This window comes from Lycorma delicatula, chromosome 1, assembly GCF_047948215.1.
Source record: "Lycorma delicatula isolate Av1 chromosome 1, ASM4794821v1, whole genome shotgun sequence".
Taxonomy (NCBI): domain Eukaryota; kingdom Metazoa; phylum Arthropoda; class Insecta; order Hemiptera; family Fulgoridae; genus Lycorma; species Lycorma delicatula.
Genome location: NC_134455.1, coordinates 2147858 through 2289691, shown reverse-complemented (window position 1 = coordinate 2289691; position 141834 = coordinate 2147858). Strand labels below are relative to the sequence as shown.

The 141834-nt window shown below is 30.9% G+C and overlaps 3 protein-coding genes across 4 annotated transcripts; all 3 read left to right on the top strand.

Annotated features, from left to right (window-relative positions):
* Nucleotides 1-30732: 30732 nt before the first annotated feature.
* Nucleotides 30733-102629, top strand: LOC142318558 (stromal interaction molecule homolog). Its single transcript, XM_075355112.1, has 12 exons — nucleotides 30733-30763; nucleotides 55268-55365; nucleotides 65206-65325; nucleotides 74852-74964; nucleotides 77073-77188; nucleotides 80900-81069; nucleotides 83210-83362; nucleotides 87716-87883; nucleotides 88788-88888; nucleotides 93747-93910; nucleotides 97199-97261; nucleotides 102503-102629. The coding sequence occupies exons 1-12, from the start codon at nucleotides 30733-30735 to the stop codon at nucleotides 102508-102510; spliced, it is 1305 nt and encodes a 434-aa protein (XP_075211227.1). The 3' UTR covers nucleotides 102511-102629.
* Nucleotides 102630-104966: 2337 nt separating this feature from the next.
* LOC142319355 (uncharacterized) lies at nucleotides 104967-134442 on the top strand. Of its 2 annotated transcripts, none has more exons than XM_075356680.1 (7): nucleotides 104967-105104; nucleotides 110401-110711; nucleotides 113861-114043; nucleotides 120036-120244; nucleotides 127100-127497; nucleotides 130260-130388; nucleotides 133697-134440. In XM_075356680.1, the coding sequence occupies exons 2-6, from the start codon at nucleotides 110468-110470 to the stop codon at nucleotides 130276-130278; spliced, it is 1053 nt and encodes a 350-aa protein (XP_075212795.1). In that variant the 5' UTR covers nucleotides 104967-105104; nucleotides 110401-110467; the 3' UTR covers nucleotides 130279-130388; nucleotides 133697-134440. The 2 variants fall into 2 exon arrangements, with proteins under 2 accessions (XP_075212795.1, XP_075212710.1); XM_075356595.1 differs by lacking the exon at nucleotides 104967-105104 and adding an exon at nucleotides 106911-107040 and having other exon boundaries at nucleotides 133697-134442.
* LOC142318490 (uncharacterized) lies at nucleotides 120481-125649 on the top strand. Its single transcript, XM_075355068.1, has 4 exons — nucleotides 120481-120488; nucleotides 120591-120779; nucleotides 123363-123419; nucleotides 125189-125649. The coding sequence occupies exons 1-4, from the start codon at nucleotides 120481-120483 to the stop codon at nucleotides 125268-125270; spliced, it is 336 nt and encodes a 111-aa protein (XP_075211183.1). The 3' UTR covers nucleotides 125271-125649.
* Nucleotides 134443-141834: the final 7392 nt, after the last annotated feature.

Genomic DNA, 141834 nt, shown 5'->3' with positions numbered 1-141834 from the left:
AATTATACTGGAGGTCCGACAACGATATTATTGCTGCAGTGCATTTTTGGTAAGGAATTAAATGAACTGTCGACCCTCAAATTAGATCCTTAGATCCTACCTACGAGGTCGGTCGGCAAACTGTTTAGTTGATGTATTAAATAACATTATGTTTTCTGTACTTATAAACATAAAAGGATTACATAAATGTAGGTTGTTTTTAGAGTCTAACGCAACGTTGTTGTATGTATCTGGCCGACAGTTTTATTTATTAGAACCTTAAATTTAATCGAGTTAATTACAAGTTTTACCGATTACTTTGTTTTATTCTTTAATGTTTTATTTCGTTTTATAAATTAAACATTCTATCGTATTAAAAACCGGCCGATCAGTCGATATAGTTCTTACCTTCTAAATCTGCTGGTCCCGTGTTTGATTCTGGGCAAGAATTTGGTTTTTTTTTAAATCGTTAATTTCATTTACCTCATATTCCTTAAAATATACGTGTAGGATAGTACGAGGTCGTATTGAAAATAAAATCGGAAAAATTTGATCTGTTATTATTTAATATTAAAATTTTACCTTACAAAATTGATAAACTATCGTAATATTTTAATATATTTATTAAAATTAAAGGAGATTAATTATTATTTTTATAAAATGTAATCGATATAAAATAATCGACTAATCTTAAATTAATTTAATTATACCGGATGTGTATATAAGAAATAGGATTACTAACATTGTAACTCGTATAGCAATATTGACCGTTACAAGTGTACGGTTGTATTTGAATCGAACCATCACGTGATATAGTACTGTCCTATGGTAGCCAATCAGAGCGAAGGAAGCCATCTGGGTTTTTTCCTACCCCCTCACACCTTCACACAATCTTTTAGTTGATGCGTCCAGCTACTAAAAAAAAATTAAACGAAAAAATAATTATCTCTAAAATTACTCTTTGCAAAGTAGTCCTCTGTCAGCGTTTGACCGATACATTTTTTTTATTTATCATATTTATAATTGTCGATTGAACTATTTTTTTATTTATTAAAACATTTCTTACTATAAAAAAATATTTTATTACGTTTATCCATCATTAAACATATCGTTTTAAACGTAATTCTAAATGGAGTGCATTTATACACATTATTTCTTTTAAATTACTTTTTTCTTATGATAATTAAAAATCATACAATGGCTGTCATCGATACTCCCTCTAGAATAAAACCTCTAAACAAGACGAAATTTTCTCGAATTTTTAAGTCAGAAAAATTATTCATCAAGACCATATTTATCAAAGATTGTGTCGTGTAATATGAGATGTAAAATTTTGCAAATATCATATCATAATCGTTTGCCGACCTACATTTAAAATTGTTCAATATTTAAGCGTTTTGACCGTCCGTATCTCTGTGACATAACAGCACTGTAAACCAAGAAGACGAACCGTTCGCATTCGACGGTAACGGTTCAAGATAATGACCGCATAAGTGTTTTCATCCTTAGGAAATTCGGTTCAAATCTTAATTTCAGCCGAAGATTCCCGGTTTATTAAAACATATGTTGTTGCACTTAAGATATACAAATTTAGCAAATTTTTCCACGAGTCTTTATCATTCTATCGCCCCGAATATCACTTCGCTTACTGACCGTTTAATTAAGTTTGAATAAAAGTTTTCTTTTTCCTGTTTAGCCTCCGGTAACTACCGTTTAGATAATACTTCAGAGGATGAATGAGGATGATATGTATGAGTGTAAATGATGTGTAGTCTTGTACATTCTCAGTTCGACTATACCTGAGATGTGTGGTTAATTGAAACCCAACCACCACCAAAGAACACCGGTATCCACGATCTAGTATTCAAATCCGTGTAAAAATAACTGAACGCTGGAACTCTCGACTTCCAAATCAGCTGATTTGGGAAGACGCGTTCACCACTAGACCAACCCGGTGGGTCAATTAAGTTTGAAATTTGTTACACGTAACGGTATTATAATTAGTATCGACGAATCTTTACCGGAGTTACCGTTAATTATATCATCAGCAAAGATTATAAAAGATTGTAAAAAAGAAAAAGAAGAGATTATATTATACGTAGTCTATTATAATCGTTAAATATTTTTCCTTCAGCGGCCTCAATCAGCCCCTTAATAAATATCTCATGAGAATAGTCTGACTTAACTTCATTCTATTGTGACAGATTTTTCGTTTGCTGCTACTTTACGTCGTATCAATTTAATAATAACCCTTGTGAAAATGAAAACGAGCTTGCTATTTATTCTGCTTTAAAAAAGCTATAAGTTAAATAAATAAAAGATAACGGTTAAAAGAGATATTTAAACTGATTTTTTTGGATTGTTCTACGTACAGCTTTGGAAAATAAAAATTATTAGTTTCGATTTACATTACAATATATTTAGTAAAAGATTAAGATTTTTGTTTGTTTGTGTATTAAAAAGCTTACATCCTGAGAGAAAAAATTTCAACAAATTTATTTTTCTTATTTAAGGACAGATGGAAATACGTTTAAGATTACAACTTGTTTTTATGTGTTTATATATCTATTTATCGGATATATTATCGTAACTTGATCCGAAAATGAAGTATTATTTTTAATGAAGTACTAATATTAAGAAAAAAAGGCTTTATAGTTTAAAATGGAAACAAAAGGTAGTTTAAACGGTTTTGTCATCGACGAACTAAAACTAAAATATATATATATTTTTTTCAGTTTATATATTCAGAAGCCGATTTTTTCTAAATGATTTATCGGTATTCTATTTTTTTAAATCGTACATAAGTAGATATAATATAAGTATTTTTATAAAAGAATAATTTGTTTTTAAAGTTATAAATGTTAGCTGCAGAAAAAGAAGTCGCATCTGGACTTGGATTTCTGAAGCAAGCCCTGGAAAAGCCTTGTGTAATCTTTGCCGTATATCAATACCTTATGCCGGTGAGACGACTAGTAATCTATCTCGTCATATTAAAGTTAAACGCCCGGGAATTGATATTTCAAGACAAAAAAATCCTTGTCCTTCTGATTATCGTATTTCAGAAACGCATTGCGATTTAAATCTTACGTCTATTACGATTTATTTTTTAAGAAAATATTCATAAATAATGAATATAATTTCCTTGACTTTTTTTTTAATATAAAAACTTAATAATACGGCTCATATTTTGCGTGTCTGGATTTTTGAAAATCTTTGTGTTTTATGACCAGCGGCGGCTCGCGTATAGGCACTGTGGACTCCAGCACCACCTGTTTTCGCTTAATATTATCGATAACATTTAGATATAACGAGTCCTTTTTTCTTAAATTCTTTCTTTATACTTGTACAATATATAATAATCCTTAAGCTTAATGTCAGTAGCCATCCCCCAGTTTATGAAAAAGATACGAAAATCTTTGTACGGAATTGTGCGCTTCACAGTTCCAGCGGCGTGGTGTTTAGCTGTTGTGCGCATGCGCACATAGGAAACTGCCAGGAAGAGAAAGCACTGTCGCTCTCGCAGAGCCCACCCTGGCGTGCCGGCGGAAGATAGTTTTTTTTACGCCACGTGTTTACGGAAACTTCCTTTTTCGTTCGCTTCTCTAATTCGATCATCCGCGGAAGGAATACGAAAGTGTTTATTTGTCTTTTCAGTAGCGATCAGAAGACGGCGGAAAGCAAGGGCTCTTTGATCGCCAAATCAGAAGGGCTAAAGAGAAGATAATTAGTAAAAACTAATCACGTATTTGTTTCTGCGTACATAGAAATTGAAATAAACCGCCGTTGGAGTATAGTGTTTTTAAGCGGACATTTTATCGCCTAATATTACTAAAAAATATTATCTGTTGACATTTTATTATTTATTCGATTAAACCGAATACGCCTTTAAGCGTAATGTGCTTAGAAACGGTGTGCCGTATTCTTGAATATAATAAAATGTAGAATTAGATTATTATCCTGCTTTCTGCTATAGATTCATTCTTATTTTCGGTTCTTTTATTTTACAGAAAACTTTAACCGCGGCCTTGAAAAGGCTAAGAAAATCAACCTCGTTATTGCTAGCTACGAACCGCTACCGTTCATGTCTGTTTCTAACCAAACGACACGATTTCAGCGATGAAGAATTCCAGAAACCGGGTATCTCTCGATCGGATGGACCGATTTGGATGAAATCGGCACGATGATTTTTTTGTACGTGACGGCGATTAATTTGTCACGTTAGGTGTAGGAGGCAAGGAGATGTGGACCTTAAGGATCCCGTATCTCAAAATTTTATTCAAAGGGCATAAATGTTTCCTAGCGAATATATTTTCCGATATTATTCAATCCCCTATAAAGGGATAAAAATATCCTTTTTTCGGTTTCTCGCGCGGTTGGCGAAAGGACCTGTTGGTCTGCCTAAATTATATTTGAACTTTATTTCGACGAAATAGACTTTTGCGTTATCGGTCGAGAAATGTTAATCGCTGAAATTACTAATTTTTCATATTTACTTATAATTCTAACGTTACATATTTGTTAAACTGTTTACGCCGTATCTAAACAGTACATACAATGAATATTATTAAGCGACGTCATGAACTGGGTGGAGCGAAAGCACGGTAACACAGGCTACGAATTTACCCGGCTCCTGTCTGGACATAGATGTTTTCGAGAGTTGTCGCTCCTCGATCGCCCCCAGGGGACGCCTTCCGGTCATACGGATTCGGATAGTAGAGTGCCTGCGTGATCATGCAGGGACTGTACATACTATATGGCTTAGATCCGGCCTCTGCATGATAGGGGGGCAGTTTTTTAGAGGGGGAGAACCCCGCACTACCGTCAGTGCTGGCCTGACGGCGGCTGGCAGAGATTATTCCTCCCCCTACGGAAAGAGAAAAAAAATGAATATTATTAAAAATACTGGTATCAACATTTTATTTTTATTAAATTTCAACTCGACCCGTATTCTATTTTCCCATTTTTGACAGCTGTTTTTAAACGCTGTACAGAGAAGTGACAACAGTATAATAAATTAATGAAACTTATAGTAAAATCCAATATAAGTTACGTAAATTAGCGAGCGATTTAATAAATAAACCTCGAAAATGAGAAAACTATTTCACAAGAACGCAATATTTTTTTACATTTGGTTAATATAAAAAGCATACAAATGCTGCATAATAAATATGTACAACTTTATCCCGGTTTCAAAATTGCCACAATAAACACTTAAATTACTTATATACGCTATTACTATCTCGTATCAGATATATATATATATATACAGGTTATCCACGTTAAAAATGTACATTTATTCCTACTGTGGAATTTTTAATCCCCATAATAATACTAGAAAGGCAACAACATAATTTTTAAGAAATTATACGCAAAATAACTTTTAAGATACGAGTAATCATAATTTCTTATTCTTTACCGTATTTTACGATAATTTATTCGGTTAACGTAGTTTCTCAAAATTTTTGGAACTCTGCTTCAGATCGTGCTTAAAACACAATTAACGTTTCGTTAATTATTCCTTTATATTTAATAAACGGATGTAGAAAGTTTAAACATTTTAAAAGATTTATTACGTTTTTTAACGGGATTTAAAAAACATTCGGTAGAATAAATCCAAAATACATCGGTAGATCGATTAACTCATCCCAATCAGGAAAAGGAAAGGTGGATATCGTTTTCATAATAACCGTAAATTAAAAGAAGTTTTACGTCTTTGAGTTAGTGGAGTTTTTATTTATGTAAACTACAGGAACGTAAAACTGATAGGCAACGGTCGTAAACGTATCAAACAAATATCACACCTTTATTAAACAATGCAAGCAAAACCGACATCAAAATCCGTTCAGCACTAAACACCCGGTCGGTTTACCGAAAACGATTTGGATGGATTTCAATTAACCACCAGATTTTCTTTGAAATTACGAACGGTAACGTATTCCTTATAAAATTATGATCATTTCCGTCTTCATTTTCTCAATTTATCCACCATCGTGTCATATTAGTAACGTTGTCATCGGTTTGTTATCGTCTGCGAGTAAACAGTAATTTTATTTGCAATTATTTCTAAATTCGGAAAAAAATTAGGTTAGAATTACGGAAAAAATTAATAGGATAGCTGCCGTAATTACAATGAAGTTAAAGTTAAAATAGAAAGTAATTGTAATGTTTACAAGCAGTAATTTTAACGATAAATATTGTTCGAGCTGGTTGTAAGTAATAGTTTAGATGAAAAATTAGATATTATTTGTAAATTACCCGTCAAGATAGCGATTATTATTTTAAGATAGGTAAATCGGATTCATATTTTAAATTTTTTTGTTATTTTTGCGTAACAAAATAAATTTTATATCCATTGAAATGTTATTTTTTGAAAAATGCTTAGTAAATTTTTGGAAGGCAATTCGTTTTTATCTATTTCAAGAAAAATTGCCCGTAATAACGAATAAATTTGAGCGGTGCAAAAAAGTAGATTTCTTTGCTTGCGAATTCCGAGTTTTTATAAAATGTTTATAGCGCCTTAGAAATTAAAGAAATCTGCATATTAAACGGAAATATTTATAAAACAATCGAACTTTATGTTTCAACCTGGCTCGGTTCTTTTAATCTTGGAGTTGGCAGTACATCGTATCTCGTTAAATTTATTATTTTTATTTATGTTTTTTTAGTAATTAACCGGAGGCAGGGGCAATTTTTTTTTTTTTTTACCTTCCTTCACCCCTTTTAAAAAATCTAAGTCGGTTGTTATTTATTCGCGTGAAAATTACACACATCAGAGAACCAATCGATTTACCGCTGAAAGAAAAATCTGAAAAATTATAAATACGGATTCTATTATTTATTATAAAAAAATGATACGCGCTTTTTAAGTGTGTTAACATTTTCCGTTGAAAATATATATTTTTTAAATAATAATAAACGTTTTTCTGGTAGCGAGTGATCTTGATTTAAATATTCTACATTACATTACTCAATTAACGATTACCAAAATTAAATGCGATAACAAAATTCTAATAGATATTTCACTAGTAATATTTTTTTTTTCTTTTTAACAGGTGACAAATTAATTTGATCTAAATCTAATGTTTTTAAATTTATATAAAATTCTGTGCGTCGAGTCTTATCAAAACTTAGTTCATTATATCATTTTGGATGCCCGCGACTTTCATCTCATACTGTGGGTTATTTTTTATATAATTTTACCGTTATTAGGATCGATAAGATATATTCCTTAAAGAGTGTTTTAGTTATTTTTTACTTATAATTTACAACTTTTATTTTTACTTAAAAGGAAGTACTGTAATCGCGAATAATTTCGGTTTTCACATTTCAACGGAAATATCCATTTTCACTTGTTTTTGCGTGACGTCTGTACATATGTATGTGCGTACGTAATTACCTCGCGTAGCTCAAATACGATTGGCCGTAAAATGTTGGAATTTTGGATTTAAAACTGTTGTAACACATCTAGTTGTGCACCTCCCCTTTTGATTACAATCGGATGAACCAAAAGCGTCCAAATAAAGCCAAAATTTAAAAAAATTAGATTTTGGACTTTTTCTTAACCGAAGTAATAAGCTCTGATCGAGAGATTTTCTACGATATATCGTAAGCGGTACTTGTTTTCATCGGTTCCAGAGTTATAGCCCCCAATAAAATTTTAATTAATGACACGCACTCGTGGGTGAGACTACACTTTGCGGGGCCCAGTTAAGGGTGAAATTAAAAAATCGATTATATATTTAATAATCTGTACATCACACGAATTTATTTTATTTGTTTTTCCGATTAACATTAACATTTAAATTACGGGTTCGTTTATTAACTTCATGTAGTTTTTAACTCTTAAGTAATTAACCGTTTAAAACAATATCTTTTTCACGTGTAAAGAAGGATATATTTTAGGTAAGAGGGCCGTATTAAAACCACGTGTTTTCGCGTCCCTCAGTTTTATGTTTTTTATTAAATATTTATTAATTAAATATTTACTCGATTAGTATTAGGGCATAGAGTATATTTTTGTGAACATTTTCAAGTGATTTGATCAATTTTACAAGTGATTTGATCACGATTCTGTGATTTATTGTAGAATTTTACGGTTTTTAATTTTAATATAAATTTGGCGCGTAGACATTTATGTTTGGATGCTTCTTCGCCTTTGAGTCTGTATGTGTGTGTGTGTGTGTGTGTGTGTGTGTGTGTGCTGCCAGACCAGCTGCGCTTCCCTTCTCTATTGCTATTGGTGCAGAGGGGACAGGTGATGCGCCATGCTGCTCTGCGCATCTCAGCCAATGCTATGTAGCAAGTACAAGACTAAAGAAAGATAAATTACATGAAAATAAAAAACATAGACTTTAACGTAATATCTTTTAGAATTACTACTATTCCAGGAATACGCTTGCATATGCTAAATACTAACTCCTCCTTCCCCCAAAAATACCCGGGAGCTGCTGATTACAATACAATACATAAATATAAGCCTTATAAAAATTTAATTCACTAACGTCTAAAAATCTGGATTCCTGCAACTCTTTCTTGCGTAAAGTAGTGGGTTATTTCTATATAAGATAAAAGAAAAAATAATAAGTCGCATAAACGCTATTTAAAGTTTGTTAAATTTATAATTATATACCAGAATCGCAAGAAGAGTTTACGCGTCAACTATAATAAAGGAAAACAATACGGTAAATAACATTTACGCTACAAGAACAGAAGACTAAACTGAAAATATTACACTCTGCATCGAACACACATTACATTCGCAAATACAAAAATTAATAAAATATAATTTTACCTTTTTTTATTATATTCCGACAATTCAGAAACAGCCGCGAACAGTAAGTTAGAATTAAATAAAGTATTTATATAACTTGAATCTTGTAAAGAGCTTAGCCCGATGATTTATCGATAACAAAAAAATTACACCGTTAACGGACGCCAGCACGAACAGAACTGGTCGGTAGAATGGTAACATCGTCCACACATAATTATAATAATAATCTTGCGTGTGTAATTCGTTGGTATGTTGTTTATTACAACGTTCATTCATTTGTTGACAAATTCTAGCCCGGTATTGCGAAATCGACAAAACTGCTGGCGACGTTGCTCTCTGCGACCTTGACCACATACCTAATAATTTTTATTTTTTCCTTTTGCGGTACACTTGACAAAAAATACTGCATCTCCGTTTAATTAAATTTTCATTAAACATCTAAACATATTTACAATTCTTACTTGTGTATCGCTAGATTAAATAATAAAATGTTCACAATTTATTTCTCGATCGATATTATTTCAAATGAACATAAATATTTCCATTAGTTTTTGTTAGCACTAGATAGGGAATCTTGGAGAGCTGCATCAAACCAGTCAAATGACTGAAGACAAAAAAAAAAAATATATTATTAGCCGTTTCCAATATATTCAGCGATGTAGAAAAAATAAACAAATCTTATATAATAATAATATTATCTTACAATTTCCTTTTTGATAATTTATTAATCTATTAAAAGTGTTATTAACGAATAACGTTGTCATACAGTAAATAATGTTTCATTTCTTTGTAAGCAGTGTTTTAAAAATCGTATCAAATTTTGTTTTTTTTGTATTTATCGTATTCCGTATATTAGATGTATTTTACGTGAATCTAGACAACCTTTAGAAAATAATTCTACGTGTAAACTAGGTAAGTTCTTTCAAATAATAATATTTTGTGATAAGAAAAATTATACACAAATAATGTGATTACTGGTTAACATCGGCAGCAATTATGGGAATTTAATGAACTAACGTTTCATTATTTGGACATTTTGTTTTGGCCAAAATCAATATTTTTAGGTTAGCCAAATATATTTTTATTCTTGTTATTTTGATTAAAATTAAGTACAGATTACTTTATAAAAATATGTGACCAAAATAATTTGCTTTCAAGTAAGTACCGATACTCTAGAAGAGGGGTTTTACTGAATCTTTTGTAGACTAAGCGTTTTATTTACATATTATTTCTATTTAAATGTGCTCTATTTAATTATTTCGGGTTTCAATATTCTACTGAAGTTCTGTTTTTTTGTTTAGATTTCTGTTAATAACAAAACCTTTTGCCAGTTACTGCGAAATCGACAAAACTGCCTGAGACGATGTTATTGTCTTGACCACAAACCGAATACCTAATAATTTTTATTTTTTCCTTTTGCGGCACACTTGACAAAAAATACTGCATGTCTGGTATCCGTTTAATTAAATTTTCATTAACATCTAAAGAAATATATTTTCAATTCTTACTTGTATAGCTAGATTAAATAATAAAATCTTCACAATTTATTTCTCGATCGATATTATTTCAAATAAACATAAATATTTCCATTATTTTTTGTTCTTTTCTTTGTATTTTTTGTTTATTTTCCCTCAGTTCTTTTGCTTTTCTTAACCGCCTATTAATAATCTGCCTCAAAATGTTATCGTTAATTTTTACCCTCTTCGCAGAATTTCCTGTAAAAAAAATAATCCGACGAGTAAGAAAAATCACCTAAATGTATCGATTAAAATTTATTTCATTCCTTTTTCATCAAAATGAAAGGTTAAGACGGCTTTCGAGAAACAACCATTGAATTACCATTGAATTTTTAGAACTCAAAATCGTATTTTGAAATTTTAAAAATTAACTGAGATTACTAATTTTCCCTACTCCATACCCTGATGTTAGAATATTCCTGATCTGTGCTTTTCCCATTATCGACCTAGTATCTATTAACTCTCTCTCCTGATCGAGCGATTTTTCATCCGCGTGTTTGTTACCGATGTACTGAAGCTTCATTTCTTCAAAATTTTCTGTTACTTTTCGTTGCGGTACATCATTATGGCCGATAATGATATTTTTCTATCGATTATCGTTTCACCTTGGACGATCTTAACTTTGCCGTTCTTCATTTTTCTATTAATTTTAATTCAAAATATCTATATACAGTACATCGCGCGTAAATTTTTAAGTATAATATAACGAATTATATGAATCAAAGATCGCCAACAAAAAACAAATAAACGAAATGACAATATGTTGTTCTTATGAGGGTCTATTTTTCAGTCAGTCTGTAATTAACTTTAATGTAGATAAAATTAAACAGAAATTAAGTAGAAAATCCAAAAATAATACGATTATAAATTATAATTTTCAATTAATATTAAATAATCAGACACTTCACCAAATCTATTAGGTATACACGTTTTTAAAATTCCATAAAATTTTATTTCACTAATAACTTCTGATTTTTTTTTCATATATATATATTATTATTGAATTGTAATTTATTGTATTTATTATTGTAATTTTTTAAAAAAATAATGGGTTAATAATTATTAAAGCAATATATTTAAACTAAAAAAATGAAAGTTAAAAAAAATAAATAAAAAATTAAAATAAAAAAAAACGTTATGAAGTGTAATTGGAATCGATGAGCCTTCCCTTTAAGATCCAAACATTTCATAAATTAAAATTTTATTTTAATTTCGATCGCAATCGAAAAGTCTGGTCCACAATTGATGTTATAACAGCCCTAATCTAAAATTTCAACATCCTACGGCTAATTGTGGGATTCGAAATAAATAACGAACATTTTCGGGTAACCCATCTTTTTCTTTCTTTTTCCTGTTTAGCCTCCGGGAATTACCGTTCAGGTATTACTTCAAAGAGATATGTATCTGGAAATGAGGTATTTGTACAGTCTCAATTCGACCGTTCCTGAGATGCGTGGTTAATTGAAATTCAACCGCCAAAGAACACCGGTATCCACGATCTAGTATTCATATCCGTATAAAATAACTAACTGCCTTTACTAGGACTTGAAAGCTGGAACTCTCGACTTCTAAATCGGCTGATTTAGGAAGACGTGTTCACCACTAGACCGATTCGGTGGGTTAGTAAACATCATTGCGTTGTGATGTTAGTGTCCAAGTCTGGTTCTTCGAACGTAAAAGTTATAATTAATCTTAACGTCAAGCCTATCTAGGAAATATATTTAATGTAAGTCTAGTATTATGAAAGCAAACATATGAGGTGTATTTTCTCCTCCTTTTAGGTAATTAGTTACAAAGGAGGTAAACTCCTAACTCAAAATTTGTGTTAACATTAACCTTCTCAGCCGTCCCTCTACCGAAGGCAGAAATAAAACGGAAGTTTAAGACGTGCAGAATGAATGGAAGTAACATTTAAGGGCAATTAAACACAGATGACTTTTATTGTTCTCTTTCTTTCAGAATTGTCTACTTTAAAAATAGAACACTGCAATAAAAGCCTCATACTAATCTTTTTTAATAACTGTATACAGTTATTAAAGTTATACAGTTATTATTTTTATTGTTAAGTCGTCATAGCTATTACGATAATAAAGGAATTACTTAAAACCGATTACGGTCACACATTACTGACATCAGATATTCTTTATTTCTCTGTTAAAACATCCATAGAAATGTAGTCCCTACTCCAAATCATAGATCGTAGGAAACCCCCTCAGTTCTTTTGCTTTTCTTAACCGCCTATTAATAATCTGCCTCAAAATGTTATCGTTAATTTTTACCCTCTTCGCAGAATTTCCTGTAAAAAAAATAATCCGACGAGTAAGAAAAATCACCTAAATGTATCGATTAAAATTTATTTCATTCCTTTTTCATCAAAATGAAAGGTTAAGACGGCTTTCGAGAAACAAATGTATGCCATGTGCTCTTTCTTTTGCGCTCGTAAGTAACAAACATCTTTACCGTTGTACGATAAATTCTAATTTATCCCTGTATTTTTATTTACCATCACACTATACGGTAGTCATTTATTCTAAAAAAAAAAAATTACCTGTATTTTATCGAATCGGGCTATAGAACTGTTTACTTGTTCTTTGGAGTACAAGAAAGGAGTTAATTATTTTTCTGCTGTTGTTCTTAATAAGATCTAGTTAAATCTTTTTCCCCGTTAATTTAATTAAAATATTCTGTTTTACAGAAAAAAATAATATTCCGTTTTCAATGATTTTTTAATTCGTTTTTTGCATCGCTGTTTAATATGCGCTCAATGCCTTTTAGTTGTTTATTTTTTTGTACTTTATTTAATCTACCGATCATCGATGCAGATATTTAATATTTTTAAGAACTAATATAGACTCACCGCATCCAATTTTATTTTATATGTCGCTCTAATTAAAGTTTTATCTCTATTTTCTTTGATTTATCTGGTATTATAAGAGTTATTTTTTTATCGATGTATTTCCATCCTTAACCTTTCTTGATCTTAATTGTATAATGCATTGTCAGTGCAAAATATTTATATACCGTTATTTGTAGATTTAATACGGGTCTGTTGTCCTGTCACCGTCTGAAATAATTTTACCGTCTAGACGAAAACCACTTTATACTTAATTACATCGGGATAGGAACAGAACTTCTTAGGCGCACTCTTTGATTTTACATAATCGGCGTTATGCTAAATATATGCTGTAATTTTTTTTCTCAAAAACAACCGCTTTAATGTAATTTAGTTAATTAGCGAATTCTTCGTTAAATACTAGCTAAAATAAAAAATTATAACTAATTGAAAACTTTAAGTTAATTTCTAGCGATTTCAATTTATAAATTTCTTCTGTATGAAACGAAGCGCGTCAAAACAAAGGTATGGAATTTCTGATGAAAGATGCTATATTTCATCGGAAATTAAATACCGATTATCTATGTAGGTTATTTGTAAATTCATTTCTACATTAATTAAATCGTGACCGATTATTTTTTCGATTAGATTTCATTAAACTAAAAAACCCCTCTCCTATATCTCCCGACTTTTGAAAAATTAGTTATCTATGTCGATAAGAAGATTATTGCGCTATTTGTTTTGTACTTACTATTCTGGTGAATTTACCATGTCGATACTACTCTCGATTCTACTTTCAAGATTTTATTATTTTATTAGTCGATAAATTAATTCGCTATATGCGTGAAAATAAACGATTGAAATTTTATACGAAAAAAAATCGATCCTGACCGGAATTTGAATTCAGTACTTTCCAAACGAAAAGCTGAGATATTCATTATCTTTCTGTTACGGAAGTCAAGTTTGAGACGCATTTTGTTATCTTATTTCATCAGACAGCAGATCTAAAGATTTCAGATTCGTTGTTAATTTGTCTTTTTCTTCAATTTCACATTTGAAATCTCCTAAGCCTCTTTTTTTTTTCTTAGTCTCGGTGTTTCATCCGTACTTACGCATACTCCAAACATAACTCTACATAAGATTCTTCTATAACTCTAATATCTTCTTACGTAAGTACAGTTTCCGTTAAATAATAATATGCGTGTTTCTAAAAGATCATCCGATTTTGAAATTTCATAACTATTTAGCTTTTAGTCCGTTTTGATCGAGCAAAGTACCGTTAGAAAGCGGGAATTCTCGAATTTCACGAGGTGGCTGCCGGGTAGCTCCAGAACTTCGTTCGCTTCAACGTTAGAAAAAATGGCGACTTCACGACAGAAATCACGCTTGTTCTCACACAGCGTGAGTTCGTATTTACTGTTCGGTTTGATTTCCATAGCGAGTACGGCGCTGAACGTCCTTCCGCTTAGAGAATTAGGCTCGTATAGACGATTTAAAGACACGGGTTGTCTACGTAAGGGAAATCAAGCGGACTACCCCGTGTGTCAGACCAAGATATGGAACGAATCCGTCTCACTTTCTCAAGCAGCCCCCGAAAATAAATTTGCCGTGCCGGTAGAAAAGTAAACGTTCTCAGAACGTCTATCCGGTGTGTTTTGTGTGTCGTTTGCTTACGAAACCGTACAGGATTCGGTTACCGCAATCTCTTTATGAAGGTGACACCAAAAACACCGACGAGTGGAATTTTGTGAATTCGTCCTTAATAAGGCGGAGGAAGAAGATGACTATTTTGTAACGCGTTTAGTGTTTAATGACGATGCTACTTTTCATTTAAGCGGGAAGGTGAACCGCTACGATCGATATTAGAATGACGGGGTACGGAGAGATGCCGCGTGAATTTGGACAGCATGAGAGAGACTCTTCCAAAGTTATATTTTTTGTGCGGTTTCGGGGGAAAAGGTGTACGGTCATTTTTTTTTCTTAGAGAACACTTTTGTGGGAACAACGTGTCTCGATACGCTTGAAAATCGACTTTTCCCTCTACTAGAGGTCGATTCGGATTAGTTATAACGGAAGGGGGAACATGTTAGCGTGGTAAGTGCCACAACACGAAAAGTCTGAGTCTGAGGACTGCAGGTAAAGGCTTTGGCCTAGGAACTCTAGAGGCGGTAAGCTACCGGAGTAGCTCATGGTAAGTGCTTCAAACAAAAAATAAAGATACCGTGCACCTTCGTCCCAAGGGATGCGTTTTGTAAAGAAACTTTACGAATAAACCTTTAATACAAAATTAATTTTAAGTTTTTATATTCCATATTTTTCAAAATACATACGATTTAAATCGGATGATTCTTTTTGGGACACACTTTAGCCGTATATTTCCTTAACTATTGCAATTCTAATTTTATTATTTTATTTCACGATTTTAATTTTTTTTACAATTTTATTAAAGTATTGTTCAATTCTTTTCTCTTTTATGGATACATTCAATCGCTTGTAATTATTTTTTTTTTACGAAGATTCATTTTTCGCTCGATGTTTTCTAATGTTTAAATCATCTGTTTAATATCCTGCGTTTCATTTTCAAAAAAAAAACATCGTCGTGTAAAAAGGTTACACATTTTATTTCCTCTTTCTACGCTGATATGTCGATCGATCCCTGAAGTTAAACCGATACATAACATTTATTTAATTTTAGGTGAAAAACGAGTACTTAATTCCTCACCCGCTACAGAAATTCGGGCGATTCCATAAGTACAAGCGATATGAGATGATTGTCATTACAACCCGATGGAGCTAGGTAACGTTGGGCCCAGGTAAGAGATAAGGTGGCGACCACCGGGTTGGTCTAGTGGTGAACACGTCTTCCCAAATCAGCTGATTTGGAAGTCGAGAGTTCCAGCGTTCAAGTCCTAGTAAAGCCAGTTATTTTTACACGGATTTGAATACTAGATCGTGGATACCGGTGTTCTTTGGTGGTTGGGTTTCAATTAACCACACATCTCAGGAACAGTCGAACTGAGAATGTACAAGACTACACTTCATTCACATTCATTCATATCATCCTCTGAAGTATCATCTAAACGGTAGTTACCGGAAGCTAAACAGGAAAAAGAAAGAAAGAGATAAGGTGGCATCAAACGTAAAAAGGATTACGATTAAAGACGTAAAAGAATCAGTATTAAACGCGTTAAAAAAATATTACCGTTTAAGGCTGGAAAAGTATATTAATCGTGCCGAAAAACTCCACGAGCAGCACTTGAGCAATATGTCCTTACTGAGGACGTACAGTCCTACAGTCTAGTGATAGTAAAGATTTTAATCGTAATTAATTTTACGTAACAGTTTTAATGTCATATGACAAAATTTCTGTTGTTTTAAAGTAAATATTTTTATGACGAAATGTTTATTTCTGTTCCTATTAGAGGTGTGTACGATTTTTTTTTCTCGTTTATATAGGTTAACTGATTTTTTTTTTTATTTCCTATTCCAAAAACCTAATATTCTTTTGAGCTTTGTAGGCCTACAAAAGTACAAAATAAAAATATTAAATTGTACAAAAATAAATAGCGTTAATGAAACCTGAGTAAAAGCAAAATACGAAAAAAACAATTAAATTATAAACCGTACGGTAAGAGTCTCGCAGATACCATTTCTTCCGCCTAAAAAAACAAAAATTTCTGAAATATAAATAAAATTGTTTTTAACAAAACGATACTGATATTGATTGTATAATTTCTCTAAATGTCATATGTATTATTCGTTGTTTAATAAATAAAATCGGGCCGGTAAGAGTATTGTAACAAATTGTTCTATTTTTTGCTTATTATATAGAACGCTTAAACATTATTTGTTATCTATTGTGTATATCTGTTGTCTATTACAAATATTTAACTTTTTTTTAAAACAAAATTCTAAATTAATAACAGATTTTGATAATAGAAATTTAGCGTCTTACCTTTTTTGATATCGCAGTATCGTTTTGTTAAAAACAGTTTTATTTATATTACAGAAATTGTTCTTTTTTGAGCGGAAGAAATGGTATCTGCGAGACTCTTACCGTACGGTTTACAATAAAATTGTCACTGCGTTTTGTTAAGATTATTCTTTTATTATTTTTATGAATTACTATTATTATCTAACGGGTTCATTATTAAAATTGATCGCCTTTCTAGAACAATATACATTTATTGATTTTCTCGGCCAATTTTTTTTGTTGACACTTCATACCGTATTTTTCCTTTTTTAATAAAATTTGTATAATCTCTCGTAAACTTATACTTTTTTTTAAAGAAGCGATTGGAATTATAAAAAATTGTTTCATCTTCAGTACTTTCATTTACATGAGAGCATTTACTGTTAAAACAAGCTGTAGTATATTTTCTTTTAAATTTTATTTTTTCCAGTACATTGTCCAGTTTTTGTACGCTATCTGTAAAGTCACCTTAAAAAATGAAAAAAATGACATATCGAGTCCCGCGGCGGTTGTCAAATGAAAAAAGAAGTTGTCTGACAAAATTCGAGGTTCATTTTGAAAGTATTCTTTGTTATAAATCTAATTGAACTGAAATATAATGTTTTCGTGCTTATTTTTTAATTTTTCCTCCTATTTTTACTTCGCTTTTAGGTCAGGTCACGTTTAGAACCGTAAACGTAGTTCGTCGTCTGCGAACTCTTACCGGCGTGGAAGTCGAGAGTTCCAGCGTTCAAGTCTTAGTAAAGCCAGCTATTTTTTCACGGATTTGAATACTAGATCGTGGATACCGGTGTTCTTTGGCGGTTGGGTTTCAATTAACCACACATCTCAGGTATGGTCGAACTGAGAATGTACAAGACTACACTTCATTTACACTCACACATATCATCCTCATTCATCCTCTGAAGAATTATCTAAACGGTAGTTACCGGAGGCTAAACAGGAAAAAGAAAAAAAGAAATTCATAATTTAAGTGCCTATAAAAGTTAGTGAATTCCCTTTCTGCTAATCAACAGCAAAAATAACTTTAAAATTAGCGATACGTTTAACTGTACTGAGATATATATATTAAAGAAAAATATTGGCTCGACTCAAATATTCAAATATATATCTGAAATGTAATATTATTTTAGTAGCTAGCCACCATCCCGTACTTTTTTCTCGTATTTCTTGACTCCGAAGTTAAAAGTATTCAAATTTACTTTTTTTTCTTCGATGTTAGTATTTTCACGGACGTATCTGCTTCGTCAGAATATTTTATAAGTATTACTGTTTCCTTAAAAGATTCATCATGTATCAAATAAACGTATGCGTAGAGAACTTGAAAAATTTGGAATAGTTTCTTAGTAATTATGTGTGGGCTGTTGATCTCAAGATTTATTGCTGTTCAAATTTCCTGATAAAGTAAAATGTTAGGTAAGATTCAGATTCCCGAATTCAATTTTTTAATGCGTTCAGAACGATGTTGAAGTTATTCAAGAACTCAAAACCCCGATTTAAACATAATATATTATTTCGCAAAGCTTGCATTTGATTTTGAGCCGAGCGTATGCGTTGCTTTTCAAGTCTTTGAGAACGTTCTTGCGTAGATTCACGTTGCCTGCGATTTTAAATTTTAATAGCCCTACAAGTTTTTTTCTATCTGTGACGTAGGCGTTATTGAAAGTCGAATCTATGCCGATTATGGGTATGGCTTATCCTGATATAAATTTTTAGTTCAGGAACTAAAAATATTCAGTGGTACTCTGTACAGTCGTAAATTTGTAAACGGTCACAGTCGTCATTTCCTATAATTTTATTATTAAATTAATTTATTTTTACGTATATTATGATATCGATACAAAATAATATTTTATAGACGATGAATTAAATTTAGTAAAAAACATAATCGCTTTCTGACGAAGTCGATATTAACATAGACAACGACATTTAATCTCGGTAAAGAAAGTTACAGATTTTTATTTATAAGCTTTTTTATTTTACGATTTACATAGCAGTGGGATAGATGAGATTTGAACTGCGGTTAACTTTCCAGGTGTCATAAGAAAGTTAAGGTAAAATTTTTTTAAGACCGGTTCAGTAATTTTGCGGTTATCGGGAACTAACGAAAAAAATGCCGTCAATATAATAGAATTGTGGTTAATTTTTTTTTCTTTTATTTATATTTTTCAACAGTAAAGAATTTTAATTTTTTGCCATTTATTTAAAAATTTCCTTGATATTTTACTTCAAAGTAGGTAATTATTTTTTCCTAATATGTCGGAATATATATATATATATATATATATATATATATATATATTATTTATATTATTTCATTTTCAACATTTCTGTAAATGATTCTAAAAACGGTTTATTTGTTATATCGTTTTTTTTTTTTATAATTTTTGTCTTCAAATTATATTTTATAAACATTACATATAATTTAAATATATTAGAATTAAGATTCATTATTAATTATTTTACTGGTTTCTTTAATTATTATTACTATTATTATTTTAGTTTTAAAATCGATTTTATAATTAGTTAAATGTATTTTATTTGAAAAATGTATTCACGTCGGTATAAATTGAATGTAAAATATTCAGTGGAATATAAAAATTCGTAAATTAATTATGAGCACAGGTCAGTTCATTTTTTTATCGGCTACTGAAATAACAGATATACAGCTCTCTATTATATTTATAATTAGATCATACGTACGGTGCTGCGGGACGTATTCGCCGAACTCCAGAACCGATTCAGTGGCGCCAAAAGGAGAAAAAACGTTCATGTCGACACAAGTCCTATATTGACTTGTTTGCCTTTTGGACGCCACTCAGTGATTTTCAACAAAAAATTTATTTTTCAGGAGCGGGTAAACCTGCATTAATTAAATTTAGAAAACTTAATTTTTTATTCTAAAAAATAAAATATTCTGAAAACGTCACGTCAAAAATTCCAAAACGGAGGCTATTTTAATTATTTATTCTTCAATGTCTGTAATTATTTGTTTGATAAAATGTTTAATTATTAAAAGATTTATTAAGGATTTTATTTTGAACAAAATGATACCCCATTTTTAAAACTCCGTTGACAAACAATCGAGTTATTGCAAACAAGTAACCCGATATACGTACACATTTGCACCGTAATGCAAGGTGATAACTTTTGCTTGTTTTTGTTTCCTCAATTAAACGTAATAAATATTGTTAATAAAAAATAATAAGAGTAAATTAATTAAAATTAGCGGTTTTTAATATTTTATCCCTTCTACGTTTACGCTTGGAAATGCGAAATGTTTAAAAACATTTAATCAAGACACATTTATAAAATTATATTCGTATAGTAATAAAATTATTTTAATAGACATTTCTCTGCAGTCTAAACATTTTATTTGCTTTGCTTACGCGCGTGCGTGTGTTGTATTGAAGCAGAATGACACACAATTAGATCGCATAGACATAACCGAAAGGGAAGAATAAAAAAAGAGAACAGATTTCTTAGTTATATGTAATAAATCCTTTACGTCGAGAAACAGCGCTCTCACTCCTCTCTCTTTCTCTCTACAGATATATATATATTAAAACGTATGACACATGTACGTGAGATACGAAAGTTTTAACCTTGACTTGTTTAATATTACACTGGACAGCTGTCTTATTTTGTCTACTATAATAAGAGATAGATAAATTGTTTTTATGTCTTTGAACAGTTCTCTTGCGGTTTCAGTTTCTTTTTTTTTTTAACGGTACTTCACTATTTTATAGTTTGTACTTAAACCGGCCATATTTCTTCCTAATAACTTTGTTAAATCGGTAACAAACCATATATATATATATATATATATACTTGTGTGTGTGGGCACGCGCGTGTGCAGATTATCCTAACTCAACAACCACTGACGTGATCTGAACAATTCTTTTACCAATATTTTAATTAAAATTTGAGAGAATGATTTTAATTAGAAACTTATCCAGGTATCTCCATTATCGTGGAAGCTTTAACTTTAACGTAATGGCGGTTTTTTTATAGCGTCAATGTTTTACGGTATAATTTTAGTAGCTGAATAAATAATTTTCTAAAGAAGGGCTGCGTTATTTTACCTATTGAAATTTAAAGGTGATGGGGCCAATAGTGGCGGGGTCAATTTTTCTTCTGATGTAAATTATTACAGAAAAATCTGATGTGGACACCACACGACTTCCTTGTACAACTATTAAATTACATTTACGCATTTTTAAAAATTAAAAACTACATAAAATTTTATTTCGTTTACAAATTATCGAATTCTAATTTATCGTAAAAGTTTTTTTTACAAACAAAGGTTAATAATTATTAATAAATCAAACGTAAACTTTATTTATACGATTAACATTATTACAATCGATATACTGTAAACACCATTTAGCGAGAATATTAATGATGAATTAAATAGGACGATAAAGTGCATCGAACGAGTACTGCGATAGAACTTTACTCGACGAGATTGTATTCAGAAGCGAATAATTATTCTGTATACTTTGTACAGGATGCAGCTCGAAGGTACATTTTTAAATATTAAGTGATATGAAGCACACGCGGCTTATGGAATGCAATGCGTCAGGACATGTTACTGAACATGTCCTGGATATGTTAAAAATGCGTCTGGATATGTTACTGTAACATAACTCCCCCATCCTCAAATAAAGCACCGTGGGGTTGATTATCAGGCACAGGTGTGTTTTCCTACGGATATTTCAATTTACAACGATTACAATTAATATATAATATAATACTATTATCCAGATCGATATATCAGCTGTGACCATCGACAAATTGTTTAAGTTTATTTTTTTAATGTTAACCTCTTAAGGTCTATTGATAATTCAGAGTGTTGCACTTCGTTCGCATTTAATTCATTCTAATGATGAAATTTAGGATACCCGTAACTTTTAATCATATCCTTATACAATATTTGACTATAATTTGAATTTATTAAATATATCTCTTGTACGAATTTTGTTACGCTTTCTCTTTCATTTACAATCGTTAACCTCTCTTTTAAAAAATAATACGATTCTATATTATCATTTTCAATTTATATTAAATAATCAGATGTGATGTTTCACCGACTCTGTTACATATACGCATGTGTAATAATGCCTATTAAATTACATACATGCATTATTAAGTACTTAAAATTTTGCGTCACTAATAACTAATGATTTTTTTTTATTGTTATTATTGAATAAATATTTATTCTAGTTTTTTTTAAAAATCACGGGTTAATAATTATAAATAAATAAATATATTTAATTTAAAAAGAAAAAAATATGAAATCTGATTCGAACCGATGTGCCTTCCCCTTATATATCCAAATATTTCATTAATTATAATTTCATTTGGCTATAACTCTGGAACCGATGAAAATAAGTACCGTTCTGTGATTCGTAGTTGATAAGCTCTCAATAAGAGATTAAGAAAAAGTCCAAAATCCAAATTTAGTTGGATTTTGGGCTTTTTTGAACGCTTTTGGTTCAGTCGATTGCGATCAAAAAGAGAGGTGCACAGCTAAATGTTACAACAATCCTAAATTCAAAATTTCAAGGTACTACGACTAATCGTTTTTTAGTTATGGGAGATACGTTTATACATGCGTACGTACAGCCGTCACGCCGAAACTAGTCAAAATGGATTCAGGGATAGTCAAAATAGATATTTCCGTTGAAACGTGGAAGGCGAAATTTTTCGCGATCGCAATACTTTCTTTACTTAAAATAAGAATATACAACGGAACTCTTTTAATACAATTCAACGCAATATCTCGCCGTACGAGAAAGGGTTTTTTTATTTAATATATTTATTTTAGGATTATTACGTATTAATATATTTAAATAACTAATATGGATTTTAATCGTATCTATTTTCATTTTATAATGACCTCACTGATATAGCGCGTTATTTAACACCGATCAAAATAAAAGATTTACTTAATTACGGCCTACATCATTCGACATAAAACTGACAAAAAAAAATTTATTGAATTTCTACTGTCGGAAAAAATCGGAACGTTTAAATTAAATTTATAAATTTAAGTATAATTGCGCAGAATTATAGCGTATTTCAGTCGTTCATAAAAAAGAGAAAAAAAATTGTTCAAAATCTCAAAACCAAAAACCTGCTCAAAAAAATTTCGGTAATCTTCCTTTAGCCGTCAAGAATAGTTATTAATTAATCTAGCAATAATATTAAGTTCATTTGTCAAGTCGTTTTAATATTTGTTGTATTTTAAGATTTCAGCATAGTCGGTCGCTGTACTAATACGCACGTCCACATTTTTCGCGTTCATACAGTTCCGTATCCGGCCGATTAAACGACATGGTCCTGTATTATTTTTGCTTTCCGTGGTCTATCGTGAATTTTGTGCGATTACGACAAATTAATCGGAGCCCGTGTAACGATTTAAAATCGACCTATAGGGAGGGGAACGCGATCCATAATTCCGTCCGTAAACAACACCGATACATCACCGTCTTAAATAAACAAGTACCCGCCCGATATCAAGAAAGACTTGTCAACAAGGGACTGTTTTCCGTCTTTTGCGATTAATAGCGGGATATTCATCTCCTTGCGTTCCTTTGCATTCCGCGAAGACTCTGTGCCAAAAGTAATTTTGAGAACGGAGGAGCTCCGAAACGCGTCAGTTACGAATGTTAGAGTGACAATACATGGAAAAGCAGAAAATAACGCTCAAATCGATTACGATAGTCCGCTGAAGTATAAATATCGTGCAAATATTACTAGAATTTTATCGTCGAGCGAGTCTTAGATTTATGTGAGTTTCTAAATCCAAATTAACTTTTTGTTTATGATCTACGAACCGATCGAAACTTTTCTGTTTTCTCTCGCAACGGTTTTTTTACGTTACGTATTACGTATTAGCAATCGATCATGTTTAAACACGTCTAGTTGCTCGGTACAACATTACTAGACTTTGGTATCGCTGCCTGTAATCAGTCTGTCGATATTAGTAAAACACGGGTTTTCTAAATATACCTGAAAGAGGTCCAATATAAACATCAGTGCTTATAATAATAAATATAATCCAACGAAACTTAACGTACGCTCCCTAACGTAGGTAAGTTTGGTTAGATTATATTTATAATTTCTTGGGTTTAAGCATAAATAATTGCTAACACGTAATACACGTGTTACTACACTCGTTACTACTCGAGTAGGAAGACGCGAGAAATATCAACAGCTATCTTAGCTTATTCACCTGTGGGAAGAAGAGATTTGGGGAGACCTAGGAAACGACGGGTACTTGAACAGGTCTATACAACCTAATCCCTGTAACGAAGAAGAAGTTACTCGTAACAACATACTAGGAGAGTTCGCTTATTCAAAGAAAAAAGTACATCTCCGGCTTTGTAACTTCGCTTTCCTGGTATTAAATACCTATCGGCAATTGCACCACATTTCACAGAAAAAAAGTCATTCTTTTCCGGTCGGTTTTACGGCAAGCAGCCCTTCCATACGGTTTCCTTACCTGTTCCAGCCGTGCTCTTCCAGGTATTTCGCTTCGTCTTTTCAATCGCGAGTTCTTTCATGTAGTATGACGTTCTGTATGTAATCCTTGCCATCCGATCCTTTCGTTACGTGTCCTGCCCGGTTCCATTTCCTTTTTTCTACCCTTGTTTAATATCTTGAAGCCCTATTTGCTGTCCGATCCGCTTTTCCCTATTATCCTTTATAGTAATTCCCACCGTCCTTCCACGCTCTCTTTGACGTGACTCGGCTTATTCTGTGTCTTGGTATCCAAAATCCGAGTTTCACTAGCGTACTTTAAAGCAGGGAAGATCAGTTGTCGCATACGTGTAATTTTTACGTCTGCTTTCGATCTGAAGAACGGTTAGTTCTCGCCGAACTCTTCCAAGGCAAGTAAGTTTCCGAACAATTTCAGAAAACTGACCGCCTTCACCTACGTACCCTATAATAACTTTTATCGCAAATATTCTATTAGCGAAGCCGATATAGATTTTCGTGTCATTAAGGTCATCAAAATTTGGTTTTTTACTTCAGTTACACAGTCGTAAAAAAAATTCTATTTGTAATATTTTAATTAAAACAGGTGCGGAAGTTTTACTGTATTCTACAGAATTTACAATATTTACATATTCCCGTGTGCAAGCTTCATCGTTATGCGATGAATTAATCGTCAAACCGCGTCCAAAAAATTAACGGCTTCAATAAACTCTACGCAAGATTAAATTTAAATAATTACCGACAAAATACTATCCGTTAGTTCTGAGTCGATTTCAAATAGTGAAAATTTAAGAAATAACCGAATTACATTTAAATTTTATTTTCATTAGGTTCTTTAAAGTCAATCTATGTTAAAATTTTAGTTTTATTTTTATTTAAAACGGAATAGGCAGATAAAAGAAATCGCTCTTATGAAAAAATACTTTTATAAAAAGATGTAAAATGCAGTATAGCGGTTAGCAACCTAGCTTCTAGGTAGCCGGTCACGGGTTTCGATTTTTAGCAGTAATCTGGTATTTTTTCACTTATCGTTCCATTAATTTCATCTTCCTCGTTAAAATACGCATAAGTCCGTGGTCGTAATAGGAAAAATATAAAAAAGATGCGAAATTGAAATCTAGCTAATTATCGAGGAATGTGGAGATGTGTTTTTAGCATACCTTTTTCTGAGCACCTAAAACGCAAGTATACGTATTTCTTTTACTTCAAATTGTTTTTATTATTATTATTTTTTTTTATTACTTTTGCAAGAAAATATTTGAACTATCAGAATTATATCGACTATATTTCTATGTAGCTAATAATACAGGGTAATATTTACGCTGTATTATTAACTATAATAGAATAATTGATTATTGTATAATAAAATTCGGCCGATACGAACTTATGATATATAAAATAAAAATACCTGAAATCATCATCCCGGACGTTAAAAAATCTTGTACATAGGTTATCCCTAAGAAACTTATAGTGGGATCACCAGAAGGTTTGAATATTTTTTAGAGAATTAATAACTGGCGATGTCTTCCGTGAAAATACGATTCAAATTAATAAATTATGTTTTTAAAACTGTTGGGACTGTTGACTGATATTATTTTACCGTTAATGATGATTTAAAAACACGCTAATTTATATTTTTGTGAGAGGGGAACTCCTTTAATTTGCATCATTTTATTAGTGTAAATTGCCGCTTAAAAATTGTTTATAGTTTATTTATGCGCTTTATTTTTATAGGTTTCTAACGATTTTTTAATTACGTTGTCGACGGTTATTTTTCTTTTTACTTCCTTGTACGAAGTAAAGGAAGTATTGTGACCGCGAAAAATTTAGGTTTCCAGATTTCAACGGAAATATCCATTTTGACTAGTTTCGGCGTGACGTCTGAACGTACGTATGTATCTCGCATAACTCAAAAACGATTAGCCGTAGGATGTTGAAATTTTGGATTTTAGGACTGTTGCAAGTTGTTGTGCACTTCTCCTTCTGAATGCTATGGACTGGACTGAAAGTGTCCAAAAAAGCCCAAAATTAAGAAAAAAAATTTAGATCTGGGACTATTACTTAACTGCAGTAATAAGCCCTCATTAAGAGCTTTTCAAGGATATATCATAAGCGGTACTTATTTTCATCGGTTGCAGAGTTATAGCCAAATAAACTTTTATTATTGAAATACTTGGATCGTACAAGCGGAAGGCACAGCGGTTCGAATCCGATTTCATTCCGTTTTTCTTTTAACTGTTTTTTTTAATTTAAATATGTTGATTTATTAATAATTATTAACCTCTGATTGTAAAAAAAAATGTTTATATGTAATTTAATAGACGCGTCTGGCTACAGTCTGGAATGAATTCGACTTCAGGTGGGATGCGTGTCGGATTACAAACGGAAACCGTTTTTTTTTTTTTTGTCTTCAGTCATTTGACTGGTTTGATGCAGCTCTCCAAGATTCCCTATCTAGTGCTAGTCGTTTCATTTCAGTATACCCTCTACATCCTACATCCCCAACAATTTGTTTTACATACTCCAAACGTGGCCTGCCTACACAATTTTTCCCTTCTACCTGTCCTTCCAATATCAAAGCGACTATTCCAGGATGACTTAGTATGTGGCCTATAAGTCTGTCTCTTCTTTTAACTATATTTTTCCAAATGCTTCTTTCTTCATCTATTTGCCGCAATACCTCTTCATTTGTCACTTTATCCACCCATCTGATTTTTAACATTCTCCTATAGCACCGCATTTCAAAAGCTTCTAATCTTTTCTTCTCAGATACTCCGATTGTCCAAGTTTCACTTCCATATAAAGCGACACTCCAAACATACACTTTCAAAAATCTTTTCCTGACATTTAAATTAATTTTTGATGTAAACAAATTATATTTCTTACTGAAGGCTCGGTTAGCTTGTGCTATTCGGCATTTTATATCGCTCCTGCTTCGTCCATCTTTAGTAATTTTACTTCCCAAATAACAAAATTCTTCTATCTCCATAATCTTTTCACATTCAGCGGTCCATCTTTGTTATTTCTACTACATTTCATTACTTTTGTTTTGCTCTTGTTTATTTTCATGCGATAGTTCTTGCGTAGGACTTCATCTATGCCGTTCATTGTTTCTTCTAAATCCTTTTTACTCTCGGCTAGAATTACTATATCATCAGCAAATCGTAGCATCTTTATCTTTTCACCTTGTACTGTTACTCCGAATCTAAATTGTTCTTTAACATCATTAACTGCTAGTTCCATGTAAAGATAAAAAGTAACGGAGATACGGAACATCCTTGTCGGACTCCCTTTCTTATTAGGGCTTCTTTCTTATGTTCTTCAATTGTTATTGTTGCTGTTTGGTTCCTGTACATGTTAGCAATTGGTTCTTCTATCTCTGTATTTGAACCCTAATTTTTTTAAAATGCTGAACATTTTATTCTAGTCTACGTTATCGAAAGCCTTTTCTAGGTCTATAAACGCCAAGTATGTTGGTTTGTTTTTCTTTAATCTTCCTTCTACTATTAATCTGAAGCCTAAAATTGCTTCCCTTGTCCCTATACTTTTCCTGAAACCAAATTGGTCTTCTCCTAACACTTCTTCCACTCTCCTCTCAATTCTTCTGTATAAAATTCTAGTTAAGATTTTTGATGCATGACTAGTTAAACTAATTGTTCTGTATTCTTCACATTTATCTGCCCCTGCTTTCTTTGGTATCATAACTATAACACTTTTTTTGAAGTCTGATGGAAATTCCCCATTTTCATAAATATTACACACCAGTTTGTATAATCTATCAATCGCTTCCTCACCTGCACTGCGCAGTAATTCTACAGGTATTCCGTCTATTTCTTAATTTCCGATAGTTCCTTTTACTTTCTTCATCACTAGCATTCTTATATTTTCTACGTTCATCCATCAGCTGCAATATATCGTCTGAAACCCAAGGTTTTCTACCGGTTCTCTTTATTCCGCCTAAGTTTGCTTCTGCTGATTTAAGAATTTCCTTTTTAACATTCTCCCATTCTTCTTCTACATTTTCTACCTTATCTTTTTTACTCAGACCTCTTGCGATGTCCTCTTCAAAAATCTTCTTTACCTCCTCTTCCTCAAGCTTCTCTAAATTCCACCGATTCATCTGACCTTTTCTTCAGGTTTTTAAACCCCAATCTACATTTCATTATCACCAAATTATGGTCGCTATCAATGTCTGCTCCAGGGTAAGTTTTGCAGTCAACGAGTTGATTTCTAAATCTTTGCTTAACCATGATATAATCTATCTGATACCTTCCAGTATCGCCTGGCTTTTTCCAGGTGTATATTCTTCTATTATGATTTTTAAATTGGGTGTTGGCAATTACTAAATTATACTTCGTGCAAAATTCTATAAGTCGGTCCCCTCTTTCATTCCTTTTGCCCAGCCCGTATTCACCCACTATATTTCCTTCCTTGCCTTTTCGAATGCTTGCATTCCATTCTCCAACTATTATTAAATTTTCATCTCCTTTTACGTGTTTAATTGCTTCATCAATCTCTTTGTATACACATTCTACCTCATCATCATCATGGGCGCTTGTAGGCATATAGACGTTAACAATCGTTGTCGGTTTAGGTTTTGATTTTATACTTATTACAATGATTCTATCGCTATGCGTTTTGAAATACTCCACTCTCCTCCCTATCTTCTTGTTCATCACGAAATCTACTCCTGCCTGCCCATTATTTGACGCTGAGTTAATTACTCTAAAATCACCTGACCAAAAGTCGCCTTCCTCTTCCCACCGAACCTCACTAATTCCTACTATATCCACATTTGTCCTACCCATTTCCCTTTTTAAATTTTCTAGCCTACCAACCTTTTTCAAGCTTCTAACATTCCACGCTCCGACTCGTAGAATGTTATTTTTTAATTTTCTGGTGACCCCTTCCTTAGTAGTCCCCACCCGGAGATCCGAACGGGGGACTATTTTACCTCCGGAATATTTTACCAAGGAAGGCGCCTCCATTATTGCTATGTGAAAATGCAGAGAGCCACATTTTCTTGGAAAAAAAGCAGCTGTAGTTTTCCATTGCTTTCAGCTGCGCAGTACTCAGAGGACTGAGTGATGTTGATACGGCCGTTTAAGTCCTCCTGACTCACGCCCCTAACAACTACTGAAAGAGCTGCTGCCCTCTTTCAGGAATCATTCCTTAGTCTGGCTCTCAACAGATACCTCTCCGATATGGTTGCACCTTCGGTCCAGCTACTCTGTATCCCTGAGCACTCAAGCCCCCTCACCAACGGCAAGGTCTCATGATTCATAGAGGAGGACGGAAACCGTATCGAACCAAAAAGAATGTCGAGTGAAAAAATCGTGTGTTTTTCTACGAAATAAAATTTCTTTAATCGAAACTTTAAGTTTCCTCAATAAATGCTTTTTATATATGCTTTAAAAGTTGTGAAGTCCTTTTTCTGTCACCCGGTACTAGAAACGCTCAGTTTAATTACGTCTAAAGTAAATTACACTGAAACTTTGTCAAGTTTGACAATAAGTAAATAATTTTTGCATATTCTTATTTGGTATACGTATATATATATATATATATATATATATATATATACCCACTGTTACTGTATGTGCGACGCTACTGGGTGCACCTGACTCGGTTAATTGACTTAAAAAAACATAAAATTAAATAGAAAATGAGATTTTACGGTCACCGGTTATAACTGGTATTTTAATGTGTGGGGAGAGCTGACTACTCAGAAGTTCACTAAAGGTTTCGAGGAATAGAAGCTAGTAATTAAATATTACGATAATTAAAGTAAATAATATCAGTTGACCTAGCCGTTTAATTCGTAGTACAGCTGCAAATTATTAGTTGCGTATTATTATTGCGAAGGCAGTTCTTATTAGCGTTTGAACGGTTGATTTCATTATTAACCGTTTTAAGTTTTTAATCTAACGACGGTTTGAAAGTAATAAATACGTAATAAAAAAGGTTACAGCAGGGCGTTTTATTACGGTTTTGATATTTCGTTTTTACAAATTTAATTCCTTTTAACTCAAAAACCCAGGCGTTTATCGAGAACCGGTTTTCGCTATCGCTTTTCTCGTGAAAATTTACATTAAAATCGTGAGTCATACGTCCGTATTTTTATTATTTAAAAGCGACAAAAAGTTTATTCAATATGGCGGACAAAAATTTCAAAACACAGCAAAGTTAGTAATTTTCTAACTAGGTAGATCCGAAAATCGATGTGACACTTCAGGAGTTACAACGGCTTAAATGAAAATGCTAAGCAAATAAATTTTCGTTTTCTTGGAGCGGCCGCGTGATTTAATTTTATATTGTTCATCTTTATTGAACACAGCGTGTCCTAATGTTAATCAAACCTTTGTCGGGGCTGCGGAAGCTTTAAGCGCTGCTTTAAGCTTGAGTATACCTTTTACGTAAACTACGAACCGGTTGTGACTTATTAAATGCTCAAGATAGAGCATCTGTTTATAAAGTTAAGTTGAAACCCGTGTAGATCATATAAAACCTGATATTACTGATATAAACTATTATTATCCTTATAAGATCAAATATTTACTTATCGAAAACAAGGGAAAATTTTGACGTCACTTTTAGCTAACGGTCTTTAGTAGATTTTACTCTCGGTTATATAGCTGAATCGTCCACTTCCAGAATCTATTCTATCCCGTAGACCGAACTTTGGGTTTGTCCAAGAGGCTATCAAAAGATCGAGAAACACTGTATTCTGCAAGGAAAGAGTTTAACCGAAATTTTTCACTCTAATGTACGCTACAACCGCTAAAATATTACAATAAATGATTTAAAAACGTAAAAATAAGGTTACAAATTTTATTTGTTTGTGGAAAATAGTAAAAAATAAATTAATAACTAATCAACAGTTATAAAAATATTAATTTGAATTTTGTATATATATATATATATATATATATATTTTTTTTTATGCGACAGGCATGTTTCAAAGCATATGATCAAACGAAATTAAGTGTAAAATATATTTATTACAAAAAAAAATCACTTTCTTAGCAAAAATCAATTAGCAAAAGGAATTGCTAATTTGTTCAAACATTAAATCTAAGATGTTATAAATTTAAATTAAATTTATGTTGTGTTATGACGTTTTAACCAACGACCGGAGATGTAAAATTATATATAATTTTATATTGTGTGTTTTTGTGTGTGTGTGTGTGTGTGTGTGTGTGTGTGTGTGTGTGTGTGTGTGTGTGTGTGTGTGTGTGTGTGTGTGTGTGTGTGTCTGTATGTATAAACATTCATACAGAATTTTTCACGGTTTTTTTTTAGAGGTGTCACGGAATTTCAAGTTCTGCAACAACCCTGATGTGCAAAAATCTTATCCTATTTGTATGCAGGGCTCGCTTCCTTCCATCAAGCTTTCTTAGGCTCCAGGAAGGGAACTGATATTCCCTTCCGGACTACCTCTGCGTTCATCATCCTCACGCATGTGAGAATAATATTGATTAATAACAGATAAAGCCTGTTATATTTATAAAAACTGCGTTGTTATTTCTTCAGAGCAACAGTGTGATAAGCACAGAACTTAAAAAACTTCTGATGTATTCGGCTTTAGAAAGTCGGCCAGCATCTTAAAAATAGTGATTATAGCTGTACGTACGAAGGAAGAGTAAAAAGGCATTTTGCACGGTTCATAGCGTTATCCGATATACAGCACAAGAAGTAAAATCGGTCTAGTTTCTTTTTCTTATTTAACTATTTTCTTACATTATGTTGAAACATCATAATCTAAACGCTGGAATCGCATACAGAATTACAGCTATTCTCTCTGGGATATGGATATATAGATTGTTCCTGCACGAGACTCTGAGTCAAGCCGCATACAGCTGCCCGTGCGAGAAGCATTACGCTCCAAAAGGAGACCAGCCGCTTGAAGCGTCTGCCCTTTTGACTTATTCATTTTCATAAAGAAAGTTACTTTATTTGAAAACTGGAGGTGTTTGAATGTAGAAGGCAAGTCTAAAGGAATATACGTCGTGCACCATCGCACCTTTAAAGGTAAATTCACCGATAACCCAAATAGTTATCGCAAAAGACGAAGAGACCTTTCTTTGTAGAAAATTTAATTTCAAAAACCGTAAATGATGTCAGAATTCGATTTGATCGACGGTTTGGCCGCAGTAAATTTAAATATCGGAAAGGAACGTAATCCGGTTTTTACCCCGAGCGATTTAAACGACTACCATCATGAAACGTTGGAATATTTCGTTACAGAAATAGTCGTACATTCTTACCGGATATAAAACATATTTTATTAAAAAATTTCACTTCAATCGGTCGAATAGATTTTGCGTCAAAGGATAAGAGCCTCGTAAAAATTACTAGATATTTATACAGAGTGTATCACAAAGTTCTACCGGACCTTCCATAACGCTTTCGTCTCGTGAAAATAATGGAAAAATTTCATGTTGTTTCATATGTCCTAAAACGCTTCGTTTGCGATTTACGGCTAGTGAAAGAGCCGTGAAAAATTTGTCTTTGTTTGATTTAACTTACTACACCGTTTTGTTCAGAGTTAAATGCTTACGGGTTTATTACTCATTTAACAAAGTTATTGTACGTCTAACGTAAAAAAACAGGGTTTTTACCCCGGTTTATCGAATTTCACCCCATATCTCTCTAAAACTACTGCAAATACGGTTGTGGGACCTATTTATTCCATTTTTCAGATAAAAAACCAAACAGTTCGCTAAGTTTGTACCTTAATTAACGTTCTAAAACTTTCAGTACGACATTATTTCACCGGGGTATCTGAAATCCGACGTAACTCGAAAACGAAGCATTTTAGGGCATATGTTTGTTATGATTTTTTTCCATTATCTTCGTGAGTAGAATAGGTTTTGAAAGTTCCGGAAGAAATTAGTGATACGCTCTATATATATAATAAATAATTGTAAGATAATAAATAAATATATATACATATATAATATGTAATATATATATTATATATATAATAATAATATAATGTAATGTATATATATGTAATATATTACATTACAATATATTACGTATATAATATTATATATATTTTAAAAAATATACTTATATTTATTAATATATATATATATATATATATATATATATATTAAATATTTATATTATAAATATTATATAAATATAGTATAATAAATAATTGTGAAGCTAAAAATTTTAATTGAAATTCAATGCGATTCAGTCGTATCGATTCTTTTTTCTACAGTCGATGAACGATTTACCACACAAGATTACATAGAAGTTATTACAAACGAATGTGAAAGTGGAAATTTTTAGCGTAAGCAAAATGTTACACCTGACCGGTATTCGAATCCGGGACCTCCGGATGAAATGCCGAGACGCTACCACAAAGCCACGGTGATCAGAAGAGTGGTACGCTTAATTTATTATATCGGTATATTTTTTTAAACCTTTGTTCGATTTCTAAACGGTTTTTTAATTTAATTTTTATTAATATTAATATATTTTCTTTTTTAAATAAACCTTTATTTAGCTGTTTAATTTTTTATAATAAATCAAAGTATTTATATATAAAATTAATTTTAAATTACGTTTAACACTTTATATTAGCAGGTAGTTTTAAAGAGACATTGAGTGTATCTGGATGTGGAGATATTATTTTTTTTTTTATAACCGTATTTTCTTAAGATTATCATCATATTGTTTCAGAGTAACGATAAAACCCCCGATGTCTTTCTGATATAAATGGCGCGAAAACTCGAGAAACTTTATCGGAGACGTTAGGGTAAATACATTCCACAAAATTGTAGCCGACGCTTGTTAGAATTTTATTATTAATTTCTTTGTATTTGTTATTTCTATTAAGACGCCGGTTTAGGTAAGAGTAGGTGTTGCGATATATACGCGTGAGGTAGATTAGAACGTGAAAAAATTTACTTTCGTAAAATGTTTGTGTTATTAATGTACAAAATACCGTAAAAATTAAAAACGGTAATTAATTAAAAGCGGAGTTTGAATTTGTTCTTTGCCGCGATGCGGAAAATTTAACGTGAAAAAGATCTACTTACTGTTACATAACACAGAGTTTATCATAGAACAAGATATTAAGTCTATACTGTACTCTCCTACCGTCATCTTTTTCACATACGTAGTACATATTTTTTTGCGTTATTATAATATTCGTGTAATTTTCATCGCGTTATTATAATATACCTTCACTTTGTATTCTTTTCTTTTCAAAATGTCGATCCGATATCCCGAACATTAAAAAATCGCAAAACGATACGTTATTTCGAAATTCATGAACATTAGTCCAGTCGATGCGAGCGAATAGTAAACTTTTGTTGTGATCGAGGAATAAATGATATTAATGAAGTTTACAGCGTACACGACTCGACTTGGACTTGCAAAACAGGAAGGCTGCAAAATGTTCTGTTTTATATGTATAAATTTAAAAAATTTGTTATATTTATTTCAAGTACATAAAATAATTATATATCGTAGTTAGTAAATGCTATTAGGAATAAAAAAAAAATCTTTAGAAAATAGTAAAAAAACCCAAATACGTAACGCGAAAGAAAAACTATTAAAATAATAATTATAATGTAAATCTAAAATCGCAGCTTTTAAGTGTAATTTGGTTTTCGGACGATTCGAGTCGAAAGCGAAATCAGTTAAAAACAGTCTAAAGCGGTCAAACTTCCGAATGAGATTGCCCGACCGATGGACTGTGTGACTCGGGCGATGAATGATTCTACTGGAAAGCGGGTCGAATGACCCGCTTTAGGACACAGATATATTTATATATATATCGTGCCGGTGGACATTTTCCGTCTTATTGTTTATGAACACACTTTTTGAGAGAGTTTACCCTAGATCTGCGGTTACAATTCGGTTTTAATGTTCATAGGATTTACGGAGTTAAAAGCGATTAACCGCTTGTAAATTTACCTGGATTTATTGAATAGGACAAAAGCTTTCCAAGATTTAGGCGAAATATCCGCGCCAAACGCTTAAACACTTAAAGTGCACGATCTAAAACACTTCTCTTTCTGGCATATGTTTACCGTACGGCGACTCCGAGATAACGAGATTACAGATCGTTTCCTGAGGTTTTAAATACTAATAACCCGGTTTCTATAAGATTAATATTTCTGTACGTCGATCAGAATTGAGTTTATTTATATAAAAATGTCATACTACTGGTATTAATCTGTTTAATATAAATTAGACTTATTTTTAGGATTTGTTTGAGCAAGAACGATTCTGTGAGACGGGGGTCCCGAATTGCACACTATCTAACCGAGTATGGTCATTCATTACACGAACATCTGCACTGCGCTTCGTTTAGATTTTATAACAAGAATTCCGCACCGTTTACCCGAGTTACATCATCAGAATTGTTGTAGGCCTTGAACGATAGAAATTTCGTGTAAGTAATAATAAAGTAATAACATTTTATTTAAAAAATGTAGGCAGGGATGTAGACGTAAAATTATTTCATAATTAGATAATATTGTTGAAATATACATTTTTTTTAATGCTATTACGAATGTAATAATATAAATGGGACGTTAAAAATATAAAATTTATGTAGTATAAAACGGCCGGCCTCCCTGGCGCGAGTGGTAGCGTCTCGGCCTTTCACTCGGAGGTCCCGGATTCGAATCCTGGTCGGGGATAGTTAAAGTAGTATAGAGTGAAAGTATATAACATAAGAGAACAAATACGACTTTAAGAAAACAGGCATTCTCATTTTCACAGGACGTTGCATTTGAATGTCGGATAATCGTATCGTAAAAAACCTGTTAATCCGTTTTGGTTTAAAGAGACGTGTCATAATGTAATGGAATATAGAGATAGGTATAATGGGATTACAAACATGTAGAGAAATGTAAGCGTTCAGATGAGTGTTCGTTTATCAACCGGGGTCACAGGCAAAAAGAAAAGAAGAAAGAGTTTATGAAATAGGTTTATCGGAAGTTTTTTTTTTCGCTTTGGCGTTGAGGAACTAGATTACGCCTGCAATATCTGACGATCAAATGGAAGTCATCTGATGCTTTTTCAAAACAAATTGAAGTTAACGCCGGTAAAAATAATCTAATAGAATCTTTAATTAAAAGAGGAAAGATTTATTAATATTACAATCGATAAACGACGCGCTTAACAATCCGCGAATGAGCAATCGAAATGAACAGTAAATTAGCTGTGACGCCCGATGATAACCCGTAAACAGTTTAATAGCGAATATCAGGCGGTGTCAAAAATAATGTTGGAAAGGGCGCTGAAAATATCGACTGGGATCGATACGAGTCTACTGTACAGGTTGAATGTTCCAAATGCGATTAACATCTTACCGAAATCCGAAGAGATGTTTAAACACGAAAACATAAAGTACACGTCGTGGGGCAATAACAAATTAAAAACGGAACTGTCGTATTTGAAGTAGACTGCACAAAGATGTACGGCGACCGTCTATTTTCCAGAGCAGTTAGGTGGATCGAAGATTTAGCGTACATGCACATTTTATTGTTATTATTATTGTTTTTTTTTTGTCTTCAGTCATTTGACTGGTTTGATGCAGCTCTCCAAGATTCCCTATCTAGTGCTAGTCGTTTCATTTCAGTATACCCTCTACATCCTACATCCCTACAATTATTATTGTAGATAATTAATTATCACAAACGGTAGTTCATTTCGTAATTTTGTTGTAATTAACTCCTGGATGCAATCTTTACCGGTTCCGTGTCCGCATTTTAGCTTAAAAAGTTTTAATATCGTAACGTCTAAACGATTTATTATTTTTTATCACTTTCATAATAGTAATTTACCTGCCGTCCAGAATCGCTATTTTCCTGTCTAATTCAAAAACTGTTAATACTAATTATAAAACCGGTACCGCGGTTTTAATTCGTCAGTGACTACCGACAAATTGAAGTATTTTTAAATACTCCCGCACAAGGAAAGGACGGGACTTCCGTATTTACTCCAATGATCTGTGGGAAAGCTTCTTGCACCCTTCGTGTAAAATTACAAAACAATTTTTTTTACGACTGTCAGTGGATTTAACCTTTTTATAAGGATTCTTTTGTAAATAATAAAAAAAGTAATCCTTTCCTGTTTGATTTACAAACGTCTTGCGTACTTAAACTAATTGAAAAGTCGACTTTTTAGACAGTTTTAGTGTTAGTGTTATTATTAATATTCGGGTTACTATTTTATTCATTCATTGAGAAGTTACAATCGTTTGAGTGAACTTTTCGCCGTTATTTACATGTAATGGTAATGGAGGATTTACGGTTAAGTTGAAGTAGAAAATGAAGAACGGTGACCTATATAATAGCCCGTAGGGATACAGTTGCATGCAGCCGTATTACGACTGTCATCGCATCGATTGTCGCAGCGTTTCAAAAAACGTACGATACTACTAGCCCGTTGTCAGATAGGTTAACCGTAGCGAGTGTCTGGGATATTAGTTTCGTTCTTGCGTCTTGCAAAACCGATGCGATTACTTACGTCGATTGACATACTAGTTTACGTACTAAGTATCGATATACTTACGTTTACATATACTATGTAAATTGACGTGAACAGTATCTGGAACAAAATAATGAAGAATTTGTTTTTATTGGAATCTGGACTTCAGTTATGTATTTTGTTTTCTTTTTCGGGTATAAAAAAAGTTTTTATTATATTCATATTTATGTTGCAGTTGTCACGAAAAATAGTCAGCAGTGCAAGAAATAAAAAGTTATTTTAAATTTGGCTATAAATAATTTTTTTCCTCCTCTATGAATCATGAGACCTTGCCGTTGGTGAGGGGGCTTGAGTGCTCAGGGATACAGAGTAGCTGGACCGAAGGTGCAACCATATCGGAGAGGTATCTGTTGAGAGCCAGACTAAGGAATGATTCCTGAAAGAGGGCAGCAGCTCTTTCAGTAGTTGTTAGGGGCGTGAGTCAGGACGACTTAAACGGCCGTATCAACATCACTCAGTCCTCTGAGTACTGCGCAGCTGAAAGCAATGGAAAACTACAGCTGCTTTTTTTCCAAGAAAATGTGGCTCTCTGCATTTTCACATAGCAATAATGGAGGCGCCTTCCTTGGTAAAATATTCCGGAGGTAAAATAGTCCCCCGTTCGGATCTCCGGGTGGGGACTACTAAGGAAGGGGTCACCAGAAAATTATGTAAAACAAATTGTTGGGGATGTAGGATGTAGAGGGTATACTGAAATGAAACGACTAGCACTAGATAGGGAATCTTGGAGAGCTGCATCAAACCAGTCAAATGACTGAAGACAAAAAAAAAAAAAAAATAAATAATTTAATAGTTTTTTCCCGCTAAATTATTTTTACATCCTCTACAAACAAAATATTACGAAGACGGAGCTTTATGTAACCTTTTATCGACTTACTTCTACCGGATTTTTATAATGTTGTCGGTATGGAACGCCCATCGTCACGTCGATGTTCATTAATTCTGGTATCAAACTTTATTTATCCGTTCAGAAAAATTACCGCTTTTCGATCGTTTTTATTTCTTACGGGTTAGTCAATCTCATTAAAGAAATTTTAGTCCAAGCCTCATGATATCGCATGTTTTGCTCAAAAGGCACTACCTAAAGTAGTGTATTAGTCGTATAAGATGTCGTAAATAAGACGATTAACTATAAAAATAAATAATAAAGCCCATTTAGTTGACGGTACCGTTAAAGGAAATTGTTGCTTTATACATTTAATTTAAGATTAATCTTTAAAGCAGAAAAATTAAAGGTTACACTTCTCGAAACAAGTTACGTTTCATTCTTATATATATATATTAATGAAGAATGATTTAAATTTATATATAATAATTTACCGGTAAAGTAGTTAATAGTCGATATAAGAAAATAAAATTGACTGTATATCGAACACTTTCGTGACTAATCGTGTAGGTTTTACCCCGAAGAAAAATATTTCTCTCGCATTTGCGTGATACGGCGATCGATTAGCGTCATTTGTAGCACTTTTACATCTCGAATTCGGATGGTACTTAGCAGATTTGATTTTGTTTTTCTATATCGTTAATCGGTTTAGCGTTTCTTATATACAGAAATTTACTTTTTCCGTAAGTTTCTCTACTCGATCGCATAAAATTCTTTCTGATTTTATGCACACAAACATTTTTTCTGAACACAATAGCCCGAATCTGTTCTGTTACGTTTAGTATTTTTCCTGATAGCATTTCAGTAATCTTGTATCGCTTATCGGCAGATATTGCGTTAACTGTTTTTTTTTTCGGTTTGCTGTGTATTTGCCTGAGCGGTAACAGCAAAATAGTTACAGAACTCTCGTCAGCCGTATATTTTATAGTACTAGTATTTGAACGCTGGAACTCTCAACTTCCAAGTCGGCTTACTTGGGAAGACGCGTTCATCACTAGACCGACCCGGTGGGTTTATTACTCGGTTTGATCAAATTAAATATTACGTATTCAATATTATTATTACATTATTACGCATGTAAGATTCGTTGCAAAGATTACAAACGATTTTAAGGTAAACACATTGGACAACACATTGGCAACATCATTGGATAGTTGTAGTGTGATGATTCATATTCTAATGTCATTCTTTTTTTAAAGGATTTTGCGCAAAACTCGTACATTAATTTATTGTTTTACATATTATTTCTATTTTTTCTAATGACTGTGATGTATGTAAAATATCTTATACACTAATATTAATAATTAAGAGTAATATTTACTATGAAAGTAATGATGTTTATTAATTAGATAATCCATTTGGCGATCATTATAAACATTTTGAAAATCGGTATATCAGTATATAAAATATATATTCGTGTTTTGGTGAAGACAGGAAACTATTTAATTTCTCATTCTATATTCCCTATTAAGCCTGAAAAAAAGTTTTATTTATTGAAATATTTTTTGTTATTCGTACAAGAGTTATGTATATCTATAAAGGAATTGATGAACAACCATAAAACTTTAACACATATTTATATATATATGTTATAGTCTAAACTCTTTTTATAATTACATTGCCGCTTGTTCTAAAAAAAAAAGAATTCAGTTAAAACTGACAGTAGTTAAAACAAAAAGACAGACGCTATTATATGTAATGCTTTCAAGGACAAGTGATACTATAGAAAAAACTATACAAATGGTTTGTACGTGACCGCTGCTCTCTAAAGAGAATGCTCTCTAAAGAGAGAGAACTAGAATTAAGTTGTATATAGTTAGCAAAGATAAATCATTAATTAAAAAAATTTTTTTTTTTTTTGAAACAGCCATTGATTAAATTAAAATTGATGTATTTAAAGTAAAAAAGAATTTGAATTGTGCTGCTTTTGGATTGCAAGTTTTTTTAAAATATGTTTAATTTTCATTAGCGTATTTCCTTCATTAATGCGATATACTGCGGTGAAACAAAGTTTTGTGATGAAATGTTTTAATAAGTAACAAATAAAATTTTATAAATGGATATCAGGCAAAACACGACTTTAATAATGTAAGCAGAATATACGAAATGTTTTGATTTTATTTATTTAGAAAATATTTATTACGTAAATGTATGTATTAATTTATTGATTCGTACGATTTCCTCGTACTGACGACACTCAGTCGTGTCACACAGCATCGAAATATCCTTTTGATTTATTAAATCGGAAAACAAATAAGATCCACTATTTTGGAAATTATGAACACTGTTTCCAGTTTGTTCCATAATAATTTTTAATTACCATTTTTATCGCTAATACAGTAAGTTTGCTTCTTATCGCATAAGTATTATTGTTTAGTGAAAATATCCTTGTATATTCATTAGTCGGAATAAGAGCTAACTTTTCTAGTTTGTGATCTGTTTTTTAATCTTTAATTAAAATTAATAATTATTAATTTTAATTATGAACGTCTAATTTTGAAAAAATAATAAAAAGGTAGAAGAATTTGAAATTAGCTTACTTATACTCAAAATGCCGTTATCGTATCAAATTACACTAACGCAAATCCATTTATCGAAATATACGTAGTCAATTTATAAATTTGCCTTTTGATTTTGAAACGAATTCATTGGTTACAGATTGTTTAACTAATATGCGATTGTTTTGTGCCGTTGAACCTAAATAAATCGTTCCTTGAAATTTCAAAATCCTTTACCGGTCTCGTAATAAAATCGATTTAATATTACACGTTTGTTTTTTATTTTATTTGAAATCGAAATATTATCCCAAAAAACAATATAATAATATACACCAGAATTAGAAACACTACAATAAAACATGCCAAATTTTTTTTTTTTTTTTTTTAATCGGTAGATTGTATATGGATAGATTAATTAAATATTTTAAATTGAACTATTAATTTATTACCTTAGTTATTATTTTATTATATAAAGCTACCACAAACATTAAAAAGTACAGTATAAGTTGACCGATCAATAAATATATCTGTAACAAAATGCAAAAAGGAGCCCTTAAAAATACAATAAATTACATTCGCTCGTAGACACACTCTCTCTCTTCTACCGAATAGATTTAATGAGGTTATGTGAATTAAGTAACCGTACCTGATTAAGTAAGTTTTCATCCGTAAATGCAGCGTTCACTTTCAATAAATCTTTTATCTTTTCTCGTACGTTAAACAGAAATAGAATGCAAATGTTACGTAAAATTAGTATTACGATATTATTTGATAAAATGACCCGAAGAAAACTATAAACAGATATAGATGTTTTTATAGCGAAATAGTATTATCCCCTGTAAAGACTGTAAAACGGATTAAAAAACCGAAGTAAAAAACGATGAATAAAATACGTTGATTCTGATATACTCTTTTTCATTATGTTTCACTATAATTGTGTAGGCGTTAATTTTTTAACGGGTAACAGAAAATTTAATATTTTACGTATTTAATTGATCGTTCAGATTAGAGATATTAATTTTAGCCCGACAGGAATCGGGTATTTAAGATTTATTATTATTTAATTGTGTTGTTATTATTGCTATTGTGTTTATTTTTCATTTCTCATGAGACATGTTAATGATGTTAACTTAACTATTTATGCTATTACGCCTTAAAATAATGAATTCGATGATTTGATAGCGAATGACTGCTACGATACAGAAGAAGCAAATGATTTTTTTAATTTTTTCTAATATTTTTCTCATATTTTATTATAATTTTTTCTCATATTTTTTTCTGGTAGCTGGAGCAGTGTATTTGAAACGTTTCGCTACAGAAAATGGTAATCTAATTTGTTATTTTATACCCACCTTCCTTATGGCTTCTGTACATGTAAAACACCCGTCTGAAGTATAAAAGCGCTATTCAAGAATTTATTTCTCTGAGAGTAATGATGATCACTATACAGACAGTCTCGGTGATGAAGAGAGTGAAGTTGTCAATTACAGGGGCAGATTATCACTTGCATTTCAGTCGGGTTGGCCTTCTGATATGCAGCTGTATATTTCTCATTTTTCTTAGCCAGCCTGGTATAAATTGTTTGTTATTTTCGAGAGTGGTTTGTGACTTATGTCAGGTCGCCTAAAATTATTATAGTTATATTATATACCTATAGGTACATAGACCTGTCATAATCTATGACATTGACCGTGGTCTTTCCGATGAAGAGGTTCTGACCCTGATGAGGGAACAGAACACTGACTTGGACGAGGCTACGTTCAAAAAGGTGTGTAGGCTGTAGGATTCCTGGCACTCTTTTTTACAAGAGCAAGGAAACAAAGACCCGTGGGGTGTTGTCTATAGAGTACTTGGTCATAAGTGGAAAAAAGACATTCTTCTGTCGGCTATCTCGACCAACGATGGAGTTGTTAGACAAAGATCGTGTCCTTGCTCTTCTATAAAAAATATTTATCGTTAAATTTTAATTAATTTAACCGAAGTTAATTTATTTTTGTTTTCAGGAGAATACACAGAAATTGTAACTTCTCCTTGGTGAAACCGGTACTTACAATATCATACCTTTTTTCTTGTTCACGGCGAGTTCAAAATTATTTCAGATAAAAACAATCAGAATTTTAATAACGCAGAAAAATGAATCCCTTTATTTATTAATCCATTACTAGGTGAAATAAATCTCAGTAGCCTGGAGGTAAAGGACACCATCTCCATTTTTAAAATTTTATAATAAAGCAGCAGTTTGAAGTTTTGAAATTTGCTTGTACAATTTCCTTTTTTCATCACCATCTTTTTTTTTTTTTGTCTTCAGTCATTTGACTGGTTTGATGCAGCTCTCCAAGATTCCCTATCTAGTGCTAGTCGTTTCATTTCAGTATACCCTCTACATCCTACATCCCTAACAATTTGTTTTACATATTCCAAACGTGGCCTGCCTACACAATTTTTCCCTTCTACCTGTCCTTCCAAAATTAAAGCGACTATTCCAGGATGCCTTAGTATGTGGCCAATAAGTCTGTCTCATCTTTTAACTATATTTTTCCAAATGCTTCTTTCTTCATCTATTTGCCGCAATACCTCCTCATTTGTCACTTTATCCACCCATCTGATTTTTAACATTCTCCTATAGCACCACATTTCGAAAGCTTCTAACCTTTTCTTCTCAGATACTCCAATTGTCCAAGTTTCACTTCCATATAAAGCGACACTCCAAACATACACTTTCAAAAATCTTTTCCTGACATTTAAATTAATTTTTGATGTAAACAACTTATATTTCTTACTGAAGGCTCGTTTAGCTTGTGCTATTCTGCATTTTATATCGCTCCTGCTTCGTCCATCTTTAGTAATTCTACTTCCCAAATAACAAAATTCTTCTACCTCCGTAATCTTTTCTCCTCCTATTTTCACATTCAGCGGTACATCTTTGTTATTTCTACTACATTTCATTACTTTTGTTTTGTTCTTGTTTATTTTCATGCGATAGTTCTTGCGTAGGACTTCATCTATGCCGTTCATTGTTTCTTCTAAATCCTTTTTATTCTCGGCTAGAATTACTATATCATCAGCAAATCGTAGCATCTTTATCTTTTCACCTTGTACTGTTACACCGAATCTAAATTGTTCTTTAACATCATTAACTGCTAGTTCCATGTAAAGATTAAAAAGTAACGGAGATAGAGAACATCCTTGTCGGACTCCCTTTCTTATTATGGCTTCTTTCTTATGTTCTTCAATTGCTACTGTTGCTGTTTGGTTCCTGTACATGTTAGCAATTGTTCTTCTATCTCTGTATTTGAACCCTAATTTTTTTAAAATGCTGAACATTTTATTCCAGTCTACGTTATCGAATGCCTTTTCTAGGTCTATAAACGCCAAGTATGTTGGTTTGTTTTTCTTTAATCTTCCTTCTACTATTAATCTGAGGCCTAAAATTGCTTTCCTTGTCCCTATACTTTTCCTGAAACCAAATTGGTCTTCTCCTAACACTTCTTCCACTCTCCTCTCAATTCTTCTGTATAGAATTCTAGTTAAGATTTTTGATGCATGACTAGTTAAACTAATTGTTCTGTATTCTTCACATTTATCTGCCCCTGATTTCTTTGGTATCATTACCATAACACTTTTTTTGAAGTCTGGCGGAAATTCCCCTTTTTCATAAATATTACACACCAGTTTGTATAATCTATCAATCGCCTCCTCCCCTGCACTGCGCAGTAATTCTACAGGTATCCATCTATTCCAGGAGCCTTTCTGCCATTTAAATCTTTTAATGCTCTCTTAAATTCAGATCTCAGTATTGTTTCTCCCATTTCATCCTCCTCAACTTCCTCTTCTTCCTCTATAAAACCATTTTCTAATTCATTTCCTCCGTATAATTCTTCAATATATTCCACCCATCTATCGACTTTACCTTTCGTATTATATATAGGTGTACCATCTTTGTTTAACACATTATTAGATTTTAATTTATGTACCCCAAAATTTTCCTTAACTTTCCTGTATGCTCCGTCTATTTTACCAATGTTCATTTCTCTTTCCACTTCTGAACACTTTTCTTTAATCCACTCTTCTTTCGCCAGTTTGCACTTCCTGTTTATAGCATTTCTTAATTGCCGATAGTTCCTTTTACTTTCTTCATCAGTAGCATTCTTATATTTTCTACGTTCACCATCACCATCTTCCAACATAATATTTGCTATTAAAATACTCTATTTAGGTCTACTTAATTAGATGCTTTTGCTTATTTATTAATTTCTGCTTTATATAAAATACGGACATGTATCATATCTCTACTTACTTAACAGTTTTTTATTAATGAATTCTGTATCATGTCCAGAAATTTGTAAAAAAAGGCAGTAAATCTGAAGAAAATTACATTTATTTTGAAAAAATATTTTCTTAAACAGTACCGTTTATAAAAGATAATATCAGTGCAACACAACCTTCTAGTTGTTTCAACCGATAAACAAAAAAATTATGCGATAAAAAGATTGTACAATATCGTAACACTGTTACAATGAAAAGAAAAAGGTAATTTTTAAAGACTAATTATTATTATAAAATTATTTTGCTCGAACAAAAAAGTGTAATACAAAATAAAATATTGTGACGGACACTTAACAAAAATTTACAAAGCACTAAAAAATATAATTTCTTCAGTAGTAATATCTATTGTACAATAAAAATTCACAAAACATCTAAAAATTAATAATAAAAAAATGATAAAATAGCAGAAAATCAATTTTATCTGCAGTCTTCATCACTTTCTTCTTCAGGGAAATCACTTACTTCACTGAAGTTACATATGTTTTGATAAAACAGATGACATTATTTAAGTAGAATTAACAGGTCTTTGTATTTTAATTGTGATATCGGTTTTGGATCGACGAATGACATCAAGTACATCTGGAAATTTGACGTCATTCTTTTTCAAATTTTTTCATAAATTAATCAATCTAAATCCTTTGTCAACATCTTCATATTTATAAAATAATTCTATCAGCGCATAAACATTTTTTGCTTCCATGTGCGTATGGCCTTTTAACAAGAATTTATGACACGCTTTATCTGTGGCTAAGATAAACAATATAGGTAAACGCGTAACAAAATTTTTGTTCTGGCCGTAGCAATTGTCTGACCGTAATATCATTTCTTCTGTTTTTGAATCGGTAATGCTTTGTTCAGCCCGTTTTAGAATCCAAGACGCTTTTTCATTCTCACCATGTCATTAATTGTGAAATTAATGTCCATAACTTCCTGCAGTAGAAATTTTTTATATTTGTTAACAGCGGTGTTGCTAAACATTTTTGTTAATCGGCTGTCAACACATTTACTGTACTTTGCATCTTGAGAATCATTACTGTTTGTTCAAACAACTTCTATGATTCCTTAAGGTGCAATCATAATCACTTTAAATAATTTTTTTACCGTCTCAACTTAATTCACCGTTTAATTTTGCTAGATACGAATCTCAGGCAATGTAGCCTAATGTTTAATATATATGTGGCTATATAAAGCCACTTTTTTGTTAATTTTTTTTTACCTATTTTATTTTCAGTACAGAATTGTCGATAAAATAAATACAACTTTTCTAAATTTAAATCAGGGTCGATAAAATAAATACAACTTTTCTTAATTTAAATCAGGTCTTAAAAATGATTTCTTAGTTTTCAAGCGTGAATAATGGTTCTCATATTTCAGAACAACATTTTGAATTATTTCCTCGGGTGTTTTCATAGCAGATGTATGCTGTCCTCTTTTGTCTATTTCTACAATTCCTCCATTTTATTTTTTTTTATCGCGTTAACTATGACTGTATTAGATACAGCTAGTGTATTTAGAAACATAACTTTACACGCCCTTATTTTTACATAATTTATGTTTAAACTATAACGAAAAGAATTTTCTTTTGGTTTTGTGCCGTTCGTACCTCTACATCTTTCTTATAGTCTTACTTCAGCCCCCAACCCCTTCTCAGACACACGCGTGTCTGAAGGTTAATAATTACGTGGAGAGAATAATTACTGTTTACTTCTTTCCAGAAAATCGCCGCCCCAAAACCGCGATCGCGAATAGGTATCACCATTTGTAAGTTCCCTATTACCTTCCTTTCCTTTCAAGAAAGAAGAAAGAGGGAACGAGCCCAGCAGCCATCAGCCCAGCAGTCGCAAGCCCAGCAGCCACCTGCCCAGCAGACACCTGCCCTGCAGTCACCTGCCCAGCAGCCACTGACAGCACAGAAGAACGAAGAAACCTGCACTTTCCCCCGTTCAGCCCTTCGGGGCTTCGGGAATTACAAGGTTAATGGTATGTAACTTCGGTTACTACCAATTCTTGGAAAGTGCAGGCCAAAGAAGAACGAAGAGGTCTTCGGAAGAAGAAGAGGGAGAAGAAGAAGGAAGACCAGCCACTCGTCTCAACATCACGGACTGGAGTCCGGAACAGAGCCCAGCAGAGATGCGTCCTGAAGGGCAGCCATACCAGAAGCGGATGAAGAGCTTCTACACAACCTCTCCTATTTCAAAACTTACAGTAAGATAAAATAACCCAGCAATTGCGACTCCTCCGGAAAAGGGGACGCATTGCTCCCTCCTTACAGGTAGTGCCCCGTTGTGGCGTATTCCTGCTAGCGTATTAAAAGTTAGGACCGAAAGGACTTCAGTGGACGGTCTGAAGGGGAATTACGTCGGGAGGACAGGCTTTATAAGCCTAGCCTTCCGCGGTCGGCCCATGAAATGGGTTCGATAACTCTGGTTTAACAACGGATTGGAATGCAATTAAATCCGTCTTAAATTCACTAAATTAATAATAGACAAAACTTGAAAAACTAGATCCGAGATTAAAAATAACCCTTTTAAAAAAAAACAAGCCCGATTAGAATGATCCAGCAGCAAGGGACTCTGTCCAGGTTCTGCGATGGAGTAGGGAGTAATAAACTCCTGCCAACTTTGCATTCCATTCCATTCCATCTTACTTCAGTGTAAGACGTAATGAAATGTCTTTTTAAATTTTTAAGTAATTTTTGGTAACTTTCATTTTACACATATATGGAGGCTTAATTTTGTTTCTGCAGCCAATTCTTTGCCCTTTTTATTTGTATTGCACTCACCGGCTAAGTACTTCTGTTTGCTAATATTACAAGTCTACCGTTCAATGTTTCTCTGTCGTTTTCGACTTTGCCGTTCAATAACCGTTTTACTTAATACATTATTCCTCTTAGGTTTATGCGTTTCATTCTCCGATTCAGAGCTTACATCTGAAGACGGTATAGAATCTTCATCCTCTGAAGTATTTTCAAAGTCACTTAAATACAAGTCTTTTCTAACAAACGTGACTGTAACTTGTTCATTTTCAGAGCAATCGGGATTTTTCAATTTCAATTACTCAACAATCAATTTCACGATAAACTGCATATTACTGGCCTTGTAATTAGCCAGATTACTTTGGTCCTGTAACTGGCCGTATTATTTTGGCCTTGTAAAAGGTCAAAGCCGGAACAGAGGAAAGAAAGCGGCACTAAGATTTTCATAATCTTTCAGTATAAGTCTGCAATTTATAAAACAGATAACTGAGGATGTAATTTGCTAAATTTTCTAAAAAAGCAACATACTTTAAAATCAGCAAAAAAACAAAACGAAAGAGAAAATAGAATCAAACCAATTAATCGATTAATAACTCCAAAAAAAAATTATGTAGGCTTGGCATGCTGGTATCCAACAGTATATTTACCGGTATCCTAATAAAAAAGACAGTTGGAAACACTATTTTACAATTAATTTTCCCTAGTAAGCCAGACATGGGAAGTTTCTAATTCTCGAGAAAAAAACGATTGTAGCAAAAAACTATCTATGCTGTTTTTGTAGTCCTGTCAGGTCACCCACCTACTACAATTATGCTCATGAGATCTAAGAGACCAAGCCTTTTTCCTTGTATCCTATAATATAGTATATTGTGGGGTTTGTTGAAATGACAGGAAATAATTTCAAAGAAAGTATCCAAGTTAATAACTGAATTCAGAGATATTCCATTTCCAGTTAGCCGTTTCATACTAATGTTTCTAAATGTTCTCCACAAATATTTGATTTAAATGATTGTTATTTATCCTAGATTATTCTAGATAGAACAACAGAATTGTTTAATATTTTATTACGCGATTAAATTTTATTGTAAAATTCGAACGGTTTTCTTTTCAATATCTCAGGACAGGTTTGTCCTATTTAGTTTAATCTGACAGTAGTAAAAGTTCCTGGTATTATTCCAAGTACACTTAAATTTACAATTCCTCTCTACAACAATAATTCAGGAGTTGATATCACTGCAGATTGTTACCACAGGTATTTATTTTTGAAAAAAATTAAGAAATAGATTTTTTTTTTTTGTCTTCAGTCATTTGACTGGTTTGATGCAGCACTCCAAGATTCCCTATCTAGTGCTAGTCGTTTCATTTCAGTATACTCTCTACATCCTACATCCCCAACAATTTGTTTTACATACTCCAAACGTGGCCTGCCTACACAATTTTTCCCTTCTACCTGTCCTTCCAATATTAAAGCGACTATTCCAGGATGCCAGGTGGCCTATAAGTCTGTCTCTTCTTTTGACTATATTTTTCCAAATGTTTCTTTCTTCATCTATTTGCCGCAATACCTCTTCATTTGTCACTTTATCCACCCATCTGATTTTTAACATTCTCCTATAGCACCGCATTTCAAAAGCTTCTAATCTTTTCTTCTCAGATACTCCGATCGTCCAAGTTTCACTTCCATATAAAGCGACACTCCAAACATACACTTTCAAAAATCTTTTCCTGACATTTAAATTAATTTTTGATGTAAACAAATTATATTTCTTACTGAAGGCTCGTTTAGCTTGTGCTATTCGGCATTTTATATCGCTCCTGCTTCGTCCATCTTTAGTAATTCTACTTCCCAAATAACAAAATTCTTCTACCTCCATAATCTTTTCTCCTCCTATTTTCACATTCAGCGGTCCATCTTTGTTATTTCTACTACATTTCATTACTTTTGTTTTGTTCTTGTTTATTTTCACGCGATAGTTCTTGCGTAGGACTTCATCTATGCCGTTCATTGTTTCTTCTAAATCCTTTTTACTCTCGGCTAGAATTACTATATCATCAATCAGCAAATCGTAGCATCTTTATCTTTTCACCTTGTACTGTTACTCCGAATCTAAATTGTTCTTTAACATCATTAACTGCTAGTTCCATGTAAAGATTAAAAAGTAACGGAGATAGGGAACATCCTTGTCGGACTCCCTTTCTTATTACGGCTTTTTTCTTATGTTCTTCAATTGTTATTGTTGCTGTTTGGTTCCTGTACATGTTAGCAATTGTTCTTCTATCTCTGTATTTGAACCCTAATTTTTTTAAAGAAGAAATAGATACGATTACATAAAAACAACTCTATGGGGTAAATAAAATAAAACGGGGGTAAAATTATTTTTATTACAGGTCTTTATTTTAGTGAAGAGTAGAAATTAACAATTTCATCAAGCAAAATAAAAATAAATAAATTTTTGTTTATATTTGATAAATTCATTTTTCATGTGTAAAAAAAACAAATACCGATTTCTTTAAAAACAGATTATTCAGATGTCAGAAACTATTATTAGAAACAATTTAATTTCTTAAACATAACTAATTTTTAATATATTTACACGTCATCCTCAATCATAGGAAATGATTTAGATTAATCCAAATACGTGATATCTTTCTTTTGTTTGGGCTTTTCAAAATGTTATTTTCGTAGAATTTCATTTTCTGAATATTTATTTAGGTAGATGGTATTTCTCAGTCCCCGTAGTTACTAAAAGGAATAAATAAGCAAAATAAAGTTTCTGTTTGTAAGATTATAATATATCACGAAACTGACATGTGATTTAATGTTTCTCTTGGAATTTAGTTGTGTTCTTTTTATAAGTGAGGAGATCAAAAAATTACATCGTAAAAATAAAGATGATAAAATAAATTTTAAAGGGAGATCATACTTAAAAAGAAGGCTTAGTCAATCACCTTTTTTTTATTGATATAAGTAATGGGCATCAAGAAAAAAAGTCATACATATTTTTTGAAACCTATTATTGCATACATGCTAAAGAAAGGAGCCAGCCTTTCTTTAACTTGAATGTTAAAGAAAGCCGATATCTTCTTTAGTTGTTCAGTGACAGGCATGTATATATATATACGTACACGGAAAGGACCAGGAAATTAGAAAGAGCATTCGGGATAACAAAGAATATCTACAACAAAAAGAGTATATCATACGGATCAAAAATAAGACACTACACTACCGTGCTCAATCCAGAACGTATCAGAATGTTTGATACTCAGGAAAAATAATGAACTGAAGGAAATGGAAATACGTAAAAGAAGAATCTTGAGGGAAAATATTGGAACCAAGAAAACTAGAAGACGGATCTTGCGGAGTAAGAAGTAACGAAGAACTTTATAAAGGGATCAACGAACCGCTGACATCGACGATGAGAAAACGAAGGGTGAAGTTCTACGGTCATATACTAAAGATGACGGATGATAGGTTAACGAAACGCGTCTTTGGTTTTTTAACAGATATAAAAGCGACTACGGATTGGGTCGTCTAAGTTAAGAAGGATCTCAGCGAACAACAACTGAACGAAGGCGATGAACGTAACAGAACTGAGTTTAGAGATAAAATTAATAAACACATTTTCAGGAAACTTACGGAAAAAGTAAGCATAGTATCCTTGGTTCCCCATTCTTTGAGGGTGTTAAGAATACCACATCGGCAGGCTGTGTCGTATGCCTTTTTTATATCAAAGAAGATAGCGACAAGGTGCTGGCGGTATAGGAAAGCGTTTTGTATGGCTGTTTCCAATGATACTAAATGGTCAATGGAAGATCGTCCTTGTCGGAAACCACATTTTTATATAGTTTTTGTTATTTTTAGTTTTCTTTTAAATAAATTTATTGTATTTTTAAGACTTCAACTGTGATATTAGTTGTAAGTGTTTAGTTTTAGTAAGATATTAGTTTTATTTTAATTTTTAACTTAGTTTTAGTTTTTGTCATGTACTTTTTATTAGTTTAAAGTTGCATTTCAGTTTTATTATTTTAATTTTTAACCTAGTTTTATGTTACTTTTTTAGATTTTCTGATAACTGAGAGTGGGCTCCTTACATCTTGGACTTTGTTAAATTCTATTTCTTTTAGTTTTCTTTTAGATTTTAGCTGTGATATTAGTTGTAAGTTTTTATTTTTTTAGATGTCTTTTCCATTATTTTTTTATAAAAAACATATTTTTGGCAATGATAACATGTAGGTGTTTTTCGCTCTCCAAAAAAGAAAAAAAAATATTGATTTTTAATCATGATAACATTGCTATTGCATAATGATTAGGAGAAAGAAATTAATGTTTTTACCATACGGCTAGTCCTGCAATAAGCTGATTTGTTGTTTTTCTAAGATGATTATTCAGTTTTCTATAATTCCAACTTCATCTTGGTAAAGCAGTGGCATTTTCACACACTACAGAATTGCCATTTCATCTTTTCTTCTGAAGCAATACCTAATGGTGGTTCTGATTACTAAAAAAAAAAATCCAGCTGTCATACATAAGTATATTATAATTATTTTGTAATATACTTTCTTATATATGGAAATGAATGATTAAGCCAATCTTGGTTTGTTGTTTGTACCCGTTGACACATTTCTTGTGTTATAATGAAATTTACAAAAATATCTTTTTTGCTATTACTTGATTTATATTTATTAATAATCAACACTATGTTTGGATATGTGATTTATAGAAGTGTCCTTCCCAAAATCACTTTACTTGAATGAAAAATTATAAATATATTATCTGCTAAAGTCTCCACCTGTTAGATGTTTTCATTTTGCAAGATCACTTCCCAGTTTAAAAAACAAGTTCCAATCAGCTGATTTTGTCGGAGATTGTTTTAATGCATCTTGTGAATAACAAGTATGAATTGCAAACTGACAAAAGAGCAGTGCTTTTTTATGCTACAATGTTTGTAATAAATAGTTGTGAAATAATAATGCTGTAATTTCAACAAACAAAAAAATTAAATTAAAATTGACATTAAAAAAGATTCTTTAACAATTGAAGGGACAAACTTTGTTAAATCAGAAAATTTGAAAGTTGAAAATGAAGTGAGGGTGTTAGATATTGCTTATAATGGAACACCAGTTATTCAAATGGACAAATTAGGATAATTGGAAAGTATAATTAAGAAAGGTTATCATATTATACTGGACATGTTCTAATGATTAATGGATAACATAAATATATTACAGTAAAATTAAAAAGAAATTTGGAACATATGTACAATGTAAGAAAAAAGATACAGTAATATGGTACAAAAAAAACAATGTATAAAATTTGCTTTTATAATTTGTTTAATAAAGGCTTATATATATATATATATATATATATATATATATATATATATATATATATATATATATATATATATATATTATTGCTAAATGTAAATGAATTGCAAAAAAAAAGTCAGTTAAAAAAATCAGTACTATAAGATCGATAAAAAAACTTGCCGTTGAAGCAAAGATTTATTTGAATAGTGTTTAAATTTTTCAAATATTGTATTTTTTTTAAAATTGCCTAGTCAGAGAATTTAAGCTGGCCAGTTAGTTGGACATCTGGGAAACTGGTGTCCCACTGTATTATGTTTTCATTATTATTACGTAATATGTCAATTTTGGATTTTGTACAGTTCATTTCCTAACTCACGTGTGCGCACGAGCGCGCGCGCGCGCGTGTGTGTATTTATATTTATCCCACCAGGCCGGTCTAGTGGTTAACTCATGGCAAATCGCTTAAAAACAGTGGATTTTCAAAGTCGAAGGTTCTCGGGTTCAAATCATAGTAAAAGTTGTTTGTATATAGATTTATAAACTGAACAGTGGATACTGGTGGTTGGGGTTTAATTATCCATACATCTCAGGAATGGTAGCCCTGAGTATACATGACTACACATTGTCATGGTGGGTTTTTTTTTATTGTTCACTTGTCGAACAAATTGCACAGTACACATTAAGAAAATAAAATACCTATATATATATATTTTTTTTGTTTTTGTTTTATTTTAATAACTTTAGTGATGCTCCATTGGTAGTAATTTCATATAAAACAAATTAAAACAATTTCTTTTTTTGTCTTTAGATTTTTCTGTTATTCTTTTGCATTTAGACTGAGATTTTTAATGTTATTATTTTTAATACTGTTTTTAATCTCTTAACAGTTCTTTATTTTAGTGGAAAATTATATTATTTTGCCCTTGATTTTTTCCACTGAACCTTTGTCATTTTATCAATTTTTTTTCTTTCATATTTTTGTTCTGTGCAATAAAATTTGACAAAAAATAATTTAATAACCTATTTATGTACTTTTCTTATCATGTGATGTCATAAAAAATATATAATGAACTAACTTGAAGTGATGACTGAAGCGTGTGAATATACATACGTCTATGTAGCGTATAAACTATCTAAAAATAGAGTTTAAACAGTATAATTCAATAATAAATCTCTGAATATTATACATATACTTTGTAATAATAATTCTGAAATAATTCTTAACAAGTAGTTGATTATTGTTTATGAAGCTTATGGAACATTTTGTTATTAATAATAGTAACAAGATATTAATGTGAGTGGTAAGTGAATTAGAGTTACAATTTATTTCTATTTGATAAATTATACAAAATATACATAATTACTTTGTAGCATTTATTTTTTATTACAGCAAGTAGATTTAGTACTAATGGTGATGTTGAAAAAGATCATTTAGAAATTGAAGAGAACTTGGTTAAATCAGAAAATTTGAAAGTTGAAAATGAAGTGGTAAGGATTTTGAATTTGCATAAAGTGGAACACCAGTTATCCAGATGAATCTTTCCAAGCCCGTATCTGAATAATTAGAAGGAATAATTTTAAAAAGGTGTATCATATTATACTGGTCATATTCTAATGTTAAAATCGGTAACAGTAAGTAAAAAAAAAGATTAAACACGTTTCAATAAAATTAAAGAGAAACCTGAAATATATATACGGAATGATTCAAAGAATCAGGAAATTTTGAAAGTTGTGTTGGTAGCCGTGGGCTATTGGTACCACTTGATAAGTGGCGCCAGCCTCTCTAACCTAACCTGCCATTTAGTTGTCATGGATCCTTGGAGTGGTGCGCAACGTGCATTTGCTATCAAAGCGTTTTACAAAAACAATGACGGTGTGGAGGGAGCGCGTAGAGAATTTCGCCGTCATTTTAATCTGGGACGGCACGACCGTGTTCCATCAGCACATGCAATTAAAGCATGGATATCAAATTTTGAGGAAACCGGTTCGGCAATGAAAAAGAAACCTCCAGGCCGTGAGCGAACTGTCCGTACACCACAGAATGTTCAAGCTTTACAAGATGTTGTCACGCGAAGTCCACATCGGTCAATCCGTCGTATCCCAGCATCTTTACAATTGCATAGTTCAAGTGTTCGAAGAATGTTAGTGAAGGACTTGCAATACCATCCATACAAGTTGCAGATCGTCCAGGAACTGAAACCGAACGATCCAGTTGTGCGAGCACAATTCTGTAATGTAATGCTTCAGAAGATAAATGATAACGAAGAGTTTGTTCACGAACTGTGGATGTCAGACGAAGCGCATTTCTACCTCAGTGGATTTGTTAACGAGCAAAATTTCAGATACCGGGCACAAGAAAATCCTACGCAGCTACACCAGCGTCGGTTGCACAGCCAGAAAGTGACCGTGTGGTGTGCTATGTCATCTTACGGTGTTATAGGCCCTTATTTTTTTGAGGATGACAACGGTCTTGCGATTACAGTGACGTCGGCTCGTTACGTAGCCGTGCTTGAAACCTTTCGGTGGAAAAAAGATTTCCACCGATTCTTAACACAGCCTGGTTTCAACAAGACGGAGCAACGTCACATACTGCACGAATATCGATGGCAGCTGAAACGCCACAATATTCCCGAAGCCATGCAGGCCGTAGTACGTGGCTACTTGTCTGACCACACGGCTCTGTTTAAGGATGCGCACCTAGTTGTGGAAAAGTCCGTCACCAGGAGATTCCCGCAGGGCTCCGTTCTCGGTCCCTTGCTCTGGAACTTGTAATTCGACGAATTTCTGGGACTGCCATCCCCAGAAGGGGTCACGGCTCAAGCTTTCGCCGGTGACTGTCTCCTGTTAGTTGGTGGTAACTCAAAACCACAGCTAGAAGACCGAATGCATGCGGTTTTGTCTACCGCAGAGAGATTGATGGATATTCAAAATTTTAAGATTTCTGTGCCCGAGACGAAGTTTATGCTTTTCAAGGGTGCAGACAAATTATCATTCCGTCGTAACCCTCATATTAAGTATAAAGGCTGTGTAATCAGCCGATTTCAAGTTCATAAGTACCTAGGTGTTTTGTTTGATAAGAAGTTGCTGTTTAGCAACCACATTAGGCAAGTAGCGGCGGACGCCGTTTCTGTGATGCAGAAACTTAGGAGGATTGCTTGAAGGATTACGGGCTGTCGGGCCGTCATTTGTACTCAGTGTACCGAGGTCTTTTCGAAAGCATTACCTATTACGCGTTTGGGGGCATAGGTTGGAATGAAATCGAGCACTTATTCAAGATTTAAGGAGTGCCCAGCACATAGCCTTAATCGTATGCATTGGTGTTTTAAAAAAACTTCCTACAAGGCTACCACTGTATTGGGAAAGGATCTCCCGATCGATTTAGCGGCGAAAGTTCGGCGGCCATGTGGCGATTGTTAAGAGAAGGGAGGCCGAGGTATTTGGGATGCGGTTTCGAGCCGGGCATGTACCGAACGGTGATCTCAATGCACCGGTTCTAAATTTCTAACAGTTGTCCATCTCCCGCCTGCGGAGGAGGCTTTACAGCCTCGCGATAGAAGAATGGCACGCCACGACTAAGGGAAGGTCCTTGCATAGATTTATACAGGACTTGAGGGGGATGGAATGTTCAATAACCAGTCTACACCGGTGACGATGCCGCTAGTTATCGACTCCGAAGAACTCGGTCGGTTTTACTTCGTTGAAGGTACGGTGACATCCATCTCGCCGCTGTGCCTGTCACTTCTGACCGATACACCCCGCTTAAAACCGGGATTATTTGTTTATTAAATGAACGATTACTTAAACAAAGATAAATATTCGTGAAAGATTCTACTGTTTGCTGTACAGCATAGAGTAATTAGATATTTCTGCAGTGTATAAATGTTTATTCGACAAGGAAATCAGCCAGATTTATACTCGATCGAAGGCGTATGACGGTTTTTAAAAACAAAAAGAAGGTAAGGAAAAATGAATGGAAGCATTCGACTCTTCGTAAGGATAATTTTATTCTCAAATCGTATCGAGAATTAACGGTAGAAACTTTAGACGGCAACGAAAGTACGAAAGAAAAATTGAAAGCTTTATCAAAGCCAAAGGAGAAGACAACACGATATTGAATAAATAAGTAAAAAAATGTTTTCTCTATTTGATGAACAAAACGTTGTAAAAATTAAACGTAATTGAATGTTATTATCGTCGTAAAGTAAATTTTTGTATAAAGAATTGTTCTCTTGTTTTTTTTATCTTTGACATCGCAGCTTTTAGTTAATAATTCGGTCAGAAATTATAATTATTCCCTTATTCGGCTTATCAAGATGAGTAAGATAGGCGTAGTTTTTAATTTTTTTAAATAACAGTTCTCGATTAAAATATTTATTACTTGGAAAGCGGCCAGTAGCTCAAAAATGCCAAAATCGTACGAATTCTTCGAGTAAAGATTAGTCGGGTAGTATTTTTAGATTTTATCCCCGCATTTTACGTAGGTGGAAATTCAAAACTTTGGTTAAAAAGTATTCAAAAAAGGATACTTTTCTTTAATTTCCCTCAAATTTAGACAAATTTCAATAATAAAATAAAATTACATCGGTAAACAGAAAAGTAGTCTGGTATTGCAATAAGACCGCCCGAGTCTTTTACTGTTATTTTGATGCCAGTTATTAAGTGTCAAACATATTACGACGCGAATAGATACAAATTATTGAAAATGGAGATAAACAGGACCTATTAAAATTAATGTAATCGTTAAGCCGCAAACAATAAAACATTTCGTTAATATTATAAATCTATTTCGATGATGAAAAGAAGGAAATCGTTTAAGTCGATCGTCTTCCGTTTGTTCAAACGAGCCGATTTGCATAAAAACAAAACCGTAAATTAATAATCGCCAAAATATTTTTGCTTGTTATTACTTAATAGTGTCCTGCACGTTTGTAATAAAAATATGATAATTTTTGTAAAAGCTCTGTTAAAAAACGGTTTTGCGATAAGTTATCGCAAAACAAAGCAAATTTCTTTGTAATCGCTACATATAACCCATTCTTGTTTATTTATTAGCGCTGCGAATAATTTTGAAATTTTTTTTTTATCGCCTGTTATAAGTGTAGAAAATTATTTTATGAGGAAAACAGCATTATAAATCTTGCGAGTTAATTTACAAATTATGTTATTATTCTCATTTATTAAATAGATTTGGTTGTCAAGGCCGTATAATAAAAGAATTAGTCAGCAGGCGAGTTGTATTTCAGTTGTTTTTCGTACTTAGTACGTTCATTAAGACGCCGGTTGTTAAATACAGTTTTGCAGGTAACGCGTGCGTAGTAGCTGATGATCGTTTGTTTCGATCGGTGAATTAATTCAATTATAAGTTAATCGTTGTTTTTCCTGTATCGCGTGAAAATATTAAGAATAAATTCTTCCTCTGAATTCAAGGGATTAAAAATTATTTAATTTTAGATATATATTTTTATATCTCTTCTGACGAGTGAAATTCTTTTGAGCGACTACAAAATTATCGATATTTGTCTATTTCTTGTTTCGTAACATTTATTTATAAACGTTTTTCTAAAAACGTTGTCAACTAAGTGAAATCAGATTTGAATTTATTTTCATGAATTTTCTTTTTTTTCATTTTAAAATAAACGGCAGGGTTAGAGAGAAAATAGTTCACGTAACGAAGTACTGGTAGCAAATAGTTTTATGATAGACAAAGTTGTTTTCTATTGTTAAAAAGTAACAAAACACTTCAGTTTCTGGAAAACTATATATACATTCGATTTTTAACCGGTTATATCAACAGATATATTTTATAGAGAAAAATTTTTGTTATAAAAACAAAGTTGTAGAATAACATCGGTTTCTGAAGCGCCAAAATTTTGTTTGTAACTTCTTTATTTATGGTATGTATAGTCTTTAATAATGTATCAATTTATAGCTTATAGACTTATAGTGTATAAATTTATAAGTTTGTTTAGTTTTTCAATAAAATTCACATTTTTCTGATTTAAAATCTTTATTCGACTTATTAACTCGCGTAATTCACGCACCTAAATTTAAAAAAAAACATCAAATATAAAATATTCCTTCAAATAATTTTTTTTCTGTATTAAAACATTTTAGTTTCATTATAAATCTATGTAAAGTTGTTTTCTAGCGTAAATCGTCCACCTACTTTTAGTTAAAAAAATGTCAGTCAAAAAATTGCATGAATTACACGAGTAAATATGGTACGTATGTGATGTGCCGAAACCGTATCGGGTGCAGACGTTCTGACACCGGTTGCAAGTTACTTAAAAATAACAAATCACATTTTAAAATATCATGGATCCCGTTCCAGGCTTCCTGCGGGAATTAGTGAAGCGGCTGCTTGTCACCTTCTTCACCGATGCAAATGTACAGTAGCATATTAGATTTTAGAGTTCACCAAAATCAATAACTATACATTACTGTGAACGAAGCTTTCATTCTGTTTGTTATAAAAACTGGCCGTACGGTAGGCATCATTACTCCATTACTGTCGGAAAAAGAAACTTTGAGATCGTCGTCTCTTGTATCTCAGTCGCTTTACATGCTGGATAACCATAAGAAAGACTAGGACGGATGGTGAAAGCAAAGATTCAGTTTCCTCTTCAGATCGCATTTATTAATATCGTTTGGAATATTTGTGATTATTTGTTTTTCTTTAGTAGGATTTTCAATGTATTTCTGGAAAGAATCTACGATTACTTAATTTAAATTTATTTTAATTTTATTGCCGAAGTTTCTTTCTTAATGAAGTTTCTGAATATAAGCGAAAATGTAGGCTGCGCTTTCCACATTTAATACTTTTATTTTCCTGATACTTATGCGATCATTAATGTATAAAACAGCTAAAATTAATTTTAAACGATGAAAGGAATTCAACGATAGAAAATAAAACAAATATGTCCATTACCTTTAGTCCTTGTACAATAGTTATATAAAAATTTTCAGAAACAAATTTTGTAGGGAATATTTAACTGTAATTTAGTAGTTTTCAGTTCATTCTCTTTGAGTTTTATTAAACTATTTTTTTTAATTTCTTTAAAAAAATTTGAGGATATATTCTAATAAAAAAAAATTTCTGCTCAGTCAGATTTTTGTTTTTTGCTCTTCCAAAAAAATTATTCGTTCTGCCAGAAAAATTAATGACAAACCAAACAGACAGCAGTAATATGCGCACAATTATTTCTACAATTCTTCATATCTTCTGTAATGATTCTGGCATTGTTTAACCAAAATCTACAGAACATTGTGGAAGAATTGATCAGTGGTGTTAGAAAGGTGTGATCTGCCTACAACAGGACTGTGAAATGACACAAACTACCTGCACTCAAAGGAGTGCTTAAGAGTTTTTCCACATAACAGGTGTTCATCCCGTCCTACGATTCCTTTATAGAACCTTTTTTTTTTTGTCCTTTTTTAAACACCCCCAACATCCCCGGCCTCTGCCGTTAGGCTTTGCGCAGGAATGTCAGGGTGTCGTGGCAGTAGACTGCCCCCCTGTCTTGCCAGTTACGGCTACCCATCGGGGTCCTTCCAGCCTCATCAAGACGCAGTTGCCCCCCTCTTCTGGGCGACCGCTACATCCCTCAGCTGAAAGGCTACCCTTCCCGTCCCTTCCTTTATAGAACCTGGGTTTTTTAACGGGATTGCAATTTTTTTTTTTTTTTTTGTCTTCAGTCATTTGACTGGTTTAATGCAGCTCTTCAAGATTCCTTATCTAGTGCTAGTCGGATCGTTTCAGTATACCCTCTACATCCTACATCCCCAACAATTTGTTTTACATACTCCAAACCTGGCCTGCCTACACAATTTTTCCCTTCTACCTGTCCTTCCAATATTAAAGCGACTATTCCAGGATGCCTTAGTATGTGGCCTATAAGTCTGTCTCTTCTTTTAACTATATTTTTCCAAATGCTTCTTTCTTCATCTATTTGCCGCAATACCTTTCATTTGTCACTTTATCCACCCATCTGATTTTTAACATTCTCCTATAGCACCGCATTTCAAAAGCTTCTAATCTTTTCTTCTCAGATACTCCGATCGTCCAAGTTTCACTTCCATATAAAGCGACGCTCCAAACATACACTTTCAAAAATCTTTTCCTGACATTTAAATTAATTTTTGATGTAAACAAATTATATTTCTTACTGAAGGCTCGTTTAGCTTGTGCTATTCGGCATTTTATATCGCTCCTGCTTCGTCCATCTTTAGTAATTTTACTTCCCAAATAACAAAATTCTTCTACCTCCATAATCTTTTCTCCTCCTATTTTCACATTCAGTGGTCCATCTTTGTTATTTCTACTGCATTTCATTACTTTTGTTTTGTTCTTGTTTATTTTCATGCGATAGTTCTTTCGTAGAACTTCATCTATGCCGTTCATTGTTTCTTCTAAATCCTTTTTACTCTCGGCTAGAATTACTATATCATCGGCAAATCGTAGCATCTTTATCTTTTCACCTTGTACTGTTACTCCGAATCTAAATTGTTCTTTAACATCATTAACTGCTAGTTCCATGTAAAGATTAAAAAGTAACGGAGATAGGGAACATCCTTGTCGGACTCCCTTTCTTATTAGGGCTTCTTTCTTATGTTCTTCGATTATTACTGTTGCTGTTTGATTCCTGTGTATGTTAGCAATTGTTCTATCTCTGTATTTGAACCCTAATTTTTTTAAAATGCTGATCATTTTATTCCAGTCTACGTTATCGAATGCCTTTTCTAGGTCTATAAACGCCAAGTATGTTGGTTTGTTTTTCTTTAATCTTCCTTCTACTATTAATCTGAGGCCTAAAATTGCTTCCCTTGTCCCTATACTTTTCCTGAAACCAAATTGGTTTTCTCCTAACACATCTTCCACTCTCCTCTCAATTCTTCTGTATAGAATTCTAGTTAAGATTTTTGATGCATGACTAGTAAGCTAATTGTTGTGTATTCTTCACATTTATCTGCCCCTGCTTTCTTTGGTATCATAACTATAACACTTTTTTTGAAGTCTGACAGAAATTCCCCTTGTTCATAAATATTACACACCAGTTTGTATAATCTATTAATCGCTTCCTCACCTGCACTGCGCAGTAATTCTACAGGTATTTCGTCTATTCCAGGAGCCTTTCTGCCATTTAAATCTTTTAATGCTCTCTTAAATTCAGATCTCAGTATTGTTTCTCCCATTTCATCCTTCTCAACTTCCTCTTCTTCCTCTATAACACCATTTTCTAATTCATTTCCTCCGTATAACTCTTCAGTATATTCCACCCATCTATCGACTTTACCTTACGTATTATATATAGGTGTACCATCTTTGTTTAACACATTATTAGATTTTAATTTATGTACCCCAAAATTTTCCTTAACTTTCCTGTATGCTCCGTCTATTTTACCAATGTTCATTTCTCTTTCCACTTCTGAACACTTTTCTTTAATCCACTTTTCTTTCGCCAGTTTGCACTTCCTGTTTATAGCATTTCTTAATTGCCGATAGTTCCTTTTACTTTCTTCATCATTAGCATTCTTATATTTTCTACGTTCATCCATCAGCTGCAATATATCGTCTGAAACCCAAGGTTTTCTACCAGTTCTCTTTATTCCGCCTAAGTTTGCTTCTGCTGATTTAAGAATTTCCTTTTTAACATTCTCCCATTCTTCTTCTACATTTTCTACCTTATCTTTTTTACTCAGACCTCTTGCGATGTCCTCCTCAAAAATCTTCTTTACCTCCTCTTCCTCAAGCTTCTCTAAATTCCACCGATTCATCTGACAACTTTTCTTCAGGTTTTTAAACCCCAATCTACATTTCATTATCACCAAATTATGGTCGCTATCAATGTCTGCTCCAGGGTAAGTTTTGCAGTCAACGAGTTGATTTCTAAATCTTTGCTTAACCATGATATAATCTATCTGATACCTTGCAGTATCGCCTGGCTTTTTCCAAGTGTATATTCTTCTATTATGATTTTTAAATTGGGTGTTGGCAATTACTAAATTATACTTCGTGCAAAACTCTATAAGTTGGTCCCCTCTTTCATTCCTTTTGCCCAGCCCGTATTCACCCACTATATTTCCTTCCTTGCCTTTTCCAATGCTTGCATTCCATCTCCAACTATTATTAAATTATCATCTCCTTTTACGTGTTTAATTGCTTCATCAATCTCTTTGTATACACACTCTACCTCATCATCATCATGGGCGCTTGTAGGCATATAGACGTTAACAATCGTTGTCGGTTTAGGTTTTGATTTTATCTTTATTACAATGATTCTATCACTATAAGTTTTGAAATACTCCACTCTCCTCCCTATCTTCTTGTTCATCACGAAACCTACTCCTGCCTGCCCATTATTTGACGCTGAGTTAATTACTCTAAAATCACCTGACCAAAAGTCGCCTTCCTCTTCCCACTGAACCTCACTAATTCCTACTATATCCACATTTGTTCTACCCATTTCCCTTTTTAAATTTTCTAGCCTACTAACCTTTTTTAAGCTTCTAACATTCCACGCTCCGACTCGTAGAATGTTATTTTTTAATTTTCTGGTGACCCCTTCCTTAGTAGTCCCCACCTGGAGATCCGAACGGGGGACTATTTTACCTCCGGAATATTTTACCAAGGAAGGCGCCTCCATTATTGCTATGTGAAAATGCAGAGAGCCACATTTTCTTGGAAAAAAAGCAGCTGTAGTTTTCCATTGCTTTCAGCTGCGCAGTACTCAGAGGACTGAGTGATGTTGATACGGCCGTTTAAGTCATTGTGACTCACGCCCCTAACAACTACTGAAAGAGCTGCTGCCCTCTTTCAGGAATCATTCCTTAGTCTGGCTCTCAACAGATACCTCTCCGATATGGTTGCACCTTCGGTCCAGCTACTCTGTATCCCTGAGCACTCAAGCCCCCTCACCAACGGCAAGGTCTCATGATTCATAGAGGAGGGGGGATTGCAATAGCAAAAATTATTTATAGTTGGTTTTGCATCAACAAACTCAAACATTTTCTGAGACAGGTTGCTTCCCCCGATACTGAAGAGCCACTTAACCGTGGAACTCAGGAAACCTATGGAAAATACTCATCTGTCTCGACAATGACATTTCAAAGTATCTGACTGAAATGTAAACGATTCAGTTAGATCTGTTCACTAGACGCTCAAGGAATCTTCATTATAGAAAACAAAAAAAAAAATTTTTTTTAAATTTAACTGGGCTTTCTCCTAATAGATAACAACCAATAAATGGAACATTGTCAAGTAATTTGGCAAATTTAACTCGGACAGTTTTTACTTTTTTTTTTAGATTAAATATTTTGCTCTTTTTTCAGTTCCTGAGAGAAGAATTGCAATACGAGGATGGAGCTGAAAAAAGACAGCGCGCATTCCATCGGAATGATGATATGCACATAAGCGTAAAGGAATTGTGGGATGCTTGGTTATGTTCTGAAGTAAGTACTTTTTTTTTTACTTTTTCTTTAAATGTTGCCTTGCATTTATTTATATATGTTCTACATAATGAATGAGTAGAAAATGTATTTCTTATGGTTTGTAAAAAATTATTTAGGAAAATTTAGTCTTAAAATTATTAATTATTACTAAGGCTAAATAGTAATTCATTAGTGACTATTTCTCTTACTATTTAAAAATGTATATCGTTTATAAATTTGTTATTTGCAAAAGTTTATTTTTTTGTGATTCACTAAAATTTAAGTTTTAACTATTTATGTTATTCTCATCTAATCTAATCTTATATTATCTGATCGATCTGATTATAGAATTATTTTTTTTTGTGTTATAATTTGACATCAGTCTTTTGTAGGCATTTCAAATAAACAAATATACATTATTGTGATTAGACAGTCGAATATATTGTTATATCCATTTAGCTTGTCTTGAATTTTATAAAGAGGTATGCTAAACTTTTTTCTTTTTTTTTCATGTCTATATGTATGTTTATGGTCTGCTATGTTCAGTTCGCAATGGGATCTGATTTGAATGTAATGTTACTAAGATTTTGAGGACAGTTGTTAAATATTGTCGCCTAACCACGTCCTTTCATCTATGTTGTACGCCCTTTATTCATATATTTATTTATGGGCTCACTATTTACATTTTTTGTTATTGTAATTTTCTTAGAACGTAAATAATTGTTGCAATAGGAAGGGATTACTTTAATTATTATGTCATTTTTTTATTTATAATTTTTAAAATTATTAAATGTTATTTCAAATTTCAATTCTACATGCTCTAAATCCAATAGAATTTGTATTCTTAATATAATTTTCAACTTTTGTTCCTTATTTCTCATGCACTGTTGTTTTTAATTTACTGAAGTTATTCTGTAATCTACTACACATCAAAAGGATCAAGTAAGAACTCTGTGCTACCATAAATAGCTACGCTGCAGGCTAGATTAGATTTATTAAGTGGATTTGTCTAGTCCTGTGCATCTCGCTCAAAAATGGGGTCCGAACTTCTGAGACTTCTTACTTAATTATTACATCTTTCATAAGATACAAACCTAACAAATTAGAATCATTATCCAGAAAAGAAAATATAATAAAAATGATGCTCCTTTGATATTGAAACGTTGCACATAAAGGAGTTAACCGGTTTTAAATTATCATAGTTAAAATACTGTATAATAGCCTAGTTTAAAAAAAACTAGCATTACAATTCTCAAAAAATTCAACATTTTTTTTTTGTTTAAAATTATTGAGCGATTAGATTAATAGCTGTTTAAAAACTGTCTATTATAGAACAATAGACTTTTAAAACAGAAGTCGTAAGTTAAAATCGGAATATCAAGAGTCTGTACAAAATTTTAAACAGAAAAATTATAAGCATTCATGCATCATATTTTCTGCTGTTAAGTACTATTGTACAATTTAAAAAAAAAAGAAATACTTTTAGCACAATAATCAGTTCCAAGAAGTAAAAGCACAGTAAAATTTAGCAGTAAATATAATTTACAGTTACAAAAGCGATACAAATAAACACAAATTAAATTGTGGCTACTTATTTATAATGCCAGTGATTAACACCAATTGATCTCAATTATTTAAGTAGTGTAACAGCTTTAATAATGCATATACTCATACATATGTATGGGTATAATGAAATATCATAAATAAGATGTAAAAAACAAACTTACCAGTAAAATTTTATGTAAATATTAAGATTTGATTCTCATTACTGCTTTTTTTCTATACTGTAGAAGGAATCACCCTTCCAAAAAAAAAATTGGATATAATTAATTAGTTTGGCTCAAAAACCGTTTACAAAACTGTTCACTTAAAATATAAATGATTATAGCCATTTTGATGGATAAACGATCAGCATGTTTAGAAACATTATTGATGATGAGAATGATGATTATAATTTATTATCATTGATTGTTTAACAATTGAAACCGCCATCAACGTTTAGATTTTAAGTGAACATCTTTGTTGTGAATGGTTTTCGAGCTTATTATTCTCTTTTTCAAATTTATTTCAGTAAATAAATGTTTAGCATCACCCCTTATTTATAATGCATTATAGATAACACTGAAGGGGGTTCCTGTTTGTTATTCAACTTCATTTTTTTTTTATATCGGGCAAACATTTATATCGCCCGAAACCAAAAAAGGAAATGAAAAATTGTGCTAGTTTTATTTATTTTCTTTCAGGATTTACAGACGTTGTTCTTGTTAAAAAATTAATTTTCAGAAACAGATTCTATAAATTTTGTAAACAAATAAAACGAAAATAAACAAAATAGAAAACAAGTGAAACAGAACACACAAATAAAATAAACATTTTTTTTATCTTTATAATATTTTGTTATGTTTAAACTCTTAATGGAAAAAGAATCTAGTAAATTTTATTTGTAAAAATTCCCAGAGTATCATTAAAAGGGTGTCTCGCTAAATTCAGTCTGTTGATTAATTGCAGTGTTTTGATAAGATATGAACTGTCACGGTGAACCCTTCTGGATCTACATTCATGAAATGATGAAAATGTTTTACATCTGTATAAAGATATAAATATAATGTGATATAAGATAGTGAGTGATTAGTTTTAAGAAAAGATGAGAATCTTAAATGGCTACATTAATGTTGAGAGGTTATGCCTGATTTTTAAGGGTGGTACATTCAACATTTGTGCAAGAGTTATATTCCATATGACTCTTCCATTTTGAGATCTAATTTCGTTTTCTTATTTGAGATCCAATAATTTATTTTTTTTGAGATCCAAGTAATACAAAGATTTATGTTTTTTTAAATGTACTTTGCAATATGAATTTTAATACATTCTAGGCCAATCAATAACATCAATGTTACTGAAGACCACCTGTTGCCGCTAGATGTGGCTAACAGTACTCTTTGTGAATCAGTGTTCCAACAGCTGTGACGGTGAGAGGCTGCATTGTTGACTTTCGTGCAGTTGTATAACGTTGTGTTATACTGCTTCGACAAACTTCTAAATGGCAGATTTTAAAAAGCAAAAAACCTGCATCAAATCTTGCTTCATGCTTAAAAAACAGGTGTAGAAACCCATCGCATGCTTGTGGAAACATTTGGTGACAACGCTATGAGTAAAAGTAAAACTTTTTTGTGGTACAAACGACAGTCGATGACGATGAGCGTTCAGGAAGACCATCATGATGATTGTTTTTTTTGACATCAAAGGCATTATCCAGAAGGAATTTGTTCCTCTTGGTCAAACTGTCAATGGGATGTTCTATTGTGAAGTTTTGAAGCGGTTACGCGAAAGCATTAGGCCCAAACGTTCAGATCTGAGGAGTAACAACAGCTGGGTTCTGCACCATGACAATGCTCCCGCACACACATCGCTAGCCGTTCTGATTTTCTTGGCTTTCAAAAAGACAGTAGTGATTCCCCACCCACCCTATTTGCCTGAACTTGCTCCGTGCGACTTTTTTCTCTTTTCGAAAATAAAATTTCAATTGAAAGGCCGTCATTTTAACACAATTGAGGAGATTCAGGAAGAAACGCAGAACGTGCGTAGAACACTTACACCTGCAGACTTCCAGTGATGCATGGAATCATGGGAAAAACACTGGGATCGCTGTATCAATGCCCAAGGGGATTACTTTGAAGGAGACAGTGGAAATTATAAGTTATGGTAAGCTATTTTATTTTTATGGTAAAAATTCCCCGAACCTTTGGGTAGCACCTCGTGTATGTGTGTATATATATATGTGTGTGTAATATATATATATATATATATATATATATATATATATATACATACACATATATGTTTGTCTGTTTGTGTTATTGCATCACGCGATAATCAACTGACCAATTACTTTCAAAGTTGCAGGATGCATTCGTGTTATCCGAGAGAAAGTTTTACCATCGACCGAGGCCCTAGCTCCCTTGAAGGTTAAGATGTTAAAAATATTCATTATTTCTTAACAGCGACTGCCTCTCCCTGACAATTTCCATGGCAATACAGTTTGATTGTTTACTTGTTGCAGCTTAATATATTACTGCTAATTTACAATATTCTGGTTTAGATAAACCGAAAAATTTCATTTAAGTTCTCAATTTACTCGTACTTTATGATATAATTTTTTTTTTATTTGCTCAGAAAGTAGAAACTATCAAAAAAAATTTGTTAAATTTCGAAAGTCTAATAAAATAAAAGATTAATGCTGTTAATAAATAAAGAATAAATCACTTAAACAAATAGTTTTATTATTGTAATGCGTATGCTATTTGATGATTTTAGGTTGTAATGTTAATGATAATGTATATATGTTTATTCTATATTTATTATAACAGCTTTATTTTTTGTTCCGCTTTAGTACCCTCATTAACAAAATAGCACTTTAAAATGCTTCTGCACCTAAAAAAGTCTCAGTTTTAAACTTGCAGGTAAATTTTATTTTTAACTAGTTTTTATTATTCAAAATAAGAATATTAAATAATTATTCTGATAGCATCATAAAGTACATTATATAAATCATGTCAATATAAGGTAAATTTTAAATTTAAAAATTTAAGATTAAAATTTACAAATTAAAAGATAAAAGTAGATGCGTTTACAATCCATACTAATTATTTAAATACAGCACATTAAATAATTATAATAAGGTGAATACATTCAATATAAAAGATTACTATAAAATAATACACAATTCAGATGCTGCCATTGAAAATAATTTTTAGCACATTGTACTGCGTATTGTTCGAGATGTAGATAGATCACATTTTCTTTTTGTTTTTAATTAGTATTATTTAAAAATTCATTAACAGAGTAATATTGTTATTGTAAAAAAAAATTTTCAATTTTATTTCAAATAAATTGTTGGGAAGATTTTTCAAACAGTTTGGCAATTTATTAACAGAAGCGTAATAAGGCTATTTCTTGTCAATCAATGTATTATGTTGAGTTGTATGAAAACAGTTCCATTGTTTGATTCGGTAAAGGTGGATATTGTTATTTAAAAAAAAAAAGTGATCATTCTTTTTAGGAAAGATTGCACATTCATAAATATAAATACAAAGATTAGTTAATATTTCTCAATATAGGTCTACACGATTCATACTTATCGACACCACATAATGATCTAACAGCCTACTTCTGAATCTTAAAAACTTGTTATGACTTTTTTAGAGAGCCCCAAGAAGTTTCAGTATATGTAATATGAAAATATATGCAGGAATAATAAATATTTCCTAATGATAACAAGCTTAGTGTTTTATTAAGGCTCTTTAGAGCCTTAATAAATGTTGTATTATGGCTTGATTTTGTTACAAATAAAATAAATTATATCATCTCTTGAGAACATTTCATGTAATAAAACATCCAGAAATTTCACTTTGTGGGCAGTGGAAATACTTTTGTTGTCGATAATGAGAATTCTGTCTGTGTAATCAGCAATGTTACGTCTACTTGATACAGTGCAACAGTTTTATCCATATTTAAAGTTAGGTGGTTACAGTCCATCTGGTGAATACATTTTGAGCTTCTATCATACAGTTTTCAATTCCTTTTAAATTATTATCTTCAGATAGAGATATAGTTGTGTCATCTGTGAAAAGGTTACAACAAATGGCTAAAAATTATGTAACAGATCATTAATAAACAAAAAAAAGCAGGGTTCTTAAAACACTTTTGAAGCACTCTACATTCTACATCTTGAAGTGAGAATTTAAATTCTACATGTGCATTCTTTTTGAAAAATGAATTTCAACTACTTGTTTACAGTTAGATAAATTTTTTCATGAGATGCTTTACTAAGATTGCAAAAAATTGAAAATGGAATCTTTTTCTCTCTATGGAATTTGAAATAATTTAAAAAAGTGGGGAACAGCTCTGTTGGTAGATAACACTTTTGTAAAAATCATGCTGAAAGTTTGTTAGTTTGATATGCTTTTCTAGAAACATTAAAAATCTATTTTTCATGATTTTTTCTAATACTTAAGAAAATACATACAACAATGAAATCGGCCTACAATTTTGTAAATTATGTATTTCATTGTCATTTTCTGTAACTGCTTGTATAGTTTTAGATTTACTGTTTAAATTAGATATTAAATTATCATACTATAATTTTTTAAGCAGTGTGAATAACTTTTGCTTAATTTTTTGATAATTTTTCAAATAATTCTAGAAGTAATCAGATATTATTATATTTATACATTTCACAGAAATTTCTTAGAATAGAGATACGTTTTACATTTCTTTTAGTAATCTGTGCATTTTTGTTTTTATATTTAAATTGTTTCTTTTTTAATGAAGGGCAGGCTAGAGAGAAAGCCTGCTGAATCTCGCTAAGAAAATTATTAAATGTTTCATCGTAGCTGATTTTTTTAATACTTTCCCAATTTGTTTCTGACAGAAAGTTTTAATCAGATTTTTATCAATCTTACTCCTGAAAAATAAAAGTAATAATTTTCTCGTTGCACATTTTTTCATTAATAATAAGCGATGTTATTGCAGTTTGACAGTTATGATCTGAAAGACTGCAATCTACATAATGAAAATTACCTTTTGATAAATTTTAAAAATATTTTCTATTTAGGTGGCTGATGTTAATTCTAGAGCGTTTACATTTCGACAAATTAAATGAATAACAATTGTTTTCCACTCCCTGAAAGTAGTTTGTAATTTATTATTGCTCTTACATTTTTATCAAGCATTTTATTATTCCATGTTATCAGAACTTGAATTTTTGAAAAGTCGGTTACGTAATAATCTTGCCGAAGTAAAAATTTCATTCACTAATATTTATTAAGAAGTTTGATTTAACCTCAGTCATTCTCAACTTCACTTACAGAACTATAATAGTTTCATATTTACTTCATTAATTTCCCTAGAACCTTTAAAAAGGATTCAATAGTTTATAATCTATTGAATTACCCAATATCAGAGGGCAGGATTTATAAAAATGCTCTTCAGTAATCTTTTATGCTAGGATGTTGGTTTTTATTCATTTAACTGACTGTTATTTCTGTTATAGCATCTATCTTTCTGTAATTTTTTCCCATAAGCATTTATAAAATTTAATTTTACTGTGTTGTTTGTTTTCTTATATAATTTTTTCAACATAATGTAGCGGATTAATGTTGGCCTCTTTCTCTTAAGTTAAACAAACTTTTAAACATATGCTTTTATTAATTCATTAAATATTGAATTATTATTAATAAGAAAAACATATATATTAATTATATCTCCATTTGTTAACATAATTTAGCTCAAGAAAACAGATAGTATAATTTGAAAACTAATACATCAGCGTAATACTTACAACAACAATTTTGTTTAAGAGAAATAAAATGACCTTGTTTGTATTAGAAAATATAATTTCCTTCATTTTTTTTATTATTTTACTAATTTTATAATCTTTTGCTGTAATCGCATATAAATTGAAATTATTGCATTTGGTTTTTTAAATATTTATATCTTTTTTATTACACTACTTTTATTAAAAATGTTCACTTCTACTAATCGATGATGGTAATTTATGGGCCAAACCAATCCTCTCTCCTTATCCTTGATCTCTTTTTTCTCGTTATCAGTTACAGGGTTATAGGTTTGACCCTGCTTATGCTTTAGGCAACAGTGCAGTTCTTCATGCTTTAATGTCAGAATTTGAAAATCATTTCAGTATCCAATAGCTAAGGGGAACAGGAACTCTCCTTCCTGTGCAGCAGCTATGCAACAAGTATAACAGAGATATGCCTATCATGTTAAGCCGGGGTTCCTAATCAAACCTGATAACTAAATAATTAAATATGCTCTCAACTTAATAACATAAAAAATGCGTATAATAGAAACACAATTATCATCGATTGTGAGTGAATTGATCTATTTTTGACACAGAAATTTTGGAGATTTATTTTTTATTTAAATCTTGTAGAACAGTTTCAGGTCATTCAGAAGAGGATAGTAGAGATTATGATCCTAAAACTAGATGTAGATCTAGTTTTAGATTTTGAAAATAAATATTTTCAAGCGACCTGGCTAACTCATTCAAAATTTATCTTGAATTTAACATATGCTTGCTTTTTAGATCACGCTAGAATCCTACCCTAAAAAATTTACCATTTTAAGACAGATCTGTGAAGAACATATAATGATTACCAATGTGAACTGCTGATGTGTAATCTTATATTAAGAAAAGTTTTGGGGATTTTGTAAATGCATTACATTGTTCTTTAGACGATTAGGAAATAATTAATTTCTGCCTTTTAAAATATAGTGGTATAAATTTAGAATTATTATTAATTAGAAAAAATATATATATATATCTGATTACCTCCAGTTATTACATAATTTAGTATAAGAAACTAAAATTTAAAAGTAAGAAGTAAAGAAAAATTTTTTCCCAAAAAAATCAGAATTACTATATAGTGTTAAATAAATATTCTACGTCTTGAGTTTCTTAATTTTATAAAAACGTTCCAAAAATTAATTATTTTCACTGACCCTGAAATTGGATATTATAATGGAAAAAAAATGAATTTTTTATTTCTTCTATCTGTTAAAATAGGAAACATGAAGGAAGCTAATATATAAATATAAATATAATATTTAAATACAAAAAATGTTTTTTTAACATTTAAACAAACTGTTTTAACTTTTCATGTTTAAACAAATACAACTTCTAAGCTACACTATTAGTGCAATATTTATTTTTAGACAATTAAAATGAAAAATATAAATATTAATATTAATGTTTTTACTATCCAGCTCTTATATTAGCTTTTTAACATAAAAACTAAATGTAGCAAATTTTATTTTATTTTTTTCACCAACATAAAATTTATTCATCTGTAGCATTAACTAAATATGTCATCTGCTTTTGAAAATAACTGTACTACCCAAGAAAATGAGTTTTATATCTTTTTAATTTGATTAAGAACAATTTTTTTTTTTAATTTTTACCTTTTTTACATTTTGAATATATTTTACATTTTTTATAACTATAAATTTTCTATAAAATTCCTAAAAAGTTGTTTCGATATGATTTTTACCTATAAAAAGCGGTTAATCTACTACATATTTATAACTGAGGCTTTGCCTGAAAAACGTTTTGGCATTTTCCCATAACATTTAAGATAAAGTAAGATTTTATTAAATCCTTTCCTCTATGTGCTTTTATTATTAATGTGACTCCTGAATGTGTAGATACCACAAATATCTTTTACACAATGATATGACTATTTTGGCTAACATTTATAATTAGTAACAAAACAGGATTTCACCTCTGTTAAATTTGTTAAAACATAGGAAGGAAAATAGTATTTATTCCTTGATATTATTAATTGTAGACAATCTAATTTACATGACTTTTTGAATACCCTGTTTATAATCTCTAAATAATTTCATAAATGTAAAAATTATTTTCTAGAAAAAGGTCATATGTTTTTTCTCAAGTAATACTTGTGTCATTGATTTCACTGATCTTATGTAACTCGATGATATAATAATTAATAATTCATGCTAATGATAGGTGCACAACTGGACGGTTGAGCAGACCACTGAATGGCTGGCAACAAATGTCGAATTACCGCAGTACGTACCTGTATTTATTCTAAACAAAGTGACTGGAGCTACTTTACCGAGGTCAGTTTTCAAGTAAATTATTCTTTACGTTTTGACTTTGTTATATGTATGTGTATTTATTCAAAAATGTAGTTTTAAAAAGTAATAACCACCGAGTTAGTTCAGTAAATATGTTTGACCTCAGTACTTATCTATCAAATAGAAGAAAGTGTAATGCATAAACAACTGTCAAAAATATCAAGACAGCTATATTTTACTGCAACCTGAAGATAATACATAACAAACTGCAAATATAAACAGTCAATCAGTTTCAGTCATATCACTTTCAGTATATAGTGAATTCCCAGTATTTCATTTTTTTAGCAGATTTATTTTTAACCCTTTATTAGGTGTGAGACTAATCCTGAAGTCAGGTGCTTGGTACCCGATTGTGTATTATTTATGTTTATTTTTACCTCTTAATGATGATATTAAAATTATTATTAATTGTATTGTTACATCGGCTGATTTGTTTATAAATGTTGCTGACAAAGCTTAATTTTTTTTATTAAAAAATTAAGTTACTTTACATATTTGTAATTCTTTGCCAGGTTTTTTCTGTTAAATTTTCTCATAGTACTGAATGTTTTTACTGATAATAGACTAGTTTCATAATAATCCTTGCTATAATTTCTTACTAATTAAACAAATTAAGGTTTACAATGAAACTGAATTAATGAAGTGAAAATTAAATTAAAGTATGAATCTCAGTCGATGATCATAATAGATTGCATAAGATCTTGACAGTGTCAAATATAGTCTTCTTAGAAGTGATATTCTACTGTTTTATAAATATTGATTCCATAACACCAGAAATTATTGACTGTGAAGAAGGCACATCTGTTATTTCTCTATGGTTTTTTGTTGTTTTTATATATTTTTTTAACTACAGCACATGATAAATTTACATCAAAATTAATATTTGCTAAAAAGTATATAAAAAGAGTACCCAACAGAAAGTGGTGATTCAATGAGTGCTATTTGTTAACAATCAAGACTCACACTATTTTGAAGTAGAAAACATTGTGAAATATTATTACATATATGTCATCCTAACAAGTTTCATAAAGATCAGAAAACATGTTTGGTGATAACTTCATGTGAATTCACATGTTACTGAATTTAAAGAAGAATCTAAAGAACATTCATTTCATGAATCTAAGCAACATTTATTTCGTAAAGTGAAATAAGTGATGGATCGAGGAAAGACTAACAGAATTCTTCATCGACAGGATGAGAAAGGTGGTGTTCTCTGTTCGAAGAAATATGTTGTAAAAATGTTGGGTGACATGTTCAAAACTTTTCTTTTGTTTCATTTGAAATCTCTTTCTGTTGGATGTTATTATTACAAAGAGTTAACTACATTTTACTTGTCATCCACCCCTTGTATCTTGTATCAAAAATATCTTTAAATAATAAATAAAATTAAATATACCACCTCCATTTACCATTTTTTTTACTTAACTTAAATAATGTATCTACAGTTTTAATTTATAATATGTAATATTGTGAATTTTATTTTAATATCGTATTTTATCAACACAGATCAACCTAACAATAGCCCATTCAAAATGGAGTAGTAGGCATTATTTTTATTTAATGATTTTTCTTGTCTCTAATTTTTTTTTTATTCATCGGATCATACTGCAATTTACATATTACAATATTTTATTAGCTCAATATTTATTTTTGCCCCAAGAAACATTAGTCATAAGTCTCTTTACCTAACGTTCCTGTGGACTTCTTCACTGAAGGAGATGATAAATATACATATGTCATAATGATAAATATACATTCATATATGATAAATATACATATGATGATATTTAGAATTGTGTATTTTGCTGTGATTAGACAAGTATAAAGTGAAGTAAGATGTAAAATCAGTATATTTATTTATAGGAAAAAGGAAAGATATAGCGGAAGGTAAAAGAATGAATATAATTGGAAGATTCATTAGGTGTTATAAAATGATACATTTTTTATAAACAATGAAAAATTTAAGAGTAATTTGGAAATCCTCAACCACTGTCAAATGTATACAGTAATATTTTACATTCTTCTTTTAATTTTTTAAGTGAAACTTGCTCTATTAATTTAATTTCTACAATAATCTTTTTTTATTACAGATTGGCTGTAAGCAATATGCAATTTTTAAGTAATGTTCTTGGTATTAAAGATCCTATACATAAACAAAAGATCGCACTCAAAGCTATGGATGTTGTTTTATTTGGTCCACCAAAAGGTACTTCCTCTATTTATTTTTATGCTTTTTCTTATTAATTTTTGATTTGTGTATTTGAAAATATTTCTGTTTATTTTTTTTAATATATTAACATGTTTTATATCGATTCAGTTCAATAATCCTAATATAGTACCTAGTATACATTCTCACTGTCCCTTAGGTTTTGAATAATGGCTGATAGTATCACTGAGCAAACCTGCATTTGGGCTGATAACTTTTATATATATATATACATGACGGTTATCTGAAAATTAATATACATTTTAGATATGGCGTGCGAGGAGTAGGAGTAATGATCCCATCTTGTACAGTAGTGAAATATGACTGAGAATGCATCTAGCAGTGATAGAAGGAGATGGGTAATGCTTTTACTTTTTTTTTATATCATCACAGTTTAAGATAGATCTGACAGTTGAGATCCTGCAAGTTGAATGTAAACCAACATAAACTTTATATATAAAGCCATCGTAAACTTTCTGAAATTTACTAAGAAAATTTAATGATGGAAGAGGATGTGAAATAGTTGTGGGATGTGGAATGATGTTTAGAAAGAGTGAATCGATGTCCATGTTGAGAAAAGTGGCCGGTTGACTATCATTGATGATGAGAATTTCAAAGATAATAGATTATTTAACACTTAAGTGCATCTTGATTACTTTCTTCAGGTCTGTCACTCGGTCTTTGATTAAGCGATCAAAGTAATGTTTGGGCCATCGTAAATTATATACCAATTTTTTTAACTTGTTTCTTGAAATTCAAGACACAACGGATTAGGTCGTCGTTAGCCCTTCTTGAGCATTGCAGTATCCAAGGTGATGCTTTAATTGAAGATTATGAGTGATGAGACTGGTTTTAACATGGAAATGTAGAGACAGAAAATCAGTCATCAGAATGGGGCCTTACTCACATGCCAACAAAATAAAAAAAGGGATTACGTACTTTTTCTCCCAGGAGAATCGTGGCTTCTCTTTTTAGACAAAAGAGGAGGCTTCTCGATCAGTTTTTTGAATGTGTCATAAAATTTAAAAATTAAATTTTAATGTGTCATGTGTTTAAAATTTTAAACAAATAAAAATTATAGACAAACATCATGAAGTGTTGAGCTTCAATACAATTTTCTTATATGGTTTAATGCTTGTTCGAAATTAACTTCAACAATTCATGATGAATGTTTGTTGATCCTCCTGAGAGCCTGAATTTATCTCATCCTACAAATTTTCAGTTTACGTGTGCGCTGAAAATTAGAGGAGAATATTGTCTCCTACAAATAAATTTTTACTGCATTCTGATATCTTCTGCTACGTATACTAATAGAACAGCGATTTCAACGACTTGTTTTATTGCATTATTGTTCATTTCAGCCTGCTAACAGAATTTTTATACTAAGTGTATATACATATGTATAGGATGTTGATCGCATTAAAATTGTACCATTTCATTTCGTACTTCTGTATTTAGTGTTTTTACCATGCTCCTTTCTTCCAATGTTAAGAGAAAGTTGTGGGGATGGTAAATTATAGGAATATGCACTGAAAATAATAAAATCAGTTAAATAAATAAATATTTAAAGAATTTAAATAATGAAATAATTACATTTAAACTAACTTGATCACAGAATTAAAAGCTGTAATGCTATTTTCTATATTACTATTCTATAGTAGTTTTCAAATCAGTTATAGTCAAGAAAAAATTCACTTAACAATGATTCTCTCTATAAATATATTTTGAAGTTCTGCTTTTTTTCCTAAATATTTTGAATTATTTTTATTTTTTCAATAAGTAAATAATCCAGGAAAATGTTTCAGTCAAATGAGTAAACTCTTTTTTATGTTTTATTTTTTTAAATTCCATTTTGTATACATTTTTTATCATAAGTCTTTTTTTTCTAAAAATGAATGAGATTGTTTACGATTCATTGTAATTCACAGCTGACGTTTATTTTTGTTTATCTTTGTGCAAAATATCGCTTTTAAAAGCTGACTTTAATTTTTATTATTTATTTAAATGACTTTGATTAGCGCTTTGTTTATATTTCTTTGTTCAGTTTTTATTATATATTATGAAAGATAGTTTCAATGAATCTGATAATAAATGTAGATTTCATACTGAAAAACTGAATTAGTCGTTGTAATGCGTAAAAGTATTTGATTGTAAATGTCTGCTTGTATTAAACTATTCTTAATATGCATTTCCTTTATTTTTAATTCTTTTTTCTCATGGAAACTAAATCTTAAGTTCTAAAACCATAAATTTTCAAAAATCTTAAGAACTAAATCCAGAAGACTATTTAGAGACCAAAATAGAGAAGTTGTTTGTTATATTATGTTGAACTGTATTTTTATATAAAAAAGAAACTTTAATATTAAAAGTTAATAATGTAATCGATTATATTAAAGAATGTAATGCAGATATGCAGACCTTAGCCACAGAGTTTTTTACTTTCATGTTTAAACATATCGATAATACTTCCATATTTGATAATGTGTATGCATTTAATAGTTAGCCACACGTCACAAAGACATCCTCAGAGTAACCAGTGGATATCCTGGGAAGTTTGTTGAAAAGCCCCATGATTATTATACAAGGCTTATCACTAGATATATAAAACATTGATCTTTTTTTATCCCAGGGGGATTTACCTACAGAATATAGATCATCCTACAGGACATTATGGGATCTGATATTTATAGACCCTAGGACATCCTAAAGACATTGTCTTGGATCTCTTACTATGATATTCTGAGTAGTGTATCCTTTGGATGTGTAGTTTGTACTCCACAAAACATCTATAGAGTATCCAATAGGAACTGCTCTAAGTATGATTATAGGTAATGTTATGTTTGTTAGATAATATGAATGAAGTTCTTAGCTGTACTTGTAAGTACTGTATAAATTATACACAATTATTTAAATAAAATTATAAATCGATGGATTTTATTCGTTTGTACAATATGTTCAATAAACTGCTGATGGTATAATTTAGGTAGTCAACGACAAAAATAATTTTGCTCTGAATGTGACCTCATATAAAGATTGGAGCAAGATATATTCTACTGCATCGGTGACAGTTGTCTGTAGGTAGCCGGATATAGTGAAAATGCTAGTGGCGGCTTATTCAGTGCCACTGATTTATGGCATGTAAATTAAAACTAAAAATTTTAAATTATTGGTATTTGATAAATTTCTTTCTATTTATCAATTTAACTGAAACGTAAAACCAAAGTTTTTAAAAATCTTATGCCGTAAAAGATCTACTGTGATTTAAAGTTCTCTTCTGCATAATCTCCTTTGAAACTGTGATCGGCAAAATATGATTTGCCGACCAGAGTGGTAATGTTTTCACCTTCCATCCTGAAGATCCTGGGTTTGTATCCCGATCAGGAATGGCATTTTTCAAATGCTATAATTTCAGTTTTGTATTCCCATCAAGCATAATGCTTATTTATGTGTTATAATTTATACTCAAAAAATAAAAGGTGTAGATTTATAAATTGCCAGGCATGGAAAATATATTTTTTAACATTTATTGTAATGTTAATCTTATTTTTTTCATAAAAGAACATTTTTGTATTTGTAGGATGTTGTATAAAGTTGTTTATTAATAAATTTATATATTCTTCTTTTACATATATGGCATATGAAATGGGCATAATTTAATGTTTACAGAAGTGTTATTTTTATTATTATGGCTAACATTTATGTTTATTTTAGACACCACACATCATCTTAAAGATTTAATATTGGTTACATTATTGCTGGGTGCATTAATTGGATGTTGGTATGCGTATCGGCAAAATAAAATTTCAAGAAAACATTTAGGACGTATGATGAAAGATATGGAAAGCTTACATAAAGCAGAAGTTGCTTTAGAAAATTTACAGGTATTTGTTTTTGATTAATTTTTTCTCTTATTTTGGTATCATTTTAGTAAATAATGTAGTCATGGTGGTTCTACTCTTAAATCTGTTCTTAATGATGTTCTGTTTAGTCAATATTTTTCTCTTATGTTTAAGAACTATTATTTGCACGCGTACAGTATGTATTTTTCTTTATTTCCGTTTGCAATGAAATATTCTTCGATCATCAATTATAAATCCCATTATTCAGTGTTATTTAAGTGACTAATTTTCAGAATTAGATGTAGGAATTGAATTTCTGAATTGGTGTAAGGTTTTTTTATGTATTCTGATGATCTATTTGGCCTAAATTGTACTATTACTTTTAAGAGGTAGAAATTATTTCCTAATTCTCTAGATAGAAGTTATTTTTGTAACTGAAAATTAGCTTATTATTATGTTACATTCAACAAGAAAAATAATGTTTAATCGAAGAAGCAAAAACCTTTTTGTGTATAATCTGAGTAATTTAAACATTTTTGTATTGTTTTAAATGGTGGAAAATTTTATATTAGCTGTTCAAGAAATTGTTTACTGGGTTTATTGTGACTTAACTTAAGTTATGCTTCTTAAGTAGAAATAAGATTATTGATTGGAAGGAAAATATTTCCATTTCTGGAAAGGATAGTATTTTTGTTTTCCAAGTACAAAATTTCTGGATGTTTTGTTAAATACAAACGCTCATGGAATATTCAAAGTGACTTTTTAATTAAAAAAATCAAGCTGTACTGTTTTACTTTAATGTTTCTCAGTAAAACAGTAACCTTTGTCTCCATTATTAATTTTTTTAGTGCCTATCCCATTTAAAATATGTCATCTGATGAATTTCCTCAAAAAGTCAGAATTGTTTAGCCTCCATAAATAAGAATCGTGTAACCTATTATTTGATAAACTAAAAATTTTAACTTACGCAAAACATTTATTTATGTATGAATGTGCAAAAAAAAGTAATTTATCTTAAAAAAACAGCATTTCCTCTACTAAACAGACAAACAGTAGAACTGTTTTCATATGGTACAACATAATGTGTAGCATGCAAGAAAAGTTTTTCTTTATTACACTTTTGTTGCCATGTATTGTATTAATTTTAAAACCACTGAACTTTTTGTATCTTTGTTTAATGTTTTCAAATAATTTCCAAAACATTTCTGAATTTTTTATTTATTTTGAGCACTTTAAGACCACAATCCAATCTCATCATTTCCTTTTTTACTGTTTTCTCAAATCTTCCAACCATTTCATATTTGGATCTGAATTTTTTGTTCTTGGAAACCCTCTAACATCATAATTTTGGTTTTAAAGGTATTTTTAACATCTTTTTCTTTTATATTTTTACATTTTTAAGCATTTTTTAACACTGTTAATACAGTTTATTTCTGTTTTCCTGTTATAGAAAAAATCAGAGATTTGCTTATTTTTTCATTTGTTTTTAACCCATTCTAATAAGGTGACCAAAGAACATTAATCCTCACTTTTTCATTGTTTCCATTATTTTTTCCATGTTCTGATATATTTCATTTTTACTTCTAAATTTAAGTATTTTTCTATCTTTTACATGACCTAATATTTTTCTAATTATTTTTTCCTTCCTTTCTATACCTGCATTCATATTTAATCACTCACACATACATAAACTATGTTGTTTTATTATTATACTATGTATGATTTTTCAGTTTTTGGATTATGCATTTTTTATGTATGTATTTTTGATTATTCCTTAAACTTTCTCTTATTTTTGAAACCATCAAGTATTACTGATTTTTCTAGCCCATTTTTCTGTTTAAGTTCACCTATGTCAGAATTCTATATCGTTTTTAGTTTGTGTTTTTTACTTTTTTGCTGTTTGTGGGTATTTGTGTGTTTTTAATACTTGTCATTATTTTTGTCTTTTCGACTGATATTTTTTGTCCAGTTTTATTAGCTATTGTTTACTTTATTGTTATCTTTTTGTTTTTAATATTTAAAAAATTTCACTTTCAACTTTAATTTTGAGTAGTACGTGCAAAGTTTAAAGTTGAAAGTGCAGTTTTTCCAGATAATTTATTTATGATATTTGTTTCTTGTTATAACATTTCAAGATGTATATAATGTAGACATTTATGTATTTGTATTCTGCTGTTTTCAGAAAGAACTGGAACGAGCTCGACAGGAGCAAGAATATGCGACTACAGAGAAGCAAGATCTTGAGAGGAGGTTACAGCAGCAACATAGCAGTGATTCTGAATTGAGAACATCATATTCAGATCTTGAAGTTTCACAGTTGAAGGCTGAAATCGAGGTACCTTACTGTTAATAAATTATTTAAGTTTCCATTTGATTATGTGCTCATGCTATTGATATTTTCTGTCTGGCCATCAAATCGCCTAAGTATTGATAATGTTAGTGCATGTTGGATATACATAATGTTTTTAAATTAGTTATACTAAGATAACATTTAATTATTAAGAAAATAAAGGGCTTAATGAATTTTATAATTTCACCAATGATTACAGTACATTTTCAGTTTTAATGCTGCTTAATTTACTGATGATATGACTGCTGGTAGGCATATAAATTTCATTAAAATGTAGCAACTAAGATGTTTGCAGGTGAGAGGGTATGTTCAGTGTTTTTATGGTCTCATTATTTAACCGTCACTGTTAAGACAAATTAAGTACTGTTAATTAACAGGAAGAACCACCCCAAAGATTGTCTGTTATTGCTCAGTTGAGTAATTTTCTTGAAACTGACTGTGACTTGGAAACAGAAGGCCAAATCAGGGTAGACATCCAGTTGCAGATAACAATTTTTAGTTAAAACAAGTGTAGACTTACACTTGTTTTAACTAAAAATTAATTTAACAACCTTAGTTTAGAATTGAGTATTCCCAAGGCTATATAACAAAACTTTTTAGCAACATCTGGAAGTTAAACCAAACATTTTGATTAAGCACACACATGATGAAAATTTCTTTAATGTTAAAAGACAGAGTTACTTTTGATCTGGGGATGGGAGAGAAATATTCTAAAAACTTGAATTTTTTTCTGAAAATGCTATATTTATTAGTGTAGCCTTGTAAGTTTATTATGTTTATAGTGTGTGTTTTAGTATATTGCTTTTAGTAATTACATTTATTTTTAAATGTTTAAAAACTTACAATTAATTAAAACTTTAGTTTTTAAAATCCCTTTTATTTCAAAAAGGGATAGGCCGATATTCTGCTATCTCAAATTTCTTTTTTATTTAATAAAAATTTGTTCATCAATGTTTTATTTACTTTTGGTTTTCCAAGATTTTGATCTAAAATTACTGTTGATTCACAAGTTATTTTTTTATGGGATGTTTATTCAACACGGTCATTTTTTGCAGTACACATGCCATCGCCTTCTAATTTGATATAAATTACTATAAATTCCTCTCTTTTCCATAACTCTTTCATTATTTGTCTTTAATGAACTGTGGCTCTTCTCCTTTAGCATTCCAGCAGTAGATACTGGAAGACCAGCCTTGGCAGCCAATTAACTGTCTGTCGTTCTCATAAAATGACCTCATGCCTGCAACTTTTTCTTTTCTAGGATGTCAATAATGTTCCATTCTACTTTCATCCTTATTTCCTTGTTTCTAACCTTATCTGACTTTATGATGATTATTACATCAGTCTCAATACTTTATTCATCCTCTTGTTTTCATCTAAATTAAACAAATAACCCTATATATATATATATATAATACACAGCTCTCCAACATGACAACACGAAACCCACCGGTTTGGTCTACTGGTGAACTCGTCATCATACATCAGCTGACTTCAAAGTCAAAATAAGACAGTTACTTTTACACAGATTTCAATACTAGATTGTGGATCCAGGTGTTTTTTGGTGGTTATGTTTTAGTTAACCACACATCTCAGGAATAGTCAGTCTTGAGACTATACAAGACTGTACTTCATTTACATTCATACATATCACCCTCGTTCAACCTCTGAAAGTAATACCTTATGATGGTTCTAGAGGCTAAATAGAAAAAAAGAGAACTCTCCAACACAGCTTTTAAAATTGAATCCTGAGAACTTTCTGAGGGGGCTTGAGTGCTCAGTGATACAGAGTAGCTGGATCGACGATATAACCATTTCGGAGCGGTATCTGTTGAGAAGCAGACTAAAAAATGATTCCTGAAAGAGGGCAGCAGCTCTTTCATTAGTTGTTGAGGGCATAGGTCATGAGAACTTAAACGGCCATATCCATATCAACATCACTCAATCTTCTGAGTACTGTGCAGCTGAAAGCAGTGGAAAATTATGGCTGTTTTTTTCCCAAAAAAATTTGGCTCTGCATTTTCATGTGACAAAGATGGAGGCACCTTCCTTGGTAAAATATTCCAGAGATAAATTAGTCCCCCGTTTGGATTTCTGGGTGGGAATTATTAAGGGGGGGGTCACTAGAAAATTAACAAATAACCTTCTATGAGTTGGAGCATGGAATGTGAGAAGCACAAAAAAAGTTTGGTCGGGTAGAAAATTTTAAGATGGAAATGGATAGGTTAAATGTAGATGTAGTAGGAATTAGCGAGGTTCAGTGGGAAGAAGAAAATGACCTTTGGTCAGGTGATTTTAGAATAACACAGCATCAAGTTCATTGTAATGAACAAGAAGATAGTGAAGAGAGTAGAGAATTTCACAATGCATAGCAATAGAACCATTGTAATCAGGATAAAATCAAAACCTAAGCCAAAATCTATATGCCTACAAGTGCCCTTGATGATGAGGTGAGTGTGTATATGAAGAAATTGATGAAGCAATTAAACTCATAAAAGGGAATGAAAATTTAATAATAGTTGGAAATTGGAATGCAAGCATTGGAAAAGGCAAGGAAGGAAATATTTTGAGTGAATACGGGCTGGGCAAAAGTAATGAAAGAGGAGACAAAAATTTTTGATAGTATATGTTTGGAGCATCACTTTATATAGAAGTGAAACTTGGACGATCGGAGTACCTAAGAAGAAAAGATTAGAAAGTTTTGAAATGTGGTGTTATAGGAGAAAGTTAAAAATCAGATGGGTGGATAAAGTGACTAATGAAGAGGACTGGAAAATGACATAGAGCACTGGAGTGGTCAACAGTGTGCTTTCGCCATAAAAATGTTTTACAAAATCAATTATTGTGTGGGAGGTGCACAGAAGGAGTTACAACGGCATTACAATTTAGGGTGTGTTCCATCAAAACAGACGATCAAAATGTGGATTAAAAACTTTGAAGACTGGATCGACTCTAAAATAGGAACCAACAGGACAACTGAGAAGTAATTTTACTTCGCACAATATTGAGGCTGTTCATGCTTTAGTCGTGTAGAACCACGGCATTCAGTTTGTAAACAAGCAGCTGTGGTCAGGTTGTCTTGAGAGAGTGTTCGCCAAATTCTTCATTTTGACTTAAAATTTTATCCTTATAGATCAAGAATTGAAGGAGAATGATCACCAGTTCTGCTTTGATTTCTGTCAAAAACTTATAGCAAGCCTTAACAAGGACAATGAATTCCTTCAAAAGCTGTGGATGTCAGATGAGGCATATTTCCATCTCACAGGTTACGTGAACAAGCAAAACTATCCTTACTGGGCAGACAGCAACCCTGTGAAAGTTAATGAATGCCCTTTACAAGCAGCAAGGTATGCAGCAACAGTATGGTGTGCAGTTTCATATTTTGAAAATGAGGAGCAGATCACGGTGAGTGTCACTTCAGATCGGAATGTTCACATGCTGCAATCTTTTTTTATAGCTGCATTGAAGAATTTCCGCATCAGCACAACAAAGTCTGATTTCAACAGGATGGTGTGACGTCGCACACTGCAAGGCAATCGATGGCAGCTGTGAGAATTGTCTGGTAACAATGTCATCTCAAGATTCAATGACATTCCCTGGTCCCCAAGATCAACAGATTTGTCACTTTTTGAGTTTTTCTTGTGGAGTTACCTTAAGAGTATGATCTCTAAGAGTCAGCCAAAGACACTAGGTGAATTAAAACAAGCAATTCAAGATGAAATTCGTGGTATCTCACCTGAAATGTTGCAGCAAGCAATGGGGAACCTCAACAGCAGATCGGCAAAGCACATATGCAGAGGAGAACATCTGCCTGATGTAATTTTCAAAAACTGATATTAGGTATTTTGATAATTTGGTGATTGCACGTATGTGTGTGTTTTTAATCGTAAGGTTAGGATTTTATCAATAAATTGTTCTGTTGCATTTTTCAAAACTTTTCATTCTTTTGTATCACCTAACTATCTATGGACTTTTGCTTTGATGAGATGGTTTTTTAATTTAAATCTAATCGCAATTTAATAAAAATTTTTAATGTTGAGAAATAAATGAGTGTAAGTAATTACATTCATTACATTAAATGATAATGAAAATGAAGAAATCGTGCCTATATAAAATTGTAATAATCAAATTAAAAAGTATTACAAGTCTATTTCAATAAATTAGATCAATGTATTATGTAATGAATAGACTCACATGTGGCATGAAACCATTGTAAATTCACAACAGTTTATTGATGTAAGTGAATGAGTAATTACAAAATGAATTATGAATTATGAATTATGAATTATGAGAATGTATAGGTTTTATTTTGGTTTTTCTTGTTCAATTTGTTGATAGATGTTAAGATCAGAACTTCAGCGAGCTGAAGGTGAATTAGAAGATAGGTGTTGGTCACCGCCTGTCGGTTTACAACAGTGGCTTCAACTAACTCATGAAATTGAAAATAAAGCTTACATTAAAAAGAAATTAAGTGCTGAAAAACAATTACAACAGGCAAGAGAAGCTGTAAGTTATATTTTTGTTTAATATATATTTGAAATTAAAATTTTTGTAATGTCAAACCGATAAAAATTTTGTAGTAAAATGTATTTAACAAACTTCAGGTTGTTTTCACTTTTCTTTCTGATCATTCTCAGTAACTGGTGCTGATATTGTTGCACTGGTGTCAGCTGATATTATTGGTGGGTTTTTTTTTTTGGTAACATGTAATAAGAATGCAGTTGAAAAGTGTACGCGATTTGAATTATATCTATTCATTAGGTATATCTTGTTGCATGTTTTTGTGTGTTCACTGCTTCCATTAAAAACTGTATTATAATAAATTGAAGTTTGTGGTTTTTCTTCTTTTCAATGAAGTGTAATTGTCTAAATTAATTTATATTTATTAAAGATATTATGTAAAGTAAATTTTAAACATTTTTCTCTCCACTGCACATATCCGATTAAGTGGTTATTATATCTTTAAATTATTAAAAAAATATTACATTAATGTGACACATTGTATAAAAAATTGAGATCAAAATTCACAATTTCGTGGTGTATCATAACCTCTTAGAAGTAATTATAATGCGTCATACCAAAGAATTAACAGTAACAATATAATTAACAACAGTAAGGTAACTACTGTATTCCTGAAGAACTTTTTTAGTCTTACGATGGATATTTATTCATGCTGAGTAGAAATTCAAGTTACACATCTCTGTATCCCATATAGTATTTGTTGAAAAGTATTGAATTAATTTATAGGTAATAAATGTATTTGTTGAAAAGTATTGAATTAATTTATAGGTAATAAATGGTCATCAATTATTACTTATATATTACAGTTATTATTATTATATGTGTGTGTGTATATATATAGAGGAAGAAGAAAATTGTTTTACCTTTCATTTGTTGTTTGGTTTTGTAGTGTGAGAAACTTAGGAAGAAAAGATCTAGCCTTGTTGGTGCATTTGTTTCGACGCACGGAAAAGCAATAGATGATGTTGACAGGAGTATAGTGGAAGCTAGGTGAGATCAGTTTGATTTTTTATCATCATGAGTATATATATATATATATATACTAATAGGTGTACAGTGTACATTAAGTTCCTCGACCAGTATCAGTTGTAGAGTCAGTAAGTCACTCCTGTAGTTGTTACATGTCGGTTCTAGGTTGTAAGTTGCTTCTGAAAATGATATAGTTATCTTCAAGAATAGCAAGTATCCTGGACAGAGTTTTACAGAAAATCGAGGAGATAAGTGGTTTCCCATTGTCTTCACTGAGCCAAATATACTATTTCATATCAGCATGCCCAGCTCACCAAAATGGAGGTGATATCATTTGGCCCTACAAATGATACTGTACCACAATCGCTGGTTGTATATTGAACATCATTACAGTCTTCTGCGTAAGGTGCTTTAAATGCATCACAGTTATAAGAAAGTCTGGGGACAAATTGTGTACTCCTTTCTATCTTGAAGCTATGCACTTTTTATACCATCTCCGCTAAACAGAGTGCATTATATATATTTTTTCGATTATATGTATTAAATTTGAGGTAAAAAGTGAACATAAAAAGAAATTATATTAAGAAGTATCTTTTGATATAGTTATTATATCAATTATATCATCATATGTTATTGAATGCTTAAAAAGTTAACATGCTGTTGTATTCTTTATATGTATATCTAAGTATTTACATAGTAATTTCTGAAAGGCTTATCTGATGATGGTATTTTTAATGTAAAAATTATAAAATAAAAATGCCACATAAAATCGTAAGAAATAAATATCCCTCTATAAAACAAAAGGATTTGTATTAAATGTTAAATAGTTTTTAAATATTAAGCTTAAATGTAACTTGATTAATTATTTTTTTTTTTTTTTACCAGTGTAAAAAACATAATTTTTATAATTTTGGGCATTTCAAATAATGAATATGTTTTTAACCTAAGAATTATTTATTTCTTAGCTTTACGAAATTTAGAAAAAGATATGAAAAATTGGTTGTAGAAAATGATTTATTAAGTAAATAAATTTTACTATTGTTTAAAAAATTTACATAATAAATAGAAATTAGGTTCTCGGGAGAGTTATTTTATCAATAACCCAGTAAAGTTTTCTTTTTTTTTTATTTCTTTCATCATCTAACGAGAATTTTATTTTATAGAAGTATACTTATTAGATAAAAATTGATAACTTTGTTTATATTTTATGTTTTATGTTTAATATTTGGATCAAGACAGACCTCAAAGTTTGAAAGTTACTGTATAAATATGTTTTAAATTATTTTTTTAACCCCTGAAGATAATGTTATGGCCAAAAGTACTCAAATTATTCTTAATTTTATCAATAAAAGATTCATTTTATTAAATAATATTAATTTATAGAAATTAATATTTTTTAGTTAATCCTTTGTTTGCCATCTGCTCAATTTAGGAGCTCAGCGGTAACCTGGACTCGTGCCCAAATCAAATCAAATTTACGTATAACATAAAATTTGATTAAAATCAGTTCTTTTTACATCAACTTCTACTATCAGTTAAGTCAACTCTTACTACTGGTTGAATTTGCACGGGTAGTTGTCTGTGGCATCAGGACCATCTGTATTCAAACTAAAACATGTCAGCAGTAGTTGATAGCAAACAGGTACATCCTCGCAGTTATAAAAATAATGATGAGACTTGATATACTTGTTAGATATAACGTGAACTGTAAGTCCACTTTAGCGCTTTATTAGGTTTTTAAATTTACATTTACTATCCGTCTAACCTTTACTTTTATTATTAAATATAAAGTAAACACTTTTGTTTCTAAATAATAAATAATCTCTCATAACAAGTGGAGGTTATTTATTGTCCTTTGATCGAAAGGGATTAAATTTTTTGATTAGTACTATCTGTCTCAATCTTTGTTGCTGTTAAGCGTATAAGAGATGTGCTAGTCGTGAGTTGTATTCTCTGAGCACATCTCATTATACATTCAATCCCTGTAATAAACAAAGTAAAGGTGACACTCCTAGGGCTGAGTATGACCTGCATTTCATTCGGCTTGGTGTACTGATATTTTACAGTATATTAAGCTTGGTTAGAATGCTATGGGAAATCGCTTCACTACTCACTTTTCTTAATAAGTCTGGCATGGGTTGCTTGTTAAGTTGAGAACAACTATAACAAAAAGCAGAGTTGGATCGTTTGTAATTGAGCTTAGGCTTGTATTCTTCCAGAGGAAAATAAATAAAGTAATACTACAGCGATCAAATTCATCCAGATTTTTACACACTATCCATTATTTTTTTTTAGTTGCATAAAGAAGATATATAGTATTATTTGTTTCATTCAATCTTTTACTACATCTATTAAAAACATAATTTTTTATACTTTGCTATATTTAGAAACATTTACTTAGAAAGTAGTTGTATAAGGGGGTACAAAAAAAAAACTGAGAATTATTTTCTGTAGGCAATTGGGTTGGCATTGCTGTCCTCTCATGTTAGGTACGTTTACTAGGCACTCTTCCTGCTGAGTTGGCCAGGTAGCGTTCATGAGAAACTGTCATAACAGACAGAATGATCATTTTCTTAAGCACTTCCCGAGGCTCTCGGCAATTTCACAAGGGCAAACTAAGGAACAACATGTAAACATCAAATTCTGTTTCCTATTAAAGGAAACAGCAGGAGAAATGGCTTCAGTGCTTTGAGAAGCTTATTTATTGAAAGGAAGCTCTGAGCTAGACAAAATTTTATGAGTGGTTTACCTGGGTTCAGAAGTGGCCAAATGTTACTTGAAGATGAAACCTGTTTGGATCACCCCTCAACATCCAGAATGGACAAAAATGTTTAAAAAGTATGCGATACCGTCATGTTTGATTGTTGCAGAACAGTTGATGAATCAGAGGAGATAACTGGAATTTCTTGGAGCTCATGCCAAAGAATCCTAACTGAAGATTTGAACCTGAGATGTGTCATGGCAAAGTTGTTTCCATGACTGCTTTCCAATGACCAGAGGGAAAACTGTCTGAGCGTGCCAGGAATTGAAAGAACAGACGCAAACTGAACCAGATTTTTTTGTCAAAAGTCATAACACGGGATAAATCTTGGTGTTATGACCCTGATACAAAATAGCAGTCCAGCCGGTGGAACATAGCTTTATTACCAAGACCAAAAAGAGTGCAGCAAGTGAAATCAAATGTGAGGTATATGATGGTTTGTTTTTTGATATCAGAGGTCATCACGTTGAGGTTTTTCCTCAGGGCTACATAGTGAACTAACATTACTATCTGCAAGGACTGAAGCAAAGTGTGAGACATTGAGAAAAAAATGACCTGAATTATGGCAGTCGGGGGACTGCCTGGTTCATGGCCACACCTGCCCACACAGCATTGAAAGTCAACCAGTTTTTGACAAAAATAGCATGCCAACTGTTTCTTACTCCACTACTTGCCTAACCTAGCCCCCTGCAACTTCTTCTTATTCCCAAGAATGAAGACAAACCTAAAGGGAAAGCATTTTCAGGATATAGAAGAGGTTAAGAAAAAAAATCTCTGGAGACACTTAAACAGCATTAGTTAAAAAGAATGTAAAGAATGTTTCAAACAATGAAAAAACTTTAGTGCATATCATCGATTATCAAATAGTGGACAGTATTTTGAAGAGGATGCATTTTTTCAAGGTGTTATCTTACATAAAAAAATTTAAATAAATATTTCTAGTTTATTTTTTGGGTCCTCCTCTACAGTCTACAACATTGATTCTCAAACTTTTTCACCCACCAACCACATTGAGAATCAAAAATGTCTAGTGCCCCAAAATAGTTAAACTTACCATCTTAAAAATAATAATTGCAATTGCTGTTTTTAAACATGGCACATCCTATTTCTGAGTTGAAACATACAATTTAAATGAGAGCAATTAAAACACATATTTAATCATATTTGGAAGTATTTTTATTAAAATTGCTTTAAAAAAATTACAGTTGTATCATAGAGACATGGGGAAAAAAGAAATTAATGCATAAGCTTTTAAATGATTTTAATGCAGTTTACTGAAACAAATTTGTTTACCCTATGTGCTCGATGAAAAGATTGAAAAAAAGCTGTCAAATTTTTAGAACTTTTCTTTGCACTGATTTTTTTTTTAATTTGATGATTTTTGAAATCTGAAATATACTGTCAAAAAGTAGAGTATTCAAGCTTTAATTTTTTTTTTTTTATTAGTCTCTAACACCCTCTTGGTTGCAAAGTTAAAATAGTTTGAATATAATCATTTTTTATTATAAAATTAAAGGTGTCCCTTTAATTTTTTGTAACAGTGTAGTGTAGTAGGTATTTAATTTTAGTTCGAAATATCAGGAAAACATAATTTTTGCCTTTGTTATCAGCTATTGTTTTCCTAGACCGCCTGAATGTCCCCAATTTTCTGTTTGCCTTCTACTGCCTCCCCTTCACCCCTGAAGGCCTCCAGCACTCATAAGGGGCCATTATCATCCACTTTGAGAACGAATGGCCTACAACTTACCTCAAAATAACGTAAAAATGTGTAAAAATGTTTGTTTGTTTTTGTATTTTGATGTATAACTGTATCTCATCTTTGGTATATTTAATATCAAGAAAAAAAATTTTATTTCATTAAGAAAGATATTTGTGTTTAATTTAAAAAATTCTGTTGAGTAGGTTTTCCTTATATTTCAGCCTTACGTTTAACCATTTTTATAATATCCTAGAAATTTCTAAAATCCGTTAACAAGATAATGATATGAAAAACATTTTTTCTAACCACTTTTATAATTGTTACTGTAGTAATAGATTTATCTTATTAAAGTTCAGTGTAAAAAATTTCTGTGCTTACATTTACAGTAATTTTTTTTTATTTATTTTTTTTTATTACAGGACATCATTAAATGAAGTAACACAGGAGCTGGCAGAACGTGTACATAGGTGGAAGCAAATAGAAATGATGTGTGGTTTTAATATAATTAACAATAGTGGTTTAGCTGTTTTGGAAACTGTTTTATATCGCAATGCAGCCAATGGAAGAGGCATTGGCCTTAGAGGTATGCATATTTTTGTTTTATTTTGTCCATTAGTATATGTATACGTAATCATTTAACTAATTTAATTGAATTCTTGTTATAATTTAATGTTTTCTTCCTTTTATGTAGTAATCATTAGTATTCTGAGCCCGATGCATGTCATAATGTTAATAAAATCAATCGTCAATATCTGTGACTATCGCCAGTTAATCATCAGATTTCCTTCTTTATATTTTAATTTGTTTTATCATCAGGTGGATTAAAAGTTCCTCGATTATTAATAAGAAAACAATTAATAAAAATAAATTAAATGGACAATTTTTTTAATATTGCATGTTTAATACACATCACAGGAAGTGTTATAAGACCATTATATTATTGTTCTCTGAAACATTGACACACCAAGATTAGTCATCTCTTATTAGCATAAACAACATACGTCAGGTAGTAATTGTTGCTACTCCAAGCTCCCTGTTACTTGGCAGCGACAATATAAATGATCAAAAAACTTTACAAGAGTAGGAATATGTAAGAGACAGTGCTGTCGATAAGTATTGTAAACAATGATGATTGAGAGTTAAATTCTTTGGAGTAAACAAAACTGATAAAGACTTAAGAAGGAATTATTCTTTTGGCATAAAAAGCTGAAACGACCATCAAAAGCAGATCATAGATGTATTTACACTTTTTACTTTCTAATATAATGAAATGATAAATCAAAGAATTTTCATTTTAATTCATAGCATATCTAATATTTCATTAATTATAATAGAAATTGTATTTACAATGGCTTACAAGTAAACGAATAATCACTTGCTGGATTCAGTGTTGTACCAGTATTAAATAAATTCTCCATGTTAGCAACACCAACACAAGACATCTTCTGTCTCTGCTGCTAATTACTACCATGCTGTTTATATAGTTCTGTAATGATTGTATAATTCATTGATTTGTCTTGTAAATTTATTTATTCTGGCTAGATAAATTTAGACAGTTTTTACCATTTAAAGTATATTTAAGTTTTAAAATGATTTGATATAAAACAGACATTAAGTTTTGACGTAAATATTAATAAATAATTAAAAAATAGTAACAATTCTTATTGCAAAAAAACAATAAATACAGATTAATTATAAACTTTGATCTCCTGTATTCATTTTTTAGTAATAAAAAATATTGCATATCAGTGCACAGTTCTTTTAACAATAGATAATTCATGCGAAAAATATGAGTGTAGATTCTTTTAGTAAAATATATTTGCAAAATTTTACTGAACTTTTATAAAGAACTTATTTTTTTTACCACGTTGTTTAAAGATACCATTAAAAAGAATCCACTAAGTGTTTTTTATTTGTGATTTTTAAAAAATAAATTTTGATATGAAACCATGAAATCGACAAAAACATTTTCTATATAGTAATATTCTTATTTCAAAACATCTTTCTCCATGTTTCAATGATCGCATGGTAACAGGTTATTTGTTTTATTGAATGTCCTACACACCTGCATATTATTAAACAAGAAAATACTATTCAGATGATCTTTCCATTTATATTTAATGTATTTTTATACAATCACTAAAAATAAGTTGTATTTTAAATCTAAAAAATTAGTTCCTTTTAAATATGTAGAATTAAAAAAAAAAATTTAGACCAAGTTATAGCATGTTAAAAAGTAGTTACATGATTTACAGATTTAACCGTCAAGAGAAACAAAACTAGGTTAGATTATATTAAATGAAAATTAAATAGATTTTATTTATTTGATAAGAGATTGCATTAGCGAGTAATATTTTGTCAGATAATATATTACATTCTTAGAATCGTTATCGGAATAGTAATCAATACATTAATTAACAGTATAATTCTTATGTGAAATAAAACTGCTTTGCTTTCTCATAGTAATAGCTGGCAATTCCATGTAGCAAACCGGCAGTTTTATAAACTGAACTTGTTCATATACTTCTGACAAAACTGTATTTTTTCACGATATTAAATAGACTGTCATAAACTATTTTTACTACAAACATATCTGAAGACGAATAGAATAGAAAGAAATTCATGACAGAAGTTTATTAAGTTACAAACTAGATCAGTAAGTCATATATTAAGATGTCACATTTTAGTTAATTTTGAAATGGATAAACGGTTAAAACTGTGAGAGGAAGATAAACATTGAAATTTAGAAAATATTTAACCGGTATGGTGGATGTAATAATTGTGTAGACTCTAAAAGATAACATATAATAGATAACATAAGAAGTGAAGAACAGCATTAAACTATTGTAGTGAATGATGACACGAATAAAATTAATTTATACTTGTTACTTTTTTAAAATATTTTTAATGCTACTGAAAATAGTAATTTAAAAAATTGAAACACCATATTAAAAATTTCACAAATATTAATTAAAAATGTTCAAATATTCTTTTGAAGCGTTCTTTTTAATATGAAATTGTATAAAAATTATAAACAGTTGAGATTACGACATAATTATTATAGATAGAAATACAAGGTATGAGTAAGCATTTTGTGAAATTAATGTTTTTACATCAACAGCCACAAAAAAAAAATTTGAAATATTACTGAAACTTTTCAAAAAGTTTAAAATACATCAAACAATGTTGTTAAGGAATTATTATTATAAATTATTTTTAAACTTAAATTACATTTAATTTCATTCTATTATTTTCACTCATAGAATTGCAGTATCACCTTAATTTTTTTAAAATGTTTTTTCTGTCATAATTGCAAAACAAGCCATTTTGTGACCTCTGTTTTTTATTTATTTTAATCTTTGGAATGTATTCTGGTTATCCACCTCATCCAAAACTTGCATTTTCTTCTGTTTATAAATGCACCTGTCGAGGTATGTTAAATTGTTATTCAATAACTGGATGTGCATTTTTTTTTTACTGTTAAACATTCATCATCAATATTTATAAAGTGATTTCTCATCAAAGTAGATAAGGTAAAATTTTTATTCATTTGAAAAATATTATTTTTAGTTTCTTTGAAATATAGCGACTGTAACCTTAGTGTTATCCAGCGGAGAGGGATTGCAGCTGTTAAGGCAGCAGCTTAATTATCTACAAGTGAAGCAGAGCTGCTTATTCGCTTCTAAAATACAAATTGATGTAATACTAGTAATTCATGTCATAATGAACAATTGAGACTACTGTTCTTTCTTTACGCTTAAATATTTAAAATTATATAAAGATGTTATATTGTTCCGGTTGCTGAATTTTTTTACTTGTCTTATTATATTACATGCAGTCAGCTGTTTAATTTATTCATTTTATATCGCAGGTCGTATGAGTAGCAGTCAAGATGATTTAGATGACGATGCGAGTTCATGCTCGCCATCAACAGGTAAGCGATCTTTGTTACTTACGTCTTCAACTGCTACTGATGATGAATATAATTCTGATTGTTAATTTTATTTATCTGTTTACAAAATCTTAATGTGTCATCAAAATTGTTATTAGTTTTATTTTAATTTTTTATAAGTTTATTGAATTATTATTTAATCCAGAAGAGTGTAGTACTGAGTGGTTTTGATTTTATGTATAACAGTTATATGTAATGCATTAATATATTGATTGAGTTGTATCGCATTAATTTATTGATTTTTTTACTCGCTTCTGAGTTATTGAAATGACAAAATTTTAGGTTAATCAAGAGTACTTATGTTTTAATTTATAACAATCAATTCATCTTGATACATATGTCAAGATGACTTGTTAATATACGTATTTTACTGATCGTGAAACTTAAGTAATGCTGGTTATTTTAAATAAAATAATTCTTTTAAACAGTTCAAGTTTAACTTAGTTTCCTTGTTTAAATTAGTTTTGTTATGCCATATAGCGAGCCTAGATTATACATATATATTCTGCCTCGTGTTTAAAGTTTTCTTGCTTATGTAGTACATTGCTGCAAATAAATTTAATGGATCAAAAAACAAAAACAGATAACATGAGCGTTTTCTTTACCCTTGATTATTTAAATTATTTAATTGATATTTTAATTATTTAAATATTTATATTTTGTCTCCTGTCTGTTGGTGATATTAAGATGTAAAGTTATTTTAAAATATAGAATAAAATATAATGCTATTATTGCCTTAATCATTAGATTTATCTTTATTTAACAAAAAATATATGTAGCAACAAATTAAAATAATCATTGGCTTAGAATTTTCCTATTACATCTCCAGTAGTATTTTCTCATTTATGATCTTTAGAAAATTTATTTTTATCCTAATTTTATTTATGTTTTCCCTTTTTATATCTTAAGTATAAATTAAATAATTTATTAAGTAGTTTGTAGGTGCATCTGAGACAATAGATTATAAAGCAGTTGTAAAGCAACTTCCTATTTTAAATTATTAGTAGCTTTACAATTTATTCAACTTATTATTCAATTTTTGTGTAACAAATGAAAATTTGTAGCTAACAAAGTAAGAAATTGGCTATCGTGTTAAAGTAGGAATCTGTATTTCTTACAAGTCGTTATAAACATTTGGGAATTTCTACCGCTGATTCATCATGAACTGCTGTGATATATCGACCACAACCCGCTGTATTCACTCTCTGGTAGATCAAAGAGTTAACTTTTGGTGCAATAAATCTCCTCATTCACTTCTTTAAAAAAAATTTCTAAATCATATGATCAGGGCTCTGTGTGGGCCATTCATATTGATTACAGCCTGATCGAGCCAATAATCTGCAAACTGCTTTTTGAGACGAGCACAGATGGTTGGTACAAATTGTGGTGGAACATTAAGTCATGCATAAAGATGAAGTCGTTCAGGCCATCTTCAGTTTTTACAGTAGGCCAAATATTGTTTTATAGCACAGTAGCCACTGCCTGTGCACTAATTATGCTTCTCTACATTGTGGTCTTAAGGATATATTTTTAGCTGTAAAAAGAACTGGCGGTCCGTGAATGTATTTTATATGAAAATAGATCACTTTATTGCTCTTAATCATTTCAAAAAACTGGAGCTACTCGGTGTACTGACCAAGCATAATCTTCCCATATTGTATCCGATGATTATAATCTCATGCGGATTGTTCCCAGTAATATTGGAGCTTCTAAGAACAGAAGTTTTAAGTCCCTCTTCAGAACTGTTTGGGTTGAAGGACAAGGTTCCACAAGATATTTATATATCAATTTGTTAGAATTTCTGCTGAATATATTATTTTCCCTTGGATTTGATTGTTTACGTATCACTGTCACTGTCTAATATCATGTACTTATCGGCGTTGCATACTAGAATAAAACATTCTATTTCATTAAAATTAGTCACAGACTAGAAAAGTTGATAATAAGTTAAAACAGGAATTTACTTTAAACCATGACGTACATTCCCTCATGACGTGATGAATCAGGATAGAATATTTTAAAGATAGAGAGCTATGAAGGAAGGAAAACATACTAGCTATCAAAGCAATTTTTAATTAAATGGATCAGGATCCATTTTTTTTGTATTTTTAGGGGTTTAGTTTTGTTGCTTTCTTTGGGGAGTAAATTTAATTTTAATTTTGACTACATAGTAATCTGAGCCTGTGTCTACTCCTTGGAAAACTTTTACCTTGTAGATCTCTTTGTGATGGTGTTTGACCATGAAGACATGGTCTAGTTGCCATTCTCCTTTAGTGTAGTCAGGGTGTTTTCAGGTTTTGAGTTTTTCAGGTTTCCTCTTGAAATATATGGATTCAAGATTAGGTTGTGGTTTCTGCAGAGATTGATGAGTCATCCATTTTTGTTTGTTTTCTTTTGGGCGGACCATTTTCTGATGATGTCACGCTATTTTCTTTCTTTGCCCAGTTGAGCATTTAAGTCTTATTTAACATTGTTTTTGGGGGTGTTATTTATAGTCAGGTTGAGTAGATCCCAGAATTTTTTTTGTTTCTATGGTCATGTGGAGAGTTAATTTTATTGTTAGTGGGTGCACGGGTGTTTATTATAGTGTAGATTTTATTAAATGCTTTTAGGGTGAGTGTTGAGATTCTTGGGGATTATAACTTGAATTCTTGTATAGAGTTTATTATTTTGAGGCTGACTAAAAAGCCTGTTCCAAATTGTGGGATATTTTTCATCACTCTTTTCCCATTTATACACCACCTTTGTAGAGTCTATTTCCTTGAGATTTCATGGCATTCTGGTCAGTGTTTCTTATTTCCTGCAGACCCATGATGAGAATTTTGTGTTGGTCCATTACGCCAGTTATTATTTTTAGCTTACCAGTCTGCATGAGCTTGTTTACATTTGTGTGGAAATGTAGGTAATTTGCTTTCATTTGATATTGGACTTTTTCTTGTTTATGTGTGGATTCTAGTTAATCTAGTTAATCATGTTAAATATATAATGCATTATTTTATTTTCTCACTATAAAAATATCTAATGTATTTATTCATTTTTTATACTGCAGCTTTTTTGTGTATACAGTTTTCCTGGCTAATACAGCTAATTTAGCTATTAAAGGGAAAGTATAGTAATTGATTTCAAAAAATTATCAAAAAATCACTTTTTTTTAAACTGTGCCTCAAGGGGACATTTTATAAAAAAAATAAATTTTCACCAAAAACAAAATCCTTACTTTATATGAATTACAAAACAATTCTTTGATGTTATCCCTGAGCCCAATATGACTGTTTTTATAAGTGAATTTTAATACATGTTTGTATGTTGGCTTATTTGAAGTTTAATAATTATGAAATCTCTAAACCAATTTTCTTCAAACTTGTAGGAAGATGTCGTCTTTAGAAGAATTTATTATATTAAATTTTTGCAAAATTTGGAAAAAATGGTTGTGGGGTATTTTGGCCAAAATAAAGTTTAAAAACTTTAAATTGATCATATTAACAAGAAATTTTTCGTATTAAAGTTGAAGTCTTTTTTATCAAGATAACAAATTGTCCAATTTTTTTCTTTTTTAGCTATTTCTTGCTTCACAAAAGGAGTTAATGGGATATTTTTACATGAATATTTTTTACATCAGTGGTCCTTTAAATGACTATAAAAAATTTTTCCCATTCCATTCCTGTAATCCATGGCAACAAAACATCATTTTTTGAATTTTTTAAAAGTTTAAAAACTTAGTGAATACCCATTGAGGTTTAAAATGTGAGTATTGATATCAGGGTCGGATTTAGCCTTTAAACCACTCTGTGCAAAAGTAAAAAAATTGCGCCCCTCTGTAACTACAATGTAAGCTTTCTAAAAGAAAAAGGAATACAGGCTTTTTTACATTTTTTAGCGAACGTCCAAAAACAACTCGGTAATTGACACAAATACTTATAATAACTTTTCACTTAAAATACTTAATTTTAAAAAAACAGTTAACAGGAGTGTGAGAGAAATTTGTTTACAAACTTTTCGTTCAGAGAATTCTCTAGTTAATTCAGAAACATCTTAACTGTTATTGAGTTCATATTTAATTCCTAATATAGCGAGGTCTGACAATCTTATTTGTGATGTTCGCAAATAGTTCTTGTTTATTTTTAGTTTGGAAAACTACGTTCCCCGGTTGCAACACTTATTGCAAGAGTTAGTAAAATTCTTAGAGCAATGCTCAAGTTTGTAGCAAAATTCATTTTTGTTATCAGTTATCAGTTGTATCAAATCTTCCAAAGGCGGTAAATCTTTTTTCAGTACAGAAAAACCATTAGTATATAGAAATGGGGAGTCTGGGACAGCCTTGACCTTTGACCCTCCCCCCACTGACGTCAAAAAAAATCCCCCCTCTGACATCACAAAAAAAATGAATTATATGTAGGACAAAGGAACAGATTTGAATAGATGAAGAAACGGAAGCACTAAAAATGGGAAGAGGAATTAGGCAGGGATACTGCATATCACCAATCCTTTTTAACATTTATGGAGCTCAACTAACCGAAGAAGTTTTGGAAGATGTGGATGAGGATGATTATGTGACAGTAGGGGTAGAAAAAATAAAGACAATTAAATATGCCGATGATCAAAATTTGGAGTAAGAAAGATGTTATTTTTCTCTGTAATTTTTTTACATTGATTTATTTTGACTTATTTAATATTTTAGTTATGCACAAAATACTAGTTTAATTGCACAAAATACTTATTTTATTGAAAATCTTGATTTATTTTTTATGTAATCAATTTTTTTAATATTATTTTTGTAGTTACTCGGTCTAACAGGATAGGGAGGTACTATGGGTACCCTTCTCTGCTTCTAAAGCTTACTTTTGTTTATACTAATTAAAACAGATGCAGACTATATTGTGATCTTTAGCAGCTAATAATAAAATATATAATGTGAATATAAATATTTTGTATCTAATTTTTTATTTTCAGTTATTTGTTAGTTAATTTATTTAAGTGTTAATTAACTGGGATTAGTTTTGTTTTACCAGTTCAGTCTTTAACATTTTTTTAATTCCTAAATTGTGACATCCTGTAATTTTTAGTTAAATTATTGAAATTCTGTGTCATTAGAATTTCTGTGAAATGTATTTTTTAGGCATTATTTCTTTTCAGTTTTATTTGCTATTAATTCTGTTACTATTATTAAGAAGTTAATTTCTGCTATTATATTTTACTTAATAATTTTATAAATAATATTTGTAGGAAAGTGAAAATATGATGCTAATTGATGTACGTAATGGACTTGACAGCATACTTACAGAAGTATTGAATGATGACAGCATACTTACAGAAGTATTGAATGATGAAGCTGATAAAAAAGTTTATCATGATTATGTGTTTAACACTGGAACTGGTAATAGAGAAGGTAATATTAAAAACAATAATTTGTTACCTTTACTGTTTTGTTACTGTTTGTTACCTATTTTATAGTTATATTATAGATAATGATTGCAAATGTAATTGAAAGTATTGAGTAAGAAAAAAAAAAGAATAAGTTTTTTATCTACTTTATTATTAGTAAAAATAAGAAAAATGTATGTGATATGTCGTGCAGTTTAGATAAACAAAATATCATGGTTTTATTTTTAAGTTTTAAAATATTACCATTAGTTAGCCATTAATGCATGTCAATACTATTCATTGAAACAGCACTACCATTATTATTTAATGGTATTTATGCAAAAAGTGATTATTAAAATGTGACTAGTTGTTGGCATTAAATCTTGTTTTCACACTCTTTAAATTTCAGAACATTGAATGCTGAAATAAAATAAATTCTAAATGTGAAAGATTGCTCAAATTTTTAAGCAGAATTAATCGATATTATTATTCACTAAAATTACATTTGTGCAAAAAGATGTCGAACAATCATTTTTGATTAAGAGAGCTGCCTTGGAATATTAAAAAAAAAACTACATAGCCTAAGTTTGAGTTGTGGAAAAAATTAAATAACTCTGTGGGTTTAATTAAAAATGACTAAGCCATTTCAAATGTGATGCCTACTTTAGAGGGAAAACAGAAAATAAGTTGAATGTGTGTTATCTTTGTAATTTATTTTTACTGCAGTTTTACACTTTTAAAAATTATTCATCCTTACATTATTGTTCAACATACTTCTCTCTTTGTTCTGACCCTAGCTGAAAAAAATGGAAAAGAAGGATAAGAAATACAGCACTTCAATATTATTTTGTGATGATGCTAAAATATTATATGAATTGGTTACTTCCTTGTAGTGATGAATCATCTTGGTCTTTGGTGCAGCAAAAACTTGCCAGTTTTCCAGTACAGCATAAATATGTTTGTCTAGTTAGCAAATACGTGAATCAAAACTCAAGAATCAACAAGATTCTAACATGGAATTTTTAGTAGTGGATATGTAGAATTTAGAATGTGGATAATGTAGAATGATTGATGTCATGGATTGGACTTTTGTCTGAAGACTGCAATGATATCATGTATCACCTCCATTATTATTTACTAAAAGAATTATTCATAAAAATGGTGGAGTTAAGCAAAGAATGCATCTATGAGATTTTTCGTATGTCTTGTGTCTCATATGCTTTGAGATTCTTCTGCTGCGTATTCTTTGGTGGATTTAATGATTGTAAACAATGTTTCAAGTTGTACTGTATTGTAAAAGGTTAAAAAATAAATTTCTTATATTTGGTAGTCATATGGTGATTACAAATGATACAAATTTTATCGTCTTTTATTAATGGTATCTCCTTTTGTGGAACAATACCTGGTTTTCTGTTCATTGTCACACTAATTTGATCATCAGTAAATTTATAATATCATGCCAATGATATTGATGATGAATTTCAATTTTTGCTATCTATTTTTCCAATTAAAGCAACTACCTGTTACTGAGTCCACACTGGGAATACAGTAGCCATTGTTGAACTACCTTTAGTAGCTTGACTTGTGGATCTACGTAGTTGTCAAGATCATTAAGTTATACTAAGAGTTATTTTGTTATACTTGGGCAGAATAGAGAATCATAGCTTTGTATTTTATACATCTTGTACTCATATATCACTGTTTTATTACATCTGACCAACTTTCAAATAATGTATCCAACCAACCATCTTTTTTTAATCAACAACTACTCACTTTTACTAATTTAAAAAAAAATTGAACTGCTACTGCCAACTGAGCAATCATCTTTACTTATCAGTACTGACTTTTTGTATTTGATCAGTATGTTATCAATTTAAATTTAGGTAGTTAAAAAAAAGTCTATTTTTTAATACTTTTGTTTAGAATAGATTAATAAATTTAATGTTCTTTTCTTTTTTAGCTTTGCGTGTTTCATCAGTAAAAGAGATAGTATTCAATTATGGTGATGGTGTATTTCATTGGTACTCATTATCAAGATTTAATTATATATATTTGTTAGGTCTTGCTGAAAATAAGTTGATTAGTATTACTGGTTTGCAGCAGATACCACATGATAAAAAATTGAAATTGACACAGACTGAAAGAGGTACTTATGAACTTTCTTAAATTTATTTGTTTTTTAGTAATTTAAACTTATTTCTATATTGCCTTCTTCTGATGTGTTAATGTACCAGAACAGTTTTTGTTTGTTTGTATAAAAATATTGTTAACGTTTCTATTATTAATTTTATAAATGTTTACCGGTAGTTTTTTGTATGTTTCAGATGTTCCTTCAAAACCAATATCTGCATCAATGTTTGAATGGTGGAATGTTACCTCAAAAACAACAGAAATACTTTGTGTAGTTGCATTAAATACACCAATAACCAATCTTTCATGGTACAGGTTTCACAGTGAGATGCTGGTAAAGTTATTTGTTTTTGTTATTAATTTGTTTATCTGATGCTGCTAAGCGGTAAATTACTGTAAAATTAGGCATTTTTTGCATGAAAATGTGTAACTCAAAGAATTTTAGATCAACTTATTTAAGGTTAAAATAGTAAAATTATCTTTATTTACCCGAACATGGTCAGAATGAAAACCTTGACAATACGAATCGATCTTTAGAGTTTGAAAAGTAACAAAAAGTAAATTTTTGTTGTTAATATAATATTTGGTAATTTAAATGCAATCTTAGTTTACTGCCTTGATCTAAGCTTTATACGTTACTCAGATACAGCAGTTTGCTTTACAAAATTCTCCAAACAGTTGTAAACTTTGTCACGTAACATAACCTTTTTTGTACTCTCCTCTAGATTTCCTCAATGTGTTCTGATATTTTTCTTCCAATTTTATAGCTTTTTTGTGCTTTAAGGTATTTCTTGATCATGAGCTCTATAAGAAAATTTTCTAGTTTCTCTTAACCTTTCATGAGAAGTAAAAAATCTCATTTTGCAATTGGTGATTAGGAAAATATTCTGCATATAGATGCTTCTTCAACTTGATTGCAGTCTGCTGCCAGCCCAACCATAAGATTCATGTCTTCAATTTCAGTATGCAAAAAAACTTACATTTTTTTCAAAAAGTGAGATTCAAGTAAAGGAAAACCGGTAGCAAAACAATTTAACTAATTATCAATTTAAAAAATAATAACAATGAAAATCTACATTTTCATAATTATTTCAGTTTAATATTTTTTTATTAGTGATGGAGATGAAATTCAGTTGGAAATTATCTTCAATTTTCTGCAATAACGTTTATTTGTTGATTGATTATAAGATGTTTAAACATGAAATTTTAGCTAATAAAACTAATGATTATGAATGAGGATGTAAAAGATAAAAAAATGATATGATTGCCATTATGAAATTTGTCAATGTGTTTGTATTGTAATTCTTTATTTATTAGAGAAAGTGTAAACATAGACATCAGATATTATAATGATTTCTGTATCAGGTCTTAAGGTATAAATTTTCTTTATAAAATATAAAATGGTGTAGGGAAGAAAAACAAAGGAAACAACCATTGTTTCAAAGAATATTTTCTAATAATTTCAATTATAGACTCCAAAAATGAAAGCCAGGTATACTTTTATCACGTGTGTAAAATGTTATTTATAACATAAAATTTGCAAAATTCATAAATGCATATGGGCTAGGTCTGACTTTCAATTTAGATAGGTTTCTGAGTTGCGTAGTACCTATGTATGTTATGTTATCACTTACCTGGTAACAATTCATTTTTAGCAATCATTAAGGTAATTTACAGACACAATAGCAAATTATAACCAAATTTATGAATAACTTAACAAAAACAGAGGTATTTTTTGTTCACTATATTCTATCACGGAAAATAGGGTAAATAAAATGTACTGAAAATTAAGTCAGTTAATTAAATCAGTTTTTCATACGCTTTGGTATCTATTTTAATACGGTCTTAAATAATAACTTATGTGTGGTGAACCTCTGTAAGTCTTCCACTTACAGAGGTTAACATTTATGTACTCTAATAAGAAAAAAAATCAGGTACAGTAATTAGAAAAATTTCTGGCATATGCAAGGTTTGTTTATATACATTTTACTGTGTAATTGTATTGTATATTATATATTATGTAACACAATTCAATGTGCATATAATCTACATAACTTAATAAGTTATGTGGAATATTATTTTTGCCTAAAATAGGAGCAGTTATGGACCTGGCCTTATTATAAATCTATAAGTTATTTAACTGTGATTTAAGTTGGATTTAATTTTAAGCTTATAATTATAAATGATCAAGATAATTCAATTGATATTTATGATATTACATTTGAAAATGTGAATCAAAATATGTTTACCAGAAGAAAACCATATTTTGCGTAAGTAGATAATGTACCTCTCTGCCTACAATATGTTTAAAATCTGAATAGTTAATAATTAAGTGCTGGATAAACTGCAATTTTTTTGTTGTTGTTTTGATTGTTTAATTAGTCCAAACATTGAATTTTTTAATATAGATAAGTTTGTCTGAAATTTTAACAAAATATTTCAGGCATAATAATTATTAAAAATTGTTGTTGATATCTTGCATCTTTAAACGGTTAGAAAACCCCTTAGATAAAATAACATATTTAATCTGCAATGTGTTCTTTAGTATGTTGTTTTTTTAGCTATTTCAATTTGTTTCAGCCATTCAGCTTTTTTTAGCTATTCTGGTTTTTTTGGGTCCAAACGTACAATGAACCAAAATTGTCATGGTGGAGGACCCAATTCTTCTCTTGTCAGAGTGCAGGCCTTTTCTTTTGCATATTTTCGCACTAACACTGAAAGACACTAATATTCCTGGTTACACTAATAAGATAATAATCCTGGTTAACTGTCTGCTCCCTAGGGGCGAATTTGTGATGCATTTACTCATAGATTTGAAGAAAACTACCAACATTGTCTTCACCTTCAACCAACTTTGTTGTGCTTTTTTTGGTTGTGACGAACTTGGACCCTTCCACTATGATGATTGTGCCTTTGTTTGTGGGTCATATCCCTAAACCCATGGTTTGCCTGTAGTTAATCTATTTTACAAATATGGGTCAGTTTCAGCCCAATTAATCAGTTATTGGGACATTTCAAGTGGGTGTTGTTTCTGCTGGTCTGACAACAATTTCAGAATAAATTTTGCTGACACACAACACATGTTCAAACCATCAGTTAAAATTGACTGAACTGCGTAAAAACTTAAATTCAGTTCATCAACCACCTTTCTAATTGTAAGTCTACAGTCAGAGCACACTAAATCGTGAACTTTCACAATATTTTGATTCGTAACCATCTCTGAATCTGTTAACCAGATAAATACGTTTGATCAGCTCAAACATTTATTCCAAATCTATTTTTAAGAGTTCATAAGTCTTCAAAGTTGATTTCCTGGTTTTTAAACAAAATTTGACCAAAACTCATTCAGTTTATTCACCCATTTTGCAAAATCAATAATCCTCCTATTGAGTAGTAGCAGCAGCTGCCTTAAAACTTTCCAATCGCACCTTGTATTCTATCATGAAATGCTATCTTTACATTTGAAAGCATTTCAAAGATAAGGGATTGACTCACATCAGCTAGCTTGTTCTTCAGGTCTTCAATATCTGCTTCAGGAGTTTTGTAAATGGTGGACTTCACACATCCCTGCAAGAGAAATTCCAGTATAAGATCTGAAGAACATGATGGCCTGTCTACTGATCCTCTTCAACCTATCCATTTTTCTGGAAATTCAGTATTTAAGAATTAATTTGCATACTTCTCTGTTGAACTGGGGTAATACACCATTTTTCTAGAAAACAGTTTACCTTGCAGTAATTTTTCCCAGAATTCAGTTATAATGTTTCTACTTACTGATGTGATTTCCTTTCCTAACATTGCAGTTACATAGCTTCTGTAAGATTGCTATCAATGAGTAAAGGTCCAGTTGTCTAGAATGGCAACCCAAATGGTACTGGATGTTACTTCAAAGTAATAAGTGTTTCAAGTAATTGGTATCCCAGTTCCTACAATTGTGTCTATTAAAAAACCAATTATTATAGAAAATGTATTGAATTATTTGTTAAAATATTGCCCATTTCCTTACAAAATTGAATTTGGTGATGAGAACTATCTTTATTGAGTTTTTGACGTAGCTGCATTTTGTAAGGATAGAATTTATTATTTTTTTTAAAGGTCTGTTAAGATATATGATCTATTTCATACTTACTGCCAATACAACTAGTAGACTGTTCATTATTGTCCAAAAAAACACAGAGTATAATTTTTTTTGTAATAAACTAGAGGAAATTGACATATTTTCTTGTTTTTGTTAACACTTCCACTAGCTACTAACTTTCTAAGGTAGCTAATTGAAACAGGATGATCAGAAAGAAGACTGTTGAAGTGTCATTTTGTTTTGTGATAATTTATACTGCCTACTAAAAAAAATAAATATTGTTAAATTTTTTCAAAAATTTATACTACCACTGTGACATAGATTCCAGTAGAGAATCACTGAATCAGTAATCCTGAGAATCCAGTAGAGAATCATTTTTCAGCACCTACTGCTGAAAAAACTGAATAATAGGCAAAAATGAAAAGAGGTACTAAAGAAAAACGTATAAAGCAGTTAACTTATAAAGCAGAAAAAACGTTATAAGCAGCACTACATGTTTCAGTATTACTTTTAATTGTAACATAGTAATTGTATCACTTTCTTAACAAAACAAAATAAACAATTAAATTCTTAATTCAAATTGTAACTTCTATTATAAATAACAGTATTGTTTGAAATAGTCTAAAATGATATTTAAAATATCAGGTATTAAATGAATGTTGATGATTTTGTTTATAGGTATTTGCTGATCAATAGTACGAAGGATTTTAAGAGAAAATCAATAAATGTAAAATGAATCAACAAATTTTCACAATTCTAATTGTTTTTGAATATTGTTCTATTTTAGGTTTAAAATGTGTTCTATTTTTGGTTGTCCAAAGAAGTCAGTATGTTCTTTAATAGCTAATTTCTTGAAAATGGATAGAGATATCAGTGCATAGCTTTTGCCATTCATCTTTTCATCAAATTTTACATAGAATGATAAAAAACAGATAAATTACCACAATAACCTTTAAAAAGTTAAGTTGAATCCAATATGGCAGAAAGAAGATGGCAGATGAAATTTTAGATTATGTTAAAAAGGTATTTATGTCTGAAATAGATATGCCATTGGTCAAGATTCTCTAAATGAACAATAATAGGAAAAAAGAGGAACTTAATTTATATACACTGTATTATCCATGTGTATACAAGCCTAAAGATTGTTTTGTATATCACACACCCAGTAAAATAGTGTTGTAAGTCTAAAATGACTGTTTTAAGAAAAATCCAGTTGAAATGCAAAATGAAATACTTTACTCAATTTCACTAATATTTCACAAGAATATTTTGTAACATGGATATGAGTTACAAGAGGATTTTTCTAGAAAAGAACAGGAATTTCTCAATTGTTGTGTATAAAGATCTCAATCTGACTCAATCAAATCTGACTTATAATGTTATTTTCTGGGTGTCTGGTATTATGATTACTGTGCTACCAGCTGCTGTTATTTAGAGACTATGTAACATTGGATAGCTAGCTGTATTTAGCAAAGAATTATATAAATATTTTATCAAATAGTGATTAATTAGTGATAAATATTTACTAAAAACTCAGTTTAATTTTTTCCAGATTATCACAAAACTTACCATTACTTTGTCCAAGTTGGTCTTTAGCTCTAAGTTACATAGGAGATTTAATGTATTTATTCGTAGCTCAAAATGAATTGAATACTATTCTTGCATATCGAACAGAAATTTCATTAAATAATGAAGTAATTAACCATTTTAAACCATACAGTAATTTTTCTTATGTTGGAGTAAAAAATATAACAACATTTGTTACTGCTCATCAGAATTATTTAGCTGTAACTGGGGAAAAATCAGCTGTTTTTAAAATAAAACCAGATGGTACCCTTATTCATGATTTAAAAGGTGAATTAGGTAAGTAAATTAAATTCTTTTGTATATGTATTTGCACAACTGAAGTACATTGTTCATTACTGTGTACTACAGTATTGAAGAAACCATTTGTAAATTAATTTCTACCAACGTAACATTTAATTATTAAGAAAGTAAAGAATTTACTGACTTTTTTAATGCAGGATTGAGTGCAAGTGTATTTTCATGTTTAATATGCAGCTCTTTATGAATGTTTAATTTGGTTTCCTTAAATGTGGAAGACATTTCACTTATTAGCTATTTCATCTCAAATCCTGTCTGCCATGTCTATGATAGTAACGATTATAGTAATGAATTAGGCAATTATGATGGTCAGGCTATTGTTTCATTACTCCCTGTGTATTTTCATATAAAACAATTATTAATACTGTGTATTAATTAAAACAATTATTGCAATAATTCATTATCCCTCAAGTTAAATTCTCTCAAACCACGTCCAAAGTAACTAATCGCAGTTATAGTGGGCTGGATTAAAAAAGATATCAATTTTAAAAGAACTTATAAGACCCAGAAACATTTATGTTTGGTGAATCTCAAAGATATTCCACTGTACCATCTGGATTGTCTGTATCCATTATCTTAATGTTAGGATGATTCATCTTATAACTTAGATAAAAAAGCAGTTTCATGACTAAATGTAATCTTATAAAGGATATTTTTCTAGCCTTCATTCTGTCAGTCACTGTAAACAAATATCATTTGTAATCTATATTACATAAATTATGAACATCATGTTGATATTTCTGCAGTGTGACCTTGTTCTTAACTAACATGTTTAATTGAATTTTTGGGGTACCTACTTGTTTGATTGTCTCACCTATATCTGGATATATATTTTGATGTAGCAGCTTCTGTGTTAAAGGATGCCAGTTTTTAAAAAATGATTACTTTCAAGAAAATTGTGAGTTTCATTTTCTAGTAAATGATTGTATCATATATTAATAACACTGGTATACAAAATAATTTTTTTTAATGTTTCTCTAAGTGTGATACCTTTCCTTGCATTGTTTTTTTTTTTGTGTAGGTTACAGATTTGTAAATAGACTATTCTATTTACAGATCTGTAACCCACAGTAAAACAGAAATGGCATATTAAAGATCTATAACAGTTAATACAAATACTGTTGTGGAATGTCATATACTTACATTAAAACTTCTTATAGCAGATGCCCTCCTTTTGTGGGTAACTTCAGGTACATTTTGAATTCAACAGGAATCAGTTAACATAATAACATTTGTCTTTGTAACAGTTTTCCGACACTGAAATATTTTTGTGTAAATGTTTACACTATATTTTCATGTTCATCACTTACTGCCCTAAGGTTTGGCTGGAAGAAATCCAGATTTGAATGCAGAAAATGGACTCTTTGTGGCATATTACATCCCATAGCTCTGTATGAATTTTTTTTTTAAACTTTTCAATCAGCTTTGATAGCCCAATATTTTTATATATATTTATATATATATATATATTTAGGTAAATTCCAATCATGTAATCTTGAGGCTAAAAGTTCAGTTAGATTTTTTGATAATTTTAAATCTTACGAAGTCATTTAGCTCTTCTTGTGATGTAAGATGTGGCTCACTGGATTGTAATTCAAAGTTTGAATCTTGATTATCTTCTTCCACTGTGTCACTGTTCTTGTTTCTTCATCACTGTTTTTGTGAAACAAGTTTTCAGGAACTTGGATTGGATTCATTGTGAGGTATAGGTCTGAGTGCCAATGACGATGAAGTATATAGTAAAGTGTGTTAAGATTTCTTTGAAATTCCAAACACGTTAGTTAAACAAAAATAACAATCATTTAAGTGTCTTTTCAACCAAACCATAGGGATACCTAGCGGTAAAGCCTTTCATGTGCCTTTTAGCCATCCTTTCAAGTTAATTGCATAGTTATTACTTATTATATGAGGAGCCCATGTCTTATCCTAATCACTGATTAGGTAATTTGTGTCACTGTGGTTAGTTTGACAGGTTACTATCACAGGATGTGACGGTAAATCCACAAAAATATTGAACACATTGTATACTGTAAAATCATCCTTAGAATACATCAGAGGATAATGAAAGATATATGATTTTGCATAAAACGTAAAATGGTTTAAAAAACAAATGGTTTAAACAAAAAAAATGTCTTTTTTTTTGCTTTCTTGGTTGAAAAAAAATTCTTGCACAGTTTTGCGTAAGACCACTTCTTGTTATTTTATTTTATATAATTATTGTATAAATTTTTGCACAAAAAATATACAAAACATAAATGAGGAAGCTAAAAGAGGTGTATTTATTTTTTATTAAAATATATTTTCTGTTTATAAGAAGATTAAATTATAATCAAATTTGATGACATAATAAAAGTAACGAATAAACCCTACACACAAGCATTAAGTTTAAACTCGTTCACCACTATAAACTCACTGCATAAACGTGTATGAAAAATACATTCAGATAACTCCATTTAAGTTATGTTGTCTGTTGTCAAATTAAATTGAGCACAAGTGAAGAACGACTCAACCAATCTTCATCAAATTCTCACATGCATAACTTCAGATAAACTACTACAACATAACTAAATTTCAATGAAATTAATTTAATAATTTTGGAGATTTTCCAGCAACAAAATTTTCAAATGTTTTGGAACAATTGAATGGAATTCAAGAACCACTAAACCAATCCATGTCAAATTGTGATGTCCACAACTTAGATAAAATGTTACAGAAAATCTAAATTTCAATGAAATTTAACTAGTAGTTTTGGAAATTTTTGAGCCAAAAAATTTTATATATAAATGGAATTTTCATAATCTTCATACCTCAGTATGTAAGGAAAATCAATTTTTATCCTTCAGTACCATGCAACTGAAAAAATACTCCAATTGAGGTTATGTTATCTGTTGTCAACGTTAAATTAAGTGTAACTCAGAAAAACTTTAACCAAATCTTCATCAAATTATCACGTACACAACTTCAGATATATTGATCCTACTGCTTATAAAATGTTTATATTTCTATGAATGTTTATCTTAAATTTTTTTTTTTGACTTCATTTCTTATATTATATATGCATCTACATGAAAATAAATTAGCTACGTTTTATCAAAGTTTAATTAATTGTATTATTTTAATTTCATAAGGTCTAATTGATAAATGGGTGCCGATTAAACTTGACACATATCGTGATGATACTCTGTTACTAGCCCATGAGCAAAATTCTTCATCAATTAAATTTTTTAAATGGAGTGGTACTCTTGGAGGATTTATACCACTTTCAGATTATCCATGTAGTTTCTATGATGATCAAAGTAACATAACTGAAGGTAAGCATTATATTATTTTGAAATTTATTCTGAATTGTATAAGGACTCATTGACTCACATATTGTCATATTTGTTTTCAAAATGATGTATTATACACAGCGATTCAAATTGCATGACAATACCAGTTGTCTGAAAAAGAATGGGTTTCAAGAACAAATATAATTTTTATTTTTTAGCTCTCAGTAGTGTTTTATGTATATCTTGTAATGATAACTATTAAGTTTTAGTTTACACATTCTCCATCAGATAGCAGCTGTGTTACATATAGTCTACTGTTACATAGACCAAACTGTTATGAGCCCAGGCTTCAGTACCATGGCATCACTATAAAAGAAAGCACAGTAGTAGTATACTGATTTCTCAGAAACAAAACCAGTGACTTGTACAAAGAAATTATATGCAAATCTATTATAGTAATTGTCCAAATGATAAAGCCATATGTAAGTGGTATGAACAGTTTTTGGAAACTAGAAATATATTGAAAGGACACTTACCAGATAGGCCCAAAAGAAGTACTTAAATCAGAGAAAGAATTCGACTTCTACTGTCTTTCCATTGAAATTCAAAACATTCAGTTCATAGTGTTAATCAACTGAACATTCTTAAAAGCACTCCCCATGATGTTCACAAGTGATTAAAAATTTTTATATACAAACAAAAACTTTTTCGTGAAATTAAACCTAACAATAAGTCACAAAGAATTCAATTTGTAATGACCATGTTAGACTCATTATTTTGTGCTGATGAAAACTACCTGTGGTGTATTTTATTTTCTGATGAAGCAACTTTCATGTTTCTAGAGCCACAAATTGCCATAATTGTCAAGTATGGGGCACTGAAAATCCCCAGGAATTGGTGGAATTCATCCATAGTTGTCCAAAAGTGAATGTCTGGTTTCACGCATAATCAAATTTTTGGGCCATTTTTTTCCCATGGCCATAAACTACGAACAGCCTTCTTTTCCGACAAGATGGAGCCCCTCTACACTATGCAGAAGTTGTGTGGTCTGTGCTCAGTGACAGGTTGCTAGAAGGCTAGATGGCAGAAAAGCTTCCGTAGCTTGGCCAATGCAAAGTCCTGATTTGATGCTGGTTTCATCTTTTGGAACTATGTAGAAGACATCCCAAAAAAAGTTCTAGTTACTTGAGATCACCTGTGCCAAAGAATAACAGTAAGCGTCCTTGCATGAATAACTCCAGACACTGATGACACCACTGATAGTAAATGATGAGTTACATTGAGGTAAAAAAAAAAATTTAGACTTTGTACTTTCATGTAATAAAATACCTACTTTTGTAATTCTAAGTAAATTTAATAATGTAAATTCAATTTAAAAACATGGAGTTCTTTTTCGGACTTCATTCAGAATAGTTTTGCAATCACTAAAATCAACAAGCAAGACTTCCGTTTTGTCCCAAATAACAGTAGCCATAAGCTTCTTTGCCAAATGTTCTTGTGTAAAATTATTCAGTCTAGGAGACAATGAATGCTGTCATTACATTGGACTGCTGGTTTACCTTGAAATTTAAATAAGAAATCCCAATGAAATATGTCGCAAAAATTCATGCACTGAGGCAAGACATTTTTTCTTGTGTGCGTCAGTTAACGTCTTTGGCACCCATGTGGCACACAATTTTTTACAGCCCAATTTTTCAGCCAAAACTACATAAATCAAATATTGTGAAACAACAGGAAATATCAAAGACAAATGTGACATGGTGAAGTGAAGATTTTCTCAAATTTCTTGTCAACTTTTTCAGTTGAATTATCTGTTATCACTGATGGTCAGCGGTATATTTTTCATCATTTACATTCATTTCCAATAAAAAAATGAATTTGTATTATTCCAATGAACATCACAAATTTGTGTGTGAATTTCAGTTGCAGAATTGTTTTTTGGCATCAAAAATCAGATTAATCCTTGTACTTTACGCTTGGCAGCACTACAAATGAGCACTACAAATTGTAGTGCTCATTATAAATGGGTAAATATAAACAACTAACAACAAAATGACTTAAAATATTGCGGGTACAGCTACTGTTGATTGAAATAACTGAGCTGCAAAAGTGCCATCTGTTTACATTGTGTGCATAAGCAGCAAATTCAAAACGGATCTTACTTTAAAAACATGCTTCATTCAAATAATCACATTCAGAATGTGTTTAATTCTTTGGCTTTCTCAAACATTTGTATTATTCTTTGGTAGAAATTCTACTGTTTAATCTCTTTTATTATTTCTTACTGCCTGAAAGTAAGATCTGAAATACAGAGATCATAATTTATGATATTTGATACCAATTATTAAATGTTGTTATGACCCATAAACACTTATTTAGTCTATGAATATTATTTCTATTTATTTGGTATTGAGTATAGGCAATCAGTTTATTTGACAAATTATATATTCCCATGTTAGAAATATAGATTTTTACGTCACATAGAGTTTTTATGCTATATTTGGCTGGTTTTCACATCTATTGAATAAAAATTTGCCAGTCTCCAAAAATTTTTTAACTGTCACAAACTTGCTAACATTATAATTGTATTTTCAGTTTTTGATAGATTTATTGATGGACGATTTAGATGAAGAAAATATGTCAGTTTGTAGTACTACCTTGAATACCTACCTCAAATCTGATACAAAATGTTTTAACAAAAATAAAAATCTCTTACAACTTGAAATAAATATCCCATTAAGAGATTTTTTATTGTTTAGTATATTTATTGTGGTATTACTACCATAAAAATTTGGCACAGTGGCTGAAATCACACTGAGACATAAAACTAATTACTAGGAAGGTAGAAGAAATGAAATTGTGTACATAACTAATGCAGTTCACAGATTATAAAGTTATGATGTGGGCTAACGCCTACTCAAGGGTTGTGGAAGACTGAGTATAATTTGCATCCAACAATTAACATTCAAATATTTTCATTATATGTTTTGCAGTACTGTTAAGAAGGAATTTATTTATTTTAATGTTGAATATAATTAAGAAAATTATTAAAATTATAATAGATAATCAATTTTATCAAATGAATATAATAATGACAGATATTTTACATATTTTTATAATCATTGACAGTCTATGCACAAATAATCATTGATAGCATAGAATTTTAGTGATTGGCAGAGAGTTCATGATATGTAATAACTAGTATTTGTATTATGTTACTATATTAATGATTTGTATTGATAGTATACACATTTTTATTTTGCATGATGTATTCACATGAGGATGCCAGTATAGCTGCATGTGTTATAAAGCGTATAACTAAGTATGATTATTTTGCTAGATGCAACTAAAAAATGAAGTGTTAACCAACATATATTTTATATTAGTATCCTAAGCCTGTTCCTGAAGTATTACCAAGTAATTTTGAACCATTTTATTGTATATTACTACTAATATGTTATGTATTAGTATTAACAAATGAACTACCTAATAGTGTAATAAAACAAAATTCACTATTTGGGAGATATGTGGTTTGTCCCAAAAGCAAGTGTATTCCTACAGACAAACAGGTAATGTAAAACGTACTTGATGTATAACAGTAGGTCATTTTGGTTGCACCTGCATAATTGTTTCAAATGGTTAAATTGAGTCAGTCCCACACTACTGCTGTTTGTGTATGGTTATGTTTATGATGGAAGAAAATATTGAACAACGTTACACTATCAAATTCTGTGTGAAACTCTATAAGTCTGCCACAGAAACATTTGATTCCTTAACCAAAGCTTATGAAGATGCCACTCTATTGAGAAGTATGGTTTTTAAGTGGCATAAAGCTTTCAAAGAGGCCGAGAAAATATTGAAGACAACTCTTGTTCTGAAAGACCAGCCTCATCAACAAATGATGAAAATGTGAAACTGGTGCAAGCTGTGCATTGTGCACAAAAAATCTGTACCTCCAGGACAGACAGTTAATAGCGCCTTTTACAAATTTATCTTGGGTAAACTTTGAAAAAGGATACAGTTAGTACAAACAGACATTGCACATGATTGGTTGCTACACAATGATAACACGCCAGCTCACACTTTGCTTTCAGTTCATGAATTTCTGGTGAAGAAAAACATTTCCCTACTTCCACAGCCTTCCTACAGCCCAGATCTAGCTCCGTGCAGTTTCTCCCTTCTCCCTAAGTTGAAATTGAAGTTGAAGGGTCATCATTTTGGTATGATGAAAAACTGTAATTGATGAGCTATACACATTTAAGGAAAATGACTTCTGGTACTACTATGAACAATGGAAGAAACATTGGAGCTGCTGTGTAACTTACCACAGGTCATAATTCAAAGAAGATAACTTGTAATTTCAGGTAAGTCCAATAGATAATTATATAAAAAATCAGTTCACTTACCTTTGGGATAAACTATATATATTTAATTCCATGACTACCCCAACTTTAGTCTTAATTTTATAAACTTTTACTGTTAGGGTTCCATCAATACCACTGTTTAATGATATGAATACTTGGTTTCATAACCAATACTAGCAATGCTAGGTTTGTAATCAGGCTGGCCTCTGTGGCGTGAATGGTAGCGTCTCGGCCTTTCACCCGGAGGTCCCGGGTTCGAATCCCAGTCAGGCATGGCATTTTTCACACATGCTACAAATCATTCATCTCATCCTCTGTACAGTAATGCTTAACTGTGGCCCCGGAGGTTAAACAGAAAAAAAAAAAAAGTTTGTAATAGTAGGAGTTGCAGAAGGTTTTACTGCTTAAGCTCTTAAGGGTGGTGAAATTCAGTGGTATTTATGGAATATTTCACTCCAGTAATATTTAATTTATTAGAATACTTTCTACATTATGTTTAAAATAGAAATAAAGATATTTAAGTATTTAAATTAATTCAATTTCTTCACAATAAATAAAGCTTTTAATGCAAGAGATTATCTAGAAAGTAAGTTCTGAAGGACAATTAAATAAAAATCAACATGTTCATATAAAATGTTATCTTGTTGAAGCACAAATCTTACTCTACTTTTCTACACAGTTGCCACCATTGTTGAGGCAATTATCAACCAGATATCCCTTCATCATAGAATGATGCCACCTGCAGCATGAGCCACATGTTAACAACTTATTTGACCTCATAATCATGTGGATCCGTTGTCAGCAAGGAAGGTTTTAAAACATAAGAAAGGAGATAAGTCATTTGGTATGGTACAAGATCCAGGCTTAATAAGATCATCGAACTCCTCCCGGTCAAAGGTTGAGATGTGACATTGTAATGTGGTGGCAGTGTGGGTTTGTAGTATTGTGATTAACAGAACAGCCTATGTAAGCAAGCCATGCTCTGAATTGCATGAGCCAATTTTTTCATTATCTCCATTAGATATCACTATTGATTGTGAAGAAGTTTATAAACAAAACTCCTATTTTTGTTTCAAAAGACTGCGCACATGATCTTCCATGTGGCAAAAATTGGCTTGCATTTTGTTTTTCTGAGCAACCAATGAAATGTGTCACCATTCCATATGTTGCTGTTTCATTTCAGGTATTAAATGCGCCACCCATGTTTTGCCACAGTGACTATGTGGTTTGGCGAGTCATTGCCTTGTTCTCTGTACCAAGTCAAAAATTCTAACATTCAACCCATCCATCCATTTCATTTTGTGATTTTCCATAAACTTCTTAGGTACCCAGTATGTGGACAATTTCTGACACAGTTCAGTGTTAAAGTGAACATGAGATTTCTGGAAAATGCACAGCATTAAATGTGATTTGAATTGAAAGAAGCATGTGTGTATTTATTAATTATAAATACACACTAAGAAGCATTCTCTAAAATAATAGTAGACAGCTGAATAATAATTATGTCAATCCTTTTCCTATATTGTGAAACTCAGCATGAGAAGAATTGCAACCATAGTATTGTAATGCCATTAGAAACTTACTTTCTGAATATACCTTGTAATGTAGTTTTATTAGACATTTTGTATAATCTTCAGTAATGCTTTTATTTTTGTCATTTTTTTCTTCAGAAAACGAAGAATCATGTCATTGGGACTATTCTTATGGCAAAAGTACTGTTTTTCTTTTTGGACCAACTGCTTCATCAGTGCCATGTTTGTTAATACCATATAAAAATGGAAATTCAAAATTATATTATATTAATACGACCTTACAAGAGTTAGATAGCCCATTATCATGGGAAATTCATAAGTTAGTTGAGAAAAGAAATTTCATTCAGGTATGATTTATTTGTCATTTGTTATAATGTAATTTTCTTTTATCCATGTCATTCTGCTGTAAAATATAACATACATTGTATGAAGCGCTAGTTATACTGATAGTTGTACAAAAAACTGCCAAAAAAAGTAACCTTTATAAGTAACCTTATCTACTAATAAGTTTGTTTACTTCAGACATCTATTGTTAATGCATTTGTGTCAAGGATAAAGTCTTTGTGTACAATGCATGTGCTTGATGATATTGCAATATTTTGTTTACTAATTAATTTGTTTATTTTAAAGTTATCAAATGATAAATCCTGTGAATTCACGTGTTCTACTATAATTTCCACTGTGTTGCTTCAGACTTGATTGCTGCTTCTTTGTTACAAAGTCATCAAACGATAATGCATTTGTGTCAGTGATAAATACCCGCCAAATTTTCATTGTGTTCATACCTAACACTTTTAGTCTTCAGTGTATACTACATTGTCATTTTACTTTTTGTTATTATTTACATCATCTTCGATCTTCGCTATCTTCATTTTCATTCAGGTAAGTGAAACAACTCTTAAATAATAATTATGGTCTTTAAATATTAAAAATAATTAAATAATAATTATGATCTTTAAATATTAAAAGTAATATTAAAAATAATCACGCACTTTAAATATTTATAAGCAAATGTATTTGTGTAATTTCTATAAAATAAGATATTAATTGTACCCTAGAAGTAAAATTAATATTTGGTAGTTCTTAGAGTTAAAATTGGACAGTTTAAATAAAAATATCTGCATAGAAACAAAATTAATACTGGTTTGCATTTGTATGATGTGTGAATTTATATATTTTATTTTCTGAATAAGAATTATGCACTTTAAATAATACTTAAATTTATATTTATGAGTTTAGTTTATATAAAATAAGATTTATTGAAAAATTATACACTTTATGTTTTTACTTTTTGGTTATATAAGTATGTGTTGAAAATAAAATTAAATAATAAATTGTTTAAATTAAAATATTAATTACAAAAATTAATTTCTTTTGTTATAGTGATAGTCCAAATTATTGCTAATTGTACAGCAGCAACTATCAGTACAATAATGCCAACAAGTACAGCAGCATCTTAATCACCAATAAGGTGAAAATTATGAGGGAACGTTCTTGTTACTAGTCTATATCCATATACAAATGCACTATTTTGTTGTTACATATTTTAAATAATATTTATAGGCAGTTGTATATTTTTAATTTCTATAAAATAAGATATTTTCTGTAAATGCATAATTTCTGTAAAATTGCTCACTTTATATACTTTACTTTCTCTAATTTAATTGTGCACATAAAATAATATTTATAAGCAAATGTCCTAGTTCAGTTTCTCTAAAAAATAAGATATGAATTGCAAACTGGAAATAGAATTAATATTCATAGTTACTGTTAGATTAAAATTAATACATTTAAGTAACCTCTCTTTAGTAATAAAATCAATAGCCATTTACATGCCTGTGGTGCAAATTTATATTACATTTTTCAAATAATAATTATGCACTTCAAATAATACTTATTTCTATATGTAAGAGTTTAGTTTCTATAAAATAAGATATTAGCATAATAATTACACACTTTTTATATTTTACTTCCAAAATAATTATTACACACTTTGTTTTTTTTTGTCTTAAGTCATTTGACTGGCTTGATGCAGCTCTCCAAGATTCCCTATCTAGTGCTAGTTCTTTCATTTCGGTATACCCCCTTCAACCTATATCCCTAACAATTTTTTTTACATATTCCAAACGTTGCCTGCCTAAACAATTTTTTCTCCTTCTACCTGTCCCTCCAATATTAAAGCGACTATTCCAGGATGCCTTAATATGTGGCCTATAAGTCTGTCTCTTCTTTTAGCTATATTTTTCCAAATGCTTCTTTCTTCATCTATTTGCCGCAAAACCTCTTCATTTGTCATTTTATCCACCCATTTGATTTTTAACATTCTCCTGTAGCACCACATTTCAAAAGCTTCTAATCTTTTCTTCTCAGATACTCCGATCATCAAGTTTCACTTCCATATAAAGCTTATATGGCGATATTGCCATTAAATTAATTTTTGATGTAAACAAATTATATTTCTTACTGAAGGCTCGTTTAGCTTGTGCTATTCGGCATTTTATATCGCTCCTGCTTCGTCCATCTTTAGTAATTCTACTTCCCAAATAACAAAATTCTCTACCTCCATAATCTTTTCTCCTCCTATTTTCACATTCAGTGGTCCATCTTTGTTATTTCTACTACATTTCATTACTTTTGTTTTGTTCTTGTTTATTTTCATGCGGTAGTTCTTGCGCAGGACTTCATCCATCCCATTCATTGTTTCTTCTAAATCCTTTTTACTCTCAGCTAGAATTACTATATCATCAGCAAATCGTAGCATCTTTATCTTTTCACCTTGTACTGTTACTCATAATCTAAATTGTTCTTTAACATCATTAACTGCTAGTTCTATGTAAAGATTAAAAAGTAATGGGGATAGGGAACATCCTTGTCAGACTCCCTTTCTTATTACGGCTTCTTTCTTATGTTCTTCAATTATTACTGTTGCTGTTTGGTTCCTGTAAATGTTAGCAATTGTTCTTCTATCTCTGTATTTGAACCCTAATTTTTTTTAAATTCTGAACATTTTATTCCAGTGTATGTTATCGAATGCCTTTTCTAGGTCTATAAATGCGAAATATGTTGGTTTGTTTTTCTTTAATCTTCCTTCTACTATTAATCTGAGGCCTAAAATTGCTTCCCTTGTCCATATACTTTTCCTGAAACCAAATTGGTCTTCTCCTAACACTTCTTTCACTCTATTCTCAATTCTTCTGTACAGAATTCTAGTTAAGATTTTTGATGCATGACCAGTTAAGTTAATTGTTCTGCATTCTTCACATTTATCTGCTCCTGCTTTCTTTTGTATCATGACTATAACACTTTGTATATATTACTTACTAAATAATAATTATGCACTTTATATACTTGCTTGCTTCCAATCGTCTAATTAAGTGCTGAAAATAAAATAATGATAGGCTGTTTTAAAGTTAAAATTAGTCCATTTAAATACTAATAAAGAAAAATTGATTTGTTTTGTTATAGTGCTTTAAACTTGAATAAAAAACTACTTGTAAATCAACAACAACAGTATCGAATGAGGTGAGAATTATAAGGGAACACCATTAATTATGCAATTAAAATAAATTAAGATTGAGTGCTGTTAGATTTAAATAATATTTATGTTTATAAAATTAATGCAAACTTTGTTTTTTTAATAATTTACTTTGTCATAATGCCTATAAATTGTTTTCAGGATTAATTTATCCTCGATGAATAGTTTTGTTTTCAGCCAGTCTGATCCTTTGTTTCATTTAAGGTAATAAAGCCATATATTCAAAATATATTATCTCTGATTATCAGGATAAATTTCTTTGTTTGTACGTTATGTATCTAACAATTTAACTTTAGTCTTTCTTTTAAGTAATATAATTTGTTAAATAACCATCTTTTATCATGTGAGTTTGCAGTAAAGATTTATTTTTGTGATTTTTTCCAACAAACCTTTACTCAACACTTTCCATTTATATCAGCATTAAGGTTATTTTCAGTAAAATCAACCTAAGTGTATTCATTTATTTAAATATGTACAGAAAGAAATTGCATTATGGTATTATTTAGATGGATATTATGTTTTTCTTTGTTTTAGAAACCATTCTGATGCGGATGCATTTTTCAGTGAAGTTTCAGATATTTAATTCCAATGTAATTAACATAATAAGAATTCATATTTCAAAAGGGAAGTTTTTCTGCAGATGTCTCACACAGGAAGATGCAACCTTTCCAATGATGGAGAGGTCATTGATCTTGAGCAAGCCATTCAAAAACTTCAACTGGGTTCCTTCCAGGTTAACAAATGGAAGGAGATGACCTCTTTTTGAGTTGGATGAGCTGTGTTATTAGCTGCAACAGCAGAGCCAAATGTTTAAAACATGCTGAAAGTTCACAATGAACTGCAGCCAGGTCCATCAGGTTTTCATCAGTTCAGGGACAGCGGTTATTCTTGGTTAAAGCCGGCAGTGTTCTCTTCCTGCCTCAACATCTGGCCGTAAACAAAGACATTGCTGTAAATGTCAATTTACTCGCTGTTGTATAATTATATTACATATACGGTCTAATGTTTGTAATCTTGGGGCAGGAGGCATTGGGAAGAGGGGCTGAAAAAGCTCTATCCCATCATTCACTGACAATGAAGGCAGTGTTTCAAATTTCAAAAATCTTCAGTCAGCGATATCCTTCAACAAGGATATTGCTACCCGGTAGCTGTGGAAGGAAATCAGTTGGCACAAGAGAACACTCTCTGCACTATGTTAACATGTGGTGAAATGTTAGACGTAGCATGACCTATGCTAAGTAGATAGCATAGGTCATCAACTAAGTAGATGCTAAACAGTTTAAAAGAACTGAAATCGATGAACTATGGACCTTTATGAAAGTTTCTCTATTTCATAAGCAAATGATTTATCATATTTCGACGAAGAGGTGATCTTATAGCAAGTTTCACTCACTCACCGTCAGTGGATATAAAGCTATAAAACAAACAGTTTCTGGTATATATGCTGTATAAGAAGATATTTACTGAACAGTAAATACTATGTTTCAGACGGTATGAAACCTGGAGATAGAAAGTGTTTCATTCAGAGACTGTTAAAAAAAATTAAAACTAATGTTGAGATCGTATTTGATGAACAATTCAAAATGTTCAGTGATATGATCTCAGCAGCATATACAAAAATTTTCAAAGGCAAATGGCTTCAAAAAAGTCATTAGACATATTGCGCCATTCTGTCCCCCATTAGTTCCAAGGTTAAATGGAAGCTTTATTTTCAATTCACAAATGTTCAATTTTTAATTTAGAATTACTTTTTCAGAAACATGTTGTCCGGAGAAAACTGTTACAATAGGGGCAAGTGTTGCAGCGGTCGAGCAAATCGGGTGATTTATTCTTATTGAAAATGCATTTAGCTGCAACTTAATACTACTATAAAACATACTAAAATAGTACATACTACTATAAAATTCAAAGATTTTTTTAAAAAGTGTTTACTCAATAGTGCTACTGTTATTATTAAAACCATGAAAATATTAGATCCAAGAAAAATTTTATTGAAACGATTCAAATGAATAAATTAGCCCTTCGTAATTTCAATGATATATGCATTTCTGTAAATAAAATTCACACCCTGCCATGGGCCTATGTTAATACTCCATTAAAATTGAAGCAGCTACTTTCAGAATGATTTAAAAAAGTTGAACATTTATGATAAAATTTAATTAAATGTAATTATTGTTTAAAATCTGTAGTGACCAGATTAACAATGCCTCTGAGTTATTGAGCAAAAGTTTGTATAAATTTATGTAATGTAAAAATGAATTGTAAAAATGTATTGATGTAATAAAAATTAAATTTTAAATTATATTTGTTGATGTATTGTAATTGTAGTTAATTGTGTATTGTAATACTGTTCAACCAGTTATGAGTTCAAGAAAGAAGACTTACTTTCTTTAGAAAGACTTAACATGGCGTAGGGTGCTGAGCAAACTTAAAATGGATATTGAATGGTCCGAGCCTGACTCCGAAAGAATATAAACAGTTTGTGTGTATATGTACAGGTAGCTCTCACACGGCAGCCTGTACATGTCTTGTTGAATGTGATTTCTTATGGCTGTTATACAAACCCTACTATGTAATGAGTATGGAGTACTTATAGAGTACATACGAATAAGAGTATGTTATTTTTTACCTGTGATGGTTTCGTCGAACACTGCATTCACAGAGTCTAAATTTATTATCTGCCTGTTCATTGTTGTAAGACTGAAATCGAAATATTTGAGAAAGCGCATGATTTCTTGCGTTAACCATTTAAGCTTCTCGTATCGACTGTCCGATGGAGGGTCTGGGGGAGGAATTTTTATATTCTCAATTATCAATGAAAATCAAACCCGTCGTTTCAGCTTCTCAAATGCAGCCTCATGGTTAACTCTTTGCCTCTGAGGTTTATTGGGTTTGCTTCTTGATTGCTTACACACTCAAGTTACATTCTGCATGGACTTGGTGTTAACCAGTAAATAATGCTGTAGGTAAATGATGCTGTGAGGCACTTCATTTATCTTATATCCCCGTCCAACCTTCAGAAAAAATTTGTGAATTATGGCTTTCCCTGTTCATGTACGAACCACGAACGATGTTGCAGGTTATGCAGATGGCATCGGATAAAATAGTGGCTGGTCACTCAAACTCATGCCACTCGTACGGAGCCAAGACCACCTCATCGAATCCTAAGAGAGTGTGGGTCGAGGAGGGTTTTGTAAAATCTACTTTTTTCAAACATAAAAGCCACGATCTCATCAACCATGATCTTCATCCTGCATTTTAGTGGTTTTTTCTTGTTACATTGGTGCTGTTTCCGTTATTTGTCGTGAAATTCATCAAGAATATCCTCTCAAGTACACATTTAATTCACCCTATGGTAGCGAGTCCTGTTTTTAAATAGCAATTCTTTTGGAAAAACTATATTTATATTTTTCCACTTGATGTTTATTTTTTATTTTGATATTTGAAATTATTGAAACATTTTGTAATTTCTGTATGTTTTGTTTTTTCAGTTTATATTTCATTGTGAAATCTCATTTCACAGTTTCTTAATTCTTTGAGTATTTTAAATTAAAATAATATAATGTTATCATTAAAAAGAGCAGAGTTAAACTAACTGAGCCAAATCTGCCGTTATTTTCGGTTATTGATTAATCAAAACCATACTCTATACTACTTTTTTTTCTAGGAACTATGGAATCAACAAAGAAGAAATATAACTGAAGCTCAAAATAGAGCAAATTTTATTTTTAAAAGAAATGAAACAAATGTAGTAACTGGAAACTGGACAGTTGATGAAATTGTAACATCAAAAATATTTTTTGGCAAAGATGTTGGTTATGAAAATGTTACAAATAATCTTGAACAAGATTCTTATAGTATGAATATGGTTAAACGAATAAATACAACAGTGAGTGAAATAAAGTATGAATTAGAAAACAAACTTTCTGTCAGTGATTTATTACGCAATTTTGGAAAAGTTAAAGGCAATGTACTTGTGAAAGGGAAAACATTTGTAAAGAATGCTGAAGTGTCTGGAAAAATTAATGGAATGTTCGTCATTGATTTATTATATGATACCTTCAGGTAATTTTTTTTTTTTAATTAATAATAATGATTAAAAACTTTTAGGACAAAATTTTATTTGAATGTGGTCTATTTGTAAAGTTTTGTTAAGTAAATAAAATTGAGTTTTATTTGTAAAGTTTTTTTAATTTTCAATTCTCTTCTCCATGGTTTTCAGTTAATTTAGGAAGGATATTATTTGTGTTGTTTGGATGTGACTGGTATCGACAGAAATTTGACTAAAGTATTTTTCTCATATCTTGTTATAAATTAGATTTAAGAAAATTTAAATTTTACTTTCCCGGCAAGTATAGCTAGAATAACAAGTTATATCTGCTTTTGGCCTTATATTTCAGAATTGACCAAACCAATTTTCTTTAATTTGACTCAGATATTTCTATACATGGGGCTTTGATCATATTAATGTTTTTTTTTAACTTGTCACCAGGGTTTGGAGATATTGTAAAAAAAACAATTTTGATTTTCTTCAGAGGAATTTTAGAGAAAACTTTATTAAAGCAAAATTGTTACCTGTAATGATATATAAACAAAAAAATCTTTTTTTAAAGTTTATACAACATATATAGAGCTATCAAGAAATATGTACAATTTTTTTAAATTATAGTCCCCAGACCTAAAATACAGAAAATTGCATTGTTTGACTTGACCGGCCAAGCTGGGAAATGCAAATTTTTTGCATCCTTTTTTTTCTTTTGCCAAAAAACAATTTTCTCAAAATTTTTCATAATTGAGTTAATGCAGTTTCACTTCATCTATTATCTCTTGACTTCTAATGTGATGGTTTTTTTTAGAATGCATGTCAATTTACTGACTGTAAATTGATATCAGGATTTATGTAAAAAAAAGGACTGTAAATTGACTAGTTCACTTATCTTTTAATGAATTTTTACTTTCTCTAAACTATTTTTACCTTATTACTATTTACTGTATTTTTGTTTAATTGGTTATGCAATAATTGGAATGAATGAGAATTTTGCATACATCAGCATAGAGAATATAGAGATATGATTGTGGTTTGACATTGCACTATCCTTCAAATATGTAGAATATAGTTTCAAAGGTATAGTTTCATAGTTACAAAGGCAGGATGCAGATGATTCAGAGAAATAAGATAGGATCTGAAGGAAATTGGCATTACATCAGTAGACGCCACAGGTAAGATAAAATTAAATGAGAAAATCATGAACAAAAACACTCATAAGATAAAACCTCACAACACAAACATTTTCAACACTAGAAAGGGCACAAAGATTGAAGATCGAAATGTATGAAAAAGTAATGGGAGGACCACAAGGCCCAAACAGTCCCATCAAAGAGACATGCATAACAGACTGACTAAAATGATCCTATGCGGTCATAAAAGATAATAATAATATATATGTTTAGCCCACCAGGATGATCTAGTGTTTAACTCGTCACAAAAAAGTTGTTTTAACAGCTGATTTTCAAAGTCGAAAGTTCTCAGGTTCAAATCTTAGTAAACGTCAGTTGCTTTTATACAGATTTAAAAACTTAACAGTGAATACCTGTGTACTCTGGTGGTTGGGGTTTAATTAACCATATGTCTCAGGATTGGATGATCTGAGTCTCTACCAAACTCAACAAAGTGTAGTCTGATACATATCATTATCTCATTGAGCCATGGTGAAATAAGTTTACATGATGATGACTAAAAGTTTACTTGATGTGAATCTTCTTTGTATATTTTTCTCATCTTACCGTGAAAACTATTAAATTATTTTCTATGGAAATAGTTTATAAATATTTATGAATTTAGGCAATCAGAGTTCAAGATCACAGAATAACAACATACATTCATGTTTGCCAGTTCACAGAGTTATTACTACATTTCAGTTTAAAACTAGTTATAAAATTTTTTTTTTAAATGTATTATAATGTTTTTGAAATATGAAAATGTTTTCCTTCTTAGTGTGGAAATTCCTAAAACAAGGGGCAGGACAAATACCAACATCACATTCACAACAGTAATATGATGATTCCTTTCTTATGTTGTTTGCATAACAAACAACACATCTTGTAGGTGAAATTTTTATTCTGTATCGGGATTATACGACAGGAAATGCCATTCTCAGAGTATGAGAGAATCATCTCTATCTGTAGAGAGCCTACATTTTTTGGGAATGACTTTGATGAATTTCAACATTTTGTTCAATAAGGGGCTTCTCTGAATTGAAGAGGAGTGTACTGGACTGTAAGGTTTAAAAAAAAAATATCAAAATTGTAGCTCCAGCCTTTTTAGTGAATAGAGTCATTTATAATTTTCTGTTTAAAAAAACATTAGTCGGTTGCTTTAAAGTTTCTGCCCTAGGTTTTTTTTAAGTTTGACTTTGTTTCATATGAAGCAACTAAAGTACATCTGGGCACAGTCATGGTAATGTTCTCTGATAGTTTTGATGTCCACTGTACATAAATTTCTGTGGTAAAAATAACTGAGCTGCTTGTGTGTGGCTGATTATCACTTTTATTTCAGCAGTAATATCATGTTTATGTAACACTTGTGTATATTTGTTGCGTGAAGAAAATATTGCAAAACCTCTTCTTTATCATTCTTGACTACTGCCATTTTTATTAGTGATGTGTCTAATGTCATGGTTTAGTACCAAAATTATTTAATTTTATGATATGTGATCTGTATATAAGTGGTATTATTACTAAGCTCCAGTCAGAATAAAAAAAAAAAAAAAACATTTATTGAAATTTAATTAATTTGTAATGTGTTTTCTTTATCTTTTTTTTTAAAGGAATCTGAGATCTTATTGAATGATAATGTTTCACCACAGGTTAATCTTAATATGAAAAGCAATGAACTTCGAATAAAAGATTTTCACACAGCGAAGACAAAAGATGGGATGGTATTTTATCCATGTCGTGTAAGTATTAGCTATTGTAACACACATATATATATGTGGCTATATATATATATGGCTATTGTAACACACATGATTTGTCTCTTGTTAATTTCATTGCTGTGCATATATTTCAATGTGTTCGTTTTAAAAAAAATGTTTCTGACTGTATTTAGTTCTGTTTAATTAATAGTGATTTATTGAGATGTTTGTGAATGATAAATGGTCAATGTGTGAGAGCAAAGAGTGTTTTTGAAATTCATTGATGACTGAAATATGTGAATTTTAACCTGTTGATGGAGTTGACATTTTAGTAAGCTTTGGGTGATTTGTTGTTAATTGTATTAAGTGTTCATGTTTCAATATTTATCAGGTAGGCAGTTTAAGTGGACCTGGTACAGACTAAACATGGTTGTGACATAAAATCTGTAAATGAAAAGAAAATAATATAAAATCTAATTTTGTGTTTACATTAGGAAGACTTAACATATCTACCACATTTTGACAAAAGATATCCAAAGTGATCACCCTGCACAGCTGATGCAGCAATGCTAAAGTAATCATATTGAGAGTCACCTGATGCAAAATTTTGTCAATGACTTCAGTTTTTTATTGTAAAATTTGCCTTCAGTTATTGATAGTGTAGGACTTGCAACTAGACAAATTGTGATAAGGAAACCACTGTTCTCGAAAATTATTGTACTGAAGCATGAATAGTTTACAACAGACAACAATAGATTAGAGTAGTAATATACACCTCCAATAATAGTGCTAATAGGAGCAGTGTAAAAGGTAACACTCAAATTCCTGTAGTTCAAGCTCTCTCAGTTTGGTTTTTAAGTTTCTTGCCCTGTGTGGAAATATATATATATATTAGTGTTCCTGCATATGCACCACTTCATCAGATTTATTTCCAAGTTTTTTAAAATGTTTTTAATATATTGTTAAAAGAGTATGCGAATTTAGAAGAATTTAAAAAAATATATATATTTATTTTATTTATTATAAAATTATACATTATAAATAATGTTTTCCAGTTTGATCATATATATATATATATATATATATATATATATATATATGTATGTTATATTTTTATAATAAAAAAATCAACTTGAACAACCCAAGTACAGAATTACAAAGTAAATGAAATGACACTTACCGTATTTTTTATTACAAAAGCACCTTTGCAGGATCCTGCATCATCAGCTGTATATAATATATTTATATAAAATTACATATCAAACATAATAAAAAATTAAAATATTGTAAATAGTTAATTTTAATATTAAAATTTCAATGTAGTGAAAATATCAAGAAATTTAATTTAAATAATACTAGGTAAAGTTTGGACATTTTTCAGATATTTAAACATATAAATACAAAAGATTCCAACTTGATCAACTTTCAGACAGAATATGAAGATGACACTTATAAAAGCAGCAACAGATGGCAGCACATTTTTAGATAAAAAAAAGAAATAATCATAATTTTTATAAATAGCGTGATTTAAATCCACACAGTAATGGAAATTGGCTTTCCAGGTTACATAGCGTAAATTTATTCTATTTATTTTATTTTTAAATTTAATTTGTTATTTACAGTAGTAGTAGTAGTAGTAGTAGTAGTTATTTTATTTAACTGACTTCATATGTTTTTTATATATGATTGTAGTTTTAATTTTTTATTATGTTTGATATGTAATTTTATTTAATTATATTATATACAACTGATATGCAGGATCCCGCAAAAGTGCTTTTGGATAAAAAATAAAATGTTATTTCATTTACTTTGTAATTCTTTACTTGGGTTGTTCAGGTTGGTTTTTTATTATAAAAGTACAATATATTGATACAGAAGAATATGACGTTTTACTATAATCTACAGAGTGTCACAGTCTAAAAGTATCTAGAAGTACAGCTTAATATTAAGAGAACCAGTTAACATAACTTGGCAACTTTTTTTTAAATAAACATCAACTTTTGCCATGTTTTAATGTAAGTTTGTCTACTTCAGTGTATGCACCTTTTGTAGCTCTTCAGATGCCTAGACAATAATCTTAACTCCTGTCAGGTGTTTAAGAGCATCACCTTCATTATTAGACCTACACCTTCATTTTTTTTTTTTTAAATTGTCCAAAAATCAAACTTTCCTTTGTTAAAACTTTTAATGAAATTTCAAGCAAAAAGTTAGAGAGTGATATCTGAGAGATCTAGCTGGCCATGCAGTCGGTACTTCATCTGATCCTACATCTGGGAAAGTGTTGTTCAGGAACATGGTAACATCTCAATATAAGTGTTGTGGAGCACCATCTTGTTGGAAATGAATCCGTCAGGAATCTGAGGAACAGGAAAATTCTCAAACAGGTAGAGGTAAATGCGCCCTGTCACTGTGGGCTCCATGAAAAAAATCAGTCTGATTACACCATTTTTGTTTCATCATAACTAGACATTGACTTTGGGTGTGTCCCTTTCATTTTTGATTACTGCATGGGGTTTTAAGTACATTAAATTTGACAAAGTGTCTTTAACTATCCTGCACATGAAAAGTTGTCTCACCACTAAATAAGATATCTAACTATAAATAAGAGTTGTAACTTGTATTCTTACAAACTGGGTTCTTATGGTAATGTTGTGAACAGTAGAAAGAGATATTTGCAGTCCATAACTAGGTCGCCTAATAAAGTTAATGGGACGGGCAGTGAATGCGTCGCTTACTTGATCCATAGTCTCATCACAACTGAAACCTTTGATGATTTCCCTCTCTTAAAGTCATACCTTGGAGGACGTTAAACTTGGACGTAAAAGAATTGATATTCCATTCAGTTTGTACAAGCTGTTGAACAAGTGTACATGATTGAAACTCCATTAATCAAAGCATGCACTGAATGGTTTTTGTGGGATCCACATCTTGATGGACTACAATCGCATTGGAGTCAGCTTGTCTGCACATCTTATGCATATTCTACTGACTCTTGAAAGTATACTGAACTAGTCTTGGAGATTTATGCTATCATTTGAGTCTACCAAGAAATTAGGACTAATTTCCTAAATATAGGCCATTAGTTTTTGATACCTTTAGCCCAGACAATCTGTAAAATTTCAGCCATGTGTATAGATATGCAATAAGATAAGTAAAGTTTGTTATTACATTAAACTTTACTTGTGAATCATTAAATAATATTCCAAACGATGTTTATTTTGAATATATGTTTAAAATATTCAGTTTTTTATCAATATTTTGCGGCTTTTTACAAATTATAATGTTATTGTAATTGAAATAATTTTACATTAATTCATAATTACTTTTTAATTGTTGTTTTAATTTTACAGGTTATTATTGATAAATTAACCTTCAAGGGAAGTACCAAGAATTGTATTACTTGTAAGAGATGTGTAAATAATTCGGTATATGATGGAATTATAAAACAAAAGTCTAGTGAATGTAACTGTGCGAATGGTGAAGTAACAACAGAAAATTTAGTGAAGGATATAAGTAGTGGAAATAAGTTACCCCTGCAGAAAGGAAAGAAATTGGTTTGTGAATATTGCAATGAAAGATTCAGATGTAAATGTTTTTTAAAGAGGCACGTTAACCTTCATGGTACCGAGAAAAAAAAATTCTTACTCTTGTCAAAAGTCTCTTATTCATGAAAATAATTTAAAAACAACTTATTACGCATAATGAAGAGAAAAATTATGTTTGTACCTTTTGTCAGAAGACTTTTAATAAAAGTTCTCATTTAAAATCACATTTAAATATTCATACCAAGGAGAAAAATTATGTTTGTAATTTCTGCCAAAAGGTTTTTAAGTGGACTTCTAGTTTAAAGAAACATCTTAATATTCATACTAAAGAGAAGAATTTTGTTTGTAAATTCTGCCATAAGGTTTTTAACTGTAATTCTAATTTAAAGCAACATCTTAATATTCATACTACAGACAAAAATTATATTTGTAACTTTTGTCAAAAGTCATTTAATCTCAAAAGCAATTTAAATAGGCATCTTAATATTCATACAAAAGAGAAGAATTATATTTGTAACTTTTGTCAAAAGTCTTTTAATCTCAAAAGCAGTTTAAAAATACATCTTAATTTTCATACAAAAGAGAAGAATTATGTTTGTAAATTCTGCCAAAAGGTTTTTAATTGGCCTTCTAGTTTAAAGAAACATCTTAATATTCATACTAAAGACAAAAATTATGTTTGTACCTTTTGTCAGAAGACTTTTAATCAAAGTTCTCATTTAAAATCACATTTAAATATTCATACCAAGGAGAAATATTATGTTTGTAATTACTGCCAAAAGGTTTTGTATTGGCCTTCTAGTTTAATACACCATCTTAATATTCATACAAAAGAAAAGAATTATATCTGTAACTGTTGTCAAACGTCATTTGACAATGTCATTGACGTCAAATTTGACGTCAATGTCATTTGACATTGAAATTGACAATTTCAATGTGACTGTCAGCAATGACTCCAATGTGAAATTGTCAGCAATGACTCCGTCATTGCTGACGAAGCCCCTTGATCAGGCTTAATCGGGACCACCTTAACAGTGGCCCGCTTAATTTTGTTTGCCGGCGCCTGGGCTGGCGGCGGTGGACCTACTCGCCTAGGCGCAGGCGCGGCCGTTACTGAGGCGAAAGAGATAGGTTTCTTCACCTTCTCCTCCACCCTGTTAATAGATTTCTGGAGTTCACCCAGAGCCTGACCGTTAACCGGTTTAAAGCTCCGGACTCCCTCCACAACCTGATCTACCTTGCCCGATAGTCGACTAACGACTGAATCGAGGGCAAGGTTAGCATCCTGGAGGCCTTCACATTTGATTGCCAGTCCCCAAACCAACAAGCTACATTCACTCAAATATGAATCAACGAGCTGCCTCAACTCGAGAGCAACTCTGGACTCCTTTTTCGAGGAAATTTTGGCCCATTCGGCCCTCATTTCCTCAATCCTCCCTAAGCCTTCTGCCCCGAAGGTCACCTGCTTTGACACAGGCTTCCCCCCCAGTAACTTCCCGCTCAGCGTCCTTCAGACTTGGCGCCCCCCCCCCCCATGCCGTGCCATCGCTGTACGGGTCCAGCCTTAGCTTTCTCCGCACAGCTCAAAGCAGAGGTTTCTCATAGGATTTTCGTGCTAACCACTTCGCTCGGGCGCTCCACTACCCGAGGGGCTTCCGAGACTTCCTTATCGGAAGACCGGGGCCGCGGCGGTGACCTACCGATTGACCTCCTCAGCATGAAGGGGTCACCGGCAACCAGGTCCTTGGCCAAACCGACCAAGTCCTCCAGACAACCTCCTCCGGGATGTTCCATCGCTTAATTCACTAACACTACACCAGCTGTGTTGCCAGGTACTAAAATCCACAGCTTGTATAAAACTAACACCTACCACAAGTCCTGGGTGAGCGTCAAACCTCTTATACCCCGACGGACCGTCTGTTCGGCAGCCCAATCGAGGAGTCTAAGAATAACAACTACCACCGGCTAGGTCGGAGCAGAAACCGCTTCTCGAACCTGCCAGAGGATCAGAAAGATTTCTGGCCTCACCAACTACGAACGGGGACACGTTGCTTCAAAGGAAACGTCCTTATTTAGCCGACAGCAGCACTACTGCAACACACTATGTCGTCGCTTTGTCGAAACTTCACAGCAACGCAGGTTGACTGACCGCTGCTGATCGTTGTCAACCCCGACGACGAGAACGTAGAACGCTCTGCACTTGCAGAATCAGATTATGCACCGGTTGCAAAAACACATGTTCTACAGCACGGGGCCAGAGGCCGAGAAGCGATCAAAAGCGTAAAAGGTAAACCAATAAGTTTTCATTGTACATGGCACTATAGCTGACCTTGAAACGCCCTTGAATAGAGTAGACAATGAAAATCGGGGAAGTAGCAACTGTCATTGCAACATAACCAACAAAAATGTACCTCTCAGGTCAAAAATGACCAGATGACAGCAATTAAGAGTTAAATTTGTATAACTTTGCAATTATTTTGAATTTATCCTTGTAAATTTACCAAAATATATACTATCAGAAAATGTAAAAAAATTACATTTTTTTTAACATCTAAAAAAATTAAGAATCGTTAAGAAATTTTTTGTTATATATTTTGAGAAATATATTTCAGCAATTACATTTAGCATTTTTCTATTTGAATCTTGCTCAATCTTTTGTAAAGGCAAAAAATCTCTTATTTACTATTTATTTTTTCCACACAGAATCTTCCCTTTCTAAACCACCCTGATATATTTCCCAATTTGTTTATTGATGTGCTCTTCTCTTCTTTGTATTCTCTACAAGTTTTATAAGATTTTAAAGGTTACTGAAAGGAGAGAATTATTGACTCCTCTGTAATTATTGACTCCACTGTAAATTTTGTCCCTCTTTTGTGTTAAGGATGAATTGGAGCAGACTGCCCATTCTTGCAGGAGTTTTTCTGTCTTCCAAATATTTTCTGTAATAGATTATCGATTAATTAGCTAATCATAATTTAAAAAATTACACAGTTATTGGGTTCTCGCCCGGATGCTTTATTATTTTTTAGATATCTGATTATTATTCTTTATTTCTTGTTTATTCAGGGGACTTGAGCTTTCTATTTTAGTTACTGGTTACAAACAGTTGAACTTTTGTCTGGATTTTTTAGCAGTTTCAACAGTTTTTCAAAATTATTGTCTAAAATTTTACTATCACAAAATAATATTTTTTAAATTTTATATGTACTCAATTTTTGATAAAATAAATTTCTTTATGAAATAGAGTATTTTATTGTAATAAAAATCTCAGTTTATTTAAATTTCAGTTTTAGAAATGTTTATAATATATAAATTGTGATTATTATGTGATGTTAATAAATAACATTTTGTTCATAAAGTAAAAGTTTTCAGAATTATATAGTCTGATTTTATAATATGTCTGTGAAATGAAAACTTTAACATTCACTTAAATATTTAAGTGGATTAAACTATATTTATATACTCTTATTATTTAAAAATTGTGTTTTTGATTAATTTTCATATGTACATTCAAAGTTATTTATTTTTTAATCTAATAAACAAAGTTCCACAAAAAACAATTCTTTTTTATTTAAAATTTACACCACTCCTTTTCGTAAAAACAATTGGTTGTATTATATAGTATGACCAGATGCATTTATCTTGTACTAGTTAGATGATTAAGACTAAATTAAAGTTCCCTCTTTGCCAGACCTACATTGTGTATCTACATTAATCTTAACTTTTCCGTTTAAAATTTTCCAGCTGTGGGGGTTTAAATGTGGTGGCCTCACATCAAAAAGTAGATTGTTTTGAGCTTGTAGCATTTATAAAAATCTCATTTTCTACGTTTAATGATATGTCATTATTGTAATCTTAGGCATATATGGACAGTGTTAAAGATAATTTTTCCCAACCTTTTTTTTTTGTTTTAACTTTAACTCATTTTCTATCTCTCTTCTCCAGTCTATTTCTTTTCAGACCATATTCTTTTTCTATTTTCCAACTCGTGATCGAAAATTAACTTTCCAATCCTGTTTTAGAAAACTTTCTACAATTTGTACTTCTTCGAGATCGTTTTTAATCGCTTCAGTCTAGTTTTTCTTTCAGCAGAAATCTATTAATTTTTTTAATATTCTATTATTACTTTTTAAAAAGATGTGACAAAAGAAACGTTCTTTCTTCTTCTCAATGCTTAATAAAAAGTTGAATTGAATAAATGGAATTACAATTACTGGGAAATGATTAATGTTCAGTAATGACACAAATTCATAAAATAGTAAAATATTAGCAGTTAATAAATTGTACAGTCGAAGAAATCAAAATTATAAATAAAAAAGTGGGGAGAGACTGTTTTTACAAAAATGGATGTTATACACCTTTTTTCAGCCAAAGTTGTTGTAGATCTCTCTCGTATTAATATGCATATAGACAGAGAGTGTTGAGTAGTACATTGAAATGTATTTGGATTAACAGTTTTCTGGAAAATAATGTTGTCAACTGAACTGACACCTGGCTTAGGCGGGATGGGTGAGCCTGGTTTGTTGTACTACTTAACAGATGACATCATCAAATTATTAAAAACATGACTATTTGTATATAAAATGCAAACACAATGACTAATATACTAGACCCAGCAGTTGGCAAGGAGAAAACTTTCAGCTCATGCATTGTAATAAAATACCAATTAAATATTTGGATTTTATAATCCGTACAATATACATCAAAATAAAAAATGAGGATTAGAGTTGTTTTTTTTGCAAAATTGTTGACTTGTAAATTATACTTTTTTTCAGCAAAAGTGGCTGCTGTTATAGATCTTTCTGATATTATGATTACAGATCTGTACATGTGAGTGGTACACAGAAATACACTCAGTTCATTTTACACTAGAATAATGAGATATTAACAGTTTGCTTGAACAAGCAATCAATCTCCAATAATTGAAATATTAATTATAATTAAATACATTTATTCTTTCAACTATTTTAACATGAGGATCATCACAACACTGTAAGTGTCTTGTTGGATTCATATTGGTAATTATTTGTTACCGGCAGACCTTTTCTGCTTCATCATAAATATCATTCTAAGCAACATAATACTAATTGAAAGTATTTGAACAGAGTAAGTACTGATACAAGAGTTAGACTAATACAAAATAACTATAAACTAGCTAGCACAGGTTTGACCAGATATATTAGCAGTTTGATGTGATTATACTGATATAAATTCGTGGTTTTTTTTGCTATAAATTCTTAAATTAACAATATAACGTTGATTTTTACCTGAAACATGCAGTATAGAATCAAACTAAAATGAAAGCGCATTAACCGATTGAAAACTAATTCTGAAAAGTTCAAAGCCTTATTCATCTCTTTTGTTTTTCTACAACAAAAGTTTTTAAAATTTTTTTACATGAGATACAAAAAGTATAATTAAATAAATTTATAAATTACAATTCAAAGAAAGAAAATAATGTTACATTTTTTTGACATTTGTTATTAAACATCACAGAAAAGCAATCTTTGTTTATACGTTATTAATTTGTGTCTATTTTATCCCCTAAGCATAAGATTTAATTTCCTGTGAAATTTAATATACATAATTACATTTTTTCTCAAATGGTTTTATAGCAATAGAAAAATATGGCGATAAAATTATGTTCAAAATGAAAAATTAACTTATAAAAATGGAATAATACATGTTGCTATTTTATTATTATGTTAAAATATTATGGTACTTACGTATTAACGCCACCGCACCTACAGCTTTATTTAAAAACAAAGTAGTCAATCGGATTTTGGTGCAAAATGGGCCAATATAGAGTTACATAATTTATTTTTATTTATTTTATAAATTAATTTAACCAAACTTATTTACATACATGCAGTTGTTTGCTTGTATTCAGTAAGCTCCATTTTTAAAAGTCGTTAATAAAATTAAAACAAAAAAATAATTGCGCCTGATACTTTCCAAATTTCAAAAATACTTAGCAGACATTCAAACATGTGGGCTTTTTTTTTGTCTTCAGTCATTTGACTGGTTTGATGCAGCTCTCCAAGATTCCCTATCTAGTGCTAGTCGTTTCATTTCAGTATACCCTTTACATCCTACATCCCTAACAATTTTTTTACATATTCCAAACGTGGCCTGCCTACACAATTTTTCCCTTCTACCTGTCCTTCCAATATTAAAGCGACTATTCCAGGATGCCTTAGTATGTGGCCTATAAGTCTGTCTCTTCTTTTAACTATATTTTTTCAAATGCTTCTTTCTTCATCTATTTGCCGCAATACCTCTTCATTTGTCACTTTATCCACCCGCCTGATATTTAACATTCTCCTATAGCACCACATTTCAAAAGCTTCTAATCTTTTCTTCTCAGATACTCCGATCGTCCAAGTTTTACTTCCATATAAGGCAACACTCCAAACATATACTTTCAAAAATCTTTTCCTGACATTTAAATTAATTTTTGATGTAAACAAATTATATTTCTTACTGAAGTCTCGTTTTGCTTGTGCTATTTGGCATTTTATATCGCTCCTGCTTCGTCCATCTTTAGTAATTCTACTTCCCAAATAACAAAATTCTTCTACTTCCATAATCTTTTCTCCTCCTATTTTCACATTCAGCGGTCCATCTTTGTTATTTCTACTACATTTTGTTACTTTATTTTTGTTTTTGTTTATTTTCATGCGATAGTTCTTGCATAGGACTTCATCTATGCCGTTCATTGTTTCTTCTAAATCCTTTTTACTCTCGGCTAGAATTACTATATCATCAGCAAATCGTAGCGTCTTTATCTTTTCACCTTGTACTGTTACTCCGAATCTAAATTGTTCTTTAACATCATTAACTGCTAGTTCCATGTAAAGATTAAAAAGTAACGGAGATAGGGAACATCCTTGTCAGACTCCCTTTCTTATTACGGCTTCTTTCTTATGTTCTTCGATTATTACTGTTGCTGTTTGATTCCTGTATATGTTAGCAATTGTTCTATCTCTGTATTTGAACCCTAATTTTTTTAAAATGCTGATCATTTTATTCCAGTCTACGTTATCGAATGCCTTTTCTAGGTCTATAAACGCCAAGTATGTTGGTTTGTTTTTCTTTAATCTTCCTTCTACTATTAATCTGAGGCCTAAAATTGCTTCCCTTGTCCCTATACTTTTCCTGAAACCAAATTGTTTTTCTCCTAACACATCTTCCACTCTCCTCTCAATTCTTCTGTATAGAATTCTAGTTAAGATTTTTGATGCATGACTAGTAAGCTAATTGTTGTGTATTCTTCACATTTATCTGCCCCTGCTTTCTTTGGTATCATGACTATAACACTTTTTTTGAAGTCTTGATGGAAATTCCCCTTTTTCATAAATATTACACACCAGTTTGTATAATCTATCAATCGCTTCCTCACCTGCACTGCGCAGTAATCCTACAGGTATTCCGTCTATTCCAGGAGCCTTTCTGCCATTTAAATCTTTTAATGCTTTGTGTCTTTAATCTTTTAATAATATGTGGGCATGAAAGCTAAAACTGTTGGGTAAATCAGATTATTTTTATACCTTATTTTGAAAAGTTCTAAGCAACAGTAGTAGTGACACAAAATCAATAGCAGTAAATATAAAAAAAAGTAATACAGATAAAAATAATAGACAATAACTTGTTGGCAACTATGTTATATGCTTAATATGGGACAAGTATTTGGTATTTTAACAATGCACAATAACTAATGCTGAAACTTGTCAACTGTTGGCCAGTGTGCATGTGGACTAATTATTGAAATCTTACTTTCTGTATAACAGAGACAATGATACAACTATATACAATGGTGCAAGTTATGATAAAACAAATGCAATTTCCCACTATTCGTGATAGGTTTATCATTGCTCAAAATGTTTTTGGTTATATGGCTTTTATTTTTAAAGTGATTCTTTTTAAATAATTAAAAGATATTT

Bases quoted from the DNA above. Each gene is read 5' to 3' on its own strand.
- LOC142318490 (XM_075355068.1), top strand. The intron at 120,780-123,362 runs GTAAGTGAAACA...GTTTTGTTATAG, and splicing joins CTATCTTCATTTTCATTCAG to TGCTTTAAACTTGAATAAAA. The intron at 123,420-125,188 runs GTGAGAATTATA...TTACTTTTTCAG, and splicing joins CAACAACAGTATCGAATGAG to AAACATGTTGTCCGGAGAAA.
- LOC142318558 (XM_075355112.1), top strand. From the start codon at position 30,733: ATGGCGGACAAAAATTTCAAAACACAGCAAA. The intron at 55,366-65,205 runs GTAAGGATTTTG...CTCTTTTTTCAG, and splicing joins TGAAAGTTGAAAATGAAGTG to TTCCTGAGAGAAGAATTGCA. The intron at 83,363-87,715 runs GTACCTTACTGT...ATTTGTTGATAG, and splicing joins AGTTGAAGGCTGAAATCGAG to ATGTTAAGATCAGAACTTCA.
- LOC142319355 (XM_075356595.1), top strand. From the start codon at position 107,012: ATGTTTACCAGAAGAAAACCATATTTTGC. The intron at 114,044-120,035 runs GTAAGCATTATA...TTTTTTCTTCAG, and splicing joins TCAAAGTAACATAACTGAAG to AAAACGAAGAATCATGTCAT. The intron at 120,245-127,099 runs GTATGATTTATT...TTTTTTTTCTAG, and splicing joins AGAAAAGAAATTTCATTCAG to GAACTATGGAATCAACAAAG.